The 121,896-nt window shown below is 37.7% G+C and overlaps 7 protein-coding genes across 10 annotated transcripts; 2 read left to right on the forward strand and 5 right to left on the reverse strand.

The window, feature by feature from the left end:
• Positions 1–12,560: 12,560 nt before the first annotated feature.
• Positions 12,561–30,955, reverse strand: cdc34a (cell division cycle 34 homolog (S. cerevisiae) a). The gene is made up of 5 exons (XM_065246990.2): positions 30,403–30,955; positions 16,900–16,986; positions 14,361–14,458; positions 13,958–14,092; positions 12,561–13,744 (listed from the first exon to the last, which is right to left on the reverse strand). Exons 1-5 carry the CDS (start codon positions 30,586–30,588, stop codon positions 13,513–13,515), a joined length of 738 nt encoding a protein of 245 aa, XP_065103062.1. The 5' UTR covers positions 30,589–30,955; the 3' UTR covers positions 12,561–13,512.
• A 1,026-nt stretch (positions 30,956–31,981) lies between these two features.
• ap3d1 (adaptor related protein complex 3 subunit delta 1) lies at positions 31,982–67,009 on the reverse strand. Of its 3 annotated transcripts, XM_065247002.1 has the most exons (34): positions 66,721–67,009; positions 58,943–59,038; positions 58,754–58,834; positions 58,590–58,670; positions 58,396–58,503; positions 58,119–58,248; positions 57,896–58,035; positions 55,676–55,749; positions 55,528–55,577; positions 55,383–55,432; positions 54,686–54,734; positions 53,551–53,696; positions 53,059–53,207; positions 52,414–52,644; positions 51,029–51,260; positions 50,516–50,661; positions 48,888–49,029; positions 48,700–48,771; positions 48,500–48,572; positions 48,187–48,383; positions 48,019–48,092; positions 47,622–47,645; positions 45,642–45,804; positions 45,403–45,540; positions 43,128–43,181; positions 41,743–41,844; positions 41,365–41,520; positions 37,255–37,302; positions 36,284–36,473; positions 36,091–36,179; positions 35,928–36,013; positions 35,181–35,302; positions 35,013–35,092; positions 31,982–34,711 (listed from the first exon to the last, which is right to left on the reverse strand). In XM_065247002.1, the coding sequence occupies exons 1-34, from the start codon at positions 66,814–66,816 to the stop codon at positions 34,616–34,618; spliced, it is 3,765 nt and encodes a 1,254-aa protein (XP_065103074.1). In that variant the 5' UTR covers positions 66,817–67,009; the 3' UTR covers positions 31,982–34,615. The 3 variants fall into 3 exon arrangements, with proteins under 3 accessions (XP_065103074.1, XP_065103083.1, XP_065103094.1); XM_065247011.1 differs by lacking the exon at positions 47,622–47,645; XM_065247022.1 differs by lacking the exon at positions 43,128–43,181.
• A 951-nt stretch (positions 67,010–67,960) lies between these two features.
• On the reverse strand, positions 67,961–75,426 carry hdgfl2 (HDGF like 2). Of its 2 annotated transcripts, XM_065247048.2 has the most exons (18): positions 75,368–75,426; positions 74,352–74,649; positions 73,700–73,776; positions 73,411–73,549; positions 73,128–73,316; positions 72,804–72,926; positions 72,236–72,304; positions 71,976–72,153; positions 71,722–71,806; positions 71,182–71,482; positions 70,971–71,101; positions 70,816–70,883; positions 70,647–70,717; positions 70,515–70,541; positions 70,204–70,305; positions 69,914–70,067; positions 69,676–69,796; positions 67,961–68,878 (listed from the first exon to the last, which is right to left on the reverse strand). In XM_065247048.2, exons 2-18 carry the CDS (start codon positions 74,421–74,423, stop codon positions 68,746–68,748), a joined length of 2,040 nt encoding a protein of 679 aa, XP_065103120.1. In that variant the 5' UTR covers positions 74,424–74,649; positions 75,368–75,426; the 3' UTR covers positions 67,961–68,745. The 2 variants fall into 2 exon arrangements, with proteins under 2 accessions (XP_065103120.1, XP_073669666.1); XM_073813565.1 differs by lacking the exon at positions 70,515–70,541 and having other exon boundaries at positions 75,368–75,424.
• ubxn6 (UBX domain protein 6) lies at positions 75,061–81,340 on the forward strand. Its single transcript, XM_065247070.2, has 11 exons — positions 75,061–75,252; positions 75,662–75,816; positions 76,985–77,049; positions 77,266–77,394; positions 77,480–77,577; positions 77,648–77,723; positions 77,817–77,901; positions 78,666–78,885; positions 78,981–79,111; positions 79,382–79,530; positions 79,721–81,340. The coding sequence occupies exons 1-11, from the start codon at positions 75,170–75,172 to the stop codon at positions 79,844–79,846; spliced, it is 1,317 nt and encodes a 438-aa protein (XP_065103142.1). The 5' UTR covers positions 75,061–75,169; the 3' UTR covers positions 79,847–81,340.
• A 488-nt stretch (positions 81,341–81,828) lies between these two features.
• Positions 81,829–100,727, reverse strand: chaf1a (chromatin assembly factor 1, subunit A (p150)). The gene is made up of 16 exons (XM_065247035.2): positions 100,156–100,727; positions 99,211–99,261; positions 97,766–98,412; positions 96,508–96,558; positions 95,935–96,179; positions 95,798–95,858; positions 95,643–95,711; positions 89,918–90,132; positions 89,652–89,823; positions 89,199–89,279; positions 88,985–89,086; positions 88,663–88,909; positions 83,340–83,481; positions 82,813–83,113; positions 82,457–82,541; positions 81,829–82,379 (listed from the first exon to the last, which is right to left on the reverse strand). Exons 1-16 carry the CDS (start codon positions 100,208–100,210, stop codon positions 82,255–82,257), a joined length of 2,649 nt encoding a protein of 882 aa, XP_065103107.1. The 5' UTR covers positions 100,211–100,727; the 3' UTR covers positions 81,829–82,254.
• A 449-nt stretch (positions 100,728–101,176) lies between these two features.
• On the forward strand, positions 101,177–105,201 carry scamp4 (secretory carrier membrane protein 4). Its single transcript, XM_065247103.1, has 7 exons — positions 101,177–101,286; positions 101,673–101,765; positions 101,861–101,989; positions 102,092–102,248; positions 102,334–102,435; positions 104,660–104,777; positions 104,883–105,201. Exons 2-7 carry the CDS (start codon positions 101,759–101,761, stop codon positions 105,063–105,065), a joined length of 696 nt encoding a protein of 231 aa, XP_065103175.1. The 5' UTR covers positions 101,177–101,286; positions 101,673–101,758; the 3' UTR covers positions 105,066–105,201.
• Positions 105,202–106,926: 1,725 nt separating this feature from the next.
• LOC135729422 (semaphorin-4E) lies at positions 106,927–121,434 on the reverse strand. The gene is made up of 15 exons (XM_065247082.1): positions 121,296–121,434; positions 116,596–116,919; positions 116,123–116,268; positions 115,972–116,034; positions 115,330–115,428; positions 114,778–114,877; positions 112,995–113,105; positions 112,467–112,618; positions 112,134–112,306; positions 111,425–111,584; positions 109,758–109,980; positions 109,120–109,235; positions 108,095–108,258; positions 107,936–107,988; positions 106,927–107,854 (listed from the first exon to the last, which is right to left on the reverse strand). Exons 2-15 carry the CDS (start codon positions 116,696–116,698, stop codon positions 107,130–107,132), a joined length of 2,388 nt encoding a protein of 795 aa, XP_065103154.1. The 5' UTR covers positions 116,699–116,919; positions 121,296–121,434; the 3' UTR covers positions 106,927–107,129.
• Positions 121,435–121,896: the final 462 nt, after the last annotated feature.

Raw genomic sequence — 121,896 nt, forward strand, 5'->3', positions numbered from 1 at the left:
AAAGTTATACATTTGTACAGGCCAGCTGACAGTCTTGCCTGGGCCCGGGACAAGATAATCTTAGAGGGCCCCCCACCCCTTACTTTTTACTGGTAACAAGAGATTTGGCATTATCAGATTCAGGACCCACAAATATTGCATATTATACATTGTATAAAACATTTAGTTAAAGGTGCTTTTCGTAATTTTTAGAAGGATCTCTTGACAGAAATGCAAAATAATATACTAAACTATATTATCAGGGGTGTATAAAGACCTTTTTATAATGAACCGTTATGTTTTTATTACATTAGAATGAGACGTTTTTATCTACATACACAGAGGGTCCCCTTACGTGGAGGTCGCCATTTTGTGCTGCCATGTTTCTACAGAAACGTTTAACGGACAAACTTTTTTTACTAAGTTGTCTCTGACGATGACATGTTTTACTGTAGCTTATCTATGCGTTTCAAAAGCGAGGGGTGAGCAGTGGATTGAGCCGTTGGTTGCAATTTGCAACCTCACCACTAGATGCTTCTAAAATTTACACACTGCACCTTTAAATGTAGTACACTGAAAAAAAATATTCATTGAATTTAATACATTTTTTAAGGTAAGTGGTTGCAATCAATTTATTTAAGCTACATTTAAACAAAAAGATTAGTAAAGTAAAATAAAATATAAAACTTTTGTTTAAATGTAGCTTAAATAAATTGATTGCAACCACTTACCTTAAAAAAAAACTTTTTTGACGCTGACGCTGTATACTGAAACAAAATATCATAATCACGTATAAATTATGAACAGACTATTGGAAATATCAGCAAAACAACTTCAGCTAATATTATGCTGTGTTTGGACTAAAAATTGAATAAATATTACTCCTCTCTTTAGAAATTTGAAGTAAACATATAAACTCAATCAATATTTCTCCAAACATGCACGCCTTTGAACCAAAAGCCCAGAGGGATATTATTTTGTAAAGAGCTTTCATGATGAGCATGCATTAGATTTTTCTCAATGAATGCGACTGAGGGTAGAGCCCTGCATTTCAGCCCAAGCCCGACCCGACCTTTTTACACCCCTCAGGTCGGGTTTCGGCCAATTTTAACGTCACAGCTGATACGCGGGCGGACCTCGGGCTTATTTAGGCTTCTCCATCTTTTTATATTTTTCAATTTAATTAAAATAACATTTTGACAGACGATGATTGCAAAACAAACGTAGTAAGACTTTTAACCTATAGCACGAGTCCGCTATAAGCACAGCCAGCCACACATTTAAAATGCAGCTGTTGCTTATTTAACAGCAGGACCTTCAGCTCACCGGGAAAAAATATTAATGGAGGACTAGATTAAAACCTTGGATACTGCGCATAATCTATGCAAACAGCATCCAAGACATAATCTATAATACATATATATATGCATAGCGAAGTTGTAAGATAAGGCAGGTTGCATGTTTATTCGTTTCATGTTTATTTCGTTTCGTTTTGTAGCTATAGCCCTTTTCATTTTTTTATTTCTGCACCCGTTGCAGCTGCGAGCAGCAGAGCAACCTGCCTCCGCTTTTTAAAAATAGTGTGTGTTGATAATAAACGTTTAAACTAACACTGTGATATGCTGAAAATATATATTTTATATAGTTGTTATTATAGGCAAGTGAAGTGTTGATTTGAGAGTTCAATTCATCAAACATGTCGTCAACTTGCTGTAGGCTGCGAAACGCTTGTTGGAACAAACAAAAATACTCTAAAATGTAAATAAAAAAAGAAATATAACTATTTTGCCATTTAAAAGAAATCTGAACTGCTTTAATTGCTGCAAGAGTAGTACAGCTGTGTAAGGAATCTGTGTAAGGAGTTATTTTTTTCTATTTCTGCGGATTTCTTTTGCAAAATCTATGCGGAATTTTGCAGAATAATTAAAAATGTTTTAAAACGATCTGAGAGAATGTGCGCTGTGAATATTACAAAACAATAAAATATTTTATAATTACATTTTATTAAAGGATTACCCTGAATTAAACTGGCCCAACATGAACCAACAGATAATGGACAATGTGCTGTCACGACCATAGAGTTTTATATAAATTACATATATTACTGTCTACAGTGTAACAGTAAAAAGAAAAGGCTTCTCATAATGAATGTAGCCTATATCAAGATAATTTCATCTGTTTAACAACACAATGTATATTTATCTTGTAAACGGATTTGAAATAATAAATAATTTTCGCATCACTTAGCAATAGAGACGATAGCGAATTCATTATTTTCTCCGCGGTAAGTTTTATTTCAAATTCAAGTTTTACATATAAAATATATTAAATAGTTTGTGCTTTCTCTCATAAAAACCTCACAGCAAACAGCACAGACTTCTAAACACACGCGATGCAGTGACTATATCTGCGGTCACAGATTCCTAATGGGGATATAGGAATTCTATTTTCCTCTATAAGGCCTATATTTTCTTCTTTTCTTTTCTTTTCTGAGCACCGGACTTGTGCTGAGTCTGACAGGACATTTTGAGCGTACTGAACTTCGACAAATGAATCAAATATTTTCTTTATTTTTTATCAATTATTCCATAGGTTCCAGTTCTGGGCCCCCCTCTGGGCCCCACCCCACCCTGGGCCCGGGACAACAGACCCGTTTGTCCCCCCCTGTCGGCGGGCGTGCATTTGTACAGGAATCCCTTTGATCAATATATGCAAAACAATGCATACACTAGGGCTGGGCGATATGGAGTGAAAATTATATCTCGGTATATTTTGCTATATCTCGATAGCCGATATATATATCTCGATAGCTTTGCTTGGAAAAAACTCTCCCCAAAAAACTACTGCAAAACAAATATGTCAAAATCCACAAGGTCTTTTTTTATCGAAAATAAAACAACTCAACTTCAGATATTAAGTTTTTTGATAGACATTGACAATTCTTAGTATTTTTCTGAAAACCCTCAGGAGATAAGGGTATTTATCCTGGAATTTTTGGCGTTTTAGGTTATGGGTTAAATATGAGAGAGAACACTGTTGTTGTTATTACACAGAAAACTACAGACCGCATCATAGGGAGAGAGATAGCTCTCAAAACAAGAAAACGTGTGTGTTTGTGTGTGTGAAGCACCACTGCTAACCTTTGTTTAGTCATGATGATAAACTAAATAAGTCGTCTTCTCTGTCAGTAACATCCGTGACTGATGACATTTACGCGAAAAAGAAAGTATACGGAGAAACGGACATTAAAGCACTGCCACCTTTTCACTGTCACGAGAGAGAGACGCGCGCTGTCAAAGCGCTTCACACAACGCGCGCGAGAGAGAGGGGCACGCTGAGCGCTCGCAACAATGAATTTAAGCCGTTTTAAACTGTAAAATATACATGTAAATGGGAATCATGGAAGATCTATTCGTGGTGGCCAGTGTTGATTCCGTGACGGGCGCCGCCATGTTAAATGAGATATCACGCGATGGGAGGGGGAACAAAAGGAAGGAGGCGGGGGCGAGCACAGCACACAGATAAGGCAAAGTGGCGAAATCAGATTTTAATATAAACATTATATCGATATATACGATATGTCAAATTTTTTTTTTAAAGTTTTAAAAATTTATCGACATAGTTTGAATATCAAGATATCGCACACCCCTAGCATACACTCTTTATTTAAAGAGCACCTATTTTGTTGCTAAAAATGTTCTTTTGTCTATTTAGTATAATACAATGTGTTCACGTGGTTTATGTTTCAAAAAAACACATTGTTTTTCACCTTTTTGTTGATTGCTTTGTCTTCCTTAAATGCTCGGATTTGTTACAAAGCTCATTAATCTGAAAAGCGCTGTGTCCCTGATCCGCTTCATACAGCTAGCGGTGTGCTTATAATCAAAGCCAGGCGCTCTTTCTTCATACAGCGCGAGCTGCATGCTTAAAGCCAGGCACTTTTTCTTCATACAACGTGAGCTGCACGTTTTAGGTGCTTCTTTCTCTTACTGCGCGACCAGTGGACCTGCATTGCCCCAGTCCGGAGCCTTTCGGCAGTGTTTTGTATTGGGCTTCTTTAAAACTGTTTTAGCAGGTTGATGTTTTTCTGCTAGCTAGAGATGGAAGGGATGGAAATATGGTATTTGGGCTGTGAATAATTATTGGGATGCTTTTGGACTCATTTTAAATGGCCATTGGGCTGGTTTTGTTATGCGGATCTGGCAACACTGAAGGGCAATGACGGAAGCATATTCACAAAAGAACGCTGGTTAATATAGGTTTCATTTCGTCCTTTAATATAAGTGAGTTTGTATTTGTTTAATTGTTATTGGGTTTTTATACAAATATTACAGTTTTTCTCAGTTGCTTAAACACATTTCTTGAAACGATGCCTCATTTTCTAAAAACGGTAAACACAATTGCAAAACGTCTCACACAATTCTTCAAACATCATATTTTTAGGTCAAAATGAAGCTCTAAACTCAAAACCATTCACTCTTACTGAAAAACCAAACCCTCAGACATGTATGGAAGGCAATTTGATGCATTTCTTTATTCCAGTGGCATAGTCCAACAGTGGTATGCACACTAAAGTTACTGTACAGAGCAGTCTTACTGTAAGTACACCCATCTGTTTCCTCCTTGAAGGCTCTAAAGATGGAGGCAACGGTGAAGCGACTCAAATTAGGCTGCACTCGTTGCTCAGCCTCCCTCATAGTCATACCATGGACAAGGACATGTTCACTAGAGTGGCTCGAATTTCATCTGAGACTGCTTTTCACCTTGCCCTTCGTCTCCCTCCTCCTCTTTCACCACATCCTCCTCCTCCTTCACCATGTCCTCTTCCTCCTTTTTCACCACGTCCTCCTCCTTTCCGTCCTCTTCTGCCTCCTTCTCTCCCTCCCCCTCAACCTATTTCTTCATCATGTCCTCTCCCTCCTGGTTCACCATGTCCTCTTCCTCCTCCTTCACCACGTCTTCCTTCTTTACCTCCTCTTCGGCCTCCTCCTCTTCTTTCTCCTTAACGACATCCTCCTTCTTTCCCTCCTCTTCTGCCTCCTCAACTTCCTCCTCCCCTTCCTTCACCACGTCCTCATTCTTTTCATTCTCCTTTGCCTTCTCCTATTCTTCTCTCTCATTCTCTTCCTCCTCCTTCACCACGTCCTCATTCTTTCCCTTCTCCTCTTCCTCCTCCTCTTCCTCCTCCTTCTCCTCGACCTATTCCTTAATTTCTCTGTGGATCCATTGTTCCAAAGTTCAGTGAACAGATTCAGGCCCTTTTATCTATCTATTGAAGGATCTGATTGATGTGTGTTCAATTTTGACTCTTAGTGTTTCCACCTTGGTAATTGTTTGCTAATTGAGCCTAAGCTGTGCTGACTTGCGTGAACAGTATTGAATGCTATGCTTTCCATATGACCACATAGGGCTGGGCGATATGACCCAAAAAATTATCGAGAAAATGTTTTCCATATCAGTCGATATCGATAATTATCATGATAAATAACAAATCTTTACTCCTGTCAAATTTAAAGGCAGATTTTTGCTCCTGAATGAAAATTGTAAAAACCAGACAGTTAATAATGGTTTTAAACTACTTTTTATTCAGAACATGACAAATACAAATACTAAAATCTTGTTTTAATGCATCTGTATTAAATGTAAATCTATTTGTTATGAAATCAACACATTTCTGACACAAAAGCAGCAGACTACACTGTAAAAAATTGTGCGGTTAAATAACAGTAATCAACTGGCAGCTTGGTTGCCAGCAAGATAATGTTATTTTACGGTTCTGCCTCTGTTAAAATACAGTTCTACTTCCGTTAATTTACAGCTCTCCTATTTTAACAGTATGTTAATGTTATAATGTTTGTTAATGTGAAAGCAACTCATTTCATTTAGGAAACCAATTGCCTGATCCATTCAAGTTTATAAATATATATTTATATATATTTACATGGTGGTGTTAGTATTGTGAACTTAATTAATTTGAGTCCACTGAAAACAAATATTACTTCTAAAATTGAACTGCAAACATTTAAACTTTCACACAAATCTCATGTAGTTCACCATGAGCAAACTACACAGTTACTGCTTTAAAATAAAACAACAGGCAGCATAACATCAATTATTTACTGCCCATCCTTGACCTAAACAACCACACTACTCTTCAGCACAATGGTAACCCAAAAACTGAGTCAAATCCTAACAAAACAAAACATTAAACACTAAGAGATCTCTCACATTATCATCTTGTGTAAATCCCCTGAAAAGTTTTTAAGTTCACATGATTTAAAAAACAAAATACAAGGACTTTTCTCTAATGTCTGTGTGAAATTAACATATTTATGTATGCAAATTTGACTGTTAAGTTTTCTGTTTTTTAACAGCACATTCTGTTAAATAACAGTAATCAACTGGCAGCTTGGTTGCCATTAAGATAATGTTTTTTTACGGTCTCCTTCAGACTGTTAAAAAACATTAGCATTCTGTGTTTTTATATCTTACACATTTAACCCTTTAAAAATCATTGGTGTCAAAGAACACTGCTTAATGTGTCCACACTACAAAGAGTAAAAGAAACAGACCCAATGTTGAAGTTAATGAGATAATGAAGTGATGATTGAGTTAATGATGAACAGCTGCTGTTAACAAACACAATCACTGAATGAAAGATGAACACGAACCGAAATAAAGAGAAAACAAGCAGAAACTCAACTTACCGACTTAGAAGAGACTCAGACTTACTCAGATTTTCTAAGATCTCACAAGAAGATCATCAAACAACTCCACAAACAGCATTACCATCTTCACTTATTACAAACCAGTTAGATTTTATTTTATATGTACATTAGCTCTTACTGAGAAATAAATCATACGGTGTGGTTTCCTGGACAGGTATTATCTTAAACCAGGAATAGTTTAATTAGGAAATTTTACAAGTTTTAACAAACATGCCTAACTAACAACATTACTTGTGCATTTTCAGGCGAAACAAAGGGCACCGATGTATTTTAAAATATGTCAGTGCAAGTTGTTTTGAGTTTGGACAGCTCTAGTCTAATAGTGTAATCCCTAAATAATAGTTACCATTCTCGTGATCAGTGTTTACTTTAGTAGGACTCTTGATCCTTGGGTTTGCCCTTTGGTGTTGTATTTATTCATGCTTATCAATGTGATTTGAAACACATTGAATATGGCAAAAAAGTATAAATAAAGTATTATCACTAACTAATGACTGTTATGGTGTAAGTCTCATGAGTCAAAAGTAATTTACTGATTTATACAGAAGCTCATAACTGATTAGATGGGTGGCAACCCCTTATAGTAGTCTAATAATGTGACAGAAACTGAGTGTTGAGGTAGCCAGAGGAATCTTAAAAACATTGGGATTAAATGAAATTAAAAAACATGAGCAAACTACACACACAGACATCAAGAATCAGGCTATGAATCTCAACAATGGTGACTATCAAATGAAAAGCTTCATGCTGCAATGCATGCTGGGTATCAGCATAGTACAAAACTCATTAGGCCGATGAACTGTTTTTCCATTTTCTTTTGTCACCCTAGTTGAGAATCGTAGGCTGATTCTTGATGTCTGTGAGTGTCAGCTGAGGACTGTTTACAAGTTGGCAAAAATACATTTGTAGGCAACTCTGTCAAGCTATCAGATTACTGTTATACTAATAATTCATGTAATGATTTTGATTCAAATATGTAAATACTTATTCATAAACATTCCTAAGAACTACTAATTTTTTTGATTAAGCTTCATAAGGCTGGTAAGATAAACTACTGATCAATAATCAGACATCCAACCTCAGAAGAGTCTATCATCTCTTGGTTTTCTTTGCCATAAGAAACATGCATTATAAAGACACAGTTACAGCAACCAGACTGTACACCAAGTCAAGAGCCCAACTAATGAAAACAGTGATCACCATAATGGTGACTTTAAAGAAAATGCTTGTAAAGTCTAGTAAACACCTGTTTGTTCTCAGTAAGAACTGTTGTAGATGTATAATAGAAATAAAGTCAAAGTGGTTTATAAGTGAAGATGGTAATGGTGTTTGTGTAAATGTTTAATTCTCCTCTGGTGATATATGGAGATGTGTATTGTGTTGTGTTATTTTCAGTTGATGTTCATCTAAGTCTTTGTGTCTGTAAGTGTTTCTGCTCATCTCTTCTCTTTTTTTGTTTATCTTTTCTTCATTGATTCTGTTTATTAGCAGCAGGTGTCCATCATTAATGCTTCAGTATCTGAACTCATTGACTTGATTTCAGGTGGATCCTTAGGAAACTAATGTAGGGAATAGTGAATGAGGGTGTATGGTGTGATTTGGGACGCAGTCTTTAACGGTGGACTCTCAGGGCTGTAAATTCACATTATTCTGAAAACTGTTTTTTTACAGAATGCAGAATTTAACAGTATACTTCTGTTTTTGTTAAAAAACAGAATCATACTGTTAAATTTGGCTGTTTTTTAACAGCAATTTTTTACAGTGTACTGTCCCTTTAAGACCCAAGACAGACTGCTTTAAGTTTCAATATACTGAGTAACAGCTGTTTATGTTCACTTAAACAAGAAAGAAAACTTAGTTCAGTGATCACGCGTGTGTTATACATATACGAGCTATACACGCTGATAAATGGATGTCAAGAGTGTCACGTTGCTGTGGGAGCGCACATACGCAAACACTATATTCACTGCAGTGGTGGATCTGCTGCTTTTCCTCAGTTTCCTGAATTTGTGAATGTCCTGTAAATATACTTTTAAAGCTGTGCGGACGTGTGCGTGCGCAAGGCGGACGCTGAATGAAAGTACAGTATACTGCACGCACCTGTGTCTGCTGTGTTTGACGAACCCTGTTTGCGCGTCCAACATTACACACAAGAAAATGTTTCCGCGCATTTGGATTCCGTGATTCCGTCCGCGTTATCCGCATCGCGAAAATCATAGGTCTCTACTAATAAATGAATAACTTGCCTCATCTTCCACTCTGTCACTGTGATTGTAAACCAAGAGCGCGTGCCGCATCCGGAAGTGCTCGCGCAACATTACGCACAGTGCTTAAACATTATCGATCACTTATCGAACTGTCCTTATCGTTTTATCGAAAAAGTTTATATTGGTAAAATTATCGTTATCGAATTATCGCCCAGCCCTATGACCACATGGTGTAAGCACTGAGAAATGTAGGGATTTGTGTGTAGAGTTTTGAAGTAAAAGTTCACCAAATCTGATTCATGTGTTAAAGCAGGGAGTAGTGTTTATAGTTTAGCAAAATGATTGTGCTTCTTGAAAAATGGCATTATGGTTTTAAAATGTTAGTTCAAAAGCCTGGTGTTTTAGCAATCGAGAAAAACTGTAATGAACCACAAACTACACTTCTACATGCGAATATCCTAATTTAGTGCATTTTTTAAGTATATTAAGTGAAAATTCTAATAAAGTAAATATTTAGGTTTTTATCTGATTAGACAATTAATTGGGAAAAAACAATCGCCAAATTAATCAATTATAAAAATAATTATCAGTCCTTAGTGTTAACTAGTCACAAATGAACATTTTTGAACCTCTCCAAAAAGCTTATTTATAGGGGACATTTAACAAGACTTTTTTAAGATGTCAAATAAATCCCAGAGTACGTATGTGAAGTCTAAGCTCAAAGTATATAGATAACTTATTTTAGCATGTTAAAATTGTGGTTGGATAGTGCAGATTAAGGGGCGGTATTATCCCATTCTGACATCACAAGGAGAGCTAAATTTTAATGATTAATTTTTTCACATGCTTGCAGAAAATTGTTTACCAAAACTAAGTTACTGGGTTGATCTTTTTCAGATTTTCTAGGTTGATAGAAGCACTGGGGACCCAATTATAGGCCTTAACCATGGAAAAAGATTTTTATGATAGGTCCCCTGCAGATAGTATACATTGGTTTTATTTGTTTTTCTAAAGGTGATGATGACAGATTAGTACAGGATGCGAGTAACAGTAAGATGGAATCGTTTTCCCGGTGCAATATTAGCATTTAACGTGATGTCTATTTTTAGTTTAATGATAAAATATGTTTTTGGGACAAAATCAATCTTCAATTTAAAACATACTTGTAAATCATTTAAATGTGCTTTTGTGGTTTGACAAAAACCATGACAAAGTGTTATGTAATAGTGACATTACTTAAATGCTTTTAATGTAAAATTTACTTTACATTGTCAACCCATGTATATTTTGGCCATTATCAATGAACTTTCACTGAGCGTGAGCAGCTTAATGCTTCTGCATTGCACGGCCAGGGTAGCAGGGATCGGGGTATTCTGGAACGTAATGAGAGTATCGCCAAACGTATAGAGGGTGGTGTATTGCGTTCTTTCAGCTTGATTTGGAGTGTCGTTACACCCCTATTAAGTACTGTTTATTTGCAATGGGTGGTTAGGGTGTACATTGCTCACAAATGCTTTATTTATTGAAGTCATGGTAATTTTTCATAAAAAAAATTCTGTAATACTAATTCATTACACAAAAAACTAAATTATTGGGATTATATTTACAATATTGTTTTCTTTACAGTTGCCACAATCAGTGATGTGGTAAGAAGATATCAACGTGTCCTTAAACTTGTGCAGAAAGGTTTCAGGATGACCAAAGCTTTCAAGAAAGCTGGGGTTTCAAGAAATGCTGTAAAAGACACAGTAGCAATTGCAGAGATTTACATAGTAGACAAAAGTGTACTGGATCAGTTCAAGGGAAAATACACACTTTTGAACCTAGCACAACATTGTCAGAAAAAAATTGTTGGTGAATTGGCAGAAAAGATAAATGAAATGAAAAACAACAATCAGCTCATCCCTTTTACTGTTAAAAAAAACTGAAAAAAAAATAGTGCAACATAATGTGAACCAGATAGTTTTTAAATCAAGTTGTTTTTCATTTGTTCATTTTTTTTGTGATCTTGAGCAAAGTTGGTGTACAGTTGGTCAAGTTAAAAAAACATTCTGTGCTGCAAGTGCATGTTATTTATTTTTTATTTTTTTGAGGAAGTGTTTAATAATAAAAGAGTCGTATTTCTCTGATGTGATGCCTATAGTGTTTGTTCTTCATAGTCTGGTATCGACTATCGACTAGTCATCCAGGGTTAAGTACTGGGTGTGCAAACTTTTCTCATTTTGAATGGTAATTTGCTGCATATGATTAGTATTACTGTGTTCTGTTTATACGTTATAGACAGTTTACTGTTCTCAACTGTTTTTCACTTTAATTAGATAGTCCTAAAATGCATCTACAAACACATAGTTGAGAATGTCAACTAAAAGTCAACTGATCATAAACCATTTGTTAGTAAACCAGCAGTAGATAAGCAACTAATCTATAGTTGATAATCTGCAGATTCTCAACAAATAATAAAACTAAAGATTTTGAATGGTAATGTGCTGCATACGATTAGTATAACTGTGTTCTGTTGATACGTTATAGACAGTTTACTATTCTCAACTGTTTTTCACTTTAATTAGATAGTCCTAAAATGCATCTACAAACACATAGTTGAGAATGTCAACAAAGTCAACTGATCATAAACCTTTTGTTAGTAAACCAGCAGTAGATAAGCAACTAATCTATAGTTGATAATCTGCAGATTCTCAACAAATAATAAAACTAAAGATTTTGAATGGTAATATGCTGCATATGATTAGTAAAACTGTGTTCTGTTGATACGTTATAGACAGTTTACTATTCTCAACTGTTTTTCACTTTAATTAGATAGTCCTAAAATGCATCTACAAACACAAAGTTGAGAATGTCAACTAAAAGTCAACTGATCATAAACCATTTGTTAGTAAACTGAACTGTATGATAATCTGCAGATTCTCAACAGATAATAAACTAAAGATTCAGTTAAAAACTACAGATAGTCGATTAAACCTTTGTTTAAATGACCCTTGTAAGGATGACAATATTATGCTATTGATCATAGGTTGACATGACTCAGTTGACTTTCAGCTTACAAGATGTTGACAATCTACAGACATTTAGTTGAATATTAGTTAATAGTCTGTTGCAAAAATATACCAACAATCAACAGGCAGTTTCTGTAACATCTGTAGATAAACACTTGAAATGCACTTTATTCTCATTAGGCAATTAGTTAAGTGTTTGTTACTGGTCTGTTGAGCCACTGTTGTTGAATGTCAACTAATGCATTGTTGACATGCTACAGAATAGTAGTAGATAAGTAGTAGAGTGTCAACAGATGGACTATCAAAATAAAGTGTTACCAAACATTTTAACATACACTTCCACCTTAAAATATTTTGAGAAACAAAATATTAAGTGTTATGTGTTATATAATAAAACATTTAAGCTTTTTAAAACACTTTGATTTGTTCCTAACAAACTGTGGACTAGAAACAGGACAAAGACACACAGAAAGTGGAAAAACCAAGGGAAGTTACATCCAAACATGACACAGGTCAGACTCGAACCTTGATCCTTGCAATCCAGCAGCCCTTAAATATCAGGGACAAGTGCCACACTGCTTCATATGCCATTTTTGGCGACTTCATTTGTAAAACACAACTCAGAAACCAAGCAATCCTAATAAAGATCTTTATTCAGACTTAAATAGATTTACAAAGAATAACAAAAAAGAAAATGAAAATACAAACAAGAAAAAGAGACCCAAATACCCCTGTGTGCATATGAATCCGATGAAAGGGTTTAAAGAGTCTGCTGAGCTCAAAGGCTCGGCCATAAGCATACCAATTTCTCAAACTGTCTTTATTTTCCTGAGCAGGTTGTGAGCTTTAATATATTAGTCACCACAAAGCTTAAAATAAAGAACAAAATCTAAAATACCCTAAACGTAAATTAAGCGGTTAATTACAGAAAATCCACAACTCTACCCTATAAAAACAGGACGAAATGAAAATCGAGGTTTGTGAATAAAAGAAACTCATTTAAAGATTCTGTGAGAGGAAAGAGCTTAATGCTGTGAGCTTTATGTAATGCATCAACTGTGTATTAAACGCTTGGATGAGTTCCTCTACTGTGGAGAACGTGGGAAACGTTTAAATGAGGAGCATCTTCAGAAGCCGAAAAAGATGCGATTTAGCCCTGAGAATGTGTACAAGCTACTTTTCTCCACCTTAGACACCAACGGTTATTCACAGACATTGAAAACCTGAGATCAGGTGCCTTGGAGAGGCAAGTTGTTTCTAAATAAAGTAGGATACACTGACTCTAGCATTCATCGGCTGAACCCCACCTGCACCCCAAAAAGAGAGACAAAATCCAAAATAAAAGCAAAAACATCTCGGTTTAGGAGTTCACAGCAAAAGTTCATTTGGATCGATAACCTCAGCAAAAAGTCACAAAATCTCAAGTCAGCACAACACTGTCTGCTCAGTCAGTGATCTTAGGTAAAAGGATCCTCAGACGTCCGAGACGAAAACAACCGGAAAAAAATATTCCTTTTTTGAATTGATGATTTAAAACGGGGAACCACGGGGAGTGAGAAATTCAGTTCATTTGGAAAGTTCCGGTCATCATGATTCTTCTGTCCCGGAGTCGTCTTCATCATAGCAACAGTCCTCACCTTCCTCATGTTCATCATCATCATCCTCCTCATCCAAGTCATCATCATCATAATAGTCATCGTAGAATAGGGTAGGTTCATCGGTAGGTGGGGCGCGGGTACGAACGCAGTATTCTGCCAGAGTGGTTGGAACCTTGACACCGTCCCGCTCTGCTTCTGCTTTGGTTGCTTGTACCTGCTTCCTGTGGACGAATAATGTGCATGATGTTTAAATTGTGTTTTATTTAAAGTTTTTTTTTATTATGTAAAAGTTTCTGTAAGACTGTTCCTGTGAAGAACACAAGACTCTTATTGAAAAGTTAACAAATCATGCTGGGATAACATGTATTTTTAAAATCATATTTGGAAACGATTGCTATTGTAATAGACAGCATATGCATAGGAGTTTTTCTAACCTGATGATTTCTGCATACTCTCGATCTTTTCCTTTACTGTCCCTCCATTTGCGATACATGACTGAGGCGTCCACGTTGGCCGGTGAAAATGTGTTGGGTTCGTTCAGCAGTGAGATAACGCTCAGCAAGATGGTCCTGAAAGACAAATGGCACTGTCAACTGATTAGATTTAAATAATTATCATCATTTGTCTTCATTACCGATCCCAGTCGAAGGAGAGCTGGCATGCAAACAAATGAGAGTCTGAATGCCTGCAGGCATACATTATAATATAAATATATAATATATAAATAACACTTATAGATGAACAATAACAGATTGCATGGTGAGAACTTATTTAAAAATGTATACAAAACATTTCGGTTGAGAAAGAAAAGGGAGTGTTTTGAGGAGTATGTTGTACCTGACGTTCTGCGTAGGGTTCCACCTTTCTGATGGCAGTTCTCCACTTTGTGGATCATCTACTGGCGGGTGCAATATGGATATACACACATCTCCATTCTGAAATACATTAATTTGTATTAGACAGACACAACAGTGTTCTCTACCTTGAACACAGAAAAATGTTAACATCTAGGAATGAATTATTTTTGTTATTGCATTAGCACAACACGTCCCACTGTGTCAGAGTGCATATGTTGTAATGTAAAATGTAAATACAGAAAAAAATAATTTGATGTTCTACTGGATGTTCTCAAATTACGAAAAAAAATAATTGACAGAATAAAACAATTAATTAATAGCAAAAATGAAGATATAGTGGGGAAAAGAGTGTTAATGACTTTTAATCTCATCCTCCGTAAAGTTTTTAAGCATTTAAAGACGAATATTTACATTAAGTTGGTTTGAAGAAAAATCTGCCAGTACCTTTCAAATAACTACCAGGCTAACAGATAACTTTATAGCAGTTAATTGAAAGGTACTGGCAGAGGCGGAGTGGGACCAAAAAATCTGGGAAATTTCGTATACCACCGGCCCACCGTGGTAAAAAAAGGTCTCGTAGCCTATTTGTAGTAAAACTAGGGTAATACAAATCGTAATCAATCTGCCCCCACCAAAAAAAATTTTCATAATACTAATAAAATCATTAAATCATGGCTAATTTTCCTAAATGAGTAACTATACAAAATGATACCTGTTTGAAAGACGGAGATGCAAACCTGAATCAGCTATTACATAACAGAGCGAGGCCAGAGATGAACGTGCTCTTAAATGGGAGCAATATGGAATAATATGTGCATCTTTGAATAACTGTAAGAATATTTCCCTTAAATATAATTTTTGTCATAAAAAGTTTGAGATAATAATGTTTTTTCCACTGTTATTACTTATTTATTTTAAAGTGTTTGGTGCATTTACCTCAGAGATTATTTCAGTAATATTGCTGTTTTTCCGCTAATAATAATACAATTTACATGCCAAACCTGCTTCCTTGTCTGTTTATTGATTTCATTTTTAAGTTATATGTGGATATTTATTGTCATATGAGACGTTCATTGCCGTTATATACTCTCGTCTAATATTCAATCATATGCGGAATAATGTGCGCATCTTTGAATAACTGTAAGAATACAGTTCATTTGAAAATTGTTTTCATCAAAGTTTTGAAAAAAATAATGTTGTGAGGATATTTATATATTGCAGTTGAATTCTCTCGTCTATTATTAATCCGACTGCATATGTACTGCAATAAACAGGCGTTCGGCCGCGCAGCTTTTTACATCAAAGGCCGACAGGCTATGCAATTTGGATTGGGGCCGTACAATGTTGCCCTTATATTTAAAGAAATCCTAAACATGGTTAGACCTGCCGAACAGGTTGAGCAAAGAGGCTGCACAGTTTGACCAGAGGGAAGCGGCCGCACATCAGGCCGCCAGACAGGGTTGCTATATAACTTGCAATACCTATTATCAGACCGGCCCGCAGCCTCAAAACACTACCGGCCCACCGGGAAATGTCCCGGCTCTCCCGATGGCCACTCCGCTACTGGCAAATGTGTTTCATCAAACCAACGTAACTACTTATACTCTGGAGTATAAGATTTTTTTGCAGAATTGGGCATGCCTGCCTAAAAAGTTGTTTACCTAAATACTTTGGAGTAAATTAATAAAAATGGTCTTATTTTACAAAATACTTTATGCTTCACAATGTCTTCTTTTTTTAACCATTTCTTTGTTTCTCTAGTAAAAAGTTTTATATTCTTGTCACACCGTGTACACTACTTTTTTGATTCTCATTACCGATGCAGTGTTTTCCACAGAAAATTATAAATGTAACTTTTTTTAAATCAAAACATATTTCATTAATGTCTCCTTATGCATAATTAATTCAAACCCGTTTAGGCATCATGGCTTCTCTTTATTTTAACAAAACATGCTATATGGTATTTACGTTTTCAAATGGTTACGGTAATGAGAAGATATTTTTTAAGAAATGTTCAAAATTGAATTTTTTTTCAGTAAAAGGATAGAAAATACTATTTTTAAAAACATATCAGACCTTGTTTTGTACAAATTAAAAAGGAAATTTGTTAATGCAATTATTATTCTTTTTCTTAATAAGTTTGACATCTTAGTGGGATTGTTCACCCAAAAAAAAACGTAAATTCTGTCATCATTTACTCACTCTCATGTTGTTACAAACCTGTATAAATTTCTTTTTTCTGATGGACACAAAGGAAGATATTTTGAGGAAAGTTTTTAACCTAACAATTGACTTCCATAGTATTCTTTTATCCTACTATAGAAGTCAATGGGGCCACTGATCGGTTTGGTTACAAACATTCATCAAAATTTGTATAAAAGTAATTTATACAAGTTTTTAACAACATGAGAGTGAGTAAACAATGACAGAATTTTCCTTTTTTTGGGGGTGAAATATCCCATTAAAACCAGATAGATAATCAGATGTAAATGCTGATTATTGTGCCTTTGTGATCTAACCTCATAAATGTTGGGATGCCACATCTTGGTGAGGAATCTGAAAGCAGGGGGCGAGTATGGGTAGTCAATGGGGAATCTGATGCGTGCCTGGAAGAAAAACAGATTCATTATGTTAAGGAGATAACAGCACAGTGGGTATCGAGTAAGATGAGTTCACTCGATGAAGATGTATGCTATGCTTCACCAAATGAACACTGTAACCAAAATCCCTCCGATACGTTAGCTTTCGCATTTAAATGCTCATTAAAATACAATGACAGAAATAAAAGAATTGTGATTTTTGGGGTTTATTACAAAATTACATTCCAGTCGTGTACTGTAACATTTTACACATCCATTTCTGGATTACACAGACCGGTCCAGGTCACATATGCCTTCAACATGTGAAGTGTGCAGGTGTTAAAACACATTTTGACACAGAAACCTCAAGTATCCAAGTCATTTGAAACATCATCTATTTACAGTACACTTTTCCCAAAGGATGTCCAGCTAGAGCTGAACCTCCAGGGCTACCACTAATCCATGTGACCCTGGACAAAATAAGGATTAAGCTCCTGCTCCCATAAACCCAGCTGTTTACCAACATGTTTAGTTGTCTAAGGCCTTGGCCTGTGAACTTCTGTGATCTAAATTATTTATTCGAAGTAAAACTTAACAGAACCACATCAGACATCTCTATGAATGAATACATTTCACGTATGGATGAAAAGTCAACATGCACACACACTTAAGTCCTTCACATTCAGTAGCAGGCAGAGCCTGGTGCCTTTCAATTCAGCGGGTGGTGGGCATTCGCACAAACATACAGACCACTGCACAACCCCCACGCCTACATTTGCTGATTTGGCACGGTCAGCTGTTGTGTGCTTCAAAGAGACAACTTTGAGGGAGGACATAACCACAAACACACACACACACATATACATATACACATATAGGGACACCTGTACATATTAAGTGATACTCAATACCTGAAATCCAAGTAGAGCAGTGCCAATTTCAGGCAAGCAAACCTATTAAACCTCAAGTAGGAATCTGTACAAAAACAGGACGGTATTACATTTCACTAGAGGCTGCTTGCTCAAGCTTTTCGACACCGTGTATGACCCAACATACAAGAGCTCTTGTAAGTGCCTGTGTCTCTCTTTAGCTATACCGAGTTCAAGAACATGCAATGTAGTCTATAATCAGCTGCAGCTCAATTGGTAGACCATCCCATCAACACAAAGATTACGGGTTCAATCACAAACATACTGTTTGAAAACACTTGAAAACAGTTGCCATGGTCACTGAATCCATAGCATTATGGCAAAAGACAAGTCGGTAAATTTAATGTGGAGACAAAGTTTGGATTTACTGACAAAAATCAAGACAAAACAAACAACGCTCTCACATGGCAATTCGTACGTATTTTACGAGGTGGCCAATTCGTATTAATTTGTACGACCACATTCATACATTTTTGTACGATTTTTCATTTTACCTCTGTGAAGTTGGGGTTAGTGGTAAGGGATTCATTGATTTTTATGATAACCGTAAGTTTTTGTAGGATTCACTTTTTACAAATTAATATAAATTAGCAAACTCATAAAATACGTACGAATTCTTGTGAGATCAGGCTGAAAGAAACATATTGCATGACTAATGTAGTTCATTTTACAAAAATAATGACTAGATCTAGATCTGAATCGGTCAAATTTTTAATCCATCAAATTAATCAAAGCTGTTTGTTTATAGTTAAAGAAACATACATGCTGAGTAGGGCTGCATAATGATTAATCACGATTAATCGTTTGCAGAATAAAAGTTTTTGTTTACATCATATATGTGTGTGTACTGTGTATAATAATTATGCATAAATAAATACACATGCATGTAGATATTTAAGGCGTATTTACATGTGTATATAAATTTTTATATTTATATATAATTTATATTATATATAAATATTTAATCTATAAATATCTTTTTCTTAAAATTATACATGCATGCGTGTATATTTATTTATACATAATTATTATACATATGATGTAAACAAAAACTTTTATTCTGCAAACGATTAATCGTGATTAATCGTTATGCAGCCCTAACTGAGTTTTGATACATAAATCATCTTTTTTTACATATAACAATAAAGCATAGCGCGGGTAGTGATCGCGCAGTATGGGTTTTTTTAATGGCCGATGCCGATATTAAAGGGCATTTAATTGCTAAAAAATTATTATTGTTATTTCGTGTATTTGGTATAAACCAATGTGTTCGTGTGGTTTATGGTTAACAAAACATTTTCCACATACCGTACATTTTTGTAGCTCCAGATATTCCTGTCTTCATGGAACACACTGTATTTGTACAAAGCTCATCGATCTGAAAAGCGTCCCTGAATGGCCAGCTAATCTGCATGTTGTGGTTTTGCCCTGAATACCTCTGACTTTAGCCAGAAATGTGATGCTTCTTACCATGTTTGAAAGATTTGCTCACAATACAATGCTAACAGGAGTTAACTTACAGGCTCAGTCTAAAGCGGGAGGAATTATGAAAATGTCGGTCGTGCACAAAAAGTAAATTGTTGCCTACAATCCGTGTTTTTGTTGTAGTCCAAAAAAAGAGATTTAAGTTGGAAACGATAACTCGCATCATCTTTACTTTGGGGTTTGTATCTTTTGCATATCATTTATATGCACTAATGCACACTTACACACCAAAGGAAATGTAAAATCATTAAAAAAAAATATATGTGGACGATATAAGTCTGATATTTAAAATATATAAAATTATAGTGAGAAAATATGAATTTGACAAGAATGTTAGTTTGTGTGTACTGTATAATTTTTGTATGTTTCTTGAAGAAACATACAAAAATTATACAGTACACACAAACTAACATTTCTTTTGCATAATATTTATGCATTATTCTCTTAATTAAAAAAATGAAATAAGGTAAAGATTTTGAGGTTAATATTACTGCTGCTTTAATCCAACAAAAATTATAGATAATGTTTAATTAATGATAAAAACATTATTTAATTCCTTAATATTAACAAATACACTGCATGAAGTTACTTTACGCAGTAAGAGGTTATTTCACTTTCTTAAAGTTAAAGATGTATGTTTTCTTTTTTGTCTTTGTAAAAACAATAGTGACAAAATGCACAGCCCAAGTTATATATTTGCTTAGTTAGTGGCATGCAGCTTATCAAAACAGAACAAACTTGAACATATGTCTTGTCCTCCAACCACACAGCTTTCATACTGGGCCTCAAGTGATCCTGGTTATTGAGTGCGGTGGGAAACAGCGTCTTATTTACAAGTTACAGACAGCAACGCACATACCTGAGGAAGAGCCGGTTGTGGGATTTGTCATTGTTTGTGAGGCAATTTTGTTCAGTTTGTTTTAATTATATATGTGTGTAGCCAGTTGTAGTTACCGCTGGGCTGTGGATGACACATCACGGAAATGTTTGAGTAAAACTTTGCAGCATGCCAGACTCTGAGTGTTACACACAAAACAATGCAACATTAAAAAGGGAAGGATTTCACTGTCTGTCAGATGCTGACTGTGTTCGACTTCATGCAGCGCCACGTAAGCCGGTCAATGTGTGGCAGAGTTATTTGAAAGAAGCACTTTGCTCTTGGGTTGCTTTCGCTGTGCTCTGGTGTGTGGGGTCAGGTGTATTCATCTTCCTAAAAGGGTGTACACACCAAACGCGAACTCAATGTTTTGTGCATGCAGATAACATTCCAAGTCAATGCAAAGAAGTGAATAGTTGCCAACTGATGCGGGGCAATGTGAATTGACACATTTGCTGCAAACACACAAAATATTCGCCTGAAACATGTCTTTCGCAAGTTGAAAATTTTGCATGACATAAAGTTAAATCCTGCGAGTAAACTAGAGCGAGGAACGCGATGCTTTGGCTTGGTGCGTATGCAGCATAAGAAACAAAATGCTAATGCCCTAACGTGACCAAACCGGAGAATCTATCGGCCCAACGGAAAGATTTATCAGCCGATGTCGATACGTAAAAAAAGCGAAAATATCGTCAGACATATCGACTTCGGCAATATATCAGTCAACTAGGGGTGCAACGGATCACAAAACTCACGGTTCGGATCACATTACGGTTTTTGAGGCACGGATCGGATCATTTTTCGGATCAGCAAAAAAAAAAAGTATGGGAAAAAACAAATCAAGAAATTACAAACATTTATAAAAAAGAACAAAGTTGCACATTAAGTAAGGTCTAAAATCATTAGGTACAGAAATCAAATGAATAACACTACATTTATTGTGTTAATTAAAATGTAATTATTATTTTTTAAAGCTTCAGAAGTGATTTTCTTTTTGTGTTGGGTTGTTTGATTAACATTAATGACACAGACTTAAGTAGGTCAATTGAGCTTACGGTCTCTTTAAGACCAAATATGCACAGACTGCATATCTCTCCGCGTGCACTACTGAGTCCCCTTAAACGCACGTACACACACAGACAGAGGACGAATTACAAACGGCACAGCATAAAAACGTTACGTTGTTTTTCATTGCTCTATTAGCCAAATGTATGTTAATGGACTACAGTATGAGAGAGAGTAGTGCAACTCTCTGAAGTTTTCACATCAAGAGTTCTGATGTTTGAAGGATGATTACGTCTGACTCAAGCTGGACCGGACGCATTCAGCCGCACGTGTGTTTGTTTGTGAGTTAACTGCTCACTTTAGCGCCTTTTTGCAGTTAAACTGTTTAAAATCACTTGAACGTTAAAGGACAAGTTCGGTATTTTAGACTTAAAGCCCTGTTTTCAGATTGTTTATGGTGAAATAGAATGGTTTTGACTGAAATTTCGACATTTTCGGCTGCCCTGAGAATTTTCACGTGTTTGTGTTTCAGCTCAGACCTCTATAATGGATTTAATGGTGCACTGGAACAATCCTTCCTAAAATGCATTAAACTTTCGTTTACAAAGACGTGAAACTCACCGAGTGGTCAGGGGTGTTCACTGGTATGCTCACACAAAAATCGCTCCAAAAGACGCATTCCAACAGGTTTTATCGTAGTTTTTACCAGCCCCATGGACTTGTATTAGTTGTGCTGTGAGGTATGGTATTACTCCGCGCCGGGAACTTTGTTTCTATTCTTGCAATAGGCAAAGGCGGATTAGCGCCACCACCTGGGCTGGAGTGTTTTTACTATTCAAGCTCTAAGCGGAAGAATGTACGGGTGTGAGGCGTTTGGAAAAATAGGTCCACAAGTTAACAACGAATGCTAAAACAGCTGTTGGAAAGCATCTTTTGCAGCGATTTTTGTGTGAGCATATCAGTGAACACCCCTGACCACTCGGTGAGTTTCACATCTTTATAAACGAAAGTTTAATGCATTTTAGGAAGGATTGTTCCAGTGCACCATTAAACCCATTGCAGAGGTCTGAGCTGAAACACAAACACGCGAAAATTCTCAGGGCACCCGCAAATGTCGAAATTTCAGTCAAAACCATTCTATTTCACCATAAACAATCTGAAAACAGGGCTTTAAGTCTAAAATACCGAACTTGTCCTTTAACATTTGCAAACCTTTGAAACACTTACAAATGATAAACTTTCCCTATTTAAATCTGCGTATTAATCCGCGAATCACATGCGAGACAAAAAACGTGGGTCGTGATCCTTATGGATCACAGATCAACTGCGATCCGTTACACCACTACAGTCGACCACTTTAAGCGTGTCTCACGTATGCTGGTGTTTATTTAAGTTTTAATTGTACAGTTTTTAATGGTTTGCTCTGTTTCACTTAAAGTGCAACTATCTCATTGCTAAAAACAACGTTATTTTGTGTATTTGGTATAATACAATGTGTTTGCAAGGTTTATGCATTTTATGTGTGGTTTATACACATTATGTTCCAGATACCATACATTTTTGTAGCTCCAGATATTCCTTCATTCCTCAAACGCTCTGATTTTGTACAAACTCATTGATCTGAAAAGCGCTGTGTCCCTGATTTGCCAGCTTATCCCTACATTGTAATTGGCCTGAATAACTGTGACATCAGCCGCAAATGTGACGCTCCTTAACATGTTTATAAAATTAGCTCACAATGCAATACTGACAGGAGTTAACTTATTGGCTGTATGTCAGTAGCGAGCGGAATTATGATAATGACTGCCGTGTCCACGTCAACCGGCCCAGGAAGTAAACTGTTGCCTACAATCCATGTGTTTGTTGTAGTCCAAGAAAAGAGATTTAAAGAGTAACTAAACCCCTGGTCAGAGCCTGACTCCACCCACTGGCAATATTTGAAAAATGCAAGAAAAGTGGGCAGATCCCAACGGAGATAGAGGGGTCGAACTAAGCTCGTATCAAGTGTGTGGTGAGATCGTAACAAGGGCGTGGTGAGCTTGAACCTGCTTACGTCACGAGTCATTTTTTGGACCCAACATCCAATGGGAAAATTAAATTGCAGTAGCCACCGTTCAACCTGAAGAGGGCAGCAATCAGACGTTTTTACACCATACATTGTAGTATTGAAACACTTTATAACAAAATGTCAAAACAATAACTAAAATCAATGAACAGCACTAATAAAGCATCATTCTTACAGATCATTAACTAAAAAAAGTTGGTTTAGGGTTTAGTTACTCTTTAAGTTGAAAACGATAACTCGCGTCATCGTTTACTTGGGGGTTTTTACCGTTTGCATATCGTTCTTATATACTAACACACACACACACACATCTATTTCTAGGATAAATGTTATAAATTACATAGTGTATTGTTCTTTCGATTAAACAGTGTGAATGTTTACGTGAGAAACTAATTAGGAAATTGCAGTATTGCTTGAAATAAATGCAAATAACAGCATAAGCCGCCTGGAATAAATGACAACGTTTTTGCTCTAAAAATCCCAGTCTTGGAGCGTGACCTAAAAATAAAGCTCTTTCCTACAATCCCATGACAGAAAAGGAGGAAGAGAATCCCATGGATACTGGGCTGGTAAGACAAATAAACCAGGTCATCTCTGTTCCAACTCTCTTTGAACACACTCTATTGCATTATATTCTCCCACACCTCCAACGCAATTCCCCCCCCATCATTCGCCTTGTCTTCCGCAGCCTGTCCTTGTCTGACACATTAGATATGATGGGGGAGTAAAGTCCTTGAGGGGAAAGAATTTTCGAGAGAAACTGTCCCCGAGGTGAACCAGACTGTGCTTCATAAACAATCTCAAGCACAAGGAAACAGAAAGCACGGGTGAGAGAAAGTTGCATCACTTGAAACCAAGCTTGTTATACAGGGGTGAACAGTCTGCTTGTTGCTGGCAATAAGCCTAACTAGAAGGTCATGAAGTTTTCTAGAAGAACTAAAGCACCCAACAAGAAGCACTTGCCATAACAAGGCTTTAGACTAGTATACACAAACATGCTTGAACAGCTTCTAAAAGCAGACCTTTGATTAAACGTTTAGAAGTCAATACCAATATTCAAGATTGTTTGGTCAAAAAGGGATTAACCCAACACATTGGGTTGTCTTTTAACCTATGCTGGGTTGTTTTAACCCATTGTTGGGTCAAACAAAAAAAATGTCTGGGTTAATTAAACCCAACGGCTGGGATTGTCCCTTTCTGACCCAACGCTGTGTTGAAAATAACCCAGCATTTTTTAGAGTGTGATGTACAGCCATATACCCATCTTTCTTATGTAATGCTGAGTAAACACCAACACATAATCGGGCTGATTTTGGGCAAATTTCCCGGTTTCCGACAATCTTAGCTATGTCCCAATTATCTTGATAGTTCTATAGATTTTTTTCTCAGATTTTCCCTTGGCGTGAGGTGTGTTAAGAGTGTCCGTAACTGATTGGAAGCATGTCGGAGCCGTACCGATTGCGAATCAAAAATATTATACATGTTTAATATTTACGATCAGAAATCCTAATGTTTGGGGGGGGAAGCCCACAGGACAAACGCGTGCATGCTCAAGATTATCACGTAAAACGGAACAATATCCAATCAGAAAGCGCGATGATGTAAGACGGAAGCAGACATAGTGCATTTGATGCAAAGTGAACTCGTACAGACCATGTTCCCACTGTCTCCACTAGGGATTAACAATTCGATCTCCGATTTATTGTCAATAAGAATTATATCGATAAAACTTAATGATTGTCAAATAAGCAAGATCATGCACGTATGTGCGCTGCCTACACAAAACACATACAGCCGGAAATAAAAATAAAGCAAGCGCGGAGAATTTAAACTAGCCATGATCACAACGATGCTAGATGCCAAACACACCCCTGGGCTTTTTAGGGTGCACTCACATTATCCAAACCAAACCATGCCCCAGCGCGATTGTCACCCCTACCTACTCCCCCAGATGCACGCACTCAAACTGTACTTTTATCGATCCGAGCCCGGGCGCGCTTTCGTCATTAAGATGCGATTGTTTTGAAAATAGCAGGAAGTAAAGGCTCTCAACACAGAAACCCACTGTAATGATAAGTCTGTGTTTTTTATTCAGAGTCGTGTGGTGCACAATTACAGACAGCCCTCTCACATTTCATCACATTGCTTAGTTGATCTGTCCCGTGGGCAGCTCGGACATTCACGTAACCCCGCTGCATGCATAAAAAAGTTTTTAAGGAGGCATAAGAAGGTCAGTGGTCGCGCAACTGACGTCTTCACCTTTTGAATCGCGCTCAGGTGTGATTGTGCTCACACCACAGCATTCCGCGCCCGAGCCCAAGTGAACCGCTTCAGCCCACCTCAGCAACCTGGCTGGGGAGCGATTAACCAACCCGCGCCCTGGCACGGTACAAAGCGATCACACTAGTCAAACGAACCAGGCTTTGAGGGTCAAACGCGCCCGTATGCGGTTTGGTTTGGATAACGTGAGTACACCCTTAATGTCATGCAAGATGAGGCTGGCTGCCAGCGGAACGAAATGGCATCCGCAGTGGATCTGATAGGGACAGATACAGAAAATGCAAGTACGGTTAGGATACTGAAAGCAAAGACCTACTTCAGGGAAGCCTGCAAACTTAGCATAGCAACGCTGTTATACACAGGAGACCAGAAGCAGTTTATAATGATCACATTAAAATGTAGTCTTAAATTCTGACAAGAAACTGTAAACTGTAACTGTCATTACACTCTGAACGCCCGCAACATATCACTGATTATTTTATTGGCTGAGGCACTACACACTAGCCAAGTTGACTGTTGCAGGTTTTCTAATGGAAGGTTGCCATCTCCATAATACAAGCATCTTTGCTGAAAGTACGCTGCAGGTCTAAGCTGAGGTGACGATGGGAAAAGTGCCCTTTGTGTGCTTCTTGGATATAATTACAACAAACGGTGTATCACAACTTGGAAAGCAAGGTGAACAACTAGAAAAATAACACTTGATAATGATGACACTTTTATTTTGACATGTCATGGAAGCATGGGCTTACATGCGACAACTGCAGAGTGTCCACGTGAGGCGAATTTATACACTGTTAGTCATTAGGTTCGTTTGTGGTGTGCTGTCTTTCACACATTGAAAATCTTATAAGATGTAAAAAATCTTTTGGTAGGTACCCAGGATAATATTACAGACAAGTGGCAGATCCACTACGTATCCGATCAGTAAAGACACACTTGACTAAATCCAAAAATAACTTTAGTCATTTCAAAACAAACAAATCATGATTCATCGAAGGGGTTAACGGTTAAGTTTCTGTGGATAGAGGCAAAGCTGACTCACTTTTCCGCACACCAGCTAGGGTTAGGGTGTCAGTCTCTATCCCAGCTCTCATTTTTCTGTGACACTTCATCAGCCTCAGGAAGGGAGAGGGTAACATGACTCGAGCTGCCAGGCTCCGTCAAGCCAAGCACAGCACTCATCACCTGCCAAAGGCCTGGGTGTGTGCTCACTTCGATGGAACTACTGGGTTATCGAGACAAACCCTCCTACCTGTCAGCTCAATACCATGTGTAAGAACTTGAATCATATTTAAAGAGACCCCATCATTTCTGCCAAAGAGGTGGGAGGTTTACATTATATTTATAGATATGGCAGACACTTTTATCCAAAGTCACAATTCATTTTAACAACATGCGTGTTCCCTTGGAATTGAACCTATGATGTTTTAAGCCTCTAATGCAATTGAGCAACAGAAACACCATGGTATGACTCAATTCTTATACCACAGTATGAATCAGAGTTCAGTATGAATGGCTGTTCACTCCCCAGTTCAGTTTCGATGTTTCTGTAGCTCAACTGGTACACAGGTTTGATTTTCAGGGAACACATGGACTTAAATAAAAGTTCAATGTAAGGTTTGTCCTGCCCTAAACTAACAAGTTTGGTGATTTGTCAAAAAATGGTCCCTAGCTGTCACTGGCCTGGTACCCCTTTGCACCACGAGGGTACATATTAGTAAGTAACCCAAATATATGTACATAAATGATACATATAAGGACTTTTTAAAAGGGTGCTGCCCCAGTGTAAAAGTCTGTTTATGGCTGGGTTAATACCAAGTTATGGTAACTCATCTCTTCCTGTTCCTGCTTCCTTCCTCCTCACCAATACCGAAAAAGTTTTTCACATCAACACTGAAAACAAAAGAACTGTGACCTTCAGGAAAGATGTTTTGGAGGTATGCAGTCAGCTGAGAGCCTAAACAAGAAAGTCTCTACTGAATCAAAGGAGCAATATGGTACCTTATTTAAAAGGAAAGTTCACCCAAAAATGAAAATTCTGTCTTCATTTACTTACCCTTATGTTGTTACAACCTTGTATACATTTCTTTGTTCTGCTGAACACAAAGGAAGATATTTATAATCAAGTTACAAACATTGCTCAAAATATCTTTGTGTTCGGCAGAACAAAGAAATTAATACAGGTTTGTGACAATATGAGGGTGAACTATCCCTTTAATACCTACACTATATAGACAAAAATATTGGGATGCCCCCTTCTAATAAACATGTTTATCTATTCCACTAATTCTATTTAAAATAAATAGAAATGCTATACCACATAATACAAATTTAAAGAAATTTGTTTCCATCTTACTAGGAACAGTTTCGGAAGGGCCTTTTTCTGTTCCCTAATGACTGTACACTTTTGTACAAGTCATTAATGGGTTTGAGTAATAGGAGTTCACCCAAGTAACACCAAATGTGTTAAGATGGCTTTAGGTGTGTGTTTAAAGTTCTTCCACACCAGACTGAATCAATCATTTCTTTTCGAACCTTGCTTTGTGCATATGAGGCATTATCATGTTGGAAAAAAAGGGCTCCAACCAAACTGTTGCAATAAAAATAGCAGCACACAATTCTCTCAAATATTATTATATGCTATAGCATTAAGATTTGTGCTCATGGAAATGACTAAAGCACTCAAACCTTTTTTTTATTAGAAGGGGATGTGCAAATACTTTTGTTCATATAGTGTTCTCAAGAGTACCAAGGCCATCAAGCAAACATATGTGCATATGGCCCAAGCAAACCAACAACAAGCATATTAACTCAATATCCAATTTGCCCAGCAGGTTAGTGGCCACTTGCTAATGACATTGCTGTGTGCTGAAGTTGGTTGGCCAGCATACAAGCCAATGACACACAGGCATAGCTATGAAGCCAGGCTAAATATAACTGCTATTGTTGTGTTCTGACAGAATGACTTTGCTTGAAAGTAGTATCAACCTCACATACAAGTAAAATAAACAAGAAAACAGCATCCAATAGGGTTGCACAATTGTGACAAAAATGATAATTGTCGATTATTCACATTGGTACTGTAATTGTGATTGTTCTTTTCAATTAATAGTTTTGAAATGTTTTATAACTTTCTGTGCAGCTGCTGCACAGCAAATGCTAAACATCCAAAATGAAATAATATAAATGTACATAAATTATTATGGGTGTTATGTTGTTAGTAAAAAAATGAATGGCTAAAGGAGACGTCAACGTATCTACTTTAAAATCTCTGATTCATCACTGTACTTGGGGCACAAACATACTGGCGAAACGCATAGAAATGACCACAAGTGGACAGCTGTAATTGAGACTTTTGGCAATTACATAATTGTTTCACCCGTAATTATAATCCTGATTTGTTTTTCAAATTATTGTGCAGCCCTAGCATCCAATGTTCATTAATTCGAGATCTAAATCCAAGGACTAGGTTGAAGGAATACATTTTAACATTCGAAACTCATTTTAAATTGAACAATTTGAGCATGAAGATTTAGTTTAGCATTTTTGCTTCGATTTTAATTACATAAAAAGCACATTTACATTCGAGTAATTACATAGTTGAATCAATGGGAAGATTACAGGCACAATTGAAAAACAGGAAGTCTGTTAAATAATACAAAAATATTATTTACCAGGTTACAAGAATGAGGTCCAATGGTAAATTTTGAAATGAGTTGTGTTTAGTGTGGCAAAACAGGTTTACCAAAAAAAGAAAATTTGACAGATTGCTATGCTTTGTTTTAAACGACATATTAAAGCGATAGTTTACCAAAAATGTACAACTCTCTCCTCATTTATTCACCTTATGTCATTCAAAACACGTGCACACTTTATTGTGAACACAAAAGAATCCATTTTTGAGAAAAGTCATGGTGGTTATTAGGAGTTCTTTCAGTGGAATTCAAAAGAGATGAATGCTGTCTGGTTACCAATGTTTATGAAAAATATATTCTTGTGTGTTCTGCAGAAGAAAGAAAGTCATACCGGTTTGCAATGACATGAAGGTTAGTAAATGAAAGCACTTTAATTTTTGGGTGAACTGTCCCTTTAAGGAACAAACGTTTCACAAAATGACAGGATTTCTGAAGAACCCTACGAACTGATATTTCAATATCCAACTGAAGATTGTGATACAAATTACCAACGACTGCAAAATATCAATCTATAAAAAACCGCTTACTGGGACAAACATTTTCCACAAGCTTGTGAAATCCTTGAGATATGAAGCAATAAATATAGAGTAATGGCCTGGCACTGAATTACACAACAAATCTTGGTTGACAGGAAACCATCTTTCATTTTTATTATCTTCAAAAAGTTCATGCCATGATGGCACGAGTAAATTTACATAGTACAAAGTGAGACATACAGTATCTGCTCCAGGGAGATGACTGAAGGGGGTGACAATGAAAGTAATGCTATTGTTCCTCATTGTTCTCCGCTAAGTAAGTTACTGTACAGACTAAATGCTTGACAAACGCATGGTTTGTTTGTTTTTTAAAACAAAACGCCGAACGTACAAAGCGAATGACACAATCTAGCGTTACAAACGTCAAAAGCTTGTTTTCGCTTGACGTCACAAACAATAGTGACAAAACAAAGAAGCGCCCTCATTTTGGAACGCTCGATTATGACGCGATCAAACGCCAAACATAAATTCGAATTTAAACTCTTTAGTTCGAAAAACACACACTGCAACTCTGTCAAACAGATGTCAACAGATCGCTTCTCCTTAACTAGCTGGTCAAGCGGCCACTCACCTTAAAATAACCACCTTCATAATGCGTGTTGGGGGGTCCGAAAATCGCAACTTCCCAATTGTACAAGTCCGACTCGTCGACTAAAGTTATCTTGAATCCCTCGACCGGTTCGTCCTGTAGACTTTTCAGCTCCAACATTAAAGCTTTTTGAGAACTCGCAACATGATGCGGTCCACGCTGAGCCATATCCGAAAACAAGCGATAGGGGTACGAGTATCGGAATACTCGTCAGGGTTTGGGAAAGAGTACCAATCACCTCGCAAACGAACTTTCAAGGTTTTGAGCACACGCTGTGGCTCGTTTGTATCTCAAACGCTGTTGTTCAATAGCCAAACAAGCTGAACTCGTCCACAAACCCGATTAATCACTCTTGCGATTAACGACAGTCAGCTCCACTCGATGATCTCTCGCGATTGTATGAAGCTTAGCCACGTGGCCTCGATTTAACGACATTAAACGTGTTTTAAATTAAGCGAGAGTAAATAAACACGTCCAATACAGGGCAGTTTGCTTTCCACCCTCCCCCAGCCGTCACACTATAGGACACTTTCGGCGTGTTCGACTTCATGCGGAACTGCGCAGACCGATCGACGTACGACAAAAAAATGGCGCGAGAGCAATTCTAAAGCTGCACTCTCGCGGCACTGTGATGTCATAAACCGATAGATCTGCGCAGCGCCACACGAACACGCCTTTTGCCGGCAGCTGCACTTCACGACGCTTCAAATACGCCTCCAGCAACCAATGAAAAGCATTTATACAGTAGTCCTGTAAAAGTTGCTCAATCCGGAGTAAAAACAACAAACAGCAGCTGTAATAGGCTATGACCACGCTTTTTTTCGCAATAACAACGACTCAATTATAAAATGCAGCAGTTTATTACTATAATATGACTTCATGGCATATTAAGGCACCCTCACCCTGGTTTTGGAAATGTACTATAGCTAGGTTTATTTCACATACACCATAATATTTTAGTTAATACCAAAAATAGACCTAATTATTAATAAAACTTAACCATGCTTTTGTCTTTTTATTTGTAGTAAAACCATGGCATCCACAAATTAAGCTAGAGGAACCATAGTGTAACCATGACTGTTGTAAAACTGTGGTTATATAAATGCTAATCACCAGCCAAAAAGCATGGCTACAACACTTTTACTACAATAAAACCATAAATAATTTTCCCAGTGACAGGTAGACTAATTTAGATCAGTGTTTTTCTACCAGGAGTGCGAAATCCACTAGAGGGCCTGAACAAATTTCCAAAGAGGGCGGTTTCAGGACAGGTCTTACCCAAGTCCCAGACTAAAATGCATGTTTGAGCTGCCTTCATTTAAAAACACAGTGTACTGACATATCTTAACATATATCAGTGCCATTGTTTTAGTAAAGTTTGTCTGCAAACACTGCTTAAATATCCCAAAACAAACTAAGGCCTAGTCCTGGATCAATCTATACCCTACCCGGGAAACCACCCCAAAATAATTTAAAAAGCCAAAACAAGCATTAAAGTTCAACAAGTAAAAATCAAGACATTTCTTAGTGTATGGCTATTTTTATAACAAGTGTACATGTGTCTGGTTATGCAAAGCTATTTTATTGTGTAGAAATTGAGATTGTTGTGGACAAGATATGGGGGGCCATGAAGATACATAGATGTATACACTACCTGTTGTTCGATCATAGATCCATCATACAAGAACTATATTAGCTTCACATATTCAGTCTATCAAATCCAATACAGTTCAATGTACATGAGAATAACACTTCAACGTTGTCAGGTAAACAAAACAGATGATTTGTGGCCCATTGCATTGTAACGATTGAATATATGGAATAAGTTGTTCACACATGAATATAAACAGGAATCATCTGAAGTCATTAAAATAGATGCAAACATAAACATTTGAATATACATTATATGTATGAATTTATTGGTACACACACAAACTACAGTGTCCTTTCTGAACTCTTAAATGCACTTCTCAAGAATGGTAGGAGAAAACTATCGGCCATTCATTTTGCTCATTTATTCATCTTAAAACATTATATTACATCAGACAGTCTGAAAATTCATATGAAGGAGTCGGACAGTACCGTCAAACAAAGAGCAATGAGAGGTTACTTAATGAAAAGCCAAATCCAGCAATATCTGCACTACAACTTGCCAGAGAGAAAACCTTATTAGATTAGCTGGGCCACTTCACTTAATCACATTTAATGGCTAAGAATTCATATCTATACGGACCCCCTAAATTTCTGCTTTTTGAGACACCCCCCTCCCAAACCCCCTGTATTGATATATGTATATAATAATTTAATGCAAATTCTTAAAAACATTCCAAGACATTTTTTAAAGTACTCATAACAAATAAAAACCATGTATAATGGTGAAGCTAACATCAATGTAAAAAAGTAAAAGGAATGGTAAGGACTTTTTCTATGCAAGTGTTTATGTATTAATAAAATAAAAAAAATAGGCAAGGGAAAATGACATTCCTACCATGCATGTAATAAATCTGAATGTGACTTGTAACACGGTTGCTATATCGATTTAATCTTTACAGAAACTGTCAATCACTACAGAAGTGTTTATCTTCCAGAAACATCCTTATAACTTGATATTCAGTCAATTCTTGAAGCAGTTTGATGGCAAACACTTGCAAGTTACCCTCTTTGGTTGCAACCTTACAACAGAGCGCTACAGCGTGCTGGATCAGACAGGATATATATACTTACAGCATGTGCCTGAATTAGTCAGTACAATTTCAGTAGTGTGAAAAAAGGCATTAAACAGCTTTAAAAAAAGAAGCGACTGATTGCAATTGCCAAATGTACAAGATGGCAGTCAGAAAGCTGACAAACACATGAATCGGGAGTTTGGGTGATGTCTAAGCCACAAAGGCATTTGGTAGAAGTGATACAGACTGAGCAAGTGCACGTTTTACAGATGTTCCCTTTACAGTATAATTTTCCTATATAAGTCATATATAAGAAACAGAACAGGGAACCTATATATATATATATATATATATATATATATATATATATATATATATATATATATATATATATATATATATATATATATAACACTGTCCAGAGAAAACATACAGAGATACTTCTGTGCGATAAATGGAATTATAAAGGAACATTTGGGGTTGAATTTAAGTTTATGTTCATGTACTGTATATCTATGGTTGCTGTTGATGGCCACAGATAGGAATTCAGACATGATTTGTCTTAGAGCTTAACAAGAAAATTCCTTTATTGACAGGGAAATCCTTTAGGAGTCCATTTAATTGGATCCATAGAGAAAATGCAAGAATAACTGGACCAACATGACAGGCATGAAGTCAATGTGTTATTTATTTGACTGTTTATTAACTGCCATAATCCTGAGCAAGATGGTAGTGTGCAGTTATACTGAATTATATGCTATCGTAGTTAGTGATGTAGTAACTCACATTATCAAAACTGTGCCTGGATTGTTCTTAAATCAGCACAAGAATACAAATAGTAATGGGCCATGACACTGTCTTGGCTTGCACACTGTGGAACAAGTGTGGTATTAGAGTGCAACCCTGTGTTCCTGTACTTACTAGCGTGCATATAAATGAAAATTAGTGAAGTTGGGTGTGAGGTTGGTGCTCAGGGGCAGTTCAAAGAGTGGGATTTCTGGCATGACCCAGTCCTGTAAGACACGTAACACACACACACACATTCTCTACAAAACTGGCAAGAAGCAAACACGCTGATGTTTAATGCTGAGAAAGGCGCTGATGGAATTCAGGACAGAAAAAAAACGACAACAAACAACAATGCAAAACGAAGAAAAAACACAACTTGAGCATTGATGAGCAATCCAGTTCTTAGGATCAATGTCATGAACCGTTAAGACAATGAAAGAATGTCAGAGGGAGCAAAACGCGTCATGACGTATTCATTGCGAGAAGCCGCCGAGGAAAACGGTGCGGGATGAAGCATAAGATCAGATAAGAGGAATGCCGAAGTCAAGAAGGGAAATGAAAATCAGTGACAGGCAAGAGATGGACTTGAAATTTACGAAAAACAACAGAATAAGAGATCCAATAAATACAGAGGAAGTTCAGAGGAGGGAACACAAGTCTAAGCTTGTGTTTTTTTATCCAGGAGGCTGCAGTGGGATTTAGGGGGTTTTCAGGTTGGTGACACGTCTTCTCAGACTCGATCAGCATTTTGAGAAGGTCTCCTTGATTTCATCCAGCAAGTTCCCCAGCAGAGATGGCTCGTCACACTTGGCGTCGATGGAGACGGTCTGATCAGCCTGGTTTGAGGAAGGGTGAGATATAGCAAGTTGGACAAAGTTGGTATAGATTTCTGTATCTATTACATTATATGCTTTTATCTAAAAGCATTCAGGCTATACATTTATCATTATGTGTGTTTTTCCTTGAAATCGAACCCATGACCTTTGCATTGCTTATGCTATGCTCTATCAATTGATACAATCATACACTGTGTCTTTTTAATTCACAATACATGTATTGATGTTCCCTAAAGAACTGTAAATTTACTCAATTTCCATCCCTAAACAAATTCCACACGCTCATCTGAGACCAACTTACGGTTTTGACCAGCAAACAGACATGGTGACCCTGGATCGACCTGCTGTACATGGAGGCGCAGGAGTCGATCCTCTCCACAACTGCAACACATGAAGCAAAAAGAGGTGATTTAAACATCTCAGGTTTTGAAACATTGCATATACTCTAATATTTGCCAAGTCAATGTACCAGAGAAGTGATGGTAGAAACAGATCCTGGCCAGCAGGTGATGGAAGGGCATGTTGATTCCCTCCAGCCGTAAAGAGCTCCCCTTCAGGTCGCCAGACTCCAAAAGCTTAGCGTATGCATCACTGACAAACAAAAGTCATGTATGCTGTATCAGATACCAGAATCAAATAAAATCTGTTACCAATAAAAGTGAAGCTAATGGATTTTTCTGCCATCACCCATACTCCATGGGTCAAACCTAGGGTTAAAGGTGCAAAGTGGGACTTTGAGATATAATATACATAACTATTTTATCAGTGGTGTATAAAGACCTTACATAATAAACTTTATTGTTTTTATTACCAAAATAAGCAGTTTTTATTTACATACACCGCTGGTCTCCTTACATGAAAGTCACATTCATGTTTCTACAGTAGCCCTAAACAGGCAAACTGCTCTACAAAGCGTGTTTTGGAGGGGTGAGCTGTTGGCTGCAATTTAAAAATGATGCTAAAAGTCCCACATTGTAGCCCAGAATGTGAGATATTTCTGAAAGAGAATTGATTGGGTGGCAAAAAGGGGGAATTTTCATAGCAGAGTGATGGCAGACCTTCATGCCAGTTTGCCCAGGATTGTGAAGGACTGTTTTTTTCCTAAGGCGGATTTACATGTTGGCCAAACCTTTCTTTTCAAATCTTTTGATAGCCATGGTTGTAAACAGATATTTTGTCATTGCTAAACAGTAACTGTCAGCTTGCATGGCCTCACCTGTAGCATGGAGTTGTGATCAAGTATGATGTGCATGTAAAGTGCAGTTTGAAGTCCAGTTTCTCGTGAGTGGAGGAGTCATCCGTCTAAACCAGAAAACATCAATCAGATCAACAGTTCTGCACACCTTAGAAATTCATGTGTTTGTGTGCGACATTCGAACCTTAACTATAAAGGTGAGTGTTCCCTTTAACTTCTGGGGCATGACGATACTCTGCACTGTGAAAACGAATCGCGCCTCATTTGACACCCCTGGAAAAAAAAATCACGCATATCAGGAACCATTCATTTAAATCAAACCAAAACCTGAAAAAATCCACTCAGAAGGTCAAATTTGTTTCTGATGTGTTTCTGACCTGGTGGCAGTTGAAAGGGGACGGTAAGGCCGTCGTGGGGTCCGGCTCCCTCAGGCCGTTGCAGTTTAGAGTTGAGGGAATCCAGCACGTTGAACTCCATGGACTTGAGGAAGCTGTCGCATTTGTTCTCGAAGATGACCGACACCACAACTTGACTCTCGTCCTGGTGGTTTCCCTGGATATCGTACACCTGCAGGTGAGGAAAACAAATTAGCAGACAGAAATGATTAAGGATACCAAAGCGTGCAGATCACATCGACACCAGCTCTAGAAACACCAGAGGAAATTGGCAAAATGCATTACAAAGAGTCAGAAAATCGGGTGGTCAGAAACAACGCATCTCACTTTACATCTAACAAAGAGCTCAAAGGCAAACAGATCTTCTCAGACGTACAGCAATCACAGTTTAGTTAAAGTAGATGCCATATTTAAAATGACATTCATGCACCAAAGACTGTGCCACAGACATCTAAGAAGGCTTCAACTATTTTTTTCTGCATTATTTGTACATGCCCTGCTAATATTATCACTAGCACCACCATTAACAAATACAAAAAACACACCCTCCTTATTGTTGAGTCTCTTTAGGCCAGCCTAGTTTTCACAGCTGTTGTTTTCTGAAGTATTTTCCCCACTGTAGACAATATTATGTGTGACATACTAACCAGAGCTCAAAGACCTGCTTTCGTCTGTGTCAAATTAAATAATGGCATTTACTCCGACTAAAGTGTACATCACAGCAACTTAATAGCAATATTGCAATGGTTACCTGATCAGCATCTTCCTTCATCTTAATACACACATGCAGACACAAATAAGAGAGCAATAACTCATTCAAAAAATGATCACTTAAATCAATAAGCGAGCTGAATACACCAATCAACATCCATGTTTCAGCATTGCAAAGTCTCAATTAGAGCCTAAGTACAGGAGATAAACACCCAACTTGTGTGTGTATAAATCACACTTACCATCTTGATGTAGGAGTTCTCGGCCAGCAGAGAGTAGTTTGACATGGGCTGAAACAAGACAGAGTTTAATAAGTACAAGACAACCTCATTTTTAAAAGTTTAATATAAACAGCAATGGAAAACCAGATATGATAGAATTATAAATGTCTCGGCCACAACGTTTTCCCTGATTGTCTTATTATTGTTTGATAATCTGGTGGACAAAACAGTTGCAAGGTAGGACTGGTCAGTAATGCTTTTAAAACCACTTTTACACAGAGTTGTTCCTAGAAAATTGCCACAGAATTGCCACAGTGCCTTCTGTTTGAACACAAACACGTCCTGGGATCGATCCCGTAATGAGGACCTAGTAAAATTGTTGGGATCAGTCCCGGAACGCGCCCAGTGTGAAGAAAAAGCAGGAACGATATCATAAGGGGTGTGTTGTAGTGACACATCTGTCGTCCCAATGACATATTTATCGTGCAACTCTTTGACCGGGGGTTTTATATACAGATCAACATTATTGACGCAGAGAATGAAGCAGAGATCAGGGAGCTCCATACTATCCATGCTAAGATGAGATTGTTTGGCAAAGTACACGCTGCGCTTTATGATCGATTCAGAAAAAAATGTGCTAGCGTTATCTCAACACAAAAATCGCAGATACTTAGCAAACTTAAACGCTGCGGAAAATATTACAAGAATACAATACACTGTAAAAAAGTTGATTCAACTTAAAATGTAAGTTACCAGGTCTCTTTAAATAATAAAAAAAAAATTAGTTGAGACAATATTTAAAAAAAATTTGAGTCAACTAATATTTTTAAGTCAAATCAACTCAAAATTTTAAGGCAACAAAGTAACTTACTTTTTTAAGTTGAACTAACAAATAATTTTTTACCTTATTTTCTCGACTATAAGTTGCTCCGGAGTATATTGGTGGGTACTGGGTACACACCACAAGATTTTTTACATCTTATAAGATTTTCAAAATGTGATAGACCACAAACATGAGAATAAAAAATCCTAGAATTAACCGTTTGGCTCCTATTGTGTGTGGTGTGTCATGATGTGTCAAAGACAGCACACCATACACAAACAGAGCCTCGACTGTGAACACAGAAAATCTCGCAAAATCTCACGAGACTTCAGAATAAGCATGGCGGACAAATGATTTTCACAGAAAATTCAAGGAACAAAAAGAAAAGGGTTTGCGTGAAGTCGTGGAGACAGCGGGAACACGGTCCATCTCTGCCGTCCACATCAACTTAACTTTGTGCTGTGCCGGTTTCAGAATTGGTGATGACGGTTATGACGTGAGTCAAATGTGACGGTTCGTAACATAACCGTCTGTGGGGGGCGTTTTGCTCGTTTAAATGCTTGTGGATTGACGCGAAAGTGTCATTTTACCATAAAATCATGAATGTGATGCCAAGTGTGTTTTTAACAGTAATGACTTTAAGCAATTTAACAGAAAGCAATGAAATATTTAAAAACACACTGTTGACAGAAGACTGCGCTGTCACTCTCTGCTCAGCATAAATGAATCCTCTCTCATCTATTTTGATAATCTTCAGAGAAACAGATTTAATTGTGTCTATATTAGAGATCGACCGATACTCATTTTTTTAAACCGATACCAATAACAAATATTTGGATGCTTATGTGCCGATAACCGATATGCTGAACCGATTTTTATTTACTGTTATACTTCTGATTTTGACATAATTACAACAACACTACTGAACTGAACAAACCCTTATAATAATAATAATCATCATAACCACTCCCTCTTTGCATACAAAGTAATAAATAGAGGGGTCTGAAAGAGTGAATAATAATATTAATTTAATGAATAATGTAGAAACTATATTCCCAATACATGGACCATTCCAAACACCCCTACCATTTCGTCAGAAATGGACTGATCCAAAGTTTGCGCTTGCGGTTGCCAGGTAACGGAGCGGGAGAGAGAACGTATAGCGGAGTTGGCTGCATGTTGTACATAGTTTATAGAGTAAAACAGGTGGATTAAGTGCCTTTTTTGGGATATAATATCTTTGTCTTGACCAGCAACCTGTAGCCTTCAGCAATCCAACCAATAGTTAGCAAAGAGATTTTACAAATATTATCACTGACTGGAATACTTCATTCAGGAAAGTAGCAAACAAAACGGCTCATATATCATTTAATTTCTTAACTGGTAATGTCATTTGATGTCAGAATAATGAATATTTTGTTGTTATAGCTTATGAAATGGCTGTTGACAGCGCTGTTTATCTATGCATTTACTCATGCATTAACTTTATCAAACTGTGACCGCTTGCGGAGGTAATAAATAATTAATTAATATCCACAGACATTTATTTAGATATTTTAGCAAAATAATGTTTATCTGGCAAATGTTAATATGGTAAATCTTGTTAAAAGTTAGCTACATGTGATGGCTATGCTTCAGCCTTCAACCCCGGTAACTTAAGTGAACAGCAATATGAACGTGATTTTACGATGCTAATGATAAGCATAAATACCATAAAAACTAATTTAATTTAGCGTTTTTAATTCCACAAAGCATTAACTCATGGTTGTTTTATTCATGCAAAGCTACGTCGTTATTGGGACCGGATTTGATGGATCAGCGTGACTCTGTGAGTTCGTCTTTATTCTTGGACAAGCTGCACACACACATTGCTTTTAATAAATCAACTTATTTAACATAACATACATTAATGCACAATAAGATGTGTTATAAATGCCTCATATGCAAAGTAAGTATACTCAAAGACCTTTTAATGAAGTCGCGTCGCCTTCATATTTGCTGTGCACGTTGCTGCTGCTGTGAGGTCCTCTCCTCAGATGCGTTCAGCACGCAATTCTCTCGTTTATCGGTCAATCCGATATTACAAAACCGATATCCGATCATCGGAAAATGCTCAAATATCGGGGAAAATATCGGAAAACAGATATATCGGTCGATCTCTAGTCTATATCTGTCATTACATGGACCAGAATGTGGGTTAAAAAGCGTATTGAAGAGGTTTTGCTCATAAATGCATGTAAAGTAAAGTAATATGAACTTGAGATTTTTATACTGTTATTAAACTGCACAGTATGCGCTGCAAACGCAGCCGACAATGGCCACGCGCGGCAAACGCTCTCCACATACAGTACGCGCTGTTCAGTGCTCACACTTGCGAAGTAAACCAGCGTTTGAATAATCAAGACACTGATTAGCTACTTACTCTACGTTTATTTAAAATTAACAGCAAGACAAGCAGTGAATGTGCTTGGAGAGTTAGTAGATTAGAATGGGAGGATTTGAACTTGAAAAGAGGAGTGTACTGACGCCTTTCCGCGGTTAAAAGAACATCCTTCTTATGGTCATTCATGTTTATTTGATGCTATGAATTAACTAGAAGGAAGAGATGATTTGAAAGGTGAGACTTTGTTTAATATGTTTAATCTCAAAAGTAACCGAAAAGTAACCTGGTCTGTCCTGTATGTCAGCGTGTTGTCAGTGTCTGCTCCGCTCTGTATTTTTCACTGCGTGAGAACATGGTGGGGCGTATAACACAGACTGTTAACAATTGTTTTAAATAGTATTTAAAAATTCTTTATGATAAAAATGTTTTTTTAAATATTTTAATAACACGGTTTTGCCGGTTATAGAGTTCTAATGACGGTGTTCAACTATAACCGTCGGTCTCACGGTTATATAATGACCGTCACAGCCCTGGCTGTGCCATGACTGCTTCCGCTCTCATCATCTCGCTTTATGACTGGATATTGTTTCGTTTCACGTGATAATCTCGAGTGTGCGCGCGTTTGTCCTCGGGTTCCCCCCACATCAGGATTTCTGAACGTCAGAGCCAACCGATCGCGAATCGTAAATATTAAACGCTCCTTGTTTCCTGTCTGCCATTATTGGATAAACCTCAGTAGTCAGGTATGCCTGACCTCAGTAGTCACAACAACAATAATCAGACACACCTGGATTAATCAGTTTGTCCAATAATGGGAGACAGGAAACAAGGAGCTGGCTGAAGTTCAGGAAGTAGGGCAGCTGGGCATAAAGCCTATTGGTTTGTTTGACAGAACAGGGCTGTGACTGGCTGTTTAGAAATTTACCGGGAGAGGCTCCTCCTCCTCCACAGTGCCGTTCTGCACTGAATCTTCTCCTCCATCACCGTGATGATGATGGTGGTGGTGATGTCGCTTCTTTTTCTTCTTCTCTTTCTCCTCTTTTTCTTTCTTCTGCTTTTTCTTCTTGTGTTTGGAGGATTTCTGAACAGATAATAAACAGATGGACAGTTCAATAGAATGCAAAAACTAATACACCATTTCCTACTTTTATTAGAAAAAAGAACAGGTAAATGATCAAAACATTGTAACTAGAGCATAAAATATAATGAACACCACAAAGTTGTAAATTAATGAATGTCAATGTGTTAATGACTAACAAAAATGGCCTGTACAATAAACACAGCACAGATCAGTAGGACCCACCGTGTCCTCTGGTTCTGTGTCTTTGCGCTCATCTGGTTCAGACTCTACAGCGGCTGCAGAGCTTGTCTCTAAAGTAGTGACTGAGGTGGGAGCTGTCACATCCTGTAAACAAACCATTTATTAATACACACAGGCAGACAAGATGATGTTTCTTCTTTTAAACACCTTCCACATAGACTGAATAACGACCGGCTACACTATGAAGCATGCAGGATTACCAATGTGATTAATAATAAAAGGAAAAAAAAACAATTCTGATCAAGTTGATTTAAAGGTGACATAGAATGATTGAACAGAGTATTTATTCTTGTTCTGTGATGTGACATGTAGACAAAACATTTTTTGGGGGGGTCTGTAATGCCTTAGAAGCTTCCTAAAAACCTCTCTCAGATAGCATAGGGTGGGGGATTTTAAACAAGTGGTTTTACACCTATTTGGCTCCCCCTACTGGCTTAACTTGCAATCTCATTACTGATTGGCTGACTTTGCTGCCACTCAAAAAACGTAGCCAATTATTTTAAAGTGGAGGGGCAGTTAGATGCCTGTGATGTCATAAGCATCAGTTTTTCAGATTGGGCCGTTTTCTGGCTGACATTTCTAAAAGAGGAATTTCTATGAGACTAAGATGTTTAGCATGTCTAGCACTTTTTGTATGTTTGTGAATGTGGGTAGACTACCATTATTCAACAAAGACAAGGTAAAAATGTTTTTTCATTCTCTGTCCCCTTTAATGTTGGATCATCACTTTGTGAAAAAAAAGCTATAAAAGGTAACAATTACCCCCGCCCACACGGCCTTGATGACATCACCAAAAATGTAGGTTGTTTTTAGAGGCGGAAAAAGATATTTATATTTGAGAAGAAAAGTATGCAGTGATGAATTATATAGAAAGAAAAACACAAAATGTAAGTTTGATAATACTAAGGAATAAATACAAGTTTTGAACGGTAATAAAGTCAGTAAGGTCTTTTCTCTCTCAGTTGACGTACATTTGGTTCATGTGGCAGAAGGTTGTTTTGTGAGTTTGACTGGAATCACAGGAACTGTCAATAAATTCCTTGCTGTTTATGATGGCACAGATACGAGTGGTTTCAAAGGTGTGATCATTCAAAAGACAAAGTTGTTGGCACATCAGTTATTTATACCTGCGTACGTGCACGCATGCATACCAAATGAAAACAGGCAAACAAAACAAGACAAAATGTGCGAGACCTGTGAAAACCAGTGAAAAGACACGTGAGCCACAAAGAAACTGGCATGTGAGGCACATAGAGAGCCCGGAGGAACACAGGAACAGACCATCATTAAACACAACAGTTAAATGAGAATGACCAGAGGGCAAACAGAGAGCAAAAAACAAAAAGGGAGGGCATGTGGGACCGGACCTGGGCAACGTGGGGAACAGGAGCACTAGAGAGCCAGAAATCCAGATCGGAGGCCTAAAACAGAACAGGATGGGGAAATGAGTCCAGTCCTGTAAAGCTTAAACATAAGCCCAATAATAGGGTTTTCAACTCAGCAAAAGCAAAAATGAAAAAAATATTCAATCACCATGTCTGTTTTAAATATTTTGAATTACAAATGCTGAAATGTATAAATAAATTTGATCATATCAATTGACATTTATGCATTTGGCAGACACTTTTATCCAAAGCAACTTACAGTAAATTCAAGTATGTGTGCACTTGGGAATCGAACCTACAACTTTTGCCCTGCTAATGCAAAGCTCTACCAATTGCGCTACAAGAATATCTATATACACCTGTTTGTAGGCATTTGTACATATAAATTAGTAATAGACCGATATATCGCAGTGGACAATATATCAGCCGATATTTGGCTTTTTTTATTATCGCCATCGGCCAGTAAACAATTTTGTTCCCTAAAATTGTTGTTTGTAATAAAAAGACACTCAAATGTAAAGCCAAAGTCTGATAGAGAGTTAAATGATATATTAGTACTGTATTTTCCAGACTTTAAGTCGCTCCGGAGTATAAGTTGCATCAGTCAAAAAATCGGCATGAAGTGGAAAAAACATATAAGTCGCACTGGACTATAAGTCGCATTTATTTCGAAAATTATTATTCTTTTGGGGGGCATTTTGTTCGTTAAGTCTTTTTCCATTGTCTTTAAGTTAATGTTTTAGTTAACAGTTATTTTCAGGGAAAGGCTACAGGAGCAACATATAGCGCCCTCTTGTGGCTGTAGACGGTATTGTTTTCTTTTGGTTCATGTTAGTCAGTATGAATTAATTTTGACATATAGTCAGGTGTGACTTATAAGTCGCAGGACCAGCCAAACTATGAAAAAGTGCGACCTATAGTCCGGAAAATACGGTATTTACTTCTAATGCTGCGTTTACACCAGCCGTGGTAGAGCAGCAAGCGCAAGTGATTTCAGTGTTAAGTCAATGTGAAGACGCGTTTTACGCAAATTTGCGGCTGACGGCGGAGTTGAAAAATTTGAACTTTGGCGGATTTTCGCACCACGTTAACCAATCAGGAGCTTGCTTGCAGCATGAAGGCTTGATATTGTCCGTGAGCAGTGACCCGGAGCTATACGACACAAGTTCTTATTTCTATAGAGACAGGAATAAAAAGGACCTCGCTTGGAAGAGTGTCAGTGAGGACATTGGGCAACCTGGTAAGTTGTAAATATACATTTCACTTTTGAGTCACGTGACGTTTATCGACCCGCGCTGTTTATTTTCCCCCTATAGTAAGGTGACTAAATACAAACCGGTAACTCTCTCGCTAAATGCACAATCAACATCAGCCATCCTGCAAACAGACAACCGCATAGCACTTGCCCCTCCCACAAGAAGCGGATTTTGCCTCTGACGCACATAAAATGCTTGCGCCTAGTTTGCCGCTTGAACAGTTTGAATGCATTCGCGTTTCAAGAGCGAAGTAGAAAATGCATTCAAACTGTTCAAGCGGCAAACTAGGCTCGGTAGATTTTGACGCCTAAACACGGTTGGTGTAAACACAGCATTAAAATGACATGAAGTGTCGTGAGGTTTCGAATCCACAATACATATGTGTTGTAAATATTTTTCAAGGGAAAATATTATGCATAAGAAATGTTTATTTAGTTTTACCAATTTTCAGTTTGTCTCTGATTTGCAGTTATTACATTTGTGTTATTAATATCTGTATCGTCATTAGCCATAAAAAACCCATATCGACCACTAATATAAATATGCTTCCTTTAGTGGTAAAAACTTGTATGGTTGTGTCTGTGAGATTCTTTGGGTGTCTGCGACATGACACAACTTGTTAAAAGACCGTTATTGAAACTACTGTATTAGCCGCAGCATATAGGCTGTCAATCATAGTAGAAGTGGGCAGGACACCAAGCGAGGCCGAGCCTTCAGACTTTTTAAATCCGAGGATAAAACTGGGTGGAAAATTGTGTAAATAACTTAAATTTGTATGTTTTCGAAAAAAATGTCACAGAGCTGTTTCGGATAAAAATGTCGGCCAAACTCAAATCTAAGTGCATTCAATGTGTCATTTTAACATGGTGATGGAATACTGCACAAATAAATAACAAAGCCACTCAACCGCCTACTGTTTGTGAAGGGAAGCAAATAAGAAGATTTTGCAACACAGTACTACCAAACGCAACAAAAAACAAAGCCTTAAATCAAGATCACACCTCTACAGATGTTGATGTGGGCAGGGCTGCCACTTCTTTGATTTCCTCTGATTGGATTGCCTCTTCTTGCTGAGATTCCATGAGCTCCTCCTCCACTTCTTTGTGTTTCTTCTTTTTCTTCTTTTCCTCTTTGCTCCTCTAATAGAAAAACATCAGCATCAATGCTACAGAATTTTTTTTTAGATTCATTCCCTTTCTCCTGTAGAATCCTAAAGACTTTCTTTTGACAAACATCTCACCTTCCTGTCCTTCTCCTTATCCTTCTTCTTCTCTTTCTTCTCCTTACCGCTCTTCTTCTTGGCCTCTTGTGTAACCTCTTCACGGTCTCTGTCCTCTGTGGGGCTCTGAAGCACCTCAGGACGGTGGGTCCTGACCGGAAGCTTGTCGCTGTCTGCAAGGGGCCTGGTAAGACAATTAAAGTGATCGATTGGACAGATGGATAGGGAGAGAGAGTGAACCAGCGGATGTTCGCATGGGAGCTGGGAAAGGCGTCTACTTATAGAACGGGTCAAAACTGAGGTGTGTTCGCAACAAGTCTGATCCTACTAGATGATACAAAATTAGGCATACGAGTCATATTTTTACAGGCTTGATGCGAAGAGACCTGATAGCAGAAAACGGGCCAACTTTACAGACAAGCTCTTATACAGTAAAAGCTGAATCAGAGGCAACAAAAAATCGTAATCTGCGTACTTTGTAGGGGTGCACGATTCAGAAAATTTCACGATTCGATTCGATTCCGATTTTTAGGCTCAAGATTCGATTCAAAATCGATTTTCGATTCAAAACCGATTCGCAATTTAAAAAAACGATTCACAGTGTGTAAATGTAGTAGTTTACTTTTTCCTATGTGACTGATTGTAGTAGATATACAATTTTAAAGAAAAGAAACACAACAAATTAAATGTAATTTGATATTACTTTATGTCTTTATGCAAAAAAAAAACAACTGTTATGAAGCAATTAGATGACCCCTTTTATCAAACTCTATTAAATACAATAGTATATTAATGATAGACAGTGCAGGTCTATAGATTATAAATGTGACTGGTGTTATAATGGTTATTATTTCTATTAGATAGAGCAGAAGCAGGAAAAGTCCCTCTCTTTCTATTTCTCTCTCTTGCCGATTAAAAAAAAGCTAAATCCACTCATTATTTCAGATTCAAAAGTCTACTTGCTGTCCCAGTGACAGGGGACTTTACATTACAGCTTTGCATTTTGTAAATCTTGAGTCAGCTTGAGCTTTGCTCGGTCAGTGCAATAGATTTTAGAAAAGATATAGTTTATTAATAATAATAGAAAAGAGCCAGTTTTTAATCGCCATAGAAACCGTCGGCACGCTGAAACTGCACGCGAGCTTTAGCGCGGTAGCGCTCACGGCCATTCTCCGTTCGACTCGGGTTTTACACACAATATTAATCAGACTTGGGACCCAAAGTAATTGAACTATGATTGACCAGGACCCGACTGACCATTTCAAATACAAACCCGGAACCATACGGTCCGCGAGTGCTCCGTGAACTCCTCTAATGTTAAAACTCTGCTCAAGTTCAGAAACATGAAGGATACAATGTGACACGAGCTTGTTCGCGTCGCAGTCGCATAATTCATTGAGAAACAGAGAGCACGTGAACGCACACCGAACTCATCATGTCGCACACAAAATGTCATTATTAAAGAGTGTCATCATCACAGAAAAACAAAAAAGACAAAATTTGATACCAGATATACTTAGGCACTTGTTAATATAACTGGGCAGCGCGCCCAAGTAAAGTCATTGTGTGGGAAACACTGTGACAAGAGTTTGCAGGCAGCAGAGTGAATACGACGCAGCAACGGCATCTATGGGAATACTGAGATAAACTCATTTCAGGACAATAGTAACACGGCATTACAAAAAAATATGTATGAATCGATTTTTGGAATTCTATGAATCGATTCTGAATCGGCAAAGCTTGAATCGCGATTCAAATGTGAATCGATTTATTTGCACACCCCTAGTACTTTGAGTATTTGGAAAGAGCAAACAGCACCAAGTGAAAGCAATGCAAGACAATACTTCTAAAGCCAAGACTAAAGTGGCAGGTAAGCTCATCTATAATGCCTTATGTATACGTAGGAACATCTTCTCTGATGACGCGCTGCAATTGCAAGGTGAAGAGAGGCATCGGGAGTTGGAAAGCTGGTTCGGTCGTGTGACCAGGTTAAGTACTCACCTTGAGCCAGCACCAGATAGCAAACTTTCAGGAGAATGGAGATGCGTGGGTGCATGAGAGAAAGAGAGATGGAAACAGACAGAAGAAGGCAGGGTGCGTGTGAGTAAGAATAAGATACAGGAGAACTTCAAGAACGTTCCTCATAGTTTGGAAGCCAGAGATTGTGCATCCCAAAAGATTTTAAATTTCCTGAAGAGAATGTGAATGGTGTTTGCCTCCGCTATGCTAAACTCTTAGGGCTCTTGGGTGTTGCTATGTGGTTTCTAGGGCGTTGCTTACTGGTAAAAGAACTTAAACTCCTTGTGAACTTGAATGCATTTACATAAATAATCAAGATAAACAGTAAATGGACACATGGCAGACAGCAGATGTATAAAGTAAGATGTTGTATACGTACTTGTCTAAATCGATGTCCAGAGCCTTGTGAGGGTCATTGGGATCTTTGTCATCATCGTCACTAGGTAAGGCATTCTGGGAAAATAGATGTACAATGTGTGTGATTTTTGTTGCATGATAACGTAAAACTGTCTGATGTCTATAACTGGAAACGGTAAGTGTAGCACACCTCTGGCATTTCCTCTGTGACTATATCCACGTGGTGAGCAGGTGTGATGTCTTCTTCACTCTCTGGGCCTGAATCTCCCTTTCTCCCCTTTCCTCGCTTCTCTCTCTTTTTCTTCTTCTCTTTCTTCTTCTTATCTGCTTTCTGCTTCTGCCGGCGTTCCTCCTCCAGCTTCACATACTGGTCTGACATGGGCATCCCTGGGTAGATGGAGCCAGTGAAGAAACAAGACGAAAGGACGTCTTTAATCAAGCAAATGTGACTGTGCACATATGGTGGTTACATGTTGGCCTTTATTTACTTAAGTTCATCTCACCTGGCACTTTGAGAGGCACGCTAAGGTCGATCTGCACTACTGGAATGTGCTCTACACCGGGTGCATCGAACCCCTGCAAATGAGGATACATGGGCACGCTTCAAACAACCGAATGCATTTAATACAAACACTTTGCATTCAGGCCTTCAAGTCAGTTCTACATATGGTCTACATGATTACAGAAATCTATGACATTGTACCTTCTGAGATGATGGTGAGGCTTTGATGTAGAACGGGTTGTTGGCCTGTTCCTGCTTCCGGGCTTCCCTCCTCTATTTTTGAAAAGATAGCATAGTAGCATATTAGATGGTGTAGGCAAAGCATTGTGGGTAAAACAAGATTTGAAAGTCTTAAGTGAGTCGTGTGTAGGTGTGCTAGTCCTACACACCCTGGCCAACTCCTTTTCATCCACTTCAGTGTGTTTTGATCTGGAATGTTTGGGCTCCTCTTTAGCAAACACAGCTTTGGGCTTCTCATCCTCAGACTCGCTCTCTGATGGAGGCTCATTGATCCAGGCATCCAGGTCCAGACTGAAGTAAAAACCAAAGTTGTTATGACATCTAGTAAAAATCTTTACTAAACCTATTACAGACATTAAAGATAGGGATGCACCGGTTGACCGGACAGAGATCGGAACCGGCCAGTTTTTGCGTGATCGGCAACCGGCAATTTTTTGTATTTTTTCGGCCGATTTTTCCGGAAATGCACCCACATGCACAGACTACATTTTTATCATTCGCAAACATGTCTTTTGTGTAAAAGCATTTCGAAACCTGTGCACAGGACATTAAGATTGCAAGCTGCAATGTCTGTAAAGGACAAAGTTAATCGCGGAGAAACAACAGTACATTCGCAGGGCTCTCAAGTTTCACGCATTCACTGTGAGATACACCCATTTCAGTCAGTTTACACACTCACACCTTGTATTTCTAAGAGACTGATAACTTTTCCTGCTATATACAATTAATGGACAAGGCGCAGGGAAGTTATCTGTCGAGTTTAGCTGTCTCGAGTTTTTCTCGTTAGAAGTTAGAAGAGCAAGATCCAATAAATGCTGTAAATAATGCAGGTTTCTTGAATATAGCCAAATACGGGTTAAATTATGCTTGATTTATTTAAAAACTTTCCAACTGCTTTGCAATCAGAAGCTTTAGCTTACCTGAAACTAACGTAGAGGCTTCCAGAAATTAATGAAAGTACCAGAGATGTATTTCATTATTATTGCCATGTAGTACTAAACATGTAACCTTATCTCTCTCTTAAACACAGCTTAAAATACACGATGATGGCAAGTGCTGCAATCCTACTGTGTATAATACAGATTTCACTTTAATTATGATACATTTGTATTTTTAATTTGTAGAGCAATTTATTTAATTTTGATAAATTTGTCTATCTTTTATCAAACTTTCCAATTGTTATAATTTATATTTGTGCTGGTCAGTTATGAATAATAGGTAACATTGAACTGCTAGCAAAAACTTGAGAATTTGGTGGGGCAGAGGTGCCTCTCCCCTAACAGATGTTATCTCACTCCAAACTTTTAAATAAAACCTGAGAGCCCTGCATTCGCCACAACAAACTTGGTCAGACATTTAAGTTCATCACCTGATAGAACACAATAAGTATCAAAAGTCTGTTGATAATGCAAAACAGGCAAGACCTTCGACCCTCACTCAACCATCCATGTCATGGTCTCATTTAACCACTTATGTTTGTATTGAACATAGCCTACTGTACAGTTACTGCTGTTAATTTTAGATGGTTACAGTTATTGTTTTCAATAGCCAAACCAAGTTTAGCCTGTTAAATACCAAATAAACATATTGTTTATGTATACTTTCATTCTTTCTTGTTTGTTGCTTGATAAGAAAAAAAAAAACGGAAATCGGATCGGAATCGGCCAATTTGCTTGTTAAGAAAATCGGTATAAAAACGGCCATGAAAAATCAAGATCGTGCATCCATAATTAAAGATGTTGAAATAATATTGATATAAATGGAAAAACATATTTACCCTTCTGGTACAGGCACTTTCTTCTGGGCCTTGGGGGCCACAGGGTTGAGTTCTCCAGCGAAGAGAGCCGTCACTTCCTCTGCCACCTCAACGTTCTTCTGCTGAAGTTTCTGAATGTACTTCACCAGCTGCAGTATGCAGGACGCCTGCAGGGGAACATCACAGTTAGTGCTGCTTTGCTTCCACATGATACTGTTATTTCATTATGACTAAAGCTGTGTCCCTATTGTTGTCAGCAACCTTGAATCCTTCCTTGAAGTATGTTATGAAGCTAACAAAACACATGTTTTTAATCAACTCGAGTACTAACAGAATATATTTATAGTCATCTTGGATTAACGTCCATACATATCCCAAGGGATTCCAGGATTGTCTTATATGATGCTGTCTTTAATTTTGACAACAAATCTAAAACATCTACCGGCTTTGAATCAGACGTGTGCCTCTGATGCCAAAATATGTTGCCTAGACGGGCAGCTGACTATGATTTTAAACAACCGGTTCGCGTCTTACCCTTTCCTGCACTTCCAGGTTAGCGCTCTGGACAAACAGTGGCAGTCTTTCAATGAGCAGCTGGCTTGTCTCCTGTGTGACCTGACTGTCAGTCTCTCCTTCATGTTTCTGCAGCACGGTGGCAAACAGCTTTGCAGCGTTTTGAACGTACACCGCCTGGATGTGACCAGGCAAGGTGGCCACTTTGGGCCTCAGCATGGCCTCCAGTGTCTGTAAAGGATCCTCCAAATGTCTGGGAGAATATGAGGGCAAGTGTCACTAAGGTTCACAATTGTGGCATCTATGTAATAAGCCACATGGGATTCATACTAGGGGTGCACCGAAATTTCGGTCGCCGAAAATTTCGGCTGAAAATGGCATTATCGGTTTCGGGCCGAAATAAAAAATCCAGCCGAAAATGTAAACCGAAAATGAATGTCAACCGCGCCCCTCCCATCTGTGCGCTAGCGCTTGGGTTTCACTCACGGTGATCAGTCGTCTCCCACCCCTCCCCTTCGTGCTCAAGCAGGTTTCACTCACGGTCGAGCTGTTTGCACGCGTCTGCAAAGATTAAGCATGTCTTGATGTGTAAACTTTAGAGAGAGTCACGCTAATGTGTCTCATACTGTAATCCATTAACATACATTTGGCGAATAAAGCAATGAAACACAACGTAACGTTTTTATGTGGAGCGACTGTTGCGCTGTTTGGGATTCACCCTCGGTCTCTGTATGTGCATGCGTTTAGGTGCCCTCGGTAGTGCACATAAGAGAGAAAAATGCGTTTAAAAAAAACAAGCAAACATAAAATCTCGCTGTTATTGACAGGGCACATATAAACAAAATTCTCTCCACAGTATTCTTTTTCTAATAAAAACATTTGTTTATGTCTTAAGTGTATGTATAGATTACAGTCAGATTAACCTACTTAAATCTGTGTCATTAATGTTAATCAAACAACCCATGACAAAGATACAAATAGCTCTAAAAAATAATTATATATTTAATTGATTGTGTTATGATTCATTTAATTTGATTTCTGTACCTAATGCTAATTTCAGACCTTATTAATGTACAACTTTGTTCTCTTTTATAAATGTTAGCAATTTCTTTATTGTTTATTAGATTTTTCCCACCTACTTTTTGCTGATCCGAAAAATAATCTGATCTGTGCCTCAAAAACTGTAATGTGATCCGAACTGTGAGTTTTTTTTATTCGTCACACACCCCTAGTAAAGTTAGTACACAGTGATGGCCATAAATGCAATTGTACTAATAATTGGCATAATAATTTATTTCGGTGTTTCGGTTTTTCGGCCTTGGCTTCCTTTTTTCGGTTTCGGCCAAGAATTTTCATTTCGGTGCATCACTAATTCATACCTACAACCCTTATATATCATAACTTACTCTGAGAACTCTCCACAAATCCATGCGGCAGCGTACAGCACCTCACAAATGCCATTTCTCTGCGTGTTGCCGGTCAGCAGGTGTGCGTTGTCCAGCAGAGTGGCCATTTGAGCCACGGCAAAGCCTCGGATGGCTTTGACACGGATGGCGACGTCCAGCATCTGCGAGGCGATCAGGTGTCCGTGCCTGGTGCCCTCCAGACGAGTCAACTCCACCAGAATACTGATGTACCTGAAGGGCAAACACACAGTTGTTAATTGGACTGATCTATAATGACTTGGGTGTTTTGGGTGTCAATGCTTTGGGGCACACTACTTTATAGATATTGACAGAGAAAAGCCAATGGAAAGATTAGAATCAAAGACAAATGAGTGAGTAAATTTGGAAAGATGCTCCTAATCTCATAATTAGATCATGACACCTAAGCCTGCATTTCACAGACAAGGTCATAAATGTAAACAGGAACCTGAAAGTCAGAACTAGAAAGTTCAAAAATAACACCCGTATTGTTATCATCCCAGAACGCTACACCACATAACCCCAGCTGCGACAAAGCAGCTCATCATTGCTACAGTCATACAACAACAATCAAGTGGCAAAGCTGTATACATCTAGATGTCTCCTTCAAGGTTTCTTTGGTCTTACCACTCAAAGTTAGTGATGTACTGGTAGTTGCTCTGGCTGCAGATGTCGATGATCTTGGTAAGCAGTTCGTCTCGGTAAGTGGTGCCTTCTGCTTTGTCCACGTGAAGCATGAGTTTCTTCACAATCTCCATCAAGTTCTTCTTCGATACCTAGTGGTGCACATTTACAAAGTCATCACATTTAAGATCAAAACAACAAGATTTTGAATATTAAGCTGGTCGTACACCGATCAAGAACCCTCACATTGTGTCACAAGTAGGACAACGCAATGTCAAGTATGGATTTAGATCAAGTACAAAATTCTATCAACACCGATCTGGATCAAATATGGATTTGGGTCAAATATGGATCTGGATCAAGTATCAATTTGGGTCAAGTATTAATGGAAAAATTGGCTGCCTCTGGAGATGTAGCTGGGCGAATTTTAGGACACGCTGGTGTGTTACCACCTGTAGAGAGACATTAAATGTGCAGATGCTGAATTTTACGCACCATGCCGTAGAGAAGATCCAGAGCTCTCAGACGTATGGACTCATCTTTATCATCCAGACATTGCAGGATAAGGTCCTTGTGTGACTGCACAGATTTTGGGTGCGTCTTCAGGATCTTGGACATGGCCAACAGACCCAAGTACTTCACTGCAACACACCACAGTGCCTAAGTGACTCTTGCAATTAAAGGAAGTTTCAAAGAGAATGCTCGCTAACTTGCGAGTAATGTTGTAGTTTTACTGCTATTCCACCAGTTAATGTTTTCATTGATTCTTTATATTAAAGAAAAAATTTGTAATCAACGACTGCAACTTCAAACAGCTATATGGAAAAATAAACTTCTAATGTAATATGAACTCAGGTTCTACAATTTTGACTTAATGAATAGCTAATATCATCTAAATACAATAATTGAAACATGAACAATAGAGCACAATGTGTCTACAGCAAATAAAGACATAGAGAACAAAAACACAAGAAAATGGGAAAACACAAAAACACAAGACAACACCCACACACACCAATAAAAACATACACACTCACAAAAACATACCCCCAAAAAAGGACTGCAGTTTTGCTTTACTCCTCCTAAATTCTTTAAAGTTTTGTTATTCATTAACGATAAGTCTTAAATTCAATACAGTACAATTCATCTTTTAGATAGTCATGATATTAAAAATAGATCAAACATATTTGGAGTTGCTGTCTGGCTTTATGATGCCAAAACAAACTGTACGAACTGAACTGTCTATTTAAAGAACGTTTGGTTTTTCAAGGATTGACAGAATGCCAAAACTGGATCTAAACATAAAATGGCCCTGGCAGGGAACTCTGTGTTTTTGAGAAAGAAAACATGACAGTCCAGGATTTACAGAGCTACTCTACTGATGGACACTGATAACTCGAAATCGTGCAAGGTAATTCAGTTTACTTAATGCATAGGTCTAAATTAAATTCTTAGTGTTTTATGGTGTCTGGAAATTTCTCTTGTCAATTCAATTTTGTTGAACTGAGGTTGCTTCGAGTTATCCAGGATGGAGGTCTACACAAGCTCCATCTACTGGGTTGGCAAGGGGGCTCAGAAACACACAGACAATGAGAGAATGACACACTGCAGGCATTGACAGAAGGCTCACAGTTCTGGTCCGAGTCTTCAATAAGGATTCGCAGTTTCTGGACACAGAGCTGTGGATGGGAGAAAGAAATGAGAGATCGAGAGAGGGAGACATAGGTACAAGGCATTATTACCATATTTAAAACCTTTCCACGCCAGCTTACATTGTCAATACTCAAGTGGGCAGCCTTGATTCAAGTGTCCGGTTACAAGCCAACATCTGCATATATCCATAATAATGGATGCAAAGTTTGCAAGCGTCTTCATACAAAATCTGTCTTGATTATTAATAACAGCTTGTTCCAAATCAGACGGGCGTGGAAAGGGCAACATATTTGCTGATAATGTAGGGCTGTGCAAAAAAAAAAAAAAAATACGATTCTCATGCGCGTTTCATTACAAAAGCAATTTCGGTGATTAGTAGTAAATCATCATCACCTGCTTTCAGATGGAGCAGTATTTACTACAGAAAACCGTATTTCACAGAGAAGCTAGGCAAAAATCACGTTCATAATCTAGGAAAATCTACTCCATAATCTATGCGATTTTGCCTAGCTTCTATGTGAACTTTTGCTCTGTGTAGTAAATGCCGCTCCGTCGGAAAGCAGGTGATGGCGATTTACTACTAATCACAGAACCGTCTTTACTGATGAAACACGCATGAGAATATCGCAGGCGATTTTTTTGCACAGCCCTATGATAATGTGACAATGGCCTACCTGTATGCTAGCGCTGTGATTGGGCATCCCAGAGGACAAAGAGATCAGTACTAAGTTGCAAAAAATGAGAAACAGATATCAATAGTGTTGTTGAGAAATGCACGCTTAACTGCAATACCGGGTCAGGGCACCAAGTAATACTGACCTGCTATAACCGTGTTGACACACTCATAAAGAAGCGACATGGCCGAGGTACTGAGACGGGGATAGAAAGCCAAACATTACTTTTTAACACTAATAGCTTTGTCCAGTTGCAGTTTTTTGGTAGGTTTGTTCATTATTTCCGTTCTTACCTGTGAATGAGGTTGGTTAGGGGCTCAATTAGTTTCTTTCCCAAACGAGGCTCCAAAGGAGTAAGAGCACCAAACTGAAACATAAGGACCAGGTGAACATGTGAGAACATAACAGGATCTTGCTCTTAAAGCCCGATTTATAGTTGTGCGTAGCCTGACATGCACCTAGCAAAAATGTTAACAGCGTGTCAGATCTACGCGGACTGCAAGTGCTGTGATTGGTCCACCAGAATTTGAGGAGTGATTTAACTCAAACTGCATCAAAAGTCTTTGTTTATTTACTTCCATGATTGCTGATCTTCTCAAATTATACACAACAAGTCGCTGTTTCTTCTTTGTTTGTGGGTTAACTTGCTAAGCTGCTTCTTCTTTTTGGCGCTGCTACTGTGGCTACACGCGTGTTTACTGCCTACCAGCGGTCTGTGCGTGTGTTTGCACGTCGACGGGGACGAAGATGCAAAAGAATAAATGAAAACCGACGCGGAACCTACGCCGCAGGACCTACGCACAACTATAATGAGCCCTTTAGAGTCTAAGACAAGATGGGAAAAATATTTATAGGAAAAAAAACTTGGAAGAGCAACTTAATAGGGGTGCACGATTCAGAAAATTTCACGATTCGATTCGATTCCGATTTTTAGGCTCAAGATTCGATTCAAAATCGATTTTCGATTCAAAAACAATTCGCGATTTAAAAAACAATTCACAGTGTGTAAATGTAGTTTACTTTTTCCTATGTGACTGATTGTAGTAGATATACAATTTTAAAGAAAAGAAACACAACAAATTAAATGTAGTTTGATATTACTTTATGTCTTTATGCAAAAAATAAAACAATTGTTATGAAGCAATTAGATGACCCCTTTTATCAAACTCTATTAAATACAATAATATAGTATATAAACGATAGACAGTGCAGGTCTATAGATTATAAATGTGACTGGTGTTATAATGGTTATTATTTCTATTAGATAGAGCAGAAGCAGGAAAAGTGCCTCTCTTTCTATTTCTCTCTTGCCGATTAAAGGGACACAAGGCAGCATTTTTATGTTAATAAATCATCTTCGTAAGTCGGTATATGGTTAAATGACTCATTACATGACGAATGAAGACTCTCTCGCCCGCCCCTACCGTCTGTAGGAAGAATACCCCACTTGCAAGTTCGCTGTATCCGACCCGGTGTCCTTCAGTCTTGTAAAGTCTTAGATGTAGAAAGCATTTACTCCCAGACACTAGGGGGAGCTAGTAGAGAAATAATACTCAGACTGGCCTTGTGTGCCTTTAAAAAAAGCTAAATCCACTCATTATTTGAGATTCAAAAGTCTACTTGCTGTCCCAGTGACAGGGGACTTTACATTACAGCTTTGCATTTTGTAAATCTTGAGTCAGCTTGAGCTTTGCTCGGTCAGTGCAATAGATTTTAGAAAAGATATGGTTTATTAATAATAATAGAAAAGAGCCAGTTTTTATCGCCATAGAAACCGTCGGCACGCTAAAACTGCACACGAGCTTTAGCGCGGTAGCGCTCACGGCCATTCTCCGTTCGACTCGGGTTTTACACACAATATTAATCAGACTTGGGACCCAAAGTAATTTAACTATGATTGACCAGGACCCGACTGACCATTTCAAATACAAACCCGGAACCATACGGGCCGCGGGTGCTCCGTGAACTCCTCTAATGTTAAAACTCTGCTCAAGTTCAGAAACATGAAGGATACAATGTGACACGAGCTTGTTTGCGTCGCAGTCGCATAATTCATTGAAAAACAGAGAGCACGTGAACGCACACCGAACTCATCATGTCGCACACAAAATGTCATTATTAAAGAGTGTCATCATCACAGAAAAACAAAAAAGACAAAATTTGATACCAGATATACTTAGGCACTTGTTAATATAACTGGGCAGCGCGCCCAAGTAAAGTCATTGTGTGGGAAACACTGTGACAAGAGTTTGCAGGCAGCAGAGTGAATACGACACAGCAACGCCATCTATGGGAATACTGAGATAAACTCATTTCAGGACAATAGTAACACGGCATTACAAAAAAATATGTATGAATCGATTTTTGGAATTCTATGAATCGATTCTGAATCGGCAAAGCTTGAATCGCGATTCAAATGTGAATCGATTTTTTTGCACACCCCTACAACTTAAGACTTTTTTATATTCCCTAAAATTTTACAAAATCATGACACGTATAATGTTTTTATTTACCAGCTTAATGATCTTAATGAGCACCCAGTTGTTGGTGGACGAGGTCATAAGCTTGAAGAACAGGGGTGCCAGGGAAAGGTAGTTCTTAGGGTTCCTTCTTGCCAGTTCACAGATGACATTTACAGCAGCTGACTGGACGCCTGTGTCATGAACATTTAAAGACTGAGCTCAAGAGCAAGGCCTTTATATTAAAAAGCATTTCATGAGAGTTTGGCGTGCCTACCAGGATCCGGATCCTCCAACTTCTCCTTCAATCGCGGAAAGGCGGGCCGGAGGGACTCTGGATACTTGAGGAATACTTTATACATAATTAGCACCGCCTTCTTTCGAATGTACGGCTTAGTGTGAGACATCTGAGAAGGAGGGAGGGCAAATGATAATGAATGAGAGCTGTGCTATGTGCGGAGTGTCAATATTTGCCAATAGTAAACAATCTGAATTGATATCAGCTTAAAGCTTTGTTTACAATTCTTCAATGCACCTCTATACAAACGATTTACCAATGTCATGATGTCATTAGCCAGGTCACGGGCAAGGTCAGGGGTCACGAAGCAGGAAAGTCCAGTCAGCGCCACACCAGTGTCATATTGGTTGGGGCTGCTGAGATCCTGTTAAGAGTACAAAGTATATCGATCAGTACGACCAAAAATAAAAATACTGTGCTCTCCATGTAAACAGGAAGGAGCAAACTCACCTTGCGAATCTGATTGGTTGTCAGCATTATGACATCGGTGCCCTCATGAAAGCATTGTGAAGCTGCAAGGTAGCCGATTCTCTATAAACGAGAGAAAGAACATTGTGGTGTGAACCTCTAAACTTAATATTAGCTCTGAATATATTTTTTTTGTAGTTTCTTACCTTGAATGTGAATTTGGAGGAGCTCATCACCTCCACAATGTTGAACGCAGCCCAGCTAACATCATAGCCAAGCATCTGCAACTGTATAAGGAGGGAGACACATAAAAAAGAATTGAGTTGAAAGTATTTATAATATTATAAAGCTGATCATAAAATAAAAAATAACTTAAGTGGAGCAAGATATCTTACATAGGTGAGTTTGCAGACAGCATTGGCTTTAACAGCAATGTTATCTTGTTTAAGTTCTTGTTTGATCTCATCGATGCAGGTAGAGATGTATTTGGCCTGTAAAAAAAGATACATATATTGTTAGAAAGAGTGAGCTAATAATAAAGCTATCCTCCAGAACAGCCTGAGGGATCATTGAACTTCTGGTTCTTAGCTGTATATATGTCAAACCCTTTTTGACCTCCAATACAAAAAGGTAAATGTAAAAAGTGTCAGTGGAGGTTTTCCAAAGCAATGTAAAAAGGTTTCACAGATCTAAATGTAAACTCTGTGGTTTTAGATGCAAAATGTGAAACAATTGAGCATATGTGCTTGGGCATTTAGGTGGGTCCGGAGTAGGGATGGGCATTCGATTAAATTTTTTTAGTCGATCGTCGGGAGAATTAACGATCGACTATCGATTAATCATTAATATTTTTATCATAAAAAATAATTATTTAACTTTTATAATTCAAAAATGTTGAATACAAAAATACAGCGCGTTTTCCTCCATGAGACCTTTATTACAAGATCAACTTGTGGCAAACAGTTAAACTACATTTAGTTAGACAAACGGAACATATATGCGCTTGAATATGCGGTGCTCTAAAGCAGCGGAACCTGCAGCTGCGAGCCGCATTCTTAAACAGAGACTTAATTTGTTCCAAAAAGTCATGACCTCTTCATGATTATTTTTTTGAAATCAAAACGGAAGGTCACAGATAACGGAGTATGGTGTCAAATATTGCACCCTGGTGGTAAAATGTTGAATTGCTGCCACACAGTGAAATTCATTTAATTGCTTCAAGACACACGCTACGCTAGGCAACGCAACCTGCATTAGAAAAAAAAGTATTCGATTAATCAATAACAAATTAACGTCATCGACTAAATTCTTAACGATCAATTATCGATCGTCGATTAATCATGCCCATCCCTAGTCCGGAGCACTTAGGGGATTGGCGTCTATGTGCGTGTTTATTGTAGCACTTCCATCCTTGAAACAACAAGTGATGAACCTTTATGGGGTTATAATGTTTCCAACCACCTTGAAAATGCAATCTGATGGTGTACTGGTAGCACAGATTGATACATTTTCACAACATTGAGTGACCACGTGGAATATCTTACACTCCCAAGCCAGCGCGTCATCTCAGTTGCCTCCCCTTGCAAATAGTACACAAGTCTGCTTACTCTGAGTCTTCTGGCTGTTTGCGTTCACACAAACTTAAAGACATCTTGCTGTCCGAGACTGTACATTATATTTTTTATAGTTTGTGACATGCACACAACCGCAGGCCGCACTTCACCACCGAGGTTATGACAAGCAAAAATCACCACCGCAATGCTACCATCTTCTGTGGGATTGTTAGATGGTTGCGTATAGACAGTTTTAGCAGCAACAATATAAACAAACAGCTTTTGTGGTCCAAGCGTAACTTCCGGTAGACTTCCGCAAAAAATTAATAACAACAGAGTCCTTCTAGAGTAGATTATTTTAATAACAAGCAAAATAAATAACAAGTAAATCCCCTTACAGGGCTTGACATTAACTTTTTGAGGAACTTGTCCTTGTGAAACACAAGTAAATTTGTGTTTCACTTGTCCATGCACAAAAGTCACTTGTCCGGGTAAAGATTTATAATATAATGTATTTTTTGTGTTTTGCTAATCAGTGGCGGAGCAAGGGATTTTTCATAGGGGTGGCCAGGCAGGGGCCAGCAGTTACTCTGGGGTGGCATATAAAATCTCTATCATCCAACCTTAAAATACTTTTAAGTATTATAGGTGCATTAATCACAATGATGTATAACATACAATTGCTACAATACTTTAATTTCAATTAAAAATGAATTGAGATTAACATACAATTTATAGTCATAATTCAACCTCCATGTTTTTTAAATTATTTAATCAAATAAAACTTTTGAAATTTACTTTGAAACCAGAATTTATATCTCCCATTGCTGAAAAAACTATAGAGACCAGAAAAGCATGTGAATTTTGAAGGCTACTTTAATGTATTTTACTAAGATTTGTTTGGCTGCTTCTTGCTACTCTTTCTGAAGAAGGATGCTATATCTGCTGCCTTTCTCTTCATTTTTCCCACATTTCAATGATTGTCTGACATTAAAACACTAAAGCAAAACATTAAAACATTACCATGTTTTAAAAAACTTATTAGGGTAAATGTATCGAAATTTTCTGTTATATATAAAATCAATCTTAATCCTAGCATTTACGCTGTAATGTTCGTGTGGGATTTTTAATGTACAGTGACGAACTCTGTCATATTCAAATCGGCTGTCACGCGGCGCACACACACATAGGCGCGCTGAAAGAGAGATTCTCATTATAAAACAGATTCTTAAACAAGATTTTAAGCCCATTATGTGTTTTTACCAAACTTTAGAAGAGAAAACGCAGTGATGAAAACGCGGTTGAAGTGTCTGTCATTTATATTCAAGCTGGAGCCTGAAGAAACATCACTCTCCACTCCACTCCATCCCGCGACTCCCGCCCCTCTGTGTTCGTCGATCAGGTTTCATGCGCGCGCAGCTTGTTTAGTAACAATAAACAGTTAACATGTAAACGTGTGTGTGTGTTGGCACGCCGCGCTCTCTGTTCAATATTCCACTCGGTGTTTGCGCTGCGCGTTCTGCTCTGTCGTTAACGGCACATAACGTTAAGTAACATTGTTTGAAATTTAACTTGTCCAGTCGGACAACAAATTTTCTCTTACACTTGTCCTACAAAAAATCCACTTGTTCCGGACAAGCGGACAAGCCTTAATGTCGAGCCCTGCCTTAGTTCAAAATCATAGCTAAAGCATATCAACGATCACACAGAGCTAACGTTAATGTGTAAAATGAATGTATGAAATTTTTGCTACAGTTCCCCAAATTCATGCCTGGCTTCCAAATCTGCACAGCAGTGATCCATGCTCACTCTCCTCTTATCTTTTGGAAACCAAATAATTTTTATTTTCCACAAGTTATTTGTACCAGAGCAGAGGTCAGTTTAGTCAACAGCCAGACCGATAAATCCATTAACTTCTGGCCAGGCATATAATTGCGACAACGTGCAAGCATCCAATGAAACAGTCTATTAGCTATTAGCTATTAATATCAGTCAAAATACTACAGTCCATCAGTCGTGCTTTTTACTTATCATACTTATCGTTAGTTACATGGCTTAAATTAAAATGATGTCAAATTAACAATTCCTGCTAAATCGTACCTGACAACTCAACTTATAATATAAATCATTATAAGAAACTTTCAGTTGTAAATCAGGGTAAGGTGACGGTTTTGACAGATATTTCCGTTATCGCTCGATAACTAAATTACTTATACCCAACAAGGAGAGAACTTCAGCTAACTTAAGATACCCAAAACAGCACACAAATGCTGCATGTACATACACAGACACAAAGTCCTGTTGTATGAAGTGAGTGTGGTGGTCATGTGTCTTCAGTCATGAGACAGCCAGAGCAATAACAGGAGGGGAAGAAATGAAGGGGTATGTGAACTATTACACGAGTATAAGCCCTTGTTTGCCAGACACATGGATAGCATGATGTCTTGGGTGGGAAACAGTGCAAATATGAGGTACAGATTCCTTTCAAAAAGTTATTCTGTCACACCTTTACTAAATTCCTGAGTGATGCATCATGGGTAATTTTCACACATTAAGGTTTAAAATGTGAGGTATAAAAATGTCTGGTTACGTCTTTACAAGACTTATGTGAATATTGCATTATGAGTAATTTCAACCAATTCCCATTACTGAAATATTTGTTAGTTAGCCAAGAATTGGATTTGACAAGCTCAGCAAACCATCAGTGAAGTATGAAGTTGAACTCAGTGTCCGTCTCAGTCAGAGAACACAGTCCAATAAAAGATCTTCCTCTCCAACTTAAATACTAGCAGTACAAGTACACTTCACCAAAGCCATTTTATAGACATTACACAAATAAAACATGAGGACCTAAAGCCGCATTTCCATTGCACATAACATTAGGACACAACTGTCGGAATTCAATAAATGCAAATAAATGAAACAATAAACAGCTATGCGCTATGATGAAAGACTGTATTCCAATATTTTTGGAGAGAACATATGGAGACAAGACAAAAAATAATAACATACAAATATTTTTTATTTTATAGCTAATAAATCGTAAAATAAATATTAATATAAATAAATATTTTTATTTTTAGCTAATAAATCATTTTTAAAGGATTCAAGTGTTACTGAAAAAGTTAACAAAAAAAAAAAAACAATAAATAATTTTCAAATAACTTTAGTTATATAAATTCATTTGAAGCTCGTCGGATCCCAAAATTTTGCATGTGTGGATGGTCGCAACCCCATGCACCAACCTGCCATGTGTGACTCTCCATAGGAAATGAATGACTTCTGGTTTATCTGCCTATTTTTTTTGTGTGGCATGGAAAGGCAGCTTAGGGGCTAATAAAAAAACCCTCAATGGCTGTGTCACAAAATACAGTAAGCTGCCACCTTTGATTTGTTTTTGGACATCATGTTTAATTTTTCAATAAACATTTAAACATGCCCTCTAAAAATGCTGGGTTATTTTTTCAACTCATCATTGGGTCGAAAAGGGACGAGCCCAGCGGGTTGTAATTTAACCCATGCTTGGTTGTTTCAACCTAAAATGCTGTGTTGTTTTTACCCATTGTTAGGTCAAATATAAACATTTACTGGGTTAATTTCAACACAGCTGCTGGGCTCATTCCTTTTTAACCCAACGCTGGGTTGAAAATAACCCAGCATTTTTTAGAGTGTGTCTATGGTTCCCAAAATGACTGAAATGATTAATTATTGTAATGGAAGATGCAAAAAAGAGGCTATTTAGGAAACATTTAGGTTTGAGACAGAGCCTGTGCATTTGCAAAGTGCACCCACCTCTTGTGGAAAACAAATATAGAGGTCTGACATGAAACCAGGCAGAAAGCAAACAGACCAGTGAACACATACCGTACACACTCTCACAGTTCATTCAGGAGGATATGAATATTTCACAACCCTGTCTGCTGTTGGCCGGGTAACAAACACGATATCTAGGAACACTGGTACAGGTTACATTGCGAAGTCTTGATACTTGACTCCAGATGCACTAGACGGTATCGTAATGTTTAAGCAGCATGTACATTTTTAAATGTCCTTAGCAAGTTTTAAAGGGATAGGTTACCCCCACCAAAAAACTATAATTCTTTTGTTTCCACACTCTCAACTCTTAAATAAAAAAATACGGTTTTATTACAGTAAGTAAGTGTAGTAACCATGGTCTTACAGTAGATGGATAACTATTTGCCTTACTATAGTTTTGCTAGAAATATCATGGTTAAACTGTGGTTCTTATTATAATGAAACTATAGTAAATTTGTGGTTACTTACTACAAATAAATCTAAACAATTATGGTTATTATAATTAATGGTTAATTTTCTCAATGGAATTTGGTACAAATTAGATATATAAAATGACAGACTTCATTATTTTTTTTACACATTATCTCTCTGAAGATCTCTGACAGAACATCACTTTAGTGCACTTTTTTATCCAATTAAAATTAAGTTTACTTAAATTTAACTACAACTAAAGTAGGTGACCACATGGAGCATGACCAATAACAGAAGCTTAAAGGGACACTCCACTTTTAAAAAGATGATATTATGCAGTGCCCTGAAAATAGTCCTCTCTGCTATTAAAAGTTATCAAGGGGACCATTTTCAGGCGCTGCGTAATATCATTGCGCCTGCTGCAGACATGTTAGGGCATCAAAGTCCTTGATTATGACGCCATAATGAGAGTATAGTTCCTAGCCTATAAAATCGCAACTTTTCATTTTTCGGCGATCTTAGTTCACAATGTAACTATAGAAAAGTCCAGTTTTAAAAAGGAAAAAAATATCAAAACTCTGTGGTTATTTTTGAGCGCGATGCTAAATGGTCTAATCAGATTCAATGGATTATGCTAAACTATGCTAAAAGTGGTAAAGCCAGACCCGGAGATCGGATTAATCGATTCTAAAACTGTAAAAATCAAATGTTTAACTCTAGTGGAGCTGGAAAATGAGCATATTTTTTTTTATAGTTTCCCTTTAAATGTTTAAGCATCAAGTTACTTTTAATGCGAGAAAATCCAGAAAAATTAATACAAACCTAAAATAATGTCAACATTATTTACACTCAAAATATTGGTTTTATATACTTTTTACACGTTGTTTGAAGAAAATCATATCATGAATCGAAATAAATAAATTGAAATTATAAATAATAGTCAGATTAGCCCAATCATGTTAGATATGTGATGTTACAATGCCATAATGCCACACCTTTGGGTATACTTGAAGATTTACACAAAATCAATAGAATGCATACACACAAACATTCACCAGCCCTGTACCACTACTGATACAATCCACTTGAATTACAAGTTTGGACATTGTAATTACAAAAATACACTAATGATTCACATCACATCATCACAATGTTACATTTTTAAATTCATGGCCTGATTGGACAATACTTGTCATTTAAGTTGGTCAATCAAACACTTCTCTCTGCCATGGCACATCACCAATGTTAAAACCTGACATAATTATCCAATATTTGTCATATGGATAAACTACAGACGTGATGCCTCCTTGAAGGACAAACCGGTGAGTGACTAATTAGAAAAAGGGAACAAAACGTTTATGCCATATTGAAATACTAGAGGGGAAACCCTGTTTCAGATTATAAACGCTCACTGTCACAGCATCTTGTTCCCTTTTTCCCAAGGGAGGGGATAGAGCACATTGCAATTGAAAATTCAGCCTTGTCATTATAGGTAACCAAGCAGCCTGAGGCCTACAGCATCTCAACAAACCCCCAGCTTTAATTTATTTACAATTTTTATAGTAAAATAAACCCACATTTATAAATGTACACAAATTGAATCGCAAAGAATCATTGCTTCTAATCAGTGACGTTGTGGATAAACTGACAGATGTGATCTTATACAGAAGACAATGGCTGTATGCTAAAACCTAGTGTGCTGACTACACAGACCGCATTTATGAGTATCACTATCAAGGGCGCGTTCGAACATTTTTGAGAATCATTTTCGTGCACCGCTTTCTGAAAACTCATTCAAATGTTTATGAATCGTATACGCGAATAATCCTATATATTTGAGCATCACTGAACGCTGTCTGTACTCAGCCTTTAGTGCTCGAAATTGTTGTCTAGATAGACGTCTCACTAGGTTTTGACACACAGCCAACCTCATGACACACATAAGTGTTAAAGCTATGTTCATATAACATTTGTTCTTCGACACACTTAGTCCGTTCATTCAATATAAAGAATTTTGCTCGTGTCAAAAGCAAGATGTCATCACGATTTCTGTGCAATTAACTTATTTTGCAGAATGAATTTATACAAGTATGTTAACCGTTAGCAATGCTAACTGGCCTCATCCATGATAAACAAAACGATGACAGACTATTGTCACAACGCTAACAGTTGGGGTCAGCTACTAAAAAATAAAAACCTAATGTATTATATAAAGAGGAGAATAGTTTGTCATGAAGGCGCGTTTGTCAGCCGGTTCGCTCACCTGAAATCAGGTGATTTGAGACCACTGACACCCGATCAACTTCATCAATTTGTACTGGCCACATTTATGCAAATTTATCAAGATAACCTATTCTGGTTTTTAATATGTAAATGCAAATAAACGGTCTTACCTCATCTTCCTTATGGTTTCTAATGCCACGTACTAAATCCTGCAGGTTTTTGTCGAACATCCGATCGATGCTTCCCTTCACGATTTTCAGAGCCATGACGATTTCCCTCCTGTCCGACCGGACCAAACCGTAAACACGGGATTTATCCGAGTACTGACCGGCCCGTTAGAGCACTAGTCTCTCATTCGGTCCCGAGCAACGGCCTGTGCAGGAGGGGTTTCGCTCCTTCTCTGTATGCTGATCTGCAGCGGAGCAGTCTAGGAAATGGCTGACAAAATGGCGGACTGGTCAGCTGACTGACAAACCCATCTACACAAGCAGCTGCATGTGAAAGACGCGACAAACGCTCCTCTCGGTAATCAGTATTCTAGTGTTAATATTTTTTGATTTTGTGGTTATATGTTTCTTTCATAAGCCCTCACAGCTTATTTAACTAAATTATTCGTACAATAATCATTGCTAAATTTTTATTTTTACAAAATAGTTGTCCTGCGTAGTTTGTTAGACTTAAAAGTATACAAAAAAGCTGTGAAGTATACAATGATTATTTTATATAGTTTTGTTATAGTTCTCGTTTTGATGGTTTCTTATTTACTTTTTTTAGCATGAGTTTAACATAAATTGCGTCAACTAGACATATTAATAAAAATTGTTTTAATAAAGTTTTACATTTTTATGTTCGTTATTTTTACACTATAATTTTTGTTATTTGAATAGCATAAATCTGGCATTTTGCATTTGTTACACGTTATCGTTATTTTATTGTATATTTGGCTTTACTACAATTAGATACTAAAACAGATTCTAGGTATTTTGGGGGTTTAGCTGTGATTTATATTTTTATTTCCATTGCTTTGATTTTTGTATAATCTTATTTTTTAATAAAATAATCGTTAAAATCGAGGAATCTACAGTTGACGCGTCTTGAAGCGTTGCGTACGAAATGACGTGGACGCACAGTCGACCAATCACAAACATTGTTCAAGCGCGCAGCAGAACGGGTCGCTCCTAGTACGGTTTAATTTCATTTTACAAGGCTCATATTTGTTTTAAATATATAATTAAAATACAATTTCCCCAATTTACACACTATTTTGCCTTGCAGTTATACGTGGCATTAGAAAAAAATAAATATTTATCTTAACTAGCCTAGGATTGTAGTGCACAGTACAGTTTGCAACATCCAACTCAATGGTATGTTTTATTCAAATATGTGATTCTTGTTAAAAGACATTCCCAGTTGTAGCCGTCATGCAGATTTTTTTATTGAATCCTTCATGGATACTAAAAAAAAGCTTGGACCAAGTTACATAGCACTAGAAATATTTATAATTTGCATGAAAAGCATGTTTTATAACATTCAACAAAATAAAAGAATTATTGAGTCAACCTATATTATAATGCATGGGCATCAGGTTTTTATCCTAATCGGTAAGAAGATGTGAGGACCAGACAATGATCAACTACAATACATTTACAGAATTTAGTGAACGTCCATAGACAGGATTATTGAAATTTATACCAGACAAATCATAAGTACATAATGTGTGCACTGATGATGATTAAGCGTCATGTAGTATGGCTTAATCATAGCGGGTCTTGATCAATGCAAAACCAGGCTGCTTTTTATAAACTTTTTCTTTTTCATACAAAAACAAAATCTGAGTTTCACTCATAAAAGGCGACAACATAAGACAGTCTCCAAATACATCTATGTTTTGATGTTCTCCCATAGATGTCAACGTGTTTCTGAAATAAAACCTCCCTCAGTTGACCGAATGCGGTTAGTGCAGAATCACTTCCACATCCAACATTTACATTAAGGCGCCTTACGACCTCATGATTCAAAAGTGCTAATAATGTTCATATCACATTTTATGTACAACACGTAAACTCATGTAGCGTACAAAGTTGAGTGGACAAAACGCAACACAAATGAATGAAGGAAGGAAGCCAGAGCGTGTTTGTGAGTGTAAAAGAGGGATGCAGTTCAGAATCTGGGTGTCACTGACAGCAGTTCTCCATTCAGCTCTCAGATGACACCTGCTCTTCATGTTCTCTGCTGGAATCGTTTGTTGGTTCTGTGTCCGATGGTGGATTTTGTTCTGTCGGGTCAGTTGTGACTGTTGGCTCCTCTGCTGGGCCGTCTGGATTTTGCCTGAGAAAAAAATAAAATAGTTAGAGGGCATTTTAACGAAATATCATATAGGTCTCAGTTGTGCCCAGAATGTGTTTGTGAAGTTTTAGCTCAAAATACCCCACAGATAATTTATTATAGCTATTATATGTTCAAAAATGCACTGTTTTCGTGTCTGTACCTTTAAATGCAAATGAGCAACAACTCCACACTCCCTTAATAATAGAAACAATGAGTGCTTTCAGTTTAAAGTGAGCCAATAGTATCTCACTATTGAGATATGGTGGGCAGCATACAACTCGCTAAGGTAATACAGGAGTCAGTCAGTGGCTGTGGGGCTTTATCAGTGTGATGTCACATTATCAAGAGAAACAAAACAGTATGTTTAATGAGACTGCTTTGGTTTAACAGGCATTAAAAAAGGGAGTGGGTGGATTTTTTTTCATTGGAGTGTGGTTGTGTTCACACACTACCAACACACATTTATTTCCAAACACCTTGTAAAAGTAGATTTTGCATAATAGGTTACCTTTAAAGCTTTATTATTATGATTTTTATCCACTATCTAAAGCAAACTAGTGTTATCAAGTTGGTTACCCTAAGCCAGTGGTCTCAAACTTTATAGTTGGCATAATATCACCAACATTGTGGTAGATAAGAGAAAAGCAATGACACCGGTGTATCCCAATACTAATGGTAAACCTGATTTTGCCAAGTAGGACATCTTTTGTTCATCTTGGAGCAAAATTCCCATCAAAGACACAAAGCCACTTATCCACCACTTGCTCAAAGTGAATGAAAGGAAGTTGTTGTTAAACCTGATAGAGTTTGGAGATTTATTCTCATCTTGTTTCTCTTGGTCTGTGGGTTTTAGATTCCCTTCTGAGTCTGAGCCTTCCTTTATCTCACCCTCCGACTCACCGTTGACTGGTTTTGAATCTGCAGATTGAAAGATACAATGATGGGTGACTCGAAAGAGACTTTAGTACGTTATCCAAGCAGTGAGGACAAATTTGGTTGCTTGCTTTAACACGTAACCTGACAAAAGTAGTTCACCTGTGTTTTCTGTTTCTTTATCATTGTTTTCTTGGTTCTTCTCATCCGGTTTTGCTTTATTAGGTTCCATCTTGCCAGTAAACTGGAGTTTTAATTTATTGTAGACTGAACTGGCCTTTTCCATAACTGCACCGCTCGCCTTGTATCGACGGATCTACAAACACCAAAACACATGAGTGAGGCAATAATGAACACTGAAACCATACAGTACTTATATTAGTTTATGGTATAAAAATCATTTAAATTAATACGTTTCAAAACGAAGTAAATCATCTAAAGAACCTTCACACCTTTTTCAGTGTTGCAATAACATCTGCATTCTTCTGTAAGATGTGAGAGGTTACTTGTACTGAGCCGAGCTCATCCAAAGCCTGTAGACATTTCTCAATGTCCTGGAGGGTGAAGAGTAGCAGTATGAAAACAAAATGATACCAGGGTGCATTCATACACTGCCCTAAATATAATAGCTAGATAGAAAATTTGGGCATCCATAATATGGGTGTATGAATCTCTAAGTATCTTGGAGGAACTTGCAAATACCAAGTTCTCATTCACTTGCTTTGTATGTGTAAGCATGGAACGCCGTTGCTTGCATAAATACCTTTGCCTCTAAAAAGGCCAGACTTTTCTGAAAACATAATGTTTTGTGTGTTAAAGTGACTACAGATATGTTCAAACAACGCAGAATTTTTTCTAAACACAAATTCATGATGCTGATTATGTCACTACTCACCGGATTGTCCACCTTCAGTGCGTATTTGATGTCTGTGTGGAGCTTCTGTAGTTTCTCTTCAGGAGAAGGCTCTACATTTACACAGAATGAGAAAAATGAGTCTTTTAAATGACGGCTTATAAAAAAAAAAACATTTTAAATGCTAAGGCATGCAAATGCTTTATTAGACCTTTTTTCTTCTCGACTTTCTTCTCAGGTTGACGCACCGGCCTACGAGTTGGCTTCTCTGGCTTGGACCTTTTGAGAAAAAAGAAATCAGCATTAAGTTTGAAAGGCAAAGCAGCCTAGGTAGGCAGCTTGTGATGTTTTGAAACAGGCCATTACCTAGCTTTTTGTTTTTCCTCAGACCTCTGTGGCCTTTTCTCTTTAATCTGCCTTTCCTTTTTCTCTTTCACCTCCTTTTCTTTCTTTTGTCGCCCTTTCTGGCTGTCCTTACGTTTGCTGGATTTTTTTACCTAGTCAAAAGAAAAAAAATGCTTAACATTTTAACACTTCGAGATGTCACAGTAGTCATGTTAACGTTTTGATGACTTGCCTCTGAAGGAGGTGGCGAGTCGGAGTCAGACGGGGCAGGTATGGGGGGAGGTGGAGGTTTCTTGGATTTTTTAAGAGGGTGCTCGTCCACATCTTCGTCTGAACTGCTGCTGCCGCTACTGCTGCTACCTCTCCTGGCCTTGGACTCCTTTTCCTTCTTCTTGTTTTCCTCTTCTTCCTTCTCTCGCTCTCTGAGCCTGCGCAGCTCCTCTGCCTCCTCCTTCTTCCTCCGCTCCTCCAGTTCCCTCCGTCGCTCCTCGTCTCTTTTCTTCCACTCGCTGACACGGTCTGGCTCGCTGTCGCTGCAAACGCACAAAAAACAAGACGCCATCAAAATTTAACATGCCATTCAGACACAACACGTTCTCAAAAATGTTAACTATATTTACATTGACATCTTAAAAGCATGGTGTGTATGGCACAAAATGTGAAATTATCAAAAGTAGTCTAATATGAGAGCACTTAAGTGTCAGACAGTAAAAATGGAAATTAAAACTAAATTATAAGAACTGTATAGAAATGACAGATAAACCCAACGTACCTATCACTGTCTGATGAAGAGGAAGGAGCCCTCTCTGGAGCCGGCTTGGGTTTTCTTGCTCGAGGCTTTGGTGGAGGTTTCTCAGCTTAGAAAATGATGCAAAAAGTGTCCTTTAGTATTCTCATGTGACTGTCTAGGATTCCTGATATCCGAACCCTGACAACCGACTCAGATCAAGTTACTATCCATTGCTGTCACTAATTATAACATGTTAACAGAGTGTTGGGGTAACGTCACCAAGCGTGTATTCTCACCCTTCTTGCGACCTTGTGGTTTCTTGGGAGGAGGTTCCGAATCGGAATCGGATTTGGATTCGGACTGCGATTCGGATCCAGAGATAGCCGGTCGTGGCTTCTCATCTTCTGAATCGCTCCTGGCTGCCTTCCTGTCTGACTGAGAGCCGGACTCTGAATCAGAGCCTGATGATGCTTTCTGAAACAAAGATAAAAAGCATAGTAGAGTAAAGTACAGTATATGATAATAGATTGTGGGATGCTAATGGATTTCGTCTCACCTTTCGTCTGCCTCTGGCAGCTGGTTTTTTGCCCCCTCGACCACCTGATTCTTTCTGTGGTGAGAAGTCCTGTGAAAAACGCATTGATAATAATACAGAAATGGCAAAACTTTATTAAAATTGACATATCTAATACTGTCATATACCTCTTATTTCAATTTATTTCATTGCATTACGTGTACGCGAATGTACAGACAGACTTGCAAAGCAAAGTTTGAATCGTACATGTACGCAGACGTTTGACACAAACGCACTGTGGCAAAATACAATGCATCTACTGGGCTACATAATACATTCTACTATACGCACATGTGCGACCTACGTGTACAAAGTATGCACATGACAAAAATCCGGCGGTGCGCATACTATTTTGATGATAAATATAATCTGCATCAGGTGCCGTGTACGCAGACCCTTGCATATGCGTAAAAACGCAACTATACTTTTAGCTTTATGGGTGCTGCACAGCAAAACACATAGTAACTGCTTTATAACTGTTGCTGTATTGCATATTTTACCATGGTTGGAACTCTGTTTTCAGACTGGATTCAAGTATTGAGGGGAATACCTGGTCACTATTTTTGCCAGAGTCGGAATCAGAACTGGGTGAAGGTTCTGGTTCTGACGGAGATCTGCTCTCCTCTCCATCTCGGTCGCTGGACGAGGCCCGTGTCTTCTTTACCGGCGGCCTCTGCCAGTTTAGACAAAGATTCTTAGTCATGAACCCCCAAAACATTTTAAAAGCCACATCACTATATCCCAAAAATGAAACTGTGTTATAACATTGAAAACAGACATTTGCAGCACCTTAAAGTAGACAGGATGAAACTTTAGATACACAGTAAATATGAAATACAGGTGAATCAACAAAGAGTACTGTAAAATTGGATACCTTTGCGGGTTTGGAAACCTTTGCGGCGGGAGCTTTCCGTTTCACAGCAGGCTTCCTCTGATCTTCACTCCCGGAATCGGAATCCTCACTTCCTGTTTCAGCTTTCCTCGGTACCACTGCTTCCTCCTCTTCTTCTGCATCACTTGCTGCAGCAGGCTCGTTTTCCTCGCTGTCAGACGATGATGCAGCCTAAACGAAAAACAGTGAGAAATATGACAAATTAACGTTTTCTGTCATAAAACACTTTTTTATAATTTTTGAAGCAAATCAAAGCTTAACTGACTGCAGGTGTGCCGTAGGAGGCATGAGGATTATTCTTGATTTCCCACAAGCCTTCGTTGAATCCTTTCCTTTTGTTGGGTTTCCCATAACGATCAATGGACTTTTCATATGCAAAAAGGTCCTTGGGTGCAAGAAATGCTCTAAAACAAAAGGTTATGTAGATATTATCCATGTCTTTATAGAAATTAAGTCTTGTTATGTTGTAAAGGTGAACTGAATATAGTAGTATAATAAACTATCGGTCGACAACTACAAATCAATGTATCCCCATTAAGGTGTGAGATGCTTACGTTTCATGTGTCCCGAAAAAGAAAATAGGAATCTTGTTAGGTGGTGGCTTTACAGCCCCATCTGCAACATCCTCAATCTGGAGGGGACACAAACAAACACGTTATAAAAAGTAACAACATGCTTTTCAGAGTCTCTGTAAGGTAAATCTCTATCTATCTATATAAAGCACACATGTATGCATACAGGTACTGTACTTTGGAAAGACTACATTAAATGCACGTGCAGAAAAATATGCATCAATGCATCAGGTGTAAACAGGTCATCTATGCATAATGACAGAACCACAACACTATAGAATATTTCGCTTACAGGTAAGTAAAAAGTTCCCAATATGCATTTTCAGACGACTCCCAAATGCATATATTATAAAAATAAACATTAACAGCGATCACGCGACTTTAGCAACACCTACAATGGTGCAAGCAAGTTAGCCATGCAGCTAACCTCATACATTCGTTTCAATGGCAATAATATAAAACGAATACAATAATAAAGAAGTGTAGACCCTCCAGTTGCAGCTAAACTATATTTGTCAATAAATTATCTTGTGTAATCAGTCAGGCACTTAAGTAAAGCTGACCAAGGTGAGGTTGATGGGGGTGTGTGCTGGATGCAGCGAGAGCCGTGCGCGAGCTCTCCTGCTGCGCTTACCCGGGCCGGCCAGTGAGGATATCCCTTCATTTTAGCGAAGACAAGATCACCGGGGCGGAAATTGTGCGGCATCTTGTCGTCCCGCTATGTACCGCTCCTCGTTCTGTTCGTTTGCGTCCGTTTCACGGGCCGACAGCAAGACCTGCTTCAGATACAGTACGCAAAAGCGGGGTTTCTGCAGCGGTTTCCGCTCATTCTATTTCTGTCAGCGGAAGTCCCGCCCCCGTCCGATCGCTGATTGGATGAATGAGGTGTCATTGCTTCTGTCCACCAATTGGAATGTACAATGTGTACATCGCTAAAGAGTTCAATTTAAAAGCATTTATTTATTCCACATAGCAAAAAAAAAAAAAAACATTTTGGTTAAAAATGAATGAAATCAGTTCAACCCAAGTGAATCGTAACTTACGTAAAGTAACCTTCACTGTTATGTTTCAAACAGAGACGGCGATATGTTTTAAGAAATTACTTAAAACACCTATTTTTAATTCATCTTTTAAATTATAATTTTATAGTTGTTTTGCCATTGTTTTTATAATGTCATTATGAAGGCATGGAAATGTTATTATTATTAAAGGCAAAATATACCGCTTTTAACTTGGCTGATATGATTCCATTTCTTTTCCAAGTCTGACTGAGATTGCACTTCCCGTCCACGTGGTGCCGCCACAACGCAACCTTTACTGTACGATGGCTTTATGATCATATTTCCGTTTCAGAAACGGTCCTCTTCCTGTTGTAAATTGTAAACATTTCGCTTGGGTTGTAGTCTGACAGTTATTTCAAAGTCCCACTTTCTCAACATATTATCCAGTATCATGAAGAAGTTTCTGGATGAAATCAAAAAGGATATAAAATTCAAAACATCGGGTCCAGGGAAGAAACTCACAGACGACACAAGGTATTATCTTGTATCTGTTATAGCAACTAATGTAAACCCCACGCAACTTAAATTATAATAGTAGTGTATAATTACATATAATATAAAAAGAAAGCTGTAAAAATTGTATTCATACCTGTCGGATGTCTCGTTGTGTTTCTACTATAGATTTATATAATGTCTAACAAGATTAGATTGGAAAGATTTTTTTCGTTTTGTTTTGATCGGTAAACTATCTTTAGGATAGAATTTGAAATTTGACCTATATGTTTTATGCCAGTAATGACTCAGAGGTTAACAGGCTTAAAAAAGATTTGCTGTTAGTCACATGGGAGAGGTTTAAGCTTAACCCATGCAGCTTCAGTGATGTCATTGGTCGCAACAATATTTTGACCACAAATATGTGTGAGCAATCTCCTGATTTTTGCAGATCTAAACCTGAGGTCTCAAAGTCCACTGCCCATGGCCCAACCAGAAAAGCTCCTACTGAAGGTGCACAGATGGCAGGGGCCGCCGCCCTGGCCCGGATCGAGCAACAGCATCGCCCCAAAGTCCCAACATCACAGGATGCCATAAGAAACCAGGGTAAGCCATATGCAGATATGACTGGCTATAGTGTAAACAGCCACATGAATGTGGAAAAGAATATTTAAAGATCTGGGTTGGCACCAATGATCCACCTTAAAGGAAAACACCACAGTTTTTCAATATTTTACTATGTTCTTACCTCAACTTAAAAAACAAATCATTTTTCAATGCGTAGACTTAATCTTTGTACAGCGCATCGTAAATGTGTTAGCATTTAGCCTAGCCCCATTCATTCCTTAGGATCCAAACAGGGATGAATTTAGAAGCCACTAAACACTTCCATGTTTTCCCTATTTAAAGACTGTTACATGAGTAGTTACACAAGTAAGTATGGTGGCACAAAATAAATGTGGTGATTTCTTTTAACGGATAAAAAATCAGAACTATATTGTAGGGCTGTGCAAAAAATCGACTGCGATTATCATGCGCGTGTCATCAGTAAAGTCGGTTCCGTGATTAGAAGTAAATCGCCATCAGCTGCTTTCAGATGGAGCGGCATTTATTACACAGACCCGTAGTTCACCCTAGGCAAAATCGCATAGATATCGGAATCGATTTTCCTCGATTATGAACCCGATTTTGCCTAGCTTCTCGGTGAACTACGTGTCTGTGTAATAAATGCCGCTCCATCTGAAAGCAGCTGATGGCGATTTAATACTAATCACCGAACCGTTTTTACTGATGACACGCGCATGATAAGCGCAGTCGATTTTTTGCACAGCCCTACTATATTGTATGGCAGAAGAGCACTTAGTTTGCAGCACTTCGACCTCGTGTGCAGTAATACTGATGGAAGTTTGTGTGAGAGGGGGAGAAGTCAGGGGTGATGATGTTACTGTATAGTTATACAATACAATACAATATAGTTCTCATTTTTTTATCCGCTTAAAAATTGCCATGTTTTTTTGTGACGCCATACTTACTCATGTAACTACTCATGTTACAGTCTTTAAATAGAGAAAACATGGAAGTGTTTGGTGGCTTCTAAATTCATCCCTGTTGGGATCCTAAGAAATTAATGGGGCTAGGCTAAATGTTAACACTTTCACGACACGCTATACAAAGATAGGTATGTATTAATTAGTCTAAGTTGAGGTAAGAACATAGGAAAGTAATGAAAAACTGTGGTGTTTTCCTTTAAGTTAAGCATTTTGTTAAATTTCAGTGAAGCGGGAACTTGAAGCAGAGGCGGCCGCCACAGCAGTCAGTCAGAAGAACGTAGAATTGGAGGTAGGGCTTATATTTTTTGAAATTAAGGAGGGTTGTTGAGTCCATTTTAATTACATTTTTTGCTTTGGACTTCATATTGGTGTGGATACAGCATCCACCAAAATGCTATCTGGGCTTTCGGGGTCTTCCTGACTAAAAGCTCCATAAAATTGTTGTGTTGTATACGTTTTTTGACAAAGATTAAGCAAAAATTGTGATTGCATGTATCATTTCAAGGGCTCCAGTGTTCCCCACAAGGATCCATCTTGTTTCTCAGTGTCGGGAGTGTATTTTATTTGTCCCCTTACTGGAGAAACCTTAACAAAGTCTGAAAGAGAGCTGCACATTAAGGAGGCCATTCTGATGGTAAGATCATGATTCATTTCCCATCTGCATGATGTCCACCCGTGGTTCGACATGAAATGAAACTGCAGTGCTGCTTCATTCACAGAGGTTTTCTGAGGATGCGTTGGAGGCCTCCATTATGATGATTCACACTTTTAATAAAGACAAAGAAAAAGTCCAAACTGCCGTGGATATTATCAGCAAGTAAGGAGTGTATTGCTTACAAAACTCATATTTTAGTGATTGCACAAACTAAAATGTCATTTACGGGCAGGTATGTGGACAACATCTGTAAGAATCCAACAGAGGAGAAGTATCGGAAGATCAAACTCAGCAACAAAGTGTTTCAGGTATTGGAGTTTTTTTTTTTTTTACTGTTATGATAGTGAGATGTCACAGCTAGCGCTCATTAAAACAATTTGTGTGTTGCCTTACGCACAAAGGAGAAGGTCAGCAGAGTCGATGGAACTCGGGAGTACCTGCAGGCACTGGGGTTTGAAAGCACCATGCTGCCAGTCGAAGGCGAAGGTAACAAAGTTGAAATAATAATATTGATTTGTGCCTAGCAAACACAACTAGTATTTCCAAAAACTGTTAAAATGAATTATCAGTTAGCATATGGATAAGCTTTACTTATTGTTGTCTGTTCATACTAAACTGGGATTGTACAATTGAAGAGCTCAGATGCAAAAGCCGCTAAATGCCACCTCTGTCAAAAAGGATATGCCCAAATGCTCTCAGCACTTATTGTCATTTCATAAAACACTGTATGGCTGCTTAATCCCAGCCTTAAGCCATTCAGAAATACCTGTTTGTTGGCAGAATCAGATTTTTCAGCAAAGTCCTCTAAGTGCACTGAAGAGTCAGATGAACAATAGAGCACGTACATCAAGGTTCAAAAGGTTTTTTTTACCCGGTTAAAGAGCTTTACCACATATAAGAGGATACTGGCCGACTTTTTGAGCCTTTTACCTTTATTTAGAAAGGACAGTGACTAGAAATGTTTGCATGCACTTAGGGGGTTTTGCAGTGAAATACAGTCAAATTTGTTAAAAACTAATTAAATGACTACAGTGTGACATTTGTGAACATAAGGCATTTCAATTAATGACTAATAACCTTTTCAATAGCCATAAAATGAAATTACTGAACATAAACATAAGAGGCTGAAAAAATGTTCATTTACAAGAAAACGTCAGACGCACTCTTCAATTTCAGAACTAGTCAAATAACTTGCTTAAATGTTCACATCTGTTCCTGACACCCCTCACATTAACAAACATTTTTCTCAGATAATCCTGAGGAGTACCTAGTGTTGCCGCCACAGGAATCAGAGGCCCTGGATCAGATGAAGGTTAATCTGGAGTGTCTGCAGAAGGGGGAGCCAATCAGAGCAAAGCTGGACCGTCAGCCGCAAGTCTTCAGACCATCTCAGCACGCCATGCATTTCGAGCTGCCCCCTGACTTTTACAATCTGACACCAGAGGAACTGAAGAAAGAACAGCAACTAAAGTAAAGACACAAACACCTTTAGATCTCCAAAGATCATTTGAGCTATCCATTACAAGTTCGTTAGTCACAACAAAAGTTGCTTTCTTGTTATTCAGAAGCGAAGTCGTGGAGAGAAACGCAATGCTGAGAACGAAAGCCATGCGTGAAAAAGACGAGCAAAGAGAGAGAAGAAAGTACAACTACGCCCTTTTGAGAGTTCGGCTACCGGATGAAAATATACTCCAGGGTTAGCTGGTTGTCCGTTTGATGACATCACAATATTTACTGAGCAAGCACAGTAGCATGTTTTCAACACGATTTTGTCAATTAAATGAGTGAATTAGTAAAAGATAATTCAATTATTAAATATTGCAATATGTGATCCTGTTGTAAAAAGCCAACTAGTCATTTGTGTTATTTACTGTAAAATCATAAGAACAATCTGTGAAAATATAACCTTGATTTCTCAAAAAATTGACTGAGTAAGATTATATCAAAGATTGAAATCAATCTACAGGCACTTTCCTGGCGTGGGAGAAGGTGGCAGCATTGTACCAGTTTGTGCGTGATTCGCTGGAGAACGACTGGCAACCCTTTGAATTGTTGGCGCCTGGAGGACATAAACTAATGGATGATGAGTCTTCGGCACTAAATGAAAATAATCTGGTAGGTAATGCACAGAGGCTATCAAGCAGTTAAAAATGTAAACTCTTCCAAAAATTCTGTCATTCGCTCACCCCTATGTAAATTATCAAACCCTTACGCAACGTTATTTCAATAATAAATCATCGTTTGAATGAGAACCATTACATCAGTATACCCAAATCTCACTGACCCATAAATCTTTACCTTTCAGGCCCCAGCAGCTCTGCTGACCTTCTCGTGGGATGCCGCAGTGCAGGCAGATATCGCCGCTGCAGGAGGGAAGACTACTGATGTGCTTAAACCAGCATTATTGAAGAACATCAAAACCCTGAGCTGAACATTTGGTCCCGTTTCTCTCTGATCACCATTATCCCCGCACCTAGCAAGTTGCCGTCCCATCATTCATCCACTGCAGGAGTTAATAATTTGAATCCCGAAAACTGTTTCACAAGACAAGACTGATATGTTGGTTGTATCCACAGCATGAATTAGATGGAATCAAATGATTAAACTGTGGATTCAGTAGTGTTTGGGAGTGCTGGCCCATTAAGGATCATGTCTAAATCACATGTACAATGCATTGTTGCTCTATGACTGGTCATAATAGTGGAGTGGGATACTGTTGTAAGACTCAGTTTGGCCGGTTGCAAAAAGCACCTTAAGTGTAAATTTCCTTTAAACTTAAGGGTGTTGCAGAAAAAAATCCCTTAAAAATTTTCTGTTGCGTCTCCATGGCAACAATAGTATTTTTATAACCGCAAACCTGGGTCGCCGTTGTGAAACACTTAACGATTACCCTTACCTAAGAGAAGGGATTATACTGTATTCAACACCATTAAATTATTATCTTTGGTAAGGGGAATTTACTGGACACTTCACCCGTTTGCATTAAGCTTTGTATAGTTAAAACCTCAGTCATGTTTTTGAATGGTCGTTCATCATTTCCTCAGTTGACGCTGAGACAGGAAAAATACAGATTTCAGTGTTGCACTTCCTTCTTTCAATGATGTAAAATCATCATTTTGCATCATTGAAAGCAGGAAGTCTAATATCGTTGTTGAGGGGGTGAGACTACAAACACCTCTTTTCTCGGTCAAACAGGCACCAAATTCGAAATGTATGTTACATTTCGACTACAAATATGACACACTTTCAATAAAGATTAATGTCTCTACGGGTGAAATGCTCCTTTAAGGAAAAACTTAAGGTGCTTTATGCAACTGGGCCTGAGTCTATGGTGCACTGGTCAGGTTTTCTTGGGTAAAACTATTAAAATGTGTTGAATTACAAGCACCTTTTAGCTTTTTAGTTGAGAAAATATATTACGAAGTTTAATGTACCATAAAATCTTTATTCTGAAAGCAGAAATGATGTTTAAAAGGTATTTTGTTTAATAATGAGCACTACCCATGTTGAAGTTTGTGTTGTATTATTTTGCTTGTTCGCTTAAGAAAAATTAAGGCTTACATCAGGGGTGCTGGAAGTTTCACAGGATTGTAACACAAAATTTGTTTCATTTATATTTATTTATTCATTCAGAGTATCGGTTTAGACCTTACTTTATCCGGACCTGTGACCTAACGGTTACGGCCGTGCACACAGCACACCCAATCTAAAATACCTTCCTGCACCCCTAGCTCACATGAATGTTATATTGCAATTTGAATTAAACAAAAACTCTAGTCTTTAACAACAATCTACCTCCTAACACACATTCACATTTCCTCCTTTCTGTTTTGCAAGAATATGCCACAATTTAAATTGGCTTGTATAACTCTGTTGGTGCACAATATAACATTGACTAGCTTCTTTATTAAACGGTTGAAAAATGTTTGATTTTAAAAGTGCTGTATTAATTTACATTTATCTTTCAACTTTTAGTGTGTAGCTTGGATGTAAAAATAAAACGCATTGTCTGAAATGATGAACTACATATGAAACCAGAAATGACAACAAAAAGCACTCTTGTTACAATCAAAAGTTGTTTCATCATTTTTAAATAATGCTTTATTTAAGCTTTGTGGAAAACCCATTACAACTGCAAACTATGGCGCAGTTAATTCAAAACATTTTAGACAACACTTAGCCAAAAGAAAATGCAATGCTGCTCACTTTACTGTGTTGGACAGCCAGCTACTAAACCATTCTTCAAAACGCAAACAAGAAGATTTGAAATCGTATTTACACCGTGTTTAGCAGCCTGCAAAACAAATGGCATGTGTTGTTTTTATACAAAGCCTTTTGGAAAAAGAAAAACTGAATGGCTAAACAGAAAAGTTGAGAAGATGGAGGTTGAAATTAAAGAGCAGAAACGGAAAATAAAAGTGCAATATATTTTAATTGTCGATTTTTGAAAGAGATACACCACTTCAAGTATTCTGTGAAGAGAAAATTAATTTAAAACAATGGCACCGAGGCCAGCATACAGCAACAACCTCCTGACTGGAGCCAGAGCTGATGAATGTGTCAGCTTATGTACCAGCAGAGCATTTACACACTTTCAAAAATTATTAGGACTTTATCTATGAGAAGGGTGGTATGCCCTCCTTATTAGAGCAAACAAGACATAGTCTAGTCTGCTGACAGTGCGTACTGGTGAACTTTCATCTAACAGACCTCCAACATACTGGAGGAAAACAAGTGATTCATTCTGGGGACCTTAATACTGTGTTCCTTTGAATCGTAGATCAGATGTTGAGCCCCTGGTTGACACGAGTGCAAACCCGACAGGACGCGTGGTTGATCTCAGGCGGTGGCTGGGGTTGGGCAGGGAAGAGTAAGAGCAGCGGTATCAGATGTGTTTGTGTCCATGGGCTCTGCGTTTACCTCGGTCTGTGCCAAGGACGTGTTGCCGTCCTGTTCAGAGGAAGCTGCGAAAAAAAAATTAAATGTTACAATTAAGCTTTTTTTTTGAGAAAACGGTGATGATGCTGTTATGTTTACTTACCAGACTGTTCTCCAATGATCACACACTCATCATCTTCATCATCCTCCGTGTCTGCTTGAAAGCCATCGGTCTCCATGGCTTCAGTCTGTTAAACAAGAATGATCAGAAAACAATACACACAGCATCCTTTGGACCTTGTTTCAAGATGTTAGTGTCTGCAGCATTAGCAAAAGTCTCCAAGTAGTGCGTATGCCAGGTGTAATCGTAGCTAAGGTAATATGTCATACTAATGTAAATGTAGTCTGATATATTAAGAGCAATCCAATTTCACCGGTAAGGACTAAATTGTTGGTATCAAAACATATCCTGCAAACATTCAATATCACAATACATGAGAAGTATTTAGTTTTCCACACCTGTTCTGATTCGCCACATTTCTTCATGTACTTTGTAATAGAGTGGCTGCTGGCACTCTTCCTCTTGTTGGAAGGCGTAGTGGAGGTGGACTGAGATGTAGGAGAGTTGGCCTGTGAGCCGGCGGGCTCATCACGGGTGCTCTGTGCACCGGAGGTGAGGTAGGTCCACTGGCAGGGCACGGGCAGGGTGTCCTGAGAATAACGGGCCAGAACGTCTGCGTGCACGTACCAGCAACATCGTCTGTACGTGGAGCGCTTTTCATACACGGCATTCCCCTTTATGAGACGCTTGACGTGGATTCTATTCCCAGACAAAAAAATAATTGCAGATGATGTTATTAATATAAGCTATCATGCTATATTCCGACATGATATCAGAAACGTCCTTTCCCTTTAGTACTGGAAAGTACACAAGAATCGTATATGACATACTATGAATCACCCAGTTTACATTTTCATCAAACACACAAAATTTTTCCAAAAGGAAATGCTTTTGTATTATACATGTGCTATGTTGTCTGGGTTACCTGGGTGGGATGTTGTCAGTGGAGGTTTGTGTACTCTCTGTGGGTGTTGATGTCTGCTGACGACAAAACTCTAGGAACTCACTGATGATGACCTTGCTGCTGTTTACATTTCCATGCAGCAATGGCAGCAGCTGTGATAGCACTGAAGAATACAATAACATCACAAAATATTTTATATCATGTTTATGAGAAACGGCTGTATAAGACTTATCCTTAACACAATACATTTATTTAAGCTGTAGTACCCCAAAGTCCCAATTATTGTGAAAACACCTAGTTGTCCAATCATAAGATGTCCTTAGGATACTAATGTTTAATATCCAATATGGTGGGCACAGATATTTTTTGTGTGACACAATGTTAAAAAAAAACTAAACGCACAATACTCTATCAGACCAAGTTTATGAATGTGTACTTTCCTACGCAACAAAGAATTTTCTCCCATAATGATAACATTTACTATTAGATTTTATTCAAAAGTGAAAAAAAAAGGAAAACATCAGTAATTGAAAGATGAGGTCTTGAAGGTACACTTCAGCTACCCATCACCAAGTGTTTTACATCACCTGATCTAGGCTATATTTACAAAACAACAATGCAGTAAAAATTGATTTTTGCATTTATTTCATGTAAACAAGATAACGCTGTCACAAAGATCCACATTAACACGGATTCGCAAAGACCACTAGATTTGCAGCATTATGCATGCCAGGTTAGTAGATGGCAATGTCTCTTTGTAAAAAAGCACTACAAGCCTGCGCACATTAGTGCTGTGTTCAAAATATCAATACGACGATACATCGTCATGGACCCCTGACGAAGCGCGCATCGATACAGCACCTTGCATATCGATTCGGATGTACTTTTGAAAGTAACGTGACGAATTGCTGTTGATCCGTGATCCATGTGGAAAGGACGCATATGTGTCCCGCGGAGTACGTAGAGTTAAAGGTGGCGGGGTATACTTTCACTTTGCGTGTCTGTCTCGCTGGCGCACGTGTCTGCATAGTGAGTCGCGTACTCGCGCTCTCTCTCTCGCGCACACATTAAAGTCAATGAGTTCAGTATGAAAGCGCAGATATCTTAGCCTATACTACTGCAAAGAGCTTTATTAGCCATGCTCTTATAAAACAGTACTAACGCATTTGAGAAAAAACACGACAAAGATTTGCATGTGAAAAGTGTATGTCTAGAGAAGAGATACAGAGCTACTTCAAACTATAACTGTCACATTAATAATCTGATTTCTATTTAATAGTATTAAGTCTGACTGCATGTTTATAGATATATTCATAGATGTAGAATAATGAGAGACAAGAGTAAGGCACCATCTTTGTAACTAACTCTAGGATTTTAAATATTTCTAATAGCTAATAAATGAATGGCAAAAACACAACTGTTACAACACTGCTTATTCAATGTACAATAAACAAATAATAATAAAAAAATTATAATAATAATGTTACTAAATTCTGAACAAAAATGTAATTCAAAATAGTCTTGTATCGTGATGTGCATCGTATTGGGACCCTTGTATCGGGATATGTATCGTATCGGGGAATTGTTGGCGATACACAGCCCTAGCGCACATATGCATTCGTCTACAGAATAATAAATACAAACAGTTAAGTTGGTAAAAGCATTGAGCAGTTTTGTTTAGACGGACGATAAAGTAGGTTTATTACAACAAGTGACCATGAACTATAAAGTGCCAGAATTTCGTACTTTGCAACACATACATTTTCTTTGGGGGGCCATGAAGGGATGCACCATACACAAGTAGGGCTGGGCTTCGATTCAAATTTCAAGAATCGAATCGATTCCGATTCTCAAGATCTTGAATCGATTATCATTGTTTGATTTGATCCTATCTTCGAGATTAAGTGTTTTTGAAAAAAGCCCGAAATGGTGCCAAATAGGGGTGGGCGCAATGACCAAAAAACTATTCCAAGGAAAGAATCATTTTATTTCACGGTAACGGTATATTTCATGGTATACATGTTTTTCAGTTTATATTGTTTTTGGATTAAAAATCTGCAGTTATTTGCCACTCACTATAGCTTTTAACTGCTCACCACAGTTTTAAAATATGGACAATTTAAAGTAAATACTGTTTAAGTTAAAATGCCCAGATGATAACAACAGATTAAGTCTTGATAGACAGAATCTTGTTTTTAATTGAGTTATTAATTTTATAGACTATATTGAAGCTATAGTATGCATTGTATTTTGTATTTATGCATACATTACATAAAAAATAGGCAGTATGTTAAATGAACAGGTATAAATGAAGAGCTCTTTTCCAAAACGCGATAAACGCCATTTTAAAAAAAAATGAGTTTGTCATGTCATTTGGCTGTGTACTGAACCTATTCACTGCTCCATGAATGTTTTATGTCAAATCATTACATTTCCTTGTTAAAATGTAGGTACAAGATGCCGTTCTTTTCCAAAACGCGATAAGCGCCGAGCCTATTTTTAGCCTAAACGCGATTTATCCTCTCGACCAATCAGAACTCGATGAGCGTTCGACGCAATCCAATGGCGGCGCTCTGAGCAGTTGTTTGTTTATGTTCATTCATTACTCAAAATGAGGATTAATGTCATGTTAATACATCACCCGGAGAAGGTACCCGTTTGCAAGGCGATCTTCATCAAAGTGTTTGGTATGTACAACTTTCGTTTCAGAACTGGCTCGTTTAATACCGTTTTGTACGTTCGCGATAAAGTTTTTTTCCTGTGAAGAAGCCTGCTAACGTAACATGAAAAGTACTGAATAGTTCGATAGCCTGCTGATAGACAGACATGGCGTTTGATACATTGACCAATGTTGTGCAAAAGTACAAAATGTGGTTAGTGAACAAAGCAGGGACATCTGTAAAGTTGTGCTTTTTGGATTGGACATTATGAGCGCGTTGTTACATGGTATGTCATTAAGAACAGAACGAGCCGAGGGGAGCTCGCTGTGTGTGCGTGTGAGGTTAATACAAACTGTGTGTAGACGAGAGAGAGAGAGAGAGAGAGAGAGAGAGAGAGAGAGAGAGAGAGAGAGAGAGAGAGAGAGAGAGAGAGAGAGAGAGAGAGAGAGAGAGAGAGAGAGAGAGGAAATATATTAAGCAAAAGGGGTTCCTAACGCCCTGCTAAGGAGAAAACTGAAATGGTGGAGGGAGTAATAGCAAGTAAGTTATGTGTAATTCTGTTTATTTCATACTGGCTCCAATGTATATCACAATCTGAATAATTTACTTATTCATTTATAGTATGAAGAGTCCCTGAGTATATGTTGCATATTCTCTTATTTGTTTTTTTGTTTTTTAAAGAAAAAAACATACATTTATGGAAAAAATATATGGATTTGTAGCGTTTTGAAAAAAAATTAAATTAACTTTGAATTTATAATCAACAATATTGTTGTTTGATTTAATAATCATTATTCAACATGTTCAGATTGAGCAAAAAAAACATTTTAAAAGAATAAATTGAATAATCACAAAATGTGTGGGTCTAGGTAAAAAATGTACTTTTTCTGGAAACTATTGAAATGGATTTATAGCGTTTTGGAAAAGAGCTCTTCAAATATATGCACAAACCTACAGACAGGATAAATACCTGTATATGAGAGAAGGAGCTCTAGATATAAATATTATGACGGGTGCTATGATGTGATGAAGTCTGTTTTAAGGTCTTGACGCTCTTTACTTTCTATTACGCATTAACATTTGCGTCTCTTTCTTGTCTTTCTGATTTAAAGATATTTGTACTATAAGCAAATTAGGCGTCAAACTACATCGCTCCAGCAGCGCACGTGTCACTGATATAAACGTGAGTTTTGTCTTAGCTTGCTTAAAGTTCAGAAAACTTTACAACTATTAGCATTATGTGCAAGAAGAACTTATTTGGTGACCCGTTGCGCGCAAATAACTTTATTACACAAATAACTTGTTCATTTGTTATAAGTGGATAATTTTACATATAGATCGCAGCTTTGAGCGTTTCTAGAGTTTTCAAAACAACCGCTTGCTTGATGTTACTGACCGCTATGTTCGTTGTTTTAATGTCCTTCCACCTCGCGCACATGCGTGAATTCAATGACGTGGCAAGTTTAAGTTATTCATTATTAAATCGATCCTCTGAGTTACGGATCGATCTTTAGAAATTAACTTGAAAATCTATTCAGAATCGGTGAATCGATTTTTTCAACACAGCCCTATACACAAGGGGGGCCACATTTCGAAGAAGTTTGAAAACCACTGCTATAGACTAATTAAACATGTGTATAACGTCACCGCTATTGCAGATTTTGCGTTAACATCGCTTACAAAGAGCGGAAAAGACCTTGTTATCAAAAATTTACACTTTGAAACCGGTGACCCGTTTTCCCAAATGTGTGTATTCAGGAGCCCAAAACATAGAGGTTGTGTTAATAAAGTATCAAACCCATAATACAGATGTAAATGAAGTTCAAAATGTTTTGTGTTCACAAATTTATGCTGTGGCTTCTATTTAGGTGTTAATTTTCACAGATGATCTGCATCACTTTGTTACACTACACTAGGTGTAAATAGGCCATTTTGCATTGCTTTGCAAGTTAAGAACTGGCATTACCATGACTTCTTTACAATGTAAATGTAACACTTGTGTGACCTCACAGGTTTTGATTAAACACTATCGGTAGAAATTAAGTGTAAGAATAAATGAGATTAGATTCAAAGAACACTTTAATAAATTAAGGTATACTATTTTGTGCAAATGCAAAACATAAGGTCCCAAATGCATCTATAAAATTCTTAATTCCCTGTAAAGTGAGATATTAAATATGTTCCGAGTTTGTCACACCACAAAAAAATGTGTTATTAACCACCCAACCAAATTTGAATGAGAAAAAAATAAAATAAGTTCTCAAAATCTTGTAAAAATAGGCAACATTCTCTGCTCTCAAGCAGTGGTGGCGTGTGTCCGCTGAGCTGAAACCACACTCAGCTGGAAAGCTGCAGTTTCAAATATCAAATGGATGCTTGCTAATGTGTTGCGGCGCATTCATGCGGCCACAGTGATTGGCTGTTGGCCACGCTTCAGACAAGCCTTCCGTTAAGCGTTAAAGCTTACGCCCTGTGTGAATGTACTGTTAGGGGGGTGGCCATGTGCGGCAGCTCAAGTGCGTCATCGAGCCACCGCTTTAGGCCCGACAATCCCATTCGATATTTCTTCCAGACCTACGTAGTCTTTGTAGCGTGTTTCAGCAATACATTTCTGACATTTAAAATGTGTTTAGAAACAATTTTTAAGATTGATTAAGCATCAATGTGTCACATGCTGGACTTACATTTCTCATTCCTCTGTTGGCGTGATAGGTCCTGTTCGGGGGTGCTGGCCTCATCTTTCGGTAAAGGCTCCAACATGCAAATAGCATACGGCTTCAGGAAATCTGGAGTAGGCGACTCCCCTTCCCAAAAGCAGCCTCGCACCACCGCCTCCAATACCCTCACCTTCCCTTTAGACATCAGCTCGTTCTCCCACTCACGAGCTTTCATCTTCTGACGCACCTTCAGTTTCTCTGGGTCTCCACCATCCTGCAGGAGCAGACCATTATTATCATGATTGTGAATCAATTCAAGTACAAGTTAAAAGCGTGATGTTTGACTTACCTCATCTTCAAGTGCTCCTTCCCCTTCTGAGAGATAACCGTGGGGTACAAAGAACCCATCATCATCGTCGTCATCATCTCCTCCTCCTTCATCATCATCATCCTTACATTAAAAGCAATATTTAAACTCACTTTAAAAGTTTTCATTTATAATAGAAAGGTTTTTCTTGATTGTGACAACTGAGAACAGTGAAAACATATGTAATTTTGCTTACCCCCTCACTGTGAGACAGAGACTCTCCTGGCTCCTCTTCCTCCCACTCTTCATCACTGTCCACCTCATAATCCAGCAGATCCTGGTCACAGATCAACAGTTTTACATTACTATAATCTCTGCACAATCATGAAATGTTTACCATTTTATTCCATAATTATTGTAACATCATTCAATTTGTTACTAAATAAACACTTTTGCACTAAATTTCACTCTAACACGGAGCAAAAATGACAGCACAGCTTAATACTTAAAATCATACTGCTGTTTCCAGCCAAAATCTAGAGAAACAATGTCCTCAATTTCAGTATAGATAAGCTTGAAGCGCATCAGATTTATGTTTTGTAATTACATCTTGACTCCCTAAATAAAAATTAAATAGCTCAGAGATAGCTCAAATGTATTCCATGTTTAAATGACTGGTGCTTTAAGTACAAATGCATCTGTCATTTACCTTGTCCTGTCTCAGTGGGCAGCGTGGAGAGATGTATGTGCTTTTTTTGCTACATGTGCCCCAGTAAGCTGGGCGATAGTTGTCATGGAAGTGCAGGAGTTTCATGCGGCCATATCTGCGACGGTCTGGGACTCCATCTGCCTTTAGGCTTTCAGTTACGACCATACAATCTCTATTGACATAAACAAACAGTATTAACAAAAGACATGCAACATCACACAAAGACATTTCTAGCCAGCAGGCAGTAAAACTCCTTGTGGCCTTACATTGCATTGATGCGACTGGGCCCGGTTGGACCTGATCTGCGAGGTTTGTGACTTGTCCAATCCTTCAGTCCATTTAGAGTACTGTCTGGCTGGGCAAGATAATGGTCCAGCTCCTCTAGAACAGAGTCCTCACATTGTACTCGAGTCAGTGGTGCCAAAAACATGTGCGCTTTAATCTCAAAAGGAGCAAACTTCCCACAGGCAGATGCAAGAGTCTGTAGCAAAAAAAAACAACAACACGTTTGTAGACATCAAATAAAAAAAAAAAAACAGCAATTTACAGATGCATATACAAAGAGTTTCAGAGTATGTTCAAACCAGTTGCAAAATGAAAATAACATTTGCTAAACACAGGCTATGTTTGTATTTACAGTAAAACCGAAACTAAGGATCAGCATGAATACACAAGTGCTGAGAGAAGACAGTGATGATGTGTTATTAAAATGATGATTGTATCGGTTTGAATTTTAGTCGGTTAGTGTTGGTTCACCCCAAAATTACGATTTTATCATAAATCACTCCTGTGTCGTTCTAAACCACCAAGTCCTCCGATTGTCTTCAAAACACATTTTTAGGTATTAAAAAAAAAAAATCAGCTGTGACAGTCCCATATACTTCAGTTTGATTTTCCCCAATCAAGGCCAGAAAGAAACAAAAGGCATCACCAAAAGGTCCATGCTCCATCAGTAGTTTGATGTTAATAATATTATAAAGCGACGATAACACAAAGAAAACAAAAACGTTTTTATTCAACAATTTCTTCTCCGTGGTCCATTAGTGCGCATTTACGAGCAGACTACAGAGCACGCTGCTGACGTCACCTGCTGACGTAGTTGCCAGCGTACAGAATACGCTGGCAAGCAATTTGTACACTTATACAAGCTGTTGAAGTATTGTTTACAATGTTTGCATAATGGCTTAAATAAAAAAGGGTAAAAAACATATGCAAATACATCAGCAGGTCACGTCAGCAGCATGCGCAGTAGTCTACTAATAAACGCGCACTGAAGGACCAAGGAGGACAAATTATATTCATTATATAATCAATTTTGTTTTGTTTGTTTTCCACACACCATTGTTCTCGTCGCTTCATAATATTATTATTGAACTACTGAAGAAACATGGACCTTTTTGGCTATGTCTTTTTATTCCTTTCTGGGCTTGATTGGGAGAATCAAACTGCAGTCCATGGGACAGTCAGCAGCCTCACAGTTTTCATCAAAAATATCTAAAAATGTGTTCTGAAGACAATCAAAGGACTTTGTGGTTTAGAACAACACTGGGGTAAGTGATTAATATAAAATTGTACTTTTGGGGTGAACTAACCCTAAAAGGCAGCAACTTATGCCCGTGTTATGGTCGTGCGTAAGGTCTGACACCGTAGGTTATTCATAGCCTGTAAGTAGCTCTGCGTAGCCTGACACACACCTCACCAAAAATTTAACAGCACGTCAGTTCTACGTGGACCGCAAGCGCTGTGATTGGTCCACTTGAATCCCTTCATCAGGTAAAAAAAAATGCTTCATAGGTATTTCCATTTGTGACCGTGAGAACAAAGATGGGCCAAGTTGAGGAGTGATTTAGTTGAAACTGCAACAAAAGCCACTGGCTATTTACTTCAATCACTGCTGGTCTTCTCAAAAAATATACAACAAGCTGCTGCTGCTTCTTTGTTTGCGGGTTAAAGGGATAGTTCGGCCAAGAATGATATTAAACCCATGATTTACTCACCCACAAGGCGTCTGAGATGCATATGTCAGACATTTTTCAGACAAACACATTTTCAGTTATTTTTGAAAATATTTTTGATCTTTCAGTTAATCAAATGTAAATTATGGGGTTAACGCTGCCATCTTAGACGCCTCTTTATTCAGAAGAGAGTATCAGCGTAGTGCAGGGGTGTCAAACTCAAGGCCCGCGGGCCAAATCCGGCCCGCACCCTCATTTCATCTGGCCCGCCAGAGTTTACAAATTATGTTAATTATGTGGCCCGCAAGAGTTTACAGATTATTTTATTGTTATTATAAGTTTTATTTTTGCAGGTTATTTCCTATATAGATTTTTTTAGCAGCCACCAAAACTAATTTTTGTCCCGCCAAAGTCTTTTTGTAATGTAATTACAGTGATAATGTTGATGATTGCATGAGAGAGAACGAGCAGTGCCCTGCACGCGCACACTACTAGAGTGGGCGTGTCTAAATGTGTACGCTTCAGCATCCGGAGGTCGCATTTCCAGGCTGCAGACGTCATCAAGACTGTCTCGTTTCAGAATATTAACAATTATAAAGTTAAATATTATTCTTTGGTTATAGTAAATATTTGTAATATGCGTATGACTTGCGAATGTAATGGTCAGTTAACTTAAATAAACCAGGCTTGATGACGCTGCCTATGCGACCTCCGCATATGGAAACGGACAGTATCTGCTCGTTGTTTCTCTCCCTCACTCGCGCACGCTCACGCGGATCCAGCGAGAAAATGTTTTCCGTCTCGTGTACAGAAATGTTTCGCGATGTCCAGCTGGGTTTAGTTTACAACGCGTCTATTCCCGCTAAATACGCAAAGTAATGACTCATCTGAACTAGAGCTGCAACTATCGACTATTTTTTCAACCGATTAATCTATCGATTATTTTTTCGATTAATCGAATAGTCTAATGATTTTTTTATACATATAATTCCCCAACAAATAATAAATGTAACATCTGCCATTAACGCCAACATTTTATTTAAGCATTTTCTTAATTAAACAAACACACAAACCAAAATTTTCAACATGAAAAATAAAGTGGCAGTGCCACTTTAAAAGAGGCATTATTCACCTTAAACAATAAAATAGGCATATATTAATATTTTAAACATTAGTTTATGATTAGTACATGCATTAACTCAGCATTAGTTCAGACTGAAGTAAAAATAAGTTCATTGTGATTCATGAACCCTTATATAAGATGTAATGGTTATATTATTACTGTTAATATTATTACTATTAGTAGTACTGCATTCTCATTTAACTTTAATATTTAACTTTTCTTAAGTTCCGGGTAAAAAACAAGTTCAGTTAGTATGATCTTCTAATATTTTATAAACAGCGTTTACGCCGCTGTTACTTTAAATAAACGCATGTCAGGAATACCTTACAAGACGAGCTTCTGTAATATCTGCGCACATATTCGCAAAAAAGACGTTCATTGGGAACTCCGCACTGCCAGCTGGCTTTCAGTGCACGCGGGCACATGCCTATCAGTTCTCAATGTGACAGTAACTTATTATTTCATAACTTCTTAATATAAAAACATGTCCTGCTCTTTATTTACTGTTTCTACATACTGCCCAGAAGCGATGCAATGTCACGTCTGTCAGGCGTCTCGCAGCTCGTATTAAACGAAGATGTAAACGCAGCTGTATTAAGCACAATATGTATTGATTCTATTGTTTATAGAGTAAGTATAAAAACTTACTGTAATAGTTCAAATTCTTACGCTGACGTCTCGTCATTTTGAGGTCGGAGAGCTCCAGGTTTTCTTCTTTTAAGATGATCATACACAGGTGTTGCGCTGCTGTGGTATGCCATTTCAGTTTTACACAGTATGTGTTTTATTTGGTCTCTGCTTAAAGTATTCCCACACTTTTGATCGCGTTCTGTCTGTTTGGTATAACACTTGCATCACCCGGTCGGAGCTGAAGCCGCCTTCATTTCAAAATGTAAACAGTGCGACGCATCGACGCATTTCCGGCAAATCGACGTAATTACATAATCGACTACGTCGACGCGTCGTTCCAGCCCTAATCTGAACCGATTACTTTTAATTAACGATTGAAACTATTGATCTGTAGCCTACAACACTGAACTCATGAGACGTCAGTCAAACAGTCAGACACTCAAAGCCAGGTAAACAAAACACAGCTTTTTTGTAAAGAGGGCAAGAAATGACAAGCGAGGGTAGGTGTGTTTAATAAATGCCTAATTTTGTGGTGGAGATTGTAAAACTCTTTATTAGTATCTTATAATGCCTCTCATTTTCAGACCTGCACAATGAAGGATAACATAACATTTTGAGTGTACTCACATACAACATGTGTTTTTGTCACCACAATTATTTTAAAAATAATCTGTAGAATAGTTGTACTCTATACACTTTGTCATTATTTGCCTGGGATTCTACTTTCAAAGCTAGGTATTAATTGAGTTATTAACAAACCCAATAGTAAGCAAATGCAGGGAAAATTATGCAATGTACAGTAATAAAAGAGTTGATACATTCATAAAGTCGTTCAGATACAACCGGCCCTTTGAGATTAACCATAATGCTGATGTGGCCCGGGATGAAATTGAGTTTGACACCCCTGGCGTAGTGCATGCACTTTTCTTAGTGACGTATGACAAATTTGGAGGAGAGCAGCAGCAGAGAACCCTCTGTAAACTGTGTACGCTCTCATCTTAAATGCGACGCAACTAAGATGGTGGCATACCAGAATCTAGTTTATAAAGTTTTAAACATGGATATTTCTACAACACCACCGTGCGGATTACCCACAGAAGGCCTTTGTTTATCATCGTGGAGCCGTTTGAATTTATTTTGTGAAGGATTGATGCACATTTTTTGGACTTGAAGGACGTGGACCCCGTAACTTTACAATTGATAAACTGAAAGATCTAAAACATTTTCTAAAAAAACTGAAAGTGTTTTCGTCTAAAAAAATGATAGACATATACATCTCAAATGGCTTGGGGGTGAGTAAATCATGGGTTTAATATAATTTTTGGACGAACTATCCTTTTAACTGAGCAAGCTGCTGCTTCTTTGAGCTGCTACTGTGGTTACACGCAAGGATACTGCCTACCAGCGATCTGCGTGTGTGTAATGAGCAACTATAATGAACCCTTTAGGAGGTATCTTTAGTTTGGTATTGTGCAAGCATGTGGTTCATAGGGCTGGGTATCGATTCAGATTTTCCAGATCGATTCGATTTCGATTCACAAGCTATCAAACCGATTCGATTTTGATTCTCGGTTCAATTTTCGATTCTGGTTTTCGGGCCGGTGTTTATACTCGATTTTTGATTCAACTCAATGAATATAGATTTAATACAAATACTATATTAATAGAAAGAACAGTGAACAGCAGGTTACAAGTGGGAAATTAATAAAATCGATGAAGCACCTGAAACCATGAATGAATGACAGGCTTGCTTCTCGCTCCTTGGTAACATCGCGCAAGGCAAAAAAGAGGGTGACATCTAGTGAAGACAACTAGTAATTCGATTAACGTAAATCTTTTGTTCAATGTTTGCAGAAATAAATATCAAAGAAAAAAATCGATTCTGCTCTTTGAGAATCGATTCTGAATTGACCACGTTTTAAAAAACGATTAATCGAAAAATCAAAAATGCCCAGCCCTAGTGGTTCAGAGTAAAGATCGGGGCACAGGAAGAATATGGCGGCAAAACACATAGTGATTTCTGTCTTGACTTTGACAAAGTGAACAAAAACAGTGCCATCAGTCATTATTTTTTGGATATTTCTTTTATATTGAAGTTGCATTAATGATAATCTAGTAGTATTCACGTTCCCATTATTGTTTAAACGAGGTTAATTTTCACAAGTGTTTGTATCTTTATCATCATTATAATGCACACAAACACCCCTCCACACCGCTCATACCCATTGAGTACTTGAAATAAAATAACGAAAATGCTTATCTATACTGATTAATATAATTTACCTTTGGTGCCAGCTGGGTCTTGGGCTTCTGTAGAAACCGGGTAATCTCAGCCTTCTCAGCTTTGAGTCGCTAAAGAGATATACAACAGGCCAGACAATGAAGACTTGTACACCTCAACAAACAATTGTATTCATGATTACACAAGTAATTCTTACATCTTTTTCTTCCTTCAACCGTTTTTCCTCTTCTTTCTTCCTTTTCTCTTCCAGTTTTGCCCTAAACAACATGAATTACATCAGGAATGGGCAGTCTTTTTATGCACACGTTATCACAGTAATGCTAGTGCACTTACTCGATTTTCATTTGTCGCTGCTCTTCTTTAGCCCGCTGTTTCTCTGCCTTCTCTTTCTCCTCTCTCTCTTTTTTCTCACGCCTCTCCTTTTCCTCTTTCTCCTTCTTTTCTTTCTTTTCCCTATCCTTCTCCTCCTTCAGCTTGCGGGCATCCTCTCTTTTCTTCTCCTTGGCAGCTTTGGCCTCCTGTTTCTGCCGTTCTTTCTCATCTCTGAGGCGTTGTCTCTCCTCTTGTTCTTGGACACTCTGAAGAAACAATAAGACATTTACTTATTTTCTTAAAAAAAATTAAACCTAAATCTATCAAGCAAACCATGCAGCAGCTACTTGCTTCTGGCAATTTGTATATAATTTCAATGCTGATGGTAGGGTTGCAAAATCTGAGAATTTTGGAAACTTTCCATGGAAATTACATAGAAATATATGTGAATTGTGGTAAGCGGATGAGGATGATTCTTATGTGGAGTAAGCTTATTTTTTTTGAATTTTTCAAAAATAACAGAGGTTTGCAACCCTAGCTGATGGTATGCGTAGGCATTCACTCAAGTATCAAGCTAACAAAATTTCACTTTACCTTAAGAGACCGCCTCTTCGCTTTATTTTCTGCTGCATTTGTCCGTGGGCCCTGAATAAAGAACAGTATTCACTCAATGTGTTGATCTTTAAACAAAGGTAAAACGACCTATGGAAAATGTGATAGACACAAACAATACAGATTAGAGGTCGACTGATTTATCGGCCGGGCCGATTAATTGGCCGATTTTGGCATATTTAAAAAAATCGGCTTTGGCCGATTTTGCTGGAAAATTAGGCCGATTAATAGGCAGGCGCTTCTGCGGGCACCTAAGCGTTGTTGTAGAACTCGTGACGCTGCCTCTTGCTGCAAGCAGATCGCTCCCGTGAGTGTGCAGCCGTGCCTTGTTCACAAACAGCTTTAGTAAACGATGGCGGGACCGCGCGAATTAAGCAGCCAGTACAACAGCACAACGGGCTTATGTCTCGCGGTGCACTGTCCGTGCAAAGATTAGGCTCATTTCATGTGATTAATGAGTGATGATGATCTTTGTTTGCGTGACAGAGAGAGCAGAGCCGCGCGCGCATGCTTTCTGTCTTTAACTGTCTCCCTGCTTTTATTACTCAAAACAAAACTGACTCGATGGCGAAAGGTCGGAAGACCAAATCATATCCACCGAGGAAATGTTTTTCGTGTTGTTACAGTAACACTTTGTTTACAGTTTTGCGCTGCTCAGCCTGGATTAGAAAACAACGCGTCCGATTCGCGAACTGACTCCTTTGAACGGATTCGTTCGAAACAACAGATCTGTCCCAACACTAAACTCACAAGACGTCACTGTCAGCACAATCAGTCACTTCACTTATAGCGCCTCAGAAATGAGAATGTAAATGTGTTTAGAAAGATTTGCCCTAAATAACAGTCTCAACTAAAAAACATAGACATTTACTTATGTTAACTTTATGATGATTAAATAATTTATCAGGTCTACCAAATAAGGATTTTATCCTACAAAGCAATAAAAGCCATGGCAAAAAACTGAACAAAGATGATGACAGCAGAGTGTCAGGTAAAATCTGTGTCTGATAAATGCATGGTGCAGAGGAGGTTGTTAAACTCTTCAGAAAGACCAGTCATAATTTTTTTTAAATACTTTGACTTAAATAGTGACATTTTTACATTTAAAATATCTGCTAATGATGAGAACATTTTGATTATTATGTACATATAGAAAATCAGCCAAACATATCAGCCATCGGCCAGAGAAAAAGCCATATCGGTCGAACTCTAATACAGATACCCTTAATTCTGCACTCACTGAGGCAGGGGTGCTGGGTGCACTCTTGCTGGGCTCTGGTGAGCTCACTTCGACCGCTGAAAGGGAGCTGGTGGACCCGGCCGAAAGTACAGATTCATTTCCATGGCTGACATCATTCTCCTGTTGCTCTTCTTCCTCGGTGTCCTGTTGTTCTTCTTCCTCAGTGTCCTGTTGCTCTTCATCCTCAGTCTCAGACTCCTGTGTGATGTCCAGCATTGGAAGGGTCTCTCCCTCCATCTCCTCATCAGACCCCTTCTCTTCTTCTCTAAGGGTTTTGGTGTGTTCTGTGGATTGTGGTGCATCTTTTGTGGTCTTTGTTGTTTCTTCAGTAATGGGGCAGGTGGCAGCAACTGGAGGGGCAGGTTGGTGTTTGGCAGCATCAGTGGAATTGTCATCTGTGAGATCAATGGTGACTGCAGGGGTAGAGTCGACTGGAGAACGCTTCCGTCGACTCATGAAGGAGTCAAGAGGGCCGCGGCCATTTACAAGAGCTGGGCCACGGCGAAGCGGCAGGGTGGAGGGTTCGACTTCGTTTTCTCCATCGGAGGCACTAGGTTCAGAGCATTTGGGAGCAACCGGACCTTTGCTTTTTTTGGGCTCACTGCATTCCTTTAGTTCTGGGTTGAGCCTTTTGAAAGGAAGACGTGCTGGGGGAAAGACAATAATTATTAGTAATAATCAAATCAAAAAGCAAATAAACATCAGGTTTATTCAAGGCATTCATGAATGCTAAATAAGGCAATTTGACAAAGGCTATTACTTAAGATTTAAGATGTATTAAAGGAATAGTTCATCCTCATGGTTCATTTGAATCCACATGGGAATAAATGGAAAACTCTTGTTATAATGTAAACAAAGCTAAAGTCACAACTTAACCCTTGGGGGGGTAATGCTATTTCATGCATTATGACTTATTTACAGTTTAAAAGTTGTAATACTTAAAACATATGTAAACAATGGATATATTTTGTTTATCCGGAGTAGCAGTGGAGTTTTGCTTGTGTTTAATGGTGGATTTCATTGAAATGTCCCAACCAGGTCGTGAGTCACAGGTGGTAAGTGAAACTGCTTCAAATGTCTGTTTTATATTGAAAATCGGCACATAATGTAAATGATACAAACATGTAGCGAATCATAAATTATCCAGACATAATGGGATAATGTTTTGTGTGTGTTGCTTTCTCGAGACTCGCACCCCCTGCGTTACGTCTTGAGGGGGTTGTGTTTTTTGGAAACATAAAAATAAAAATTCTACTGAGATATGAATGATGTATAGGTACTGAAGATTAACGTGAGATGAGCAGAAATAGCGCGTGTTATGGAGCTTTAAAATAATCTCAAGCCTCCAATTTATTGTCACTTATATGAAGTGGATGGACCAAAGTTTGGTTGGCTGTATATAAATTGTAATGTAGTACCAAAAAACTTTTTTCTCAGTTGTTTACCTTGAACAAGTTTCTTGTTGGCATTATTAGCTTTGCCCAAACAATCCATGCCTGAAATATAAACAAAAGTATGCAGGTTAAGTCAAAAATATTTTGTGCATGTACATACACGAAAAACAAATTAAACCAATCTGCCTTTTCAATTCCAATACTTATCAAAATAGACCATAAAAAAACAAGGGTTTAGTAAACAGCACTCATTGTCAATCGACGTCTCACCATAACAAAGGTGATAACTACATCTGCAGGGTACTAACCACTAGATGACAGCTATAACTAAACCTGATGAGTTCATTTACAAATAACTTTAAACTTAATAGTCCAAAATGCCCTTAATATCTCTAGAGAAGCATACTATTTGAAAACTTTATATGTAACAGTGGATGCCAACTCGATGTATAATGTTTATACTGGCTCTCCCGCCTTTCATTGAATTATGGTTTGTAGGCCTTGGGCTAGTAAGACTTTGGCTACTGGTACCTGTGAATAAGGAGCCAGTAAAGTAACATACATTAGTGTAAAAACGAAAAACAAAGCTAGTTTAACACAATACAGTGCATATGGGTGTTACATGTCAATGTAAATAAAAGCTGCAAACATTACAGGCTATAAGTCACAAACGTCGTAGAAAAAAAAAACGAATTTGTCAAAAAACAATCAGCGCCAATAGCTCGTCGGCTAAACGAACTTAGCATGCTAATTTAGATAATAACACCACTGGATACCCAATGCTATTTATAAAGAAACTTTGAAAATAAACAACTCGTTTTAAACTGAACTTAAGCTTTTTCGGAAAGGCTCTCAAATCAAAATGGAGTTTTACATTCAAACTACTAACTTACTGAGAAGCTCCGTTAGCCAACATTAGAAAAGTTCACTACGCTTATTCTTAAACGTCAACATCAACTATATTTTCACATTAAACGTTAAACATTTGTCTCAAACCTCTGCGTGGAGTGGAGGCAAAAGGCTCTTCTGCCGCGAGCATCACCACCACCATCCGCGCGCCCTTCAACTCCTTGCGCTCGCGCCGTCCTCACTGGAAACTTGACGTTAAACGGAAGCGGTGGGGACTTGTTTGGACTCTTTACACAACTCCTGAAAGCTTGTCATCGACTCCACTTCTTCTTTAATCGTAACATTAACCTGTCAACTTCAAATTTAGTGTATTTTTATCACTTTTGGAGTCGTATATTCTGATTATTTTACTCAGTAATCCAGTTCCGTCGTTCCCCTCACATCCCCAGCCAGACTCCCTCGCGCTCCCCGCTCAGAATTGGCGGGAGCTGGTTGCGGGGATGGATTGCTGCTTGTGATTGGCTAACAGCGTACAACGTCGCAGTAACGAACAGTCACATTATTGGTTGTTCCGCAAGCTCCTACCTCGATACACACCCCTTTTGCACCGTCGAGAATGGTGGTTGGCTAGTAAACGTGATTCCCTAACATGATTGGTCGAATGAACATACTAAGTCACAAAGTTGTTCCACAGAATTGTTTTGTTGACTGATGATTTAGGCGTTTTTATTATAAAAGATTGTAGTTAAATATAATTTTCAAGACATGGAAGCCGTAGCAGTAATATAATGTGTCCAAAACACGAGAATGTTTAACGTTTATGTTTTGAATAAGATTTGCTGTACATGGACAAAAGTCCGTAGTACATTTACAATCAAAATTAAACGACCCTAGACAAATATAAGCGTGTGTATTTGCGTAAAGTTTCATAAACGACACTCTCTAAAATGTAATAGTACCAACAATTCACTGGCTTCTGCCAAAAATAACAGTAAAGTATCGCGTTTATCTGTTGCCATAAGGCAGGGAAACTGTTCAATTATCGGGTCACATGCACAGAGACCACTCCTTTGATTGTTTGTGATGGAACTTGTAGTCCAGAAAGTTACAACTTTCAACAACTTACCGTCTAACCCAGCAGCTTTAGAACTACATTACCCATAATGCACCAAAAACGCTTTCCAGTCCGCCACGGGATCGCCCGGATTCAATGCAGAGACAGCGGACGCATCCCTATCAAACTATTTAACGGTATCAGCGGGGGAATCTTATGAACACGTATGTAACGGAATATATGATGTTATATCGTATTATAAGGGCATTTTGTTTTCCTACACCATCCTACAGTTTGACCAATGTTTTTTATCTTAAAATCTGATAGTGTATGTATCGCTAGCTGCTGGCCTGTATGTTACCAAAACAGTTCGGTTAAGTAATGTGAGTTAAAATGATTAATATAGAAATATTATTAATAACACTTAATGCGTTACAAGATCAACGTAAAGTTTATTTAGACAACTGATGTGATCTTATGTGGCTTGCAGTGTGTGCAACAGTTACCTTTTTCTTGTATTTATAAAAGTTATTTAATAAATATAATTTTGATTGGGTCTTCACAACTATTTATCTGTTTAACTTTTTTTCTCTGCCTTCATTTCATTTAGCACTGGTATAAGCACTATCGGTTCATAAAGAGGAAAATTCACTTTGGATCAGTAACACATTTATCCACATTTCCACAGAACTGACAATGACAGGTGAGCTAGATGCCATATGCTAAATGTATTTAAACTATCCCCTGCAAAACTGTGTATAGGATTAAGTTAACTTTATTTTCTTTTTTTATTTCCAGATCGAGCAAATAATTTCCCCCCTCTGCCTAAGTTTTTTCACATAAAACCATGTTTTTACCAGAACGTGGATGAGGAAATCCCACCACCCTATCAGCAGCTAGTGCGGCGTATATACAATCTTTGGATGTGTGAGTAATCAATGTAAACCTTACTGATAAAAATGTAGTTTTAACAATTTTAACATTGACCAAAGAAGCACACATCTGATACCTGATCTTTCTATTTTGCAGTGTACTCGATCACACTGTGTGTTAATGTGGTTTCCTGTATAGCCTGGTGGGCCGGAGGAGGTAATGCGGAAAACTTTGGCCTGGCTCTCCTCTGGCTTGTAATTTTCAGCCCATGTAGTTACACCTGTTGGTTCAGGCCACTATATAAAGCTTTTCGGTAAGGAGACCCCCTTTAGACAAAAACAAAATGCAGTGGTTAATGTATCATTTTTTTTTTTAACTGGTTTTGTCCTTCTCCTTAGGGCTGACAGTTCCTTCAACTTCATGGCGTTCTTCTTCATTTTCTTCATGCAATGTGTTCTCGCTTTCATCCAATGTCTTGGAATATCAGGTTGGGGAGCATGGTGAGTATCATTAAATGTTCAGTTTTAGTGAATGTGTTCCTGTAGCTCAACTGATATTGCGGGTCATCATGGGTTCGACCCCAGGTAACACACAAATAAAAAAACGGCACTGTAAACCACTTTGGATAGAAGCAGCTGCCAAATGCATAAATTTAAAGGGGACATATTATCAAAATCTGACTTTTTCCGTGTTTAAGTGCTATAATTGTGTCCCTAGTGCTTCTATCAACCTAAAAAATGTGAAAAAGATCAACCGAGTAACTTAGTTTTGGTAAACCATTCTCTGCAAGCATGTGAAAAAATAGGTCATTGTAATTTGGCTCCTATTGTGATGTCAGAATAGGATAATACCGCCCCCTTTATCTGCACTATCCAACCACGGCACAGCCATTTAGTACAGAGAGAAAGAGAGAGAGGGAGAAAAGAAGGAATTGACAGCACAATTGAGTTTCTATTGCAAAAAAACACCATCATTGTGATCAGTGTTTGAATTTCATCTGCTCATTTGCATTTTAAATGACACACCCAAAAACAGCACACTTTTGCTCAGGCCTACAAAGTGGGAATTTTAACATGCTGTAATTAATTGTCTGTGTGGTATTTTGAGCTAAAACTTCAATTACACACTCTGAGGACACCAAAGATTTAGTTTACATCTTAAAAAAAACTCATAATATGTCCCCTTTAAACATTCGGGACATTTTGGGAATAGGGTGCAAAATAGGGTCTGAACGTTAAAATTAAGTTTTTTTTCTGCATTAAAGGAACTTTTGCTTATTCACCGTATCCCCTAGAGTATGATAAGTCCATACGTACCTTTCTCATTTCCGTGCATGCCGTAACACGCACTCATCGCTAGCCAAGCTTAGCACAAAGACAAAGTAAATTGCTCCAGCTAGCATACTACTCCCAATAAGTGACAAAATAGTACCAACATTTTCCTTTTTATGTTGTGATTTACATAATCACAGCGTGTACAAATAACAAGGTTGTATGAGACACAGACATCTTTTAACCGTATACATACTGGGAACTATATTCTCAGAAGGCAAAGCACTGCTACTTGGGTGGAGTGATTTTCTCGCAGCACCTGAGAGTTCTTATGGTGAGGAGCAGAGAATTCTCGCAAGGGTTCTGCTAATTACGCAATATAGTTCCTAGAATGTGCTTACGCAAGCGCTAGTGCAAGACGAGAAGTTGTGGTTTAAAAGTGCTTATTTTATATTTTTTGTGTTAAAAATGATTCTATTTGCCCCTCTATAAGATCCTTATGCCCCGTTTGGGATCATTTAGAGTCATTTGAAGCTGCGTTGAAACTGCAGTTTTAAACTGCTTTGAAACTGTATACTATAGGCTCCAATTAAAGTCTATTAAAATAATAAAAATCCTGGAATGTTTCCTCAAAAAACCCAATTTCTTTTTGACTGAACAAAGAAAGACATAAACATTTTGGATGACATGGGGGGAGCAAATTATCGTGATTTCTTTTTTTATAAAAGTATATTCCTTTAAGGGGTCCCAAAAGTTTAAAGACCTCTGTTGTAGGCCATAACTAATTTGCGTCAAAATTTAGTTTGTAGATATTGATAACCGATTGATATTACGTTATAACTAATTGATAACTTAATTCGTATAAATTTAAATAATTTTTTTACAATAACAGGGTTTAACTTTTTTTACATTTGTGTAAATATGCATTACTTCTCTGTAAAAAGGTTAAAAATTATATATACAGGGATTGGTATTTTAAACATTATGTAACCTGTTGGGACAGCGCAAAATCACCATTTAATATAGATTTTGGGTCCAGGTAGGGATGGGACAATTACCGGTTTCACGATTAACCACAATAAAATGTTCTGCCGGTTAGTATAATCGTTTAAAATGTAATTATCATTATCAGTTTGACGCAGGCGTGCACATGCAAAATAGTTTTTGCACAAGAAGGCATTTAAGGGATAATGTATTGTATTCATTCATGATTAACTTATTATACAGATTTTTTACCACAGAAATAATTTCAGGGACATTAAATATTAAATGGTGATTTTCAAAAATAAAACTTTTAAAAAAATGTTTTCAGTGTGTGTATCAGTTCTTTTCATACTGTCCCATCCCTAGGTCCAGGCATTCATTGTTTGAGGCTGTTTTAGTATTATAGTATACAATGAAAATATTTATCTTCAAGCCATGATAACTCCTCCTACGTTTATTTCTTTCACAGTGGTTGGATTGCCACAGTGATTTTTTTCGGCACAAACATCGCCTCCGCTATATTCATGCTCCTCTCCGCTCTGCTCTTTACTGTGGACACTGTTTTAATGGCGTTTGTTCTCATCAAGGTATGATTGCACACATTATTCCTTTTACCCTGTATTAATTAATAAGTATTACAATTGTGTCAAGAAAGTGTTGCGAAGTTTATCATTACTTCTATCCCCTATAAGGTTCATCGGCTATATCGTGGAGGAGGGGGCAGTTTCCAGCGAGCGCAGGAAGAATGGAGCACTGGCGTTTGGAAAAACCCCTCTGTGAGACAAGCCGGATTCAATGCTGTGTCCGAAACTGGCCCCAGTCTCCCACAGTATCCTGCAGCTGTGCCCAATTACCCAGAGAGCGGCCCATGGTGAAACACTTTTGTACTGTAGATGGAGCCAGAGTGCCATATGTTGTCTTAATGCTAAAGGTTGCAGAGGGACTTCAATATTTTGAATTACTGCGTTATGTGTTTGCCCGAGGATGTAAAACACAATGGGCAGATCACTGAATTTTGAATAGTTGTTTTTCCGCTTTTGTACAATACTTTTGTTTTAACAAAGCAAAAATTTGATCTAATTGAAATCATCACAGCATTCCATAAACTTTAAACTTAACAAAAATTATCTTTAGGTATTACTTTAACACTTTCATTTTCAAACATGATATACATAGGATATATTTTTGGCAGAAATGCAAGTGACAAATCAAAAACATTATTTTAAACATAGCGATATTACGTTCATAAGGAAAGATTGTAAAGAAAATGTAAAACATGAATTTAACTCAAGATCTTTCATTCCAAAAACATAAACCACTTTTTCACACTACTGTTAAGGGCGATTGATTTTTCTTGTACAGAGGAACAATCATGTCTGAAAATTATTTTTTTATTCTTCATGTCAGATTTTCTATTTACCTCAAGAAATGAAGTCTTATATTTATTCCATAATACTTCTTCTGTCTTGATTTTAAACATTTTTTACTTTTGTTTTCAAGATATGCAAGCATAAATTACATATCTTTGATATGATTTATAATCACTATTCCTTTTTATACCCTGCATACACTGCAACAGTAATTATTTTATATAGTGAACGTAAAATATTTTTGCAGATTAAGCTTGCAAATACATGATGTGCCTGCTCTGTTTTCTGTTTAGAGCTTTCCACATCTTCGAAATGAAGATAGCCTTAGTGTTTCATGCATGTTTAGCATGTGTAAAAAAACAATAGCTTTCAAGTTTGCCTTAAGTGCTACAATTCTATTGTTGGATGTGGCAACATCCTGCTATTTGCTTTTGCAGTTTTTACTACTTGCTTCTGAATATGCTTTCTTTGCATTCCAGTGCATTTATGTTTAACCTCAGTAATTCATTGTGCTTCAAAATGGAGCATTGTTTACACAAAGGTGACCTGTTGGAGGCAAAGACACTCGTTTTAAATGTGACTTGATCTTTGGTGCATTTTGGTGGATATTGAGTGGATTTTTTTCAACTGGACTTGCCTTGCCGATGTCTTTAAAAATATCGTACATGCATATGAAATGTGACGAATTGAATCTGTAACTCACACCAGACAAATAAAACATTTCTTTATAAACTGACGTCCTAGATATGTTTATTGCAATTAAATCAATGCACTGGAGGCTTTTTCCAATCAATATGCCAAACGTTTGTTTCACATACTGTAGTAATGTCACAGTGATTCCCTTTGTAGAAGCTTGTTTTGCCACTTTTCACATCAGTAGTACAAAAATTTACAGTTACAGCCTCCAGTGCTATCACGCTCTTGGGCGTATAGTGATAAAGATCTCACTATAGTAATGCAAAGAATTTGTTTGTACACACGCAATGACGTACACGCTGACGTTGTACCTTAAATCACGTGGCTTAAAACATCATAAACATCACAATATTGCTTTTTGTCACAGCTTTTAAGTGTTTATACCAAAAATTCCTTGGCGAGTATATCACAGGCAAAAATCATTCACATTTAAATGTTTCTGGTTAAAATGAATAAAAATTAGGTGAGCAAATACACAAAATAATCAGTGTTCATGTCTTTCTCCTTACCATGATTCTCAACGGTAAAGTTAAAAAAAAAAAATTTGAGCTGTCAGGTTGGACTTTGTGAGAAATGTCCGTTTCAAAACGTGAAGTACGTAAAATAACTGCCAGTTCTCGGTTTCAAACGATAAAGAGGCAAAATTTACAGATAGCATCTTAAAAACATGTAAAATCTCATGAAAGTTTTTAATGGTTTACCCAGGAAATGCAAGTGACAAAATTGTCACCTTTGTATTTTAAATATATACAAAAATGTTTTTAATGGACCATGGTATTTTTCATATATTTTTTATTTACATAGAAAATAAATAAATAGAAAAATGACACAAGATTACAAAACTTAAATAAAAAACTGTTTGGATCCTCGAGCTCAAATCTCTGACTCGTCCGTAATGTACTTACAAATCGGCGTGTCCGTCGGTACTTCCCCATTGGGACCATTTCTGTGAAAGCTGGTAGCTTCTACGTCATTGTTCGTTGCAAGACATAACCTGACTGTCTGTTGTTTACCATCCAAAGTTTCGGGTTCGGTGCTGGCTGTATGTACATATCCCCTATCTGTAAAATTCCTAGGGGTTTTGGTCGATTGTCTCCCAAAGCACATAAATGGAGATATGTGGCCCATGTACAGATTCCAGATGAGCAGACATGCCATCATAATGGACAACAAGGCTAGTGCCACTTGCATTACTATCCACTTACCTTCTCCAGTCTGACTTTGCTGAGGTATGGGTATTTTCATGGTGAGACCCGATGATGATGTTGTGTAGCTTACATGAACGATACGCGAGGTGGTCTGTATTTTTTCGGTTACTACTTCTGTTATTTGTTCATGCAGATCGTAAATGCCCAGCATCTGTGTGTAGTTTTTTCCTTTGGCCCACTCGAGTGACATGCAGGTGTAGCGTCCTGCATCGGCTGCTGAGGCGTTGTGGATGAGGATGCCATCGCTGTAAATGGTGTACTTCTTGTTGGAGGAGGGCAGCTGCTTCCCATTGAAATTCCAGCTCACCTGGGCCAAATTTGAGTTTGGTCGGCATAGCAACTGGATGTTGTTTCCTAATACAAGGGTTCGGATCTGTGGCTCAGCAGTCGCTAGTGTGTAAGCACAGAGACAAATGTGTTAATTAAAGCCCTGTAATGTATGTTGTGTTTTACAAAAAAGTTAATATATACCTTTTATTAGGCAGCGAGTGTCATCTGGATCTTTTAAAGTTTGTATCCAGTTACTATAAAACAAAATAATATGTTAGCAGCCGGTCAATTTAAGTTATTTATATTCACACTTGAATAGATGCATTAAGTTAAGCAAGAGATAAGAGAGAAGATATTTACCCTTCTGTTTTGGCAGGTGAACTGGGTAATTCAGAGCAGTGCTGAGCTGTAAGATCCCAAGCACAATAAGGGTCTCTGGCCAGAATACAGTCCAGACAGGATATATATCGAATGCAGTTACTGCTCGGCATTTGAACAACCCCAGAAGCAGAGCCTGCATACAACTAAACCAAACACATAAATTAAAACATTTAAGCTTTTTGGGTTGGGAACTGAAATTATTTTCTGCGGTAAAATAATGCTTAAAAGAATAGTTCACCAAAAAAAAGGGACTTACCTTCTAGGGGTATATGACTTATTTTTTTTTAGCCGAATACATTTAGGCCCTGCGTTCACCAAAGCATTCAAACGCGACTGAAACGCCAGTAGATACTAAATTAGATGAAGTACGGTAGGTGAAATATAGTTTGAATATTAATAGTATGAAAGAATTCATACAAACTATATCCACCATGTTTATACATCACATGACATACGTTGTCATAACAAGTTAGTCGTTAACTGGAATGACATTAAACAACCACAATTTGCCATTGAATAGAGCCGTGTTACCGCTTTCGGGCATTTTTGAATAAAACAACGCCCCTCCATCTTCTTCCTAGTTGGATAACTCTTCTCCTGGGGGATCACGGGATAGCAAAGTGTCCATCGAATGAACACTTCGGGATCATGATAGAAGTAGTAGGTCATCTGGGCATTTTTTGCCCACCGTTTATCGAATACTATGAATTCGGACATACGCCTCGCCTACTATACTATAGTATGGAATTAGATGGTTTTGGACGCAGTCAGGTCCTCACGAGTTTTATAAGTAGTCGTCATATGCTTTGTGACGAAATGCGCAGTCAAATGTGCTCAGTTTAATAAAAGTCATATACACTTGGGACAGGATTAGGTAAATTATGTAATTATGAGAAATTATGGACTGATCATCATTTTTGTGTGAACTATTCCTTTAACTTGTGGGCCACCATTATAGACCTTAAACTTGAAGGTTGCAATGGATGAAATAACCATTTCAGTACCTGGCTCTGGTGAAGGCGAAGAACATTGACTGGCTCGTGGTTCTGAAAGAGTTTGACTTCTTCAATGATGTGCATTTCTCCGTCGTAGTTTACAGCTTTCTGTAAATAACCGTTTTCTGGTGGAAGACAGAAAATTCGACTTGCATTAGACTTTAAATTCAATATTCGAAAACTGAAACTGAAATATACCCACACACACAGCTGCTGTCACTTTTATTATGTAAACAAACACACAAGTACTGTACATTAAGAAAAGCACCAGGTGTCAGCACAATGTAAAACAAAACCCAGCTCTGGAATGTTGGCTACAGTCCATTAAGTTATATAATTATTGCAGATTTGCATTGAGTTCAGCGTTTGCATTTCAAGCATAGACAGTTTTGTTTCTTGTGCGTGAGACAAGCAAACAAAGAGTTTGTTTTTGTCAACACTGATCTATATTTAGCTTGAACACAATACAAATTAAAAACAAACAAACTCTGCAATGCGACAGTCTAGATCTGATTCCGGCGAGTGTCACTTTGCAGACAGCTCAGTGCAAGGTACAATTAACATTCCAGTCAATGAGTGTTTACGCACACCCTTTAACTGACTATTAACGGCTTGCTTTGCCCTGAAGGCCGACAGGAACATCTCACCTGTGCCGATAAACATCACAGGATAGGACTGGCCATCTAAAGCTGTTATGTGGTCTACAACAAGGCGTGTCAATGCCGGTCCTCTGTTGACCAGCAGAGGCTTGCCTGTGATCGGACGGACGACGTCGTCCAGGAGGGGGTGTTCTCTGATGAACTGTAGCGTTTTATCTGGCAGATCCAACGAGCGCTCAATTTTCAGACTTCTTGCTGCGTTGTTGATGCACTGTGTAAAGATTTCCAAAGGAAAAAAGACGTTTTAGATTTTTTTGTATATTTTGGCGCTAGCAACTTTACATTTTTACCAATATATTTTAAGCAACTTTACATTTTTACTCATATATTTTAAACAATTTTACAGGTTTACAAATATATTTTAAGCAACTTTACATTTTTTACTAATATATTTTAAGGCTTTACATTTTACTAATATATTTTAAGCAACTTTACATTTTTACTAATATATTTTAAACAATTTTACAGGTTTACAAATATATTTTAAGCAACTTTACATTTTTACCAATATATTTTAAGCAACTTTACATTTTTACTAATATATTTTAAACAATTTTACAGGTTTACAAATATATTTTAAGTAACTTAACATTTTTACCAATATATTTTAAGCAACTTTACATTTTTACTAATATATTTATAAACAATTTTACAGGTTTACAAATATATTTTAAGCAACTTAACATTTTTACCAATATATTTTAAGCAACTTTACATTTTTACTAATATATTTTAAACAATTTTACATTTTTACTAATATATTTTAAGCAATTTTACAGGTTTACAAATATATTTTAAGCAACTTAACATTATTACAAATATATTTTAAGCAACTTAACATTATTACAAATATATTTTAAGCAACTTTACATTTTTTCAAAGACATTTAAACAATTTTACAGGTTTCCAAATATATTTTAAGCAACTTTACATTTTTACAAAGATATTTTAAACAACTTTGCATTTTTGCAAATATGTTTCGGAACAACTTCAAACATTTTACAAAGATATTAAAATTTTTTACAAAAATATTTTTTAAAACTTTACATTTTTGTTTTGATACTTTTTTTTGTTGTACATACCATGAAAAATAAATGGTACAGTAGTATATGTTAAGGATACTACCATGATGGCATACTTTAAAGTACCTTATAGTACCGTTTCATTGTATACTATAAGAACGGGGTATTTAAACTTACTGTTGCACTGTATTTAATAAAATATCATGGTATTACCAAACTTGCACATTGACTGAGCCACTAATGGGCAAAACTAATTTTTTAAACAAAGTACTGTTACACTTTACAGTGTTTACAGTTGTAAGAGAAAACAACCAGCTACCTAACATATTTACGAGTATCATTTGATTTTACCTTCCCATCTAGTGTTAACAACATAATAATCTGGCTTGTGTCTTAGGTGGAAGATCTCTAAGATAGCCTTCCAGACTACAAAAGTGAGTAAAATAGAGTAAATTCGATCATGGGTGGATGCCGGAAGACTAGTCCTAAAGTAAAGGTGGGCGGCTGGATGCACATATACGCTTAAAAGACTGACAGGACCAGATGATCAGGCTCCTCCTGTAAACCTCCGTTTAGAAATTCATAAGAAAACGGCACACATACATAAAACAACATAATAACATAATCACTTACAGCTCCTGGTCGAGGGACAGGAATATCTCCTTTGAATGTGATCCATTTTACATCCGAAGGTTCCACGGTCACAGATGTCTTAAATTTGCCACGTGAGAACACCTCGCTAATATCGGCCACATTGTATGCACATACTGCCGAGGTGTGATCCGTTGAGCTCCTGCACACACACAGATCATTAAAATCATCTTCAATAGGCCAAGCATATAATATCAGGTCTAAGATGACTGAACACAGTGACTAAATGGGTAAAAAGCTGTCTGTCCCCCTTTAATAATCAATGCTACTATTAAACAGTCTGTCTCACCTGTGACTCGTCGTGTCTCTAACCTGGTTATACCTGCAGTGCTTCATACACAACAGCTGTTTCACTGTGAGTTATATTGACGTGTAGTTATATTAAGGTACATGAATCTAGTTTTGATTTTTGTCAGTGTGAACGGTCAGATTTACAGTTTTCTGACAGGTTGATATATTGTGGCAAAACCTACATCATACCTGAGCTAACCAATGTAAACATACTGAATATTGACTACACAAACGGATCCAATTTCATAATCTGAAAATAAAACCATTCAGACTGCTGTAAAGATCAGATTTTAATACAAATCTGAACTGTGTGCAGCGTGAACAACCCAAAACCAATTGGTGGAGGTTTCAGAATGAAGATCTCTTAAAATAACAAAACACCCCACGGGACGAAACTTACGACTGAGACGTAAAGATGGCGTAAAAGAGGCTCTTCCTCCATTTCTTGTGGCGCACGTGAAAGACGTCCTGGATGATGTATGGCAGGCTGGGCTCGGGGACAGAACAGTCTAAACGTGCCTTCAAAAAGGAAGTCCATTTCCTTTGGAGTGTCCTCTGGCCACCCATGTCTCCCTGCACAACATAAGCTCAGGGGTAAACGCCTTAAATCCTTCAGCACATCCTGTCAGTTTACCGGTAGTAAAAGGTATTCCAGAGCCAAAATATAAACATTCTAGCACAAAGAGCTAAGCTGTGGCCATTAACACAAAGCCATGGTAAAGAGATTAGATACCTTGCAGACTCTGGCGACACGGGATACCAATAGCTTGCTATAAAAGTCGTATTCTATGGCGTGTTCGCTGAAGAACATGTAGATTTTGTCATCGTCGCCATCGGGACTGTTCTCGCTTTCAGGTATCAAGTCCATGTAAATGAAATTTGGCTCTTGGGGCAACAGAGGAAAACGTTGTTTAAGCATTAAGGCAGTGTTTTTTCTTAATTATATACATTTATTATATAATTTTAAAGGAATAGTTCACCCAAAAATTTAAATTCTGGCATAATTTACTTACAATGTTTCTTTCTTCTGTTGGCTTCCCATTGGCTTACATAGTAGGAAAAACAAATACTAGTACTGTCAACTTTGTGCTTACCATCATTTATTAAAATAGCTTTTTTGTAATTAAAAGAATAAAGAAACACAAATATGTTTTAAACAACATCATGGTTGATAAATGATGACAGAATTTTCATTTTTGGGTGAACTATCCCTTTAATAAAAAGTCTTAAATAATTTCACACCTTATTATTTCTTACATACCATTAAGCCATGAGTTCTTGATCACCGTGCGCAATGAAATGGGTGAGGTACGGAGTATGACCGGCTCAGAACCCAAAAAGTTGAAGAACGTGGCAGAATACAAGTCTTGATCTGTTGAAAGAAATAAACTGATTTGAAAAAAGAGTCTGTGTACAGTGCGCGTGACACAATTTTCGTCATCAGTACAGTGCAAGCGTACCATACTGTATACACCGCCGGATTTTTGTACATGTAGCGCGTACAGATTGTTGTTGCGTGTAGTCCTTGAGATGCATTGCATTTTGTCGCAATGCGCATTCATTGAACGTCTGTGTACATGTACAAGTCAAATAAACTATACTTTGCACAGGGTTCCCACTTCAAGTCAAATGTCAAATTCCCTGACTTTTACTGACTAAACATCTAAATTTCCATGACCTATGTCCCGGATGTCGTGAGCCTTGATAATGTAGTGGAGTTTATAAAAATTTAGCTTAAATGCGTAAAATTAATATACAATGCCATTAAACAGCTGTTTAAACTGTAGTCAGCGGAGGCAGGGCCGGCGTCAAGGGGGGGCATTCACGGGCAGTGCCCCCCCAAACAGGTTGTTGTGCCCCCCTACAAAGTTTTTTATTAATTTAATATATATCAAGAATAATTAAAATAAATTAAACATTGAATGTTTCATGAATTGTAATGTAATCGAATGAGGAAAATATAGTTGATATATGTTTTCTTTAATTAAAATAGACCAGTTTCTCTGATTGGATATATTGCCGCGTCTCACCCGTCTTACGCATATTTGTGACTTGATACTAGCAACGTGTTTTTTCGCGGCATTTTATGGATCGTGTAAAATATGGATATTAGAACATTAAGAACGAACCAGCACCGCCTGCTTCATCTGACTTCATGCAAACACAGACTGGCTCAAACTCAGAGATTAGAGGTCGAGGTGGAATTTACAAATCTACAGGACACTGTTTTAAGGAAGTTTAATGTTCGTACACGCCGTCTTCAGCTATTTTAAAGGTAAGTTAGCGTTGTTTTAAATTACGTAAGCTTAAATGTGAAGTGTGGCTATAGACCGTTAACAGCATTACAACGTGATTATGGTAAAGCGGCTTTTTTAAAGCTAGGACGCGGTGTGCGCTGCGCTATGAAAACCCATTCATTTCAATGGCTTGCGCCGCGCGAGGGCGGTTTGTTGTTGCGTCGAGCAAAGCGCGCTTTATACGGGAAATTAGCTGACAGTCTGTACCAGTTGTATGAGTGTGTGCTTGCACTGTATTTGTTGTTTTAATGTCTTGTTTTTGCAAGTTATTGTTGCTATTGCGTGCTCCCCCATTGGAAGCCAAGTGCCCCCCTGTTAGTTATGGTCTGGCGCCGGCTCTGAGCGGAGGCCTGGACCCGGAGATTGTCTTCCTTACGTCACAAGTTTAAAGCGGATTACATTTTGATAAATGGAAACAAAAACTTAAAGCAAGAAACAAAAATTCCCTGACTTTAAATGTGTGGAGAAGACCTTTTAAATTCCATGATTTTCCAGAAATTCAATGACCTGTGGGAACCCTGTTTGCAAGGCTGTGCGTTTGACTGTTTACACTGTACACGTAAAAAACAGTAGCCACATACTAGCCAAAGTTCATTACATACATTCCATGTAAAACTTCATTTAAAATGTGAAACTTAATTTTAAAATTGTGCAAATTAAAGTGTGACTTATAACCTAGGCGTTGCAAGATCCATGGCCTACAAGTTGAGCTACAAAAACACAGCTCTAGTTAAATTTAATACATACCAACCATGATGGAAGCGGATCTCTGGAAGGGATCGAAAGGACATTTCCCCCTGCCCTCCTCCTGCCTCTCCTCTAGTTTCAGCTGTCCATCACCGTACGTCTGTTCAAACAAACACCATGAACACACAGCTCTTTTGTCCATTCTTTGTAACATAGTGATATCAGTGCTTGTTCGAACAAATGACACCCGATGTTCCTCATCTCATTCCAGGAGGGAAGCAGAGGATTACGAAATGCAAACATGAATATGCAACGAAAAACACATGAAGCTGCCCATACAAAAAGGAAACTGCCTTTAGATGGGTACCAAGGTTTTGTAATACCAAGGTATAAGCCATGGTATTGTGTGATTGACATATTCATATATCATGGTATTAACATAGCACTCCAAGGTAGTTTAAGAAAGTAATAGTACTCTAGTTATAACCATGCACTTTTTTGTACGAGTAAGTGCAAATAAAATGAAATGTTTGTTTTTCTTCAAATACACATTTGTTTGTTTAGAAAAGTATTGCATTAGCATTATTATAGCGGTCTGGTCACGTCACTTACTATGTAATCACAGGTGGGACTAAAGGCATTTGTACCGCACACATACATCACACTGTCGTTCACTTGATGCAGCATCTGGATGTAGTTGTGACAGTCGGTCTGAAATGTAAATCAATCAGACAGTTGTCTACATGATCAACAGCTGAAAAAATACAGCAAAGTACTATTAATATAAACAAACTACGGTATATGATAAACCCTTTGATATGAGACATCCACTACATTCTTTTAAAAACATCCAAAACTTTGAAAGTTTGATTTTTCATTTATGTGTTTTTGTATTTATGATATAAACATGGCTGACAAAAATAGAGATACACCAAGTACTTCTGTAATATATTTATTAGACGCCAACAAATAAATCAGCATGCAACAACTATTATTTGTGCTATTGATGTTAAAGTTTTAGATCGGTTTGTATGTAAATGTGTTTTATTCCTGTTTATTTTATAAAAATATTTCTATAAATAATTTTCAAATAACCCAAAATATTCTAGTTTACATACAAAATAATGATCACAATCACGATCGACTAATAATTTCCCCCACATTTTCGGTATGATCAATGTCTACCATCAGTCGAGCTCAAATATTATTTATGTTTATGTGTTAATATGCCTGCAACAGCGGGCATTTACTCACATCGGGATGCTTCCCTTTAGAGATGCACTCCATTTGTTTTTCCTCCGTCACTTTCCACAGAACCTGATGGGTGGAGAAAAAACAATGAAACAGGGTTAGGGAGCTCTTAAAGTGTTGCCAAAGATAAAAGTAGAAAACCTCAAACCCCCACCTTAGACTTGGCAACCGATATATCCTTTATATCAAGAGCGTAGACGGCTTCTCTTGCTCCCAACATCAGCAGCCCCAAATCCTCACGAATAAGCATGGTGGAGTAATTCCAAATACCTTCATCTTTAAATGTGATCACATTGTTATCTAAGTGGGACGAAAACACAAATGCATGTAGATATTAGTAAGTTTATCTTTTAGCGTTGTGTATACATTTGCCTGATCAGAAAAATTTATTTTTTTCAGCTTAAGTATTTATGCAACCACTCTTTGCAGACTGTATTGCATATTTGAAATGTGTTATGAAAACCTACATGTGACACAGTTTTGGAGATTTTGATCTATTCAAATACACAGGCGCTGTACTTGTATAACTGGAAATAGCTGCCCGGGTGGGCGTTACCGATGTTGCCAATGATTGAACTTACTTGCATTAAAGGGACTTTGTCGTAACTCAATAAACAAGATTCTTACCTTCATACTGAATCGTTTTTCGGGGGGTGATACTGTTGTGTCCGTTGTAGGCGCCCGCCAAGGAGACTCCATGTAGTACAATTAGGAAAATCAGTGCAGACATGGCTTTACCCCTCTTCTGAGAATTTCTCCTGAGAAGTAATTTTATCTCTATTGTTCAGTAAAAAAATGGCTTAAAAGTCATGTTTTGGTAGGCTGAATTATGTTGGAGTGAGTTTCCAACATATACACTTGTTGTTTATGTGCTTTCGTCGTGGCCAAGGCTGGTAATCCATGGTGCTAGATCCTCAAAGGTGCTGAACCCATCTGTGGTGCTGTCTTACTCTGTAACGATAAAAAATAAACAATAATCGACTATGAACGTGAGTGATTACTGTAGAGCAGATGTATCTGGAAGAGTCTGAATCTGATTGATAATGATTCATTAGATATACATTTGTTTGCGTTTGTGTATTAGGAACATATTGGGAATATACTCACATATTCCCAATATATTATGTTCATACTTCAAGACATACAAAACTCTTGAGTAACGCATGAAAGAGAAAACGTTTGATCTTACTTGTATCCCAAACATTAGATTTCACCTAAAGACCAGATGTTTGCTGAGTGATGATCTTAGTCTACAGCATGACTACAAAAACTAAATCCTCCACTTGAAGCATGAAAAAGAAAGTAAACAACTCTTAGACTCTGTCACCTTAACATCCATCATAACTTGTTTACTACAAGGATCTCAACACGAGTCATTGTTGTTTTACCAAAAGAGTCTCAGATCACAGTAATAATGTGCACTCCGTAGGTTAAAAACAAGAAAGGCGACCCGTTTACCACCCAATTTGGAATGTGCGCAGCTACTTTACTCCTGGATGCAGGCTGGGACATGTTGTGGATGGGGTTGGAAGGATGCCTGACAGTGTTGATGCCTTAAGGTGAAAACCGAAGCTATTCGCCCCTGCTTGTTTCTACAATACCGTGTGCAGTTTCTCATAGTTGAAATTTTAATAAGACTCATTTTGAATTGAAAGTTGAGCAAGAACCAATCGATAAATAGGTATATGAGATTGCAATCCTTTATCTATAAAAATTATACTTAATTAATTACAACTACATACATGCATATTTAACTAAAACAAAATTATTTTCTTTTATTTAATACTTTTTCTTGAGTACTGTTATGTGGGTGGTTGGGGTTACCAGGGAACTTCTATGCAGTCGTTAAGACATTTTAACTATTTGTTCTGGGGGGGTTGTTTACTTTCCCAGGACAAAAGGGCCCACCCCAGTGGTTTTATGACATTGTGGCCCCTAAATGTCAAAGCTTAGGTCCCTCTTTTAATTAAAATCTATGGGATTTCTCGAAGTACACTTCAAATATGTCATATCACATAAAGTGTAACAGCACAACAAGCCACTCAATTTGAGATATAATTCATATTAATAGCACAAACAGTACAAAACAAGTTACAGGGCTGCATTTGGCAAGGCTTTTTTTCAAAGCTATACATTTTTATCAGTATGCGTGTTCCCTGGGAATCGTATACCCACAGTGTTTGCACTGCTAACACAATGCTCCATTAATCAGAAACACCATTAATCAAAACTGCTTTAAGGCTGCTGAAAGTTGCAAAAAGACTGCAAAAATTAAGGGAGCTTGGTTTTTCCACCCATTACAGATTTGACTAATTTGTCTACTTAAACACTAAAACAGTTCTACTGGTTAGTCAACTACAGTATAAGCTCCAGAGAAAAATGAGTATTAAATGAATCAACAAGTTTACTTTACTGATCTACAAGCATTGCTGACTAGCAGACTTTCTATTACTCATGTCTTTTAAAGTGTTAATAAAATAAAATCACTGCTGAGTAATAACTCATCGGAAATGTCCTCATCCCCATTGATACTCCCATGCGCAATGGGTTACTTTGGTTTTCCATCTTCTGCTATGTGTTGCGCAAAGCGTGGTTAGTCTTAAACCGTTTCTAAAAATGCATTAAACTGATATGACAGTCTGTAACAATACTATAATAGTACACAGAATACTTAGTCATGTCTTTGTTTAATATGGAGAGATCATAGAAAAATCAATTTTTTTCTATTCCAGAGATCATAGAAAATCCATTTAATTGAACAGATGTCACTACAAAGAGTTAAAAAGTTAAATAACTTTGTATAGCACTTTTGATATGTGACCCAATCTGTGAAGTAATTTTTTTGTGATTTACTGTTTTCTACCTAAAACCATCCTATATAATGCAAAAAACATTCTCTAAAAATATAACCTTGAGATAATTAATACTGAGTAAGGTCATGACAAATATTAAAATCAATGTGAAATCAAACTTTGATGTTCCCAATCTCAAAATTAGATTTTAGCCTGGATTTTACATAGAGAATCACATATTTTTTTCCTTTGTCAGACAAATTGTGCTGCTGTTTTCTCATCATTTTAAGCATCTGCAAATTGCCTAAATATAAATTGAACAGAAGTGTGAATTTGATTGACCAAAATGAGTTACATTGTTGCAATATCAAAACACTTCTGACTAATGGTGTGATTTTGGGGAGGGACTATCTGTTCAACTGACCAATGAAAGACGTTTCTTAATAAAACCTATTTGTAAATTGTTTGTCATTATTTTGCATTTCAACCATTTTGCTAATGGTGCAAAAAAGACATTTCTTATTTAAAATAATTTATATATGCCTTTACTATACTAACTTAACCATTGAAAATAAATACACATCACTGCTTGCACATCAAGGGCATTACAAAGGTTATAAAGTCTCCTGAAAAGCTATTGTTTAAAGCTAGGTGTCTTTTTGTATTGAACCACATGATAAGAGTGGTTTATCATGATTCCACTGTGTTACAATGGTTTAGGTGCAATAACATGTTTTGTTATTTATTAACCTCAGCTTTCCTCTGACAATCCATGTGTCACGCATATTGTGAAACGCTTGAAAAACGTTGAAAACACACCCAGTTTAAGGGGTTAGGCCTTTGTTGGTTCAATTTGCTAAAACAAATAGGTTTCATTATTGTGCAGGCATTGGAGGTGGAAGGTTTTGAGAAAAGTTGCAGCTCTTTGTTAAACTGTACAAAAAGTGTGAGGACGCCAATATAGCCTGTATTTCATGAACCAAGAAATTAAATGTAGGCTGTGTAAAGTATACATGCATCACACGAAGATCTAGGTAAACATATGGGTGTGAAAATGGCAGCATTCCCTTCTTGCATTCAGGCAAGTCAAAGCAAGACTTTACACTGTGAATATGTTTGGCTGGGGAGTTTGTATCCGTGTTTAGCATGATCTGTCACTTTAACAACGATACAAAAAATGTATTTGTACTCTTAAATCACGCTCAAATAGACGGTTTTAATGCATAGGTAGCAAAAAATCAAATGCAAGAATTAACTTGGTCTGGTTCATTGTTGCAATTGCTTTTAACCACCTGGTCTCAAAAGGTTTGAGTAGATCAGTGTTCCTCAATCTTGTTCCTGCAGGACCCTTAACAGTAAACATTTTGGATGTCTCTCTAATCTGACACACCCAATTCAAGTTGCGTAATACTCTATTATTGATCTGATGAGTTAAACCTGTTGTTTGATTTAGAGAGACACTGCAACTGTGTACTTTCGGGGGTCCTCCATTGTAGTAGATATATAAACTTACTCTTACAGGTTCTCCTACATATATGAAAGTCTTTGTAAACCCTGCTAAAGTCATTTTTTGTGATTTACTGTTTTCTGAGTAAGGTCGTGTCAAAGAATGAAATTAAATATTGATGCTCATAATCTTAAAATTAGATTATAAGACTTATGCCTGGATTTCACAGACAGGGTCACACATTAAATATGGTTTTACTATGGTAACCATAGTATTCGTAATTAAACAAAAGTAACCACAAATTTATTATGGTCTCACAGCATAGCCATAATATTTGTAGTAAAACTGTGGTAATACAAATGGTAATCAATACACCAATTTAAAATATTAGTACACTTATAACAAAACTATGGCTAATTTTCCTAAGGGTTCACACGGGATCCATGCAAAGTAACCACACCAACACATAAGTTCATGCATGTTCCTTTATCTTTTGAGAACCTTGAACTAATTTTTCAATAGTATGTGTCTGTTATCTCTCCCTAAAACATCATCTGGGGTGATATTAAGTTTAGTTTTCAAATACAATGACATTTAAACTGAGTGGCTTTATAAATATATATATAACATATAATATATATATATATATATATATATATATATATATATATATATATATATATATATATATATATATATATATATATATATATATATATATATATATAAAATTAAAAATGTAATGGTTTTACTACAGTAACCATAGCTTAACTATTGTATCTGTGGTATAAACATAGTAACCACAAATTTACCATTGTCTGACTAGTATCCATAAGTTTAACCATTTAGTGCAAGAATATGGTAATACGAATGGTAATCAATCTGCCATAAACATGCTACACTTATAAGCTACTATAATAAAACCACAAGTGTAAGTTTAAGTTCCTACGTGTATTTTAAACCGTTTGAGAAAAAACGTCTCATGGTTTATGTAACACCCTAGTTTATACATAACTCTTTCATATATCGCTTAAATCAGGCTAACGTAACATTTTTAACTCGGTCCCAGAAAACATCACTTAACTCACCGGAGATGTCACCAATGCTCTTCTTTTAGGCGTCAGATAAAATGCTGATCCTCGTAAAATTGTGTACTCAGCATGTGAGGAGCGTCAAACTGAGGTGAACACACCACAACACCACTTCTCGTGTGCGTGTGTGCATAGGCGTGTTCAACTTTATTCGGCGCTGCGGAAATCAATCTGATTATGACATCAAACTGCCGCGAGAGGCCTGCTTTTCTAATCGCTCTCGCAGTACTTTAATGCAAAACGCCAATCGAATTGCGTAGCACCGCATGATGTCACAAGCGTTTCATAAGCGGAAAGCGGATGCGCACCTGAACGCGTGACGTCACATTTTAGTTCATTACTCATTCAATTCAAGTGACTGATGTTTATGAAATATGATTTCCTGTAGAAGCATCGTGAAAGCTTAGGTTTAATATTCATATGTATTGATTGACATACATTAACAACATTTCTTGTATGTGTGTTTTAACATTAAAACTGTCGTTTTTGGTAGAAATATCTTTATCTTACCGTGATTTTAAAATGGTAAACGTATAATAATGATTTTTAAGTTGTGTTGTTCCGAGTCGAACTTTGCTGAAAATGTAATGCATAGGTT

The sequence above is a fragment of the Paramisgurnus dabryanus genome, chromosome 24 (genome assembly GCF_030506205.2).
Source record: "Paramisgurnus dabryanus chromosome 24, PD_genome_1.1, whole genome shotgun sequence".
NCBI classification, from domain to species: Eukaryota; Metazoa; Chordata; class Actinopteri; order Cypriniformes; family Cobitidae; genus Paramisgurnus; species Paramisgurnus dabryanus.

What these genes read in the sequence shown, in the direction of transcription:
- cdc34a (XM_065246990.2), bottom strand. Translation starts at nt 30,588, where the DNA reads ATGGCTCAGCGTGGACCGCATCATGTTGCGAGTTCTCAAAAAGCTTTA. An exon ending in AACCCTACGCAGAACGTCAG is followed by an intron (nt 14,093 to 14,360) that starts GTACAACATACT and finishes TTTGTCTTTCAG; the next exon opens with GACCATCTTGCTGAGCGTTA. An exon ending in GAGTATGCAGAAATCATCAG is followed by an intron (nt 13,745 to 13,957) that starts GTTAGAAAAACT and finishes ATTCGTCCACAG; the next exon opens with GAAGCAGGTACAAGCAACCA.
- ap3d1 (XM_065247002.1), bottom strand. Translation starts at nt 66,816, where the DNA reads ATGGCTCTGAAAATCGTGAAGGGAAGCATCGATCGGATGTTCGACAAA. An exon ending in CTGTCTGCAAACTCACCTAT is followed by an intron (nt 58,835 to 58,942) that starts GTAAGATATCTT and finishes CTCCTTATACAG; the next exon opens with TTGCAGATGCTTGGCTATGA. An exon ending in CCACATCAACATCTGTAGAG is followed by an intron (nt 43,182 to 45,402) that starts GTGTGATCTTGA and finishes GTTCTGTTTTAG; the next exon opens with GCCTCCGATCTGGATTTCTG.
- hdgfl2 (XM_065247048.2), bottom strand. Translation starts at nt 74,423, where the DNA reads ATGCCGCACAATTTCCGCCCCGGTGATCTTGTCTTCGCTAAAATGAAG. An exon ending in CACTGAAGGTGGACAATCCG is followed by an intron (nt 70,542 to 70,646) that starts GTGAGTAGTGAC and finishes TTATGTTTTCAG; the next exon opens with AAAAGTCTGGCCTTTTTAGA. An exon ending in AAATCTCCAAACTCTATCAG is followed by an intron (nt 68,879 to 69,675) that starts GTTTAACAACAA and finishes TTTTTTTCTCAG; the next exon opens with GCAAAATCCAGACGGCCCAG.
- ubxn6 (XM_065247070.2), top strand. Translation starts at nt 75,170, where the DNA reads ATGAAGAAGTTTCTGGATGAAATCAAAAAGGATATAAAATTCAAAACA. An exon ending in AAACTCACAGACGACACAAG is followed by an intron (nt 75,253 to 75,661) that starts GTATTATCTTGT and finishes TGATTTTTGCAG; the next exon opens with ATCTAAACCTGAGGTCTCAA. An exon ending in GCTGCCAGTCGAAGGCGAAG is followed by an intron (nt 77,902 to 78,665) that starts GTAACAAAGTTG and finishes CATTTTTCTCAG; the next exon opens with ATAATCCTGAGGAGTACCTA.
- chaf1a (XM_065247035.2), bottom strand. Translation starts at nt 100,210, where the DNA reads ATGGTGGTGGTGATGCTCGCGGCAGAAGAGCCTTTTGCCTCCACTCCA. An exon ending in CAACAAGAAACTTGTTCAAG is followed by an intron (nt 98,413 to 99,210) that starts GTAAACAACTGA and finishes TCTTTCCCCCAG; the next exon opens with CACGTCTTCCTTTCAAAAGG. An exon ending in ACTGACAACATCCCACCCAG is followed by an intron (nt 83,114 to 83,339) that starts GTAACCCAGACA and finishes GTCTGGGAATAG; the next exon opens with AATCCACGTCAAGCGTCTCA.
- scamp4 (XM_065247103.1), top strand. An exon ending in ATATCAGGTTGGGGAGCATG is followed by an intron (nt 102,436 to 104,659) that starts GTGAGTATCATT and finishes TTTCTTTCACAG; the next exon opens with TGGTTGGATTGCCACAGTGA. An exon ending in TGGCGTTTGTTCTCATCAAG is followed by an intron (nt 104,778 to 104,882) that starts GTATGATTGCAC and finishes ATCCCCTATAAG; the next exon opens with GTTCATCGGCTATATCGTGG.
- LOC135729422 (XM_065247082.1), bottom strand. Translation starts at nt 116,698, where the DNA reads ATGTCTGCACTGATTTTCCTAATTGTACTACATGGAGTCTCCTTGGCG. An exon ending in CAAGAACTCATGGCTTAATG is followed by an intron (nt 112,619 to 112,994) that starts GTATGTAAGAAA and finishes TGTTGCCCCAAG; the next exon opens with AGCCAAATTTCATTTACATG. An exon ending in GTGTCGCCAGAGTCTGCAAG is followed by an intron (nt 112,307 to 112,466) that starts GTATCTAATCTC and finishes TATGTTGTGCAG; the next exon opens with GGAGACATGGGTGGCCAGAG.